The sequence below is a fragment of the Mustelus asterias genome, unplaced genomic scaffold (assembly GCF_964213995.1).
Source record: "Mustelus asterias unplaced genomic scaffold, sMusAst1.hap1.1 HAP1_SCAFFOLD_113, whole genome shotgun sequence".
Taxonomy (NCBI): domain Eukaryota; kingdom Metazoa; phylum Chordata; class Chondrichthyes; order Carcharhiniformes; family Triakidae; genus Mustelus; species Mustelus asterias.
The window spans coordinates 173,660-295,555 of NW_027590154.1; the positions used below are offsets into that span (position 1 = coordinate 173,660).

The window sequence follows — 121,896 nt, forward strand, 5'->3', positions numbered from 1 at the left end:
ACAATGGCTGCAGACAGACCTCACTGCGCACGCGCAGCAATGACACCCACCGCCGGCGGCCATTTCGCGTTGCCAAGGGAGACGGCCAGCGGCCATATTCCGTTGCCAAGGGAGACGGCGGCGACCATCTTGCGTTGCCAGGGGAGACAGCATCAATGCGGCGGCGTCCCGCGCGCTGACCTCTGGGAGCATTCCCGTGCCGCACATGCGCACATGCAGCCCCCGGCAGCGTCACAGCGACGCCTGGTGGCCAGGAAGGGCAATAGCAGCAGCACAGTCTCTGCCCAAAGGCTTCCCCAGTTCAGCTGCTCAGAGACACTGGGAATGTCTTCAAGTGGAAACTTCAGCTTCTCACATTCACCCCCTGTGTTCAGTCATTGTTTCCTAGACAACCTCTGTAGTGACATCACTAACAACTTGTTCACACTGAAGGCCATGGCAATCTGGACCATTCGGCTTCAAAGCCATTGAGCTTTGAAATTTCAATTGAAATGTTGGAGATGAGAGTTTATCGATGCAAGTCATGTTGCATGTGGAACGCTCATGATGCCACAATTAGAGCGGTGCAGACATCTCACAGGGTTGTGTGACTGGAGGAGATGTCAGAGACGGGCTGGTTAAATATAGAGGGACAGGGTCTGAAGCTAAGTTTTGGGTAAAAGATGGCAGTAATGTTGTGACATTAATTTAGCTTCAGATAGTTGCTGGGGAGGGGGATAGAGAGGTTGGGGAGTGATGTTTGTATTGGGGCAATCTCTCTCTCTCTCTCATCATGTATAGATATGAATCCATCTCTCACTCTCTATCTCTCTTTACCCATTGTGTCCAGAGTCTTGTGAAGGCGCAGGCCGGTGGCAGGTTCTGTTTCCTGAAGGACATTACCGAACCTGTCAGATTATTGTGACAATCCAGTAGTTTTCATGATCACTTTTTCCTCGCGCCGGCCCCACCAATGATCAGATTCATTCAGCTCAATTTCACAATCTGCCTTTGTGTTTTTGTGGGTTCTCTCTCACTTCCTTTTTTCTGTTCGAACTCAATTTCCCAGGGTTTTAGAAGAGGAGGATTTGCAGTTGGGAAACTGAAACCAAATATGATATCGAAACCTGCTGGAGTTAGCCAATTTATTGTAACCTGAATATCATTGTGTTTTGAACGTGGAAGGAAAAAGCACCGTTTTTAGGGGAGAGAACCTGTACACGTGTTCTGTGTGTGGACAAGACTTCAGCCAATCATCCAGCCTTTCAGAACATAATTGCAGTCACAACAGGGAGAAGCTGTGGAAATGTGGGGACTGTGGGAAGGGATTCGATTACCCACCCCAGCTGGAGATTCATCGGGGCAGTCACAGTGGGGAGAGACCATTCACCTGCTCCCAGTGTGGGAAGGGATTCACTCAGTCAAACAGCTTACATATACACCAGAGAACTCACACTGAGGAGAGGTCATTCACCTGCTCCCAGTGTGGGAGGGGATTCACTCAGTCAAACAGCTTACATATACACCAGAGAACTCACACTGAGGAGAGGCCTTTCACCTGCTCCCAGTGTGGAGAGGGATTCATTACCTCATCCCATCTGCTGAAACATGGGCGAATCCACACTGGAGAGAGGCCGTTCACTTGCTGTGTGTGTGTGAAGAGATTCACTCAGTCTTCAAACCTCTTTATATGCCCTGTTTGCCCTGTCTTTATATGCCCTGTTTGTGAACAGAATTCTCACTCACCTGAAGAAGGGGCTTGGAGCTCCGAAAGCTTGTGTGGCTTTTGCTACCAAATAAAGCTGTTGGACTTTAAGCTGGTGTTGTTAAACTTCTTACTGTGTTTACCCCAGTCCAACGCCGGCATCTCCACATCATGTTCTGCCTGAGTCAGAGGTGGGAGAAGATTCCATCAAGAGGAAATTGAATGGGAAGCTGAAGGGAAAATATTGACAGGGTTACGGTGAGAGGGTGGTGGATTGGGAATAGTGAAACTGCTCTTGCAGTGTGTCGATCCAGGCTTGACGGGCTGAATGGCCTCCTGTGCTGTCCCCATTCTATGATTCACACACAAGTTAACTTCTCAGTGTCTATTCGGCCCCACTCGTTCCTCCATGATCAGTTCCAGCATTTCAAGTTCAGATCCCAGTACTTTTTAGTTGGGGCATTGAGGAGTAAAACAGAAATAGGAATGAGAGTGTCGGTGCGCTTATGTTTTTGTATTTCTGTGTGTGTGTGTGTGTGTGTGTGTGTGTGTGTGTGTGTGTGTGAGAGAGAGAGACAGTTTCTAAGTGTGTGTAAGTGTCTATTTCAATGTGTGTTTCTGTGTGTGTGATTGTGTTTCTCTGCGCGTGTCTGAGTGAGTGTGTGTCTGTGTCTGTGTGTGTGTCTCTCTCTGTGTCTTTGTGCATGTGTGTCTGTGAGTGTGCGTTTGTGTCTCTCTGCGTGTGTGTCTGTGAGTGTCTGTGTGTCTCTCTCTTTGTCTGAGTGTGTGTGTCTATGAGTGTGTGTGTGTGTGTCTGTATCTCTGTGAGTGCGTCTGTGTGTGTGTCTATGAGTGTGTGTGTGTGTGTGTGTTTGTCATGAACTGTTTGAGTGGGGGAGCAGGCTCGATGGGTCAAATGGCCTCCAACTGCACATATTTGAGATTCAAATACATTGACACACATGCATGCTGACACAGACACACACACACAGACACACGCACAGACACACACGCACAGACACACACACACACAAAGACACAGACACACACACACACAGACACAAACACAGACACACACAGACACACACACACACACACACACAGACACACACACAGACACACACACAGACACACACAGACACACACACACACAGACACACACAGACACACACACACAGGCACACACACAGACACACACACAGACACACACACACAGACACACACACAGACACACACACACACAGACACACACACACAGACAGACAGACACACACACACACACACACAGAAAGATATACACAGTATTGACATATTTATTGACCATTTAATGTGACTGAATGCTACACATCCTGGTTTGCCGATGACACAAAACATTAGACAGCATTGTAACCAGCGTAGCTGGAAACATTACATTGCAAAGAGTTATTCATATTTTGTACATGGACAAAGCTGGTGGAGAGGTTTCAGTGCTGCAGGGAAATGTAAACTGACACAACTTAGATTTAAAAGGGATAGAACAACGTACTTTAATAAATGATGAAATGACAGAAACAGTGGAAGCTCCAAATGTCCAGATATTTCACAGCTGAATTCGCACAATACACACAGCAATGACTCTGATATTGCGGAATTGTTGTAAATGTGGTTAATCTCAGTACGGAGGCTGTCTTCATGTTACAATGTTAATCTGATCACTCGCATCAAAACAGGGTCAACATTTCTGTACAATGTGAGTGAATCATCAGCTCAAATAGTTCAGGTTCAATGTTTAAAATAACCAGTCACTTTTCTGTGGCTGCTTTGGGAATGTCAGTGGAATGTAGTTCACAGTAAAGTGTGAACAATTGTATTGGGGAATAATTGGAAGCAGTTTCCATTGAGAGCTTCCTGCATTCTGGAAATGTGTGTGATCCATTCAGAGATTGGAAATGGACGGATGAATAAAGATGCAGTTTGTTGTTAATTACATGAGATTGTCTGCCTTGAAGATTCACAAGTTCCATGTGCTGAGAGAAAGGAATGATTAAACAATGTCTATAATTCAAATCCTTCAGACAAGTGAAAAAGCAGGAGAACAACTGAATCCACAAACGCTGCCACAGACAGTATTCGAAGCTTCAACTTCATGTTTGAATGTGAAGGGCTGATTGAAATAAACAGGAGGCCACACTGGGATGCTGAGCAATTTGATTCCTGTTTTTCCTAAACTTCAAAATAAAAATCTGTGATGAAACATTCCTTGGACAGAGCAGAGGGAATTTTACTCTGTATTTCGCCCATTCCAGTATTTGCGTTGGGAACATTTGATGAACAGTGCAGATTAAACATTATTCTTAACCACTGGAACTTAAGTTGGGGGCTGATTTAATCAAACATTGAAAATAATGAGGGAAAGGGAGAGGCTGATAAAGAACAAGTTTTTCTGCTGGCTGGGAAGTCCAGGATTTGGGAATATTTGAATGTTAGCCTCAGTTTAGAATTGTCGAAATGGAAACATTGCCAGATGTGGTGTGGAGTTAGTTTGAAACAATCTTCTGCAAATGGCTATTGATGCTCAGTCACTTGTTATTATTTTAAATCTGGGGTTGATAGATTTTCCTGAGTCCAAGGGGTTAAGAGACAGAGAGTTAGATCACAGATCAGCCAGGATCTTATTGAATATTGGAACAGGCTTTCAGGAAGATTGTTCCAGATTCCAAACACCCTCTTGATGAAGTGCTTTTCCTCACTTCACTTCTGATCCATTTCCCCATCATTTAGAATCTGTGCCCTCTAGTTCATGACCATCTCTTGAGAGGGAAGAGTTTCTCAATCTTTAACCTGTGGATACCCCTTAGGATCTTGAATCTCTCTCTCAAGTCTCACCTCAGCCTTCTTTCCTCCAAGGAAAACAGTCCCAACCTCTCCAATCTACCCTCGTAGCTACGGATCTTATTCCCTGGAATCATTCTTGTGAATCTCCTCTGCACTCTCTCCAATGTCTTCACATCCCTCCTCAAGTACGGTGCCCAGAACTGGGCGCAATCTCCAGATGAGGCCTAACAAGTGTCTTATACAAATTCAATATGAACTCCTTACTCTTGACCTCAATCCCTCCATTAATAAAAGTTGGGATACCATATACTTCATTTACTGCTCTCTCAAAGTGCCCTGCCACCTTCACTGACGTATGTACATATTAGAATCATGGAATCCCTACAGTGCAGAAGGAGGCCATACAGCCCATCGAGCCTGCGCTGACAACATTCCCACCCAGGCCCTATCCCCGTGATGCAACGTATTTACCCTGATAATACTGGCATGAATTGAGAAATGGTTAATGGACAGAAAACAGAGCTTAGGTACAAATGGGTCATTTTCAGGGTGGCAGGCTGTGACCAGCGGCTTATCACAAGGATCAGTACTCGGGAGCCCAGCTATTCACAATCCATATCATTGATTTGGACGATTGGGATCAAATGTAATATTTCCGAGTTTGCAGATGACATGAAAGCAGGTGGAAGTGTGAGTTGTGAGGAGGATGTAGACTCTTCAAGGGGATGTGGAGAGGCCGAATTAGTGGTGAAACCACACACGGAGTGTTGTGGACAGTTTTATCCTCTTACCTAAGGAAAGATATTCTTGTCCGAGAGGGACTTCAATGACATTTCACTGCATTACTTCCTGGGATGGAGGGATTGTCCTCTGAGGAAAGAAAATGGACTTTTACTTTATGCACTTGAGAAGCATGAGAGGTGACCTCATTCAAACTTGGACAATTCTTACAGGGCTCAGCAGGGTCGAGTCATAGAGGTTTACAGCATGGAAACGCGCTTTGGCCCAACTTGTCCATGCCGCCCAGTTTTTACCATTAAGCTAATCACAATTGCCTGTGTTTCGCCCATATCCCTCTATACCAATCTTACCCATGTAACTGTCTAAATGCTTTTTAAAACATAAAATTGTACCCGCCCCTACTACTGCCCCTGGCAGCTCATTCCAGACACTCACCACCCTCTGTGTGAAAAGAATTGCCCTCTGGACCCTTTTGTATCTCTCCCCTCTCACCTTAAACCTATGCCCTCTAGTTTTAGACTCCCCTACCTTTGGGAGAAGATATTGACTATCTAGCTGATCTATGCCCTTCATTATTTGAGAGAGCTCTATAAAATCTCCCCTCAGTCTTCTACGCGACAGGGAAAAAGGTCCCAGTCTGTACAACCTCTCCTTAAAACCCAAACCATCAAGTCCCGGTAGCATCCTAGTAAATCTTTTTTGCACTCTTTCTAGTTTAATAATATCCATTCTAAAATAGGGTGACCAGAACTGTACACAGTATTCCAAGCGTGGCCTTAACAATGTCTTGTACAACTTCAACAAGATGTCCCAACTCCTGTATTCAATGTTCTGACCAATGAAACCAAGCATGCTGAATGCCTTCTTCACCACTCTGTCCACCTGTGACTCCACTGTCAAGAAGCTATGAACCTGTACCCCGAGATCTCTTTGTTCTATAACTCTCCCCAACCCCCAAACGTTAGCTGAATGGATGTTTCCCCCGGCTGGGGGTGGAGGGGGGGGGGGGGGGGGGGGTGTCTAGAACCATGGCATAGTCGCAGAGTAAGGGGGCAGGACATTTAGGACTGAGATAAGAACATAAGAAATAGGAGCAGGAGTAGGCCATCTAGCCCCTCGAGCCTGCCCCGCCATTCAATAAGATCATGTCTGATCTGAAGTGGATCAGTTCCACTTACCCGCCTGATCCCCATAACCCCTAATTCCCTTACCGCTCAGGAATCCATCTCTCCGTGATGTAAACATATTCAACGAGGTAGCCTCCACCACTTCAGTGGGCAGAGAATTGCAGAGATTCACCACCCTCTGAGAGAAGAAGTTCCTCCTCAACTCTGTCCTAAACTGACCCCCCTTTATTTTGAGGCTGTGCCCTCTAGTTCTAGCTTCCTTTCTAAGTGGAAAGAATCTCTCCACCTCTACCCTATCCAGCCCCTTCATTATCTTATAGGTCTCCATAAGATCCCCCCCTCAGCCTTCTAAATTCCAACGAGTACAAACCCAATCTGCTCAGTCTCTCCTGATAATCAACACCCCTCATCTCTGGTATCAACCTGGTGAACCTTCTCTGCACTCCCTCCAAGGCCAATATATCCTTCCGCAAATAAGGGGACCAATACTGCACACAGTATTCCAGCTGCGGCCTCACCAATGCCCTGTACAGATGCAGCAAGACATCTCTGCTTTTATATTCTGTCCCCCTTGCGATATAGGCCAACATCCCATTTGCCTTCCTGATCACCTGTTGCACCTGCAGACTGGGTTTTTGCGTCTCATGCACAAGGAACCCCAGGTCCCTTTGCACAGCAGCGTGTTGTAATTTTTTTCCATTTAGATAATAATCCAATTTGCTATTATTTTCTCTAAAGTGAATAAACTCGCATTTGTCAACGTTATACTCCATCTGCCAGATCCTCGCCCACTCACTCAGCCTGTCCAAATCTCTCTGCAGACCTTCTACGCCCTCCGCACGATTCACTTTTCCACTTATCTTTGTGTCGTCTGCAAACTTTGTTCCCCTACACTCAGTCCCCTCCTCCAGATCGTCTATATAAATGGTAAATAGTTGAGGACCCAGTACCGATCCCTGCGGCACGCCACTAGTTACCATCCGCCAACCAGAAAAGCACCCATTTATTCCGACTCTCTGCTTCCTGTGAGGAGGAATTTCTTCCCTCAGAGTCATAGAGTGGTACAGTGAAGAAAAGGCCCTTCGACCCATTGAGTCTGCACCAACAGTAACTACCACTAAAGTTGTGCTAATCCAATTTTCCATCTCTTGTACCATATCTTTGAATGTTGTGATGTTTCAAGTGCTCATCCAAATGCTTTTGAAAGGTTGTAAGGTTTCCGACCTCCACTGCCTTCCCAGGCAGTACATTCCTGATTCCCATCACCCTCTGAGTGAATGTTTTTCTCAACTCTCCTCTGAATCTCCTGCCCTTTGCCCTAAAACTATGTCCCCTCAACCAAGGGGAACAGCTGTTTCCTATTCACCCTGTCCATACCCCTCATAATCTTACACACCTCAATCAGCCTTCTCTGCTCTAAAGAAAACAATCCAAACCTTTCCAGTCTCTCCTTATAGCTCAAATACTCCATCCCAGGCAACTTGCTGCTGAGCCTCCTCTGTACCCCCTCTAGTGCTATCATATCCTTCCTCTGGTGTGGTGACCAGATCTGCACACGGTACTCCAGCTGTGGCCTAACCAACGCTCTGTACAACTCCAACATTAACTCTTTGCTCTTCTACTCTGCGCCATGACTGATAAAAGCAAGTGTCTCATCTGCCTTCTTTACCACTTGATTCACCTGCTCTGCTGCCTTCAGGGATCTGTGAATAATTGCCCAAGATCCATATGTTCCTCTGAGCTTCCCAGTGTCCTGCAACTCATTAAATACTCCCATGCCTTGTTACTGCTTCCAAAGTGCATCACCTCGCACCTATCAGGGTCAAATACCATCTGCCACTGCTCTGCCTATCTGACCAACCCAGCGATATCTTCCTGTAACCTACAACCTTCTTCACTATTAACCATCCTACCAATCTTGGTGTCATCTGGAACCTTGCTTATCATTGCCCCCGCATTATCATCTGTCTCATTTATGTATAACAACAATAAGCCCCCCAGCACGGAGCCTTGTGGTGCCCCACTGGACACCGGCCTCCAGCCACTCAAACAGCCTTCCAACACCACCCTTTGTGTCCAATTACTAAACCAGTTTCGGATCCATCTCGCCAAGGTTTCCTGAATTCCATGTGCTTCCAGGATGGTAAATCTTTGGAATTCCCTATCCCAGAGGGCTGTGGAGGCTCAGTCATCGTTCACAGACTGAGATGGATAGGTTTCTACAGATTAAACATATTGCAAAGTTTCACCATCTGTGACCCCTTGTTCCAGCCTCTCCCCCCGCCCCCCCTGCCCCTCTCCCCACCCCCTCAGCCCCTCAGCTGGAGGAAACAACATCCCTGTATTCAGTCAGTCCAGCCCGGTCAGAATTTATACATTTCAATTCGAGCCCCTCTCATTCTTCGGAACTCCAGTGAATACAGGCCCAGTCGACTCAATCTCTCCTCATACGACAATCCTGCCATCCCAGGAATCAGTCTGGTGTGCCTCCGCTGCTCTCCCTCTATGGTAAGTGCAGCATTTCATAGTTGCAGAGACAATAACTGTACACAATATTCCAGGTGTGGTCTCAACGAGGGCCTGTACAGCTGCAGTAAGACATCCTTGCTCCTTTCCTCAAATTCTCTTGCAATGAAGGCCAACATATCATTTGCCTTCCTAACTGTTTGCTGTAGCTGCATGCTTGCTTTCAGTCTCTGGTGTACTGGGGCAGAGTTTACTGATACAAGGCCCAGATTGTAATAACTGAGAGAGGTTTAGGGCAGAGATTACTGATACAAGGCCCAGATTGCAATAACTGAGAGTGGTTTAGGGCAGAGTTTACTGATACCAGGCCCAGATTGTAATAACTGAGAGAGGTTTCGGGCAGGGATTACTGATACAAGGCCCAGATTGTAATAACTGAGAGTGGTTTTGGGCAGAGTTTACTGATACCAAGCCCAGATTGTAATAACTGAGAGAGGTTTCAGGCAGAGTTTACTGATACAAGGCCCAGATTGTAATAACTGAGAGAGGTTTCGGGCAGAGTTTACTGATACATGATCCCGGCAGGATTTACTGTTTGATAATCCAGCTGTTTGGCCCCGTTATGAGCACACCTTCCATGGCCATCATGTCCGGAAGTCGGCCTTGAACCCTTGAAGAATGAGAGGCGATCCCATTGAAACAGACTTAAAATTCTTACAGGGTGTGACAGGGTGGATGTAGATTGGATGTTTCCCCTGGCTGGTGAGACTAGAACCAGGGGACACAATCTCAGAATCAGGGGCAGACCATTGAAGACTGAGATGAGGAGGAATTTCTTCACTCAGAGGGTGGTGAAGCTTTGGAATTTTCTATTCCAGGGGGATGTGGAAGCCCAATCATTCAGCATGTTCAAGAGGCAAATCGATTGTGTGAAATAAAATAGGAATCTGTGTGTGTGTGTGTTTGTGTGTGTGTGTTTGTGTGTGTGTGTTTGTGTGTGTGTGTGTGTGTTTGTGTGTGTGTTCGTGTGTGTTTGTGTGTGTGTATGTTTGTGTGTGTGTGTGTGCATGCGTGTTTGTGTGTGTGTGTGGACATGTTTCCGTGTGTGTTTATTACTGTGTGCGTGTGAGTGTTACTGGGTGAGAACATCTGTTTCTGTGTGTTTTCATAGAATCCTAGACTCCTACAGTGCAGAAGGAGGCCATTTGGCCCATTGAGTCTTCACCGACCACAATCCCACTCAGGCCCTATCCCCATTACCCCATGCATTTACCCAAGCTAGTCTCCCTGACGCGAAGGGACAATTTAGCACGGCCAATGCACCCGAACCAGAACGTCTTTCAGACTGTGGGAGGAAACCGGAGCACCCGGAGGAAACCCACGCAGACACGGGGAGAACGTGCAAACTCCGCACAGACAGTGACCCAAGGTGAGAACCGAACCCGAGTCCCTGGCACTGTGAGGCAGCAGTGCTAACTGTGTGTTTGGTTTGTGTGTGTGTTTATTGTGTTTGTGTGTGTGATTTGTGTGTGTTTTATGTGTGTTTGTTGTGTGTGTGCGTGCTTTGTGTGTGTGTGTGTGTTTTATGTGTGTTTGTGTGTGCGTGTTTTATGTGTGTTTGTGTGTGCGTGTTTTGTGTGTGTGCGTGTTTTGTGTGTGTTGGTGTGTGCGTGTTTTGTGTGCGTACGTGCACCATGATCTGTTTGAATGCTGGCGCAGGATCGATGGGCCAAATGGCCTACACCTGCTCCTATTTTCCTTTGAGATTTAAATACATTGATACACATGCACGCTGACACACACACACAGAAAGATACACACAGTGTTGACGTATTTATTGACCACTTAATGTGACTGAATGCTACACATCCCAGTTTACCAAAGACACACAATATTCAGCAGCATTGTAAACAGCACAGCTGGAAACATCAAATTGGGGATTTGGTTTGAAAAAGGGTCAAAGCCTCTCTTGCGAAAGGCTGTTTGTCTATATTGTGCTGACAGTGATACACTGCCATCCTCTGCTGCCTGCTGGACATTGCTCCAGCCGCAGAGAGAGTGAAGTAGATCAGAAACTCACTGGGAGAGAATGCAGCTTCACACAGTATCCATCCAAAACGACAGGAGCATCAGCACACACACAAGCTCCATGTGGAGACTGAGAGGGGCTCAGTGTGGAACACAAACCTTCACACTAAACCTGGAAGGACATTGATAAAGAGTTTAAAACAAAACTTCAGCAAATGTTTTGAAACATTTTGGTCCGTGGAAAAGTGCAGTGTGTAAAAAGCTGAAGATGTTTCCATTTCACATCTTCCTGCTTTGGGGAAATGGGAGTTATCTTTGCATTTACAAGGATATGGGGAGGGAGGTGTTTGAATGGACATTCAGCTTTTTGGGTGATTAAAGTGTTAATTTGTTTCCAGAAGCTGTTTACAGTGATTGTCCCGAGAGATTGTATTGTTTCAGTGATGTCGACGTCTCCAATACTTCAGACAGAGGAAGGAAACAATATACAAAAGGAAAGATTGGGGGAATCACTACATTGAAGGTGTGAGGCCTCATCACTCTCTGTCTGGTTTTGTTCTGAAATCTTTACATTTTTAAACACTGAAACCTCTTGTCCTTGTTGGGAATATCACTGCGGTTTGAGAAAAGCAAACACTGATCCCACACTAAACACCCCCCCAACACAGGACTGAGCAGAGAGTGTGAAATGTGACTGGTGTCAGAGTGGATTGTCAAACTGACAGAAGGGATTTGAAAAATCTCTAAATGATTCATTGATTAAAAACTCTAACATTAATGTCCCGCATCCTAAACATCTGCTTCTTTATTGTATCTTTCTTTTACAGATCAAGTGATGGGTTGAATTTTGGACGGTGTAGATTTCCCTCAGCTGATTATTAAGCTTTCTGATTGACACAAATACAATATCTGCTGTCGGTGACTCCAACAGTGAAATTCTCTCAGTTCATCATTCTGAATCTGTCACTGAGACAATTGTGGGCGGTAGTTCAGTTTTCAGTGTGAAATGTAGAAGGTAACTTTTGTTGTAATGTAATTGTAGTTAATAGTTTTCCTGTAGTTTAAATCTCAGGTATAAATTAATAACTTTTCTCGTTCCTGATTCACAATTGTTCATTTCCCGTGATGTTGAGCTCTGGTTTTCTCTTTCTGGTGTCTGGTACAGCTGTACAGATATTGGGCAGCTCAGAGCGTAGGGGTTCAGATCTCATTGTGAAGCTCAAAGGTCAGATTCACTTTTGTTAACTTTAAAATCAATTTTCCTGTCAAATATTCTCTGAATTTTTAAATAAATATTGAATGGAAAATTAAATCTGACTTTGCCAAACTCTCTTTCTGTATTTCTCTGTTCGGAGTCTCTGATCGATGCTAAGGGCCTAGTATTTGAGGCTCTGAGCTGAACTCACAATCTGTCTGATTCTGAGGGAAGATTACTGCCACTCAGATACAACTGGCTGCAATATCCCCTTGAAATATATCTGTTGTGTAAAGAGTCACATGTTTTTTTTCCCCTGTGTCTGCTGTCCTTAAAGAACTATTGAATAATCTAAACATCCGCATTAATGATCACAGAACAAGGCCAACATGGGGGAATTGAGTATCAGGTTTAAAAGTTTTTTTATTAGTGTCACAAGTAGGGTTGCATTAACACTGCAATGAAGTTACTGTGGAAAATCCATAGTCGCCATGCTCTTGCACCTGTTTGGGCAACTTGGGGAGAATTTAGCATGGCTGATACACCTAACCAGCGCGTCTTTCGAACTGTGGGAGGAAACCGCAGCACCCGGTGGAAACCCACGCAGACACGGGGAGAATGTACAAACTCCACACTGACAGTGACCCAAGCCAGGAATCAAACCCGGGTCCCTGGCGCTGTGAGGCAGCAGTGTGAACCACTGTGCCGCCCCTCATCGATAAATTGTGCAGTTGTGGATTGCACAGGACAGGAGGGATGTGATAGCACTGGAAAAGGTGCAGAGGAGATTCACCAGGATGTTGCCTGGCCTGGAGAGTTTTAGTTCATAGAATCATAGAATCCCTACAGTCCAGAATGAGGCCATTCGACCCATCAAATCTGCACGGACTCTTACCCAGGCTTACCCCGTAAACCCACGTGTTTTCCCGCTAATCCCCCTAACCTATACATCGTGGGACCCTCAGGGCAATTTTGCATGGACAATGCACCCGGAGGAAACCCACGCAGACATGGGGAGAATGTGCAAACTCCACACAGACAGTAACCCGAGGCCGGAATTGAACCCGGGTCCCTGGCGCTGTGAGGCAGCAGTGCTAACCACTGTGCTACCGTGCCGCCACTCGAACTGAAGAGAGATTTTATAGACTGAGGGTGTGATCTTGCCACCTGTTGATGCCACACTCCCGCTCAGCGAGGTCGGAGAATCTGGTGAGCAGCCAAAGAACAAAGAACAGTACAGCACAGGAAACAGGCCCTTCGGCCCTCCAAGCCTGTGCCGCTCCTTGGTCCAACTAGACCCATCGTTTGTATCCCTCCATTCCCAGGCTGCTCATGTGACTATCCAGGTAAGTCTTAAACGATGTCAGCGTGCCTGCCTCCACCACCCTACTTGGCAGCGCATTCCAGGCCCCCACCACCCTCTGTGTAAAAAACGTCCCTCTGATGTCTGAGTTATACTTCGCCCCTCTCAGCTTGAGCCCGTGACCCCTCGTGATCGTCACCTCCGACCTGGGAAAAAGCTTCCCACTGTTCACCCTATCTATACCCTTCATAATCTTGTATACCTCTATTAGATCTCCCCTCATTCTCCGTCTTTCCAAGGAGAACAACCCCAGTCTACCCAATCTCTCCTCATAGCTAAGACCCTCCATACCAGGCAACATCCTGGTAAACCTTCTCTGCACTCTCTCCAATGCTTCCACGTCCTTCTGGTAGTGCGGCGACCAGAACTGGACGCAGTACTCCAAATGCGGCCTAACCAGCGTTCTATACAGCTGCATCATCAGACTCCAGCTTTTATACTCTATACCCCATCCTATAAAGGCAAGCATACCATATGCCTTCTTCACCACCTTCTCCACCTGTGTTGCCACCTTCAAGGATTTGTGGACTTGCACACCTAGGTCCCTCTGTGTTTCTATACTCCTGATGACTCTGCCATTTATTGCATAACTCCTCCCTACATTATTTCTTCCAAAATGCATCACTTCGCATTTATCCGGATTAAATTCCATCTGCCACCTCTCCGCCCAATTTTCCAGCCAAATCTCCTTTCACTGCAGTGGGATGGGAAAATCCTGCCGGCCTGAACGGTGATAAGATTCCACCCTGGGGTTGTTTTCCGTGGAGCAGAGGAGGCTGAGGGGGAACATGATGGAGATGGATAAGATTATGAGGGACATCGATAGAGTAGACGGGGAGAAAGCTTTCCCCTTGGTGGTGGGATCAATGACCAGGGGGTATAGATTTAGGGTAAGTGGCAGGAGGTTTACAGGGGATGTGAGGAAAACCTTTTTCACCCAGAGGGTGGTGGGAGTCTGGAACTCTCTGCCTGAAAGGGTGGTGGAGGCAGAGACCCTCAGAACGTTTAAGAAGTGCTTAGCTATGCATTTGCAATGCCAAGGCTTACCAGGCCGTGAGCCAAGTTGGGTGATTTGTCTTTGACCGGCACAGATGCAATGGGCCGAAGGGCCTTTTCTGTTCTCTAGACCTCCATTGCTAAAACACAACCTCACTGACCCAGCTTCTGGTCATACATCCAAATCTCTCCCTCTGCAGCTCGGGGACAAATCCTGCCGCGCAATCTTCCTTTGAAGTGGCTTTGGACATTTCATTCTCCGTGAGGACTTGTCCGGACAGTGGTTGCTGTTGTTGTGTTTGTCTCAGTGTCAGCTCAGAAACATGGACAACATGTTAGAAATGGCCGTCTCCCAGTGAGTGTGAGGACAGGGCAGGCTTTGAGCGAGGCCTGGGCCGCTCCCTGAAGGACACAGGGCCACCATTGTGCTTTTTGCTGACAAACAGAAAGCTTTCACCCCTCTCTCTCTCTCTCGTGTCTCATTCTGCCCCTTCCATTCACTCTGTGCTGCTTTCTGGAGGAGGCTGCCAGCTTTATCCGCCACAGAGCATCTGCCAACAAGAACATCAGATGAAACCTTCCATTCCCCAAGTCCCTCTTTCCTCTCTGCTCCTCGCTGTCTTTCCGGAGGAAGTGGGATGGGAAGCTGATGGGAAAAGATTTGCAGGGCTCCAGGGACAAGGTGGAGCAGTGGGGCTGGCTCGATTGCTCTAGCAGAGAGTCGACAGCAGCTGAATGGGCTGAATGGCCTCCTTCATTCTGTGGCTATTCTATGGTTGACACACAATAGATAGTCAATATCTTTTCCCAAAGGTAGGGGAGTCTCAAACTCGAGGGCATGGGTTTAAGGTGAGAGGGGGGACATACAAAAGTTTCCAGAGGGGCAATCTTTTCACACAGAGAGTGATGAGCGTCTGGAACAAGCTGTCAGAGGTAGTAGTAGAGACGGACACAGATTTATCTTTTAAAAAGCATTTAGACAGTTACATGGGTAAGATAGATGTAGAGGGATATGGGCCAAATGTGGGGAATTGGGACCAGCTTAGGGGTTAAAAGAAAAAGGGCAGCATGACAAGTTGGGCCAAAGGGCCTGTTTCCATGCTGTAAACATCGATGACACTATGACAACTTGTCATTTGGGTCTCAACTTCAAGTTTCTAGGTGTCCAGATCACCAACAACTTGTCCTGGTCCCCCCATGCCGACACTATAATTGAGAAAGCCCACCAACACGTCTACTTTCTCAGGAGGCTGAGGAAATTTGGCATGTCAGCTACGACTCTCACCAACTTCTACAGATGCACCATAGGAAGCATCCTTTCTGTATCACGGCTTGGTATGGTTTCTGCTCTGTCCAAGACTGCAAGAAATTACAAAAGGTCGTGAATGTAGCCCCGTCCATCACGCAGACGAGCCTCCCATTCATTAACTCTGTCTACACCTCCCGCGGCCTTAGAAAAGCAGCCAGCATAATTAAGGACCTCATGCACACATTCTCTCTTCCACCTTCTTCCGTCAGGAAAAAGATACAAAGTCTGAGATCACGTACCAACCGACTCAAGAACTTCCCTGCTGCCCTCAGACTTTTGAATGGACCTGCTACATATTAGATTTATCTTTCTCTACACCCTACCTATGACTGCAACACTACATTCTGCACCCTCTCTTTTACTTCTCCCCGATGTACTCTATGAACGGTATGTTTTGTCTGTACAGCATACAAGAAACAATACTTTTCACTGTATCCCAATACACGCGACAGTAATAAATCAAATCAAATCAAAATCCTCCCAATTCTTTCCTCCACGATAGGTCGCAGCATTTAAAGAACACGCCCAGGGCCCAGTGCTGAGTCTGAGGGTATGTGACTACAGTAAGGTGAGTGATACAGGAGGGTCTCACTGTCTGAGGGAGGTGAGTCTTAGCCGGGGGGTACGTGAGTGACCCAGGTTAATCTGACACTCCAGGGACAGTTGGAATGGAGCTTTCCCCCGGGCTGTCCCCTCCCCGTGTCTGCGTGGGTTTCCTCCGGGTGCTCCGGTTTCCTCCCACAGTCTGAAAGATGTGCTGGTTAGGGTGCATTGGCCGTGCTAAATTCTCCCTCAGTGTAACCCGAACAGGCACCGGAGTGTGGCGACTAGGGGATTCTCACAGTAACTTCATTGCAGTGTTAATGTAAGCCTACTTCTGACACTAATAAATAAACTGAAACTGAAGGTCAAGGTGCTGCTGTGACAATGCACTCTTGTTTAAACACTCTGCAATGCTGAGACTGGGAGAAGTGACCAACAGGGGGCAGCATTGCAGCTTCTGTCCCCCTATTGAAACTGGGATTGTTGCTCCATCTGCTGCACAATCCCAACCCCATCCACTGGGGGCAATCTGGACAATGGCTGCAGACAGACCTCACTGCGCATGCGCCGCAATGACACCAACCGCCGGCAGCCATTTTGCGTTGCCAAGGGAGACGGCCAGCGGCCATATTCCGTTGCCAAGGGAGACGGCGGCGACCATCTTGCGTTGCCAGGGGAGACGGCATCGATGCGGGCGGCGTCCCGCGCGCTGACCTCTGGGAGCATTCCCGTCCTGCACATGCGCACAGGCAGCCCCCGGCAGCGTCACAGCGACGCCTGGTGGCCAGGAAGGGCAATAGCAGCAGCACAGTCTCTGCCCAAAGGCTTCCCCAGTTCAGCTGCTCAGAGACACTGGGAATGTCTTCAAGTGGAAACTTCAGCTTCTCACATTCACCCCCTGTGTTCAGTCATTGTTTCCTAGACAACCTCTGTAGTCACATCACAAACAACTGAGTGAATCCCTTCCCACACACACAGCAAGTGAATGGTCTCTCCCCAGTGTGAACTCGCTGGTGTATCCGCAGGTGGGATGATGTTCTAAATCTCTTTGAGCAGTGAGAGCAGCTGAACGGTCTCTCCCCAGTGTGAGTGCGCTGGTGAATCATCAGTTCCCGAGAGCTTTTGAAATCACGCCCACAGTCAGAGCATTTAAACGGTCTCTCATTGGTGTGAGTGAGATTGTGGTTCTGCAGGCTGGATGACTGAGTGAATCCCTTCCCACACACAGAGCAGGTGAACGGTCTCTCCCCAGTGTGAACTCGCTGGTGTATCCACAGGTGGGATGATGCTCTAAATTTCTTTGCGCAGTGAGAGCAGCTGAATGGTCTCTCCCCAGTGTGAATGCGCTGGTGGATAATCAGTTCCCGAGAGCTTTTGAAACCACTCCCACAGTCAGAGCATTTAAAGGGTCTCTCCTGGCTGTGAGTGACTTTGTGTTTTGACAGGTTAGATAACTGCGTAAATCCTTTCCCACACACAGAGCAGATGAATGGCCTCTCCCCGGTGTGACTGCGTCGATGAATTTCCAGTTTACAGGGGGCTCTGTATCTCTTCCCACAGTCCCCACATTTCCACCGTTTCTCCATGGTGCGGGTGTCCTTGTGACTCTCCAGGTTAAACAATCAGTTAAATCTCACACAGAACGTGGGTACAGTCTCTCCCCGCTGTGAATGCTGCGATGTATTTTCAGGCTGTGTAACTGGTTAAAGCTCTTTCCACACTCAGTGCACTGGAACACTCTCACTCGGGTGTATCTGTGCCTTGGTGCTTTTCCAGTCACATTGATATTAAAGGCCTGTTGACGCAGACAGAACAGAGAAACATTTCTCCTTCCAGATTCAAAGGCCGATAATATTCAGGTCCGATGAATTGAGTGAGGGTGTCAGATGCTGATGTGACGTTTGTTTCAATCCTCTGTCTGTCAATCCTCACCTTCTGATATCCTGTAAACGAGTTTGGAAAATTCATCAATGTCAGTGCAGGATAGAAATTCAGAACAGACTATTCTAGTTTCTATGGAACATTCTTTCCTCTCTCATTCCCGAAAAGCTGTAAATCTCCATTCCACACACTCTCCCTCCATTCTCACTCTGCTGTATCTAATATTCACCCTCCCAATTCTCCTGAAGGTGCTGATTGAGGCTGATTGACAGATCCATGCTCACTGCTTCCTCTCCTGGACACAGGGAGCTGAAAATCTCCCTGCAGGCTGCCAGACAGATATTTGTCTAAATTACTGGGCTAACAATGTGTGGAACATACCGACTGGATTCACTTCCTTTCCCTTCAGTTGCTGCAAGTTCCCAATTTCCCCCAGAATGAGAAAATAAATGGAAAGGGGAGGAAAAGAAAGTGTTTCACTCACAGATGTTGGCCTCTTTTAAGGCTTTGCATTGGCCAGGAATACGAACCCAGGCCTCCCGCGGGGCAGGCGAGAATTCTACCACTGAACCACCAATACTCAAGGGAGAGAAAACTGCTCAGTTCTTTCAACCAGTGCTTTCACATGCAAAGAAAAGTTGATGATTTGCAGCAGCAAATTCAGTGCTGCTACACACACACAACACTGTTGGAGACAGGAGGAAGATTGAATCTGCCCACTCCACCATGCCCCGGGGCTGCGCATGTCCAAGGGAGAGAGGAAGCTGCGCATGTGCGGTGGAGTGCCCACCCCTGAGATGTTGACCAATGGGAACTCTGGAGGACCGGAAGGACTCTGGTCCTCCAGCCAATCAGAGCTCCCCCATATGGGCGGCACGGTAGCACAGTGGTTAGCACTGCTGCTTCACAGCTCCAGGGTCCTGGGTTCGATTCCCGGCTCGGGTCACTGTCTGTGTGGAGTTTGCACATTCTCCTCGTGTCTGCGTGGGTTTCCTCCGGGTGCTCCGGTTTCCTCCCACAGTCCAAAGATGTGCGGGTTAGGTTGATTGGCCAGGTTAAAAATTGCCCCTTAGAGTCCTGAGATGTGTAGGTTTGAGGGATTAGTGGGTAAAATGTGTGGGGGTAGGGCCTGGGTGGGATTGTGGTCGGTGCAGACTCGATGGGCCAAATGGCCTCCTTCTGCACTGTAGGGTTTCTATGATTCTATGATTGTCTGAATGCGGAAGTGGACAATGAGCTTGTTCAGCTGCTCATTCCTGCCCAGCAAAGCTGCTGCTGCTCTCTCTCTGAATGAAGATTGAGCTTCAGACACAGACTCAAACTTCCTCCTGTCTCTCCAACATCTGTGAGAGTGTGGGTCAGTGGCGCAATGGAGAACGCGTCTGACTACGGATCAGAAGATTCCAGGTTCAACTCCTGGCTGGCTCGATGTCAATTTGAAAAATAGTTTGTGAGCTCCTTTTGACCTAAAAGAGGCCAACATCTGTGAGGAAAACACTTTCTTTGCTCCGCTTTTGCATTTCTTTTGCATTCTGGGGGAAATTGGGGACTTGTTGAATTTTTAACTTCCAGGTCACCACTCGCTGCCTAAATAAAAATCCTCCTCACATTCTTCATGTATCTGTAACCAGGTAATACAGTGCATTACACACATCATTTATGGCCAAATGTAAAACTTTAACGTGGCTGTCAGCTTGAAGATTAATCATGGATCATTTGCACTTCCACAACCCTCTGAGGCAGCGGGTTCCAGGTAATGACCTTTCTGCACCAAAATAAAATTCTTCCCCACATCCTTCCCTTTCTCCCAATCCAGTTATCCGGTCCCGCATATGGCACAGATTTTAATTTCTAGCGTGTAGGCCGGTCATTACACGTAGATTTTCAGATCTCTGTGTCCAATATAGAAAGTGGTCAGCATGGATCCGTTAATCAGTCTGAATCAGCACCTTCAATAGACTTGGGAGGTTGTATACTCAGGAGAGCACAGTGAGAATGGAGGGAGAGTGTGTGGGATGGAGATTGACAGCTTTTGGGGAATGAGAGAGGAAAGAATGTTCCATAGAAACTAGAATTGTCTGTTCTGAATTTCTATCCTGTACTGACAGTGATGTCTGTTGTAAATTCCTTTCATAGATATCAGGAGATGAGGATTTATAGACAGATATTTCAAACTAAACATCACATGAAGATTTGACAGAGTCATTCGATTTATTGGGACCTCAATATCATCGACCTTTGAATCTAGAAAAGCAATGTTTGTCTGATCTGTTTGCTTAAGGAGATTTTAAACATCAGTGTGACTGGAACACACCCGAGTGAGAGTGTTCCAGTCCACTGATAGTGGAAAGAGCTTTAACCAGTTACACAGGCTGAAACAACATTGCACCGTTTACAGTGAAGAGAGACCGTACACGTGTTCTGTGTGGACAAGGATTCAACTGATCATCAAACCCGGAGAGTCACAAGGACACCCGCATCATGGAGAAACTGTGGAAATGTGACGATTGTGGACAAGGATTCATGTTGCCCTGTGATTTGGAAATTCATCAACGCAGTCACACTCGGGAGAGACCCTTCACTTGCTCAGTGTGTGGGAAGGGATACATTAAGTTCTCCCACCTGCTGAGTCACAATCTCACTCACACCAATGAGAGACCTTTTAAATGCTCTGACTGTGGGAGTGGATTCAAAAGCTCTGGAGAACTGGTGTCCCACCAGCGCATTCACAGTGAGGAGAGACCGTTCAGCTGCTCTCACTGCACAATGAAATTTAAATGGTCATCCACACGGCGGAGACACCAGCGAGTTCACACCGGGGAGAGACCGTTCAGCTGCTCCATGTGTGGGAAGGGATTCTCTCGGTCCTCCGAACTGCGGGCACACCAACGAATTCACACTGGGGAGAGACCGTTCACCTGCAATGTGTGTGGGAAGGGATTCTTTCGGTCATCCGCCCTGCTGACGCACAAAGTCACTCACACCAATGAGAGACCCTTTAAATGCTCTGACTGTGAGAGTTGCTTCAAAAGTTCTCGGGATCTGATGTCCCACCAGCGCATTCACACTGAGGACAGACCGTTCAGCTGCTCTCACTGCACAAAGAGATTTAGATCATCATCAAACCTGCGGAACCACCAGCGAGTTCACTCCGGGGAGAGACCATTCACTTGCTCTGACTGTGGGAAGGGATTCACGCAGTTATCCGCCCTGCTGACACACCAGCGAGTTCACACCGGAGAGAGGCCGTTCACCTGCTCTGTGTGTGGGAAGGGATTCACTAATTTACCCAACCTGCTGAGTCATAAAGTCACTCACACCAGTGAGAGGCCCTTTAAATGCTCGGACTGTGGGAGTGAATTCAAAATTTCTGGGGAACTGGTGTCCCACCAGCGCATTCACACTGAGGACAGACCGTTCAGCTGCTCTCTCTGCACAAAGAGGTTTAAGAGGTCATCCACACTGCAGAGACACCAGCGAGTTCACACCAGGGAGAGACCGTTCATCTGCTCTGTGTGTGGGAAGGGATTCAGTCAGTCATTCACCCTGGTGACACACCAGCGTCTTCACACCGAGGAGAGACCATTTACCTGCACCGAGTGTGGGAAGGGATTCACTCTGTCATCCACCCTGCTGACTCACCAGCAAGTTCACAGCGGGGAGAGACCGTTCACCTGCTCCGAGTGTGGGAACAGATTCACTCGGTTATCCAGCCTGCACAGACACAAAGTCACTCACTCCCAGGAAAGACCCTTTAAATGCTCTGACTGTGGGAGTGGCTTCAAAATTGCTGAGCATCTGATAGACCACCAGCGCATTCACACTGGGGAGAGACCGTTCAGCTGCTCTCACTGCACAAAGAGGTTTGGAAGGACATGCACACTGAGGAGACACCAGCGGGTTCACACTGGGAGAGACCATTCACCTGCTCTGTGTGTGCGGAAGGATTCACTCGATACCCCAGCTGCTGAGGCACAATGTCCCTCACACCCAGGAGAGACCCTTTAAATGCTCTGACTGTGGGAATGGTTTCAAAAGCTCTCAGGAACTGATGATCCACCAGTCCATTCACAGCTGCTGTGTGTGGGAAGAAATTCACCAGTTCATCCCTCCTGCTGAGACACCAGCGAGTTCACAAGTGATGACAGGGGTTGGATTCTGCTGTTATTGCTGCTGTTAATCACATCCAGGACTGAACCATGTTCACTCTGACAGTTGGTGAAGTGGGAGGGTCGGAGGGTTTCTTTCTGCTGGACTGGCTGGTCTCACAATTTTGCTTCCAGTGGGCTGATGCTCTTTGAGCCTGGGAGAGCACATTTCCACTGAAATGACCCACACAAACTGATGAAGAACATTTATTTTATCCTGGACAGTAAATAATGTTTTTCCTACCACTACAGGTAGACCTACAGTAAGTACATTTGTTTCTGTTCCATTGAGTCTACAGCACAGGGCCGGGCCAGTCGGCTCAATTGGTCTATGTCAGTATTTATGCTCCACATGAGCCTCCACCCGCCCCTCTTCACCTCCCCCCATCAGCATATCCTTCTATTCCTCTCTCCCTCATGTATGTATCCAGCTTCCCCTTCAATGTATTCATGCTGTTCACCTCAACCACTCGCTGTGATAGTGAGTTCTACAGTCTCACCACTCGCTGGTAAAGAGGTTTCTCCTGAAATCCCTATTGAATTATTGAACCCCTTCATAATCTTAAAGACTTCCATCAGGTCACCCTTCAGTCTTCTCTTTTCTAGAGAAAAGCAGCCCCAGCCTTTCCTGAGGGTTAAATGCTCTCAGTTCTGGGATTATTCTTGTGAATCTTTGTTGCTCCTTCTCCAGTGCCTCTATTTCCTTTTTCTAAATGGAGATCACAAATGTTGACAGTGCTCCCAGTGCAGTCTAACCCTGGTTCTAAACAAGTTGAACAGAACCTCCCTGCTGTTCAATTCTATCCCTCGAGAATGGAACCCTATACATGGGCCCCACACTTTAGGAAAGATGTGAAGTTCTTAGAGAGGGTGCAGAGGAGATTTACGAGAATGACTCCAGGGATGAGGGACTTCAGTGAGTTGGAGGGACTGGAACAGCTGAAATTTCTCTCTTTAGATCAGACAGGCATTAGGATTGGGAATGGGGCCATTCAGCCCATTGAGTCCATGCTGGCTCTCTTCAGATCAAACTGTTGCCCTGTTCTCTCTCCGTGTCCCGTAGATTTATTTCCCAGAAATGCCCATCCAATTTCCTTTTGGAAACATTCCATTATCTCTGCTTCAGCCGCTCGTAGGAAGTGAGTCCCAGATATTTACCACTTCAAATGCAACCGAGGAGCAGAGAGCACAAAAGGAGGCCGTGTGACCCATTGTGCCCCTGCTGCCTCTTCAAACATTCTCAGCAACAAGGTCAAGGAAGACATGTTAAATTCTAACATGTGACTGGAGTTGTATTTTAAAAATTAATGTTGGATTCACCTACATGCTTGTGGAAGCTGCATTGCTGGCAGGAATTGTCTGAACTAAGAATTTCTTCTATGAATTTGATCAGTTGGGGGACATTATATTCTGTCAAATCTGGCTCAAGAATAAGGTTGATTGCTCAGTTCAAGTAAGAAGGAAAGTTATTGGCTTGCAGCAAGTGTCTTTTCGAACCAGTATATCTTGTATTAACCTTATTCAGTTGTGGGACATGGGCGTCGCTGGCTGGCCAACATTTATTGCCCATCCCTAGATGCCCTTGTTCAGAGGGCAGTTGAGAGTCAACCACATTCTATGAACCAAATGTGTTCATTAAATATTACTGTATTTAGGACAAAGAACAAAGAAAATTACAGCACAGGAACAGGCCCTTCGGTCCTCCAAGCCTGCACCGACCATGCTGCCTGACTTAACGAATACCCCATACCCTTCCGGGGACCATATCCGTCTATTCCCATCCTATTCATGTATTTGTCACGATGCCCCTTAAAAGTCACTACCGTATCCGCTTCCACTACCTCCCCCAGCAACGAGTTCCAGGCACCCACTACTCTCTGTGTAAAAAATCTGCCTTGTACATCTCCTTTAAACATTGCGCCTCGCACCTTAAACCTCTGTCCCCCAGTAATTGACTCTTCCACCCTGGGAAAAAGCTTCTGATTATCCACTCTGTCCATGCCTCTCATAATCTTGTAGACTTCTATCAGGTTGCCCCTCGATCTCCGTCGCTCCAGTGAGAACAAACCAAGTTTCTCCAACCTCTCCTCATAGCTAATGCCCTCCATACCAGGCAACATCCTGGTAAATCTTTTCTGTACCCTCTCCAAAGCCTCCACCTCTTTCTGGTAGCGTGGCGACCAGAATTGAACACTATATTTCAAGTGCGGCCTAACTAAGGTTCTATAAAGCTGCAACATGACTTGCCAATTTTTAAACTCAGTGCACTGGCCGATAAAGGCAATCATGCCGTATGCCTTTTTGACTACCTTCTCCACCTGCATTGCCACCTTCAGTGACCTGTGTACCTGTACACCCAGATCCCTTTGCCTATCAATACTCATAAGGGTTCTGCCATTTACTGTATATTTCCTATCTGTATGACACCTTCCAAAATGCATTACCTCACATTTGTCTGGATTAAACTCCATCTGCCATCTCTCCGCCCAAGTCTCCAACCGATCTATATCCTACTGTATCCTCTGATGGTCCTCATCACTATCTGCAAATCCTCCAACCTATGTGTCGCCCGCAAACTTACTAATCAAACCAGTTACATTTTCCTCCAAATCATTTGTGCATATTACAAACAGCAAAGATCCCAGCACTGATCCCTGAGGAATGCCACTTGTCACTGCCCTCCATTCAGAAATGCATTCTTCCACTGATACCCTCTGTCTTCTTTGACCAAGCCAGTTTTGTATCCACCTTGCCAGCTCACCTCTGATCCCATGCAACTTCACCTTGTGCATCAGTCTGCCATGAGGGACCTTGTCAAAGGCCTTACTGAAGTCCATGTAGACAACATCCACTGCCCTACCCTCATCAATCATCTTCGTCACTTCCTCGAAAAACCCGATCAAGTTCGTGAGACATGACCTCCCCTTCACAAAACCATGTTGACTCTCACTAATACGTCCACTTATTTCCAAGTGGGAATAAATCCTGTCTCGAAGAATCCTCTCCAATAATTTCCCTATTGCTGATGTATGGCTCACCGGCCTGTAATTACCTGGATTATTCTTGCTACCCTTCTTAAACAAAGGAACAACATTGGCTATTCTCCAATTCTCTGGGACCTCCCCGTAGCCAGTGAGGATACAAATATTTCTCTCAAGGCCCCAGAAATTTCCTCCCTTGCCTCCCTCAGTATTCTGGGGTATATCCCATCAGGCCCTCGGGACTTGTCTACCTTAATGTTTCTCAAGAACCCCAATACCTCCTCCTTTTTGATCTCAACATGACTCAAACTATCTACACATCCTTTCCCAGACTCATCATCCACCAAGTCCTTCTCTTTGGTGAATACTGACGCAAAGTACTCATTTAATACCTCGCCCATTTCCTCTGGCTCCGTGCATAGATTCCCTCCCTTGTCCTTGAGTGGGCCAACCCTCTCCCTGGCTACCCTCTTGCTCTTTATATATGTATAAAAAGCCTTGGGATTTTCCTTAATCCTGCTGGCCAATGCTTTTTCGTGACCCCTTTTAGCCCTCCTTACTCCTTGCTTAAGTTTCTTTCTACTTTCCTTGTATTCCACACTTGCTTCATGTGTTCCCAGCCTCCTAGCTTTGACAAATGTTTCGTTTTTCTCTTTGACGAGGCTCACAATATCTCTCATTATCCAAGGTTCCCAAAACTTGCCATACTTATCCTTCACCCTTACAGGAATGTGCTGGTCCTGAATCCCTATCAACTTACACTTGAAAGCCTCCCACACGCCAGATATTGATTTGCCCTCAAACATCTGCCCCATCTGGTAGCTATTTATTAGCTACCAGTCATGAACAGATGAGAAAGTCATGAGCCTTAATTGAGTTATAGTTAATCAATGAATCAGTCGTTATAGTAAAAGATTGAGTTTTATTTGCTGTAAGAGTTTAATTGCTGTGTATGTAAAGAATGTGCAATGAGGATAAATGTACTGGCGAGAGAGACCTTCAAGCTCTGATTAGCCTCAACATTTGAAACTGTGAGAATAAGGGGATTGTATAGAATCAGATAAAGGGATAGTATGAACCAGTTCTATTGTATTCCTGTCTAAGATAATGAGAGAAGGTGGTGTTAGTAATTGAGGATCCAGTTAATCTAGTGGTCAAATTGACCAATTGTCATGATACAACAGGCCCAACTCTGACGTGAAGTAATCGTCACTTTGTGGATAAAAGTAGAGGTTCTGAACGTCTTCCTTGCGAGCCAAATACTGAAAACTCCCGAGGCTGAGTTCCAAGGAAATTACTGTCAGAGAAGGAACCAGACTCCCGAGGCTGAATTCCACAAGAATTCCTGTCAAAGAAGGAGCCAGAGAGGTTTACGTTTCTACGGACTGATCACCCGCATGAAGTTGTAAAAGTCAATGTCTTAAAGTTTATTTATTAGTCTATTAGTGCGATGCCCATGGCAGTTTCCCAACTGGGGCGCAGGCCCCGTTATTCTCAGCTAATATTAGCCCTCAACTCCATCGCCTGGCTGTCATTGACACGAGCAATAGAGACAGAAAGGTGCCCAGGCTCAAATGGGAAGTCAAAATGTGTGCCTTTAAATGAACTGTTAGGATCTCTGATGATCAACAATTTAAAAAAAAATTCTAAACCCAGTGAGTAAATTAAAGAATGACATGACAAAACTTCAAGTTTATGGCGTTTACTCCAACAAACTGGAAGCAACAATGATTAAACACTTTTTTATAGGGAACATCGCCCTTAAACTGTAAAATTAAACTTTGCCCTTTTACTCTTAACACCATTAAATATCCACTCAATGGATATATTTTACCCTGCCTTGGAATGTTCACACTCTTTCTCCAAAAACCAGTCCAAAGTGATTCTTTACTCCCCAAGGGTTTATTTCCATTGTTTTCCTTTTCCAGTCTGGCAACCTTTAATCCCAGAACTGTCCTTCACAGTGATGGTTCTCCTGGACATTTTCCCACTAACATAAGCAAGGCGAATCTTCCAGCCTTGGTTCAGAATTCTCAGGAATTTGTGACCAACATTCGACATCGGAGCAGAAGTCGGCCATTTGGCCCTTTGAGTCTGCTCCACCATTTATTTACATCATGGCTGATCTGTTTGTGTTGCGTTCTCGTGCTATACCCGATACTTTTGATGCCCTTATCCAACAAGAATTAGTATAAAGGCAAAATTCTGCTGTTGTTGGAATCTGAAACAAAAACAGAAAATGCTGGACAATCTCAGCAAGTCTGACAGCATCTGTAGAGAGAGAATGGAGGCAACATTTTGAGTCAGGATTACTCTTTGTCAGAGGTGAAGACAAGGAAAATCGGACAAAATTGGGAAGCAATCTATTAAACCTCCTCTGAACCACTTTCAATGCATTTGTATCATTTCTTAAATAGGAGACAAAGCTGCACCGAGTGTTCAAGATGCAGTCTCAGCAACGCCCTGCATAACTGAAGCAGAACATCTTTACTCCGAGGTTCACTTTCTCTCGTAATAAAGGATAACATTCCATTTGTAAGAACTTTGATTTATTTGAACTAAGATTTATGGGGTTCTCTTGTTTACAATAACCTCCCTAATCGTAAATCACACCAGGTTCCAGTGTCTTAACCATATGGTAAGAAAGAAAGCTTTAAATGGTGAATTCAGAAAGTTTATTTATCATTAAAAATGTAACAAGTCAGAAAGATAAAAACGGAGTGTCGATTAACAGTTAATAGAGAAAGTTTAACATTAACAATTGAACAGACTTCTCTCCATCCCTCTCAGACCAGGACATGAAGTGACCGCTCCAAAAACATGGATAACTTGTAAAACCAACAGCTCTCAACACCTCTCTGTAAACATCTCTCCCTCCACCTCTCTCTACCAAATTGCCTTCTCAAGACCACTTTTTTATACTTTAAAAATGCCGAAAGCCCATCTTAGCCAATTCCCATAAATCTTCAATTATAAACTAAAATAGACATGAGTTTTCAGATGATTTGAAAAGAAATGAACTGTCTGCTGAAAGGGTTAACTTTTCTACAGAACCTAAAGGGATGGGGAGTGAGCAGCAAACACTTGGCCCTCAATAATACCACTTTACACAAGTATAAAAATCAAAACAAACTCGATTGTAAACTTCATCTCTTAATTTTTTTGTTATATTCCAGAACCTAATTATTTTCATTTGATCAGTTTTTGTTAGGGATGGACAACTTCTGTTCTTTATAAACTGATTCACTCATTTTGTTTATTCTACATGGGCTCGGAGAATCAGAACCCAGACTTTATCATCCTTATCCTTTTTCTCCCTTTGCCACCACTCCCTCTGTTTTGCGGGAGGGTCGTGGGGATTCCAATCAGAACTAATCATTTTATCAGAAAAGTTAAATACTGCGGATGCTGGAATCTGAAACAACAACAGAAAATGCTGGAAAAGCTCAGCAGGTCTGGCAGCATCTGTGGAGACAGAGTGGAGCCAATGTTTCAAGTATGGATGACCCTTCATAAGAGCTGTTATGAAATGTCTTCCAGACTTGAAACGTTGGCTGTATTCTCTAATAATTTTATCGATAAGTTTCTTGTTCTTAGTTTCCAAACAGCAGGTAAGAGACCTGTCCAGTCCTCACTCGAGCTCTGATTTTTCACTGGCCATGCTTGGGTCAGTTTATAACCATTAGAATCTACTCTGAGGTCTGCTTTTCAGTCCAGTGCTACTTGGAGTATACCGTCACTTCACTGACTATCGGGTCACATGTCCCTCACAGTTCTTATCACAAATTTGGGATAAAATAATTTAAACAATGCCTGAGAACGCTTTTTAACTTCTTAACCAACTACCTACCACTGTTTGTTGATTGGTCAGACCCCCTTTTTACAGATTCGGGAATCTCAGCCGCTGAACACCAGCCGGTCCTGGAATAAGTTTAATTCTAACCCATTCTGAGTAAATATTCTCACCAGGTCCTCTGTCGGGGCCCTGCTAAGCAGCTTTAATGGTCCGTGATTGCAGAAACTGAGCAGTCACAGGAATGTGGTCAAGATAGTCCAGTCCCACAATGCCTCACATTCAATCTGCAGTCCTTCAATTATAACAGAATATGTGGCTGTATGTAGCTGCCTCGGCCACAATCAGCGCCAACACTGCCTTCCTGAACTGCTACAATGCCTGAGGTACAAGTACACCCACAGTGCTGTTAGGGAGGGATTTCCAGCTACACATTCCATACTTCCTCTAGACTGTAGGTGGATACCAGATTGATATATTCCATTCACCCACACCCAAGGTGAGTTATTCCAATTTCTTTATTGTCCAGGACAATATATTCACAATATCTTTCAAACAGAAATTAAAGAATATTTTGATGCAGTGCATGGTACTGACCTGGAACTCGCTGCCTATGAGGGTGGAGGAAGTGGAAACAGTAAACAATTACAAAGGAAATTGGATGGGCTTCTGGGGGCGTTTCAAACAGAAATGCTGACTAAATATCTCTGAACTTCCTAACACCCTGTCACTCTGTGATCCTTGTGAAATTTGAAACCAGGTATTCGCAACAAGACTCAAAGAGCATCAGCCCACTGGAGGCAAAGTTGTGAGACCGGCCAGTCCAGCAGAAAGAAACCCTCCGACCCTCCCCATTGACCAACTGTGAGAATGAACAGAATGCAGTTCTGGTGTAATTGAGAGCAGAAACAATAACAGCAGAATCCAACCCCTGTGAACTTGTTGGTGCCTCAGCAGCTGTGATGAAATTCTGAACCCTTTTTATACGCTGAGCAGGTGGACGGTTTCTCCCCAGTGTAACCTCACTGATGTCTCAGCAGGTGGGACAACTGAGTGAATTCCTTCCCACACTGAGAGCAGGTGAATGGCCTCTCCCCATGTGAACTCGCTGGTGTCTCTGCAGGTTTGATGAACGAGCGAAACCCTTCCCACACTGAGAGCAGGTAAACGGCCTCTCCCCAGTGTGAATGCGCTGATGTGTCTGCAGGACGGATGACTGAGCGAAACCCTTCCCACACTGAGAGCAGGTAAACGGCCTCTCCCCAGCGTGAATGCGCTGATGTGTCTGCAGGTGGGATAACTGAGTGAATCCCTTTCCACACTGAGAGCAGGTGAACGGCCTCTCCCCAGTGTGAATTCGCTGGTGTCTCTGCAAAGTGGATGACATGGTGAATCCCTTTCCACACTGAGAGCAGGTGTACGGCCTCTCCCCAGTATGAACGCGCTGATGTGTCTGCAGGTCGGATAACCGAGTGAATCCCTTTCCACACTGAGAGCAGGTGAATGGCCTCTCCCCAGTGTGAATTCGCTGGTGTGTCCACAGGTTGGATAACTGGTTGAACCCCTTCCCACATTGAGAGCAGGTGAATGGCCTCTCCCCAGTGTGAATTCGCTGGTGTCTCTGCAAAGTGGATGACACAGTGAATCCCTTTCCACACTGAGAGCAGGTGAACGGTCTCTCTCCAGTGTGAACTCGCTTGTGTGTCTGCAGGTGGGGGAACCGAATGAATCCCTCCCCACACTCAAAGCAGATGAATGGCCTCTCCCCAGTGTGGTTGCGCCGATGAGCATCCAGCAGAGAGGGGTATCTGTATCTCTTTCCACAGTCTGCACATTTCCATGGTTTCTCCATGGTGCAGGTGTCCTTGCCTCTCCCTTGGGTGGCCAATCAGTTGAAGCCTTGTCCACACACAGAACACGGGTACAGTCTCTCCCCGCTGTGAATGGTGTGATATTTATTCAGGCTGTGTAACTGGTTAAAGCTCTTCAGTCAGTGCACTGGAACACTCTCACTTGAATGTGGAAGTGTGTTGATGCTTTTCCAGTCACATTAATGTTTGAAATCTTTTCAAATCTTCCAGATTCAATGGCCGATGATATTCAGGTCCCAAGGAATATGACTCTGCCAGATCTAGATGTGACGTTTGAGATTTTAGCCTGTGATTCCTCTTTCAATATCCTGCAAAACAAGTTGACACAAGTCATCAGTGTCAGTACAGGATAGAAATTCAGAACAGACAATTCCAGTTTCTATGGAACATTCTTTCTCTCTCAATCCCCAAAAGCTGTGAATCTCCATCCCACACACTCTCCCTCCATTCTCACTCTGCTGTATCTAATATTTACCCTTCCAATTCTCCTGAAGGTGCTGTTTGAGGCTGATTGACAGATCCATGCTCACTCCTTCCTGTCCTGAACACAGAGAGCTGAAAATCTCCACGCAGGCTGCCAAACAGGTACATGTCTATCTGACCGGCCGAACAATGTGTGGAATATACCGACTGGATTCACTTCCTTACCATTCAGTTGCTGCAAGTCCCCAATTTCCTCCAGAATGAGAAAAGAAATGGAAAGGAGGAAACATTGATTTCCTCCCAGATGTTGTTCAGAGGCGGAAGTTTCAATCATTGGCCAACTTCCGCATTGTGATGGCACAATATAACCGAGCCTGAATTAGCCAATAGGAATAAGTCTGTTCCCATGTGACGTCCTGTGGTTCCAGTGCGCAGGCCCGGGCGCGCGTCCACGGGAGCCCCGCCCCCACCCATTGTTCCCCTCCCTCTGCACCTCCTCGAGCCAAGGTTTCCAGGCAACCGGCTGGCGGCTCCGGCCAGAGCGAGAAGCCGCTCGGTGATCTCTCCCTCCCCCCTCTCTCTACGGCGGCTGCTCCAAAAAGAGATCGAGAGCGACCGCTGGCGGCAGCCGCACTGCGCCTGCTCCGGACAGCTCGGCTCAGCAGCACTCTCTGCGCCTGCTCCGGACAGCTCGGCTCAGCAGCACTCTCTGCGCCTGCTCCGGACAGCTCGGCTCAGCAGCGCTCTCTGCGCCTGCTCCGGACAGCTCGGCTCAGCAGCGCTCTCTGCGCCTGCTCCGGACAGCTCGGCTCAGCAGCGCTCTCTGCGCCTGCGTGCTGGGCTGCCAGCTGAGGGAGTGGGGGAGGGGACTTTGCAAAATCTCTTCCCACCATTTTCTTCCAAGTCCCGCAGTTTGATTTGAAACAGAACAGCTTCTGTTTGTAGCTTCACCACAGACTCAAACTTCACACACAGACTCCAACTTCACACACAGACTCAAACTTCACACACAAACTCAAACTTCACACACAGACTCAAACTTCACCACAGACTCAAACTTCACCACAGACTCAAACTTCACCACAGACTCAAACTTCACCACAGACTCAAACTTCACCACAGACTCAAACTTCACACACAGACTCAAACTTCACCACAGACTCAAACTTCACCACAGACTCAAACTTCACACACAGACTCAAACTTCACCACAGACTCAAACTTCACCACAGACTCAAACTTCACCACAGACTCCAACTTCACCACAGACTCAAACTTCACACACAGACTCCAACTTCCTCCTCTGGACAACATCTGAGAGGAAAACACTTTCTTTCTCCCCCTGGGAAATACAGAGACAGAGAAATTCTCTGGAACTGGAATTAGAGCCAAATATACTGAGGGGGAAATGTTTGTGATTTTGTGGAACCTGTTTTTATTGTCCGAGCTTTTTAAAGTGTAATTTATCCTGTCTATTCAAATACTGTTTCTTAATGCATGATTCAGTGATGTTAATTTTAGATTAATTTTTAAAGTAAAATTTTTTTTTAAATGAAACATTGTCTTTTAGTTTATTCCATTGGGATTTGTGGGAATTTGTTTATTATAAGGTGACCATGAGGATCGTAACAACATTGATATGTCTGGTGTTGTTATATGGTGCATACGATGTGCAGATGCCGGTGTTGGACTGAGGTGGGCACAGTAAGAAGTCTCACAACACCTGGTTAAAGTCCAACGGGTTTATTTGGAATCACGAGCTTTCAGAGCGCTGCTCCTTCTCACCTGATGAAGGGGCAGCGCTGTGAAAGCTTGTGATTCCAAATAAACCTGTTGGACTTTAACCTGGTGTTGTGAGACTTCTTACTATATGGTGCATATTAGGTATATTATTTATGGATTTGTATTACAGTTGATGTTGTTTAATTCCAGAATAGTATTGTAACTACTCTGTATATTTTCCAGTCAAAGAGTCAGCAGAGCACAAGATAAATCAATTCAGCAGCTTGAGTCCGTGCCCAGTCTCTGTCGGGGAATCCACTCAGTGCCATTTTTCCTCCATATCCCTGTTCCCCAGTACGTTTAATTCCTTCAAGTGCCCGACAAATTTTATTTTGAAATCACTGGTCGTCTCCACTTCCACCACTCTCATCGTCAGTGAGTTCCAGAACATGATTGCTTGCTCCCTAAGTCAAGTTCTTCCGCATCCATCTGTCATAGAATCATAGAAACCCTACAGTACAGAAAGAGGCCATTCGGCCCATCGAGTCTGCACCGACCACAATCCCACCCAGGCTCTACCCCCATATCCCTACATATTTTACCCACTAATCCCTCGATTTCTATGCATCCCAGGACACTAAGGGGCAATTTTAACATGGCCAATCAACCTAACCCGCACATCTTTGGACTTTAATCTCTAATCTCTAATCATGTATCTCTAATCATGTAATAGAGTTCTGAATATTGCTTACATTTTTAGTCCACTAAATATGCAAATTTTTTATATGCTTAGACACAAGCCTGTGTGAAGATTTCGGGAATATGTGTCCTGTACATGAAACAGTCAGCACGGATCTGTCGATTAGGATGAATCAGCACCCTCAGGACAATGTCTATTTCAGGTCCAGCAAAGTGAGAATGGAGGGATGAAGGTTTACAAATTTTCAAGAATGAGAGGAAAGAATGTTCCACAGAAACTAGAATTGTCTGTTCTGAGTTTTTATCCTGGACTGACAGCAATGATTTTTGTGAATTTCCTTCACAGGCTATTAGAAGGGGAGAATTTACAGACACAAATCTCAACAAACATGACGTTAGGATCTGACAGAGTCACCCAATTATTCAGGATCTGAATACCATCGGCATTTGAAACTAGAATGGGAAATGTTTGTCTATCCCTTCAAACTGTTTAAACATCAGTGTGACTGGAAAATCACTGAGACACATTCACTCGAGTGAGAGTATTCCAGTGAACTGACTGGGGAAAGAGCTTTAACCAGTTACACAGCCTGGAAAAGATTGAAGGATTCACAGTGAGGAGAGGGACCATGTACGTGTTATCTGTGGGGTCAAACCTTCATCTGAACCTGGAGATGTACAAAGACACTCAGACCATGGAAATGTAGGGACTGTGGGAACATAGAACATAGAACATAGAACATTACAGCGCAGAACAGGCCCTTCGGCCCACGATGTTGCACCGACCAGTTACAAACAAAAAAAAAAAAAAAAAAAAAAAAAAAAAAAAAAAAAGTGACCCTCCAACCTAAACCAATTTCTTATCGTCCATGAATCTATCTACGGCTCTCTTAAACGCCCCCAAACTAGGCGCATTTACAACTGATGCTGGTAGGGCATTCCAATCCCTCACCACTCTCTGGGTAAAGAACCTACCCCTGACATCGGTCCTGTAACTACCCCCCCTCAATTTAAAGCCATGCCCCCTCGTGCTGGATTTCTCCATCAGAGGAAAAAGGCTATCACTATCCACCCTATCTAATCCTCTAATCATCTTATATGTTTCAATAAGATCCCCTCTTAGCCGCCGCCTTTCCAGCGAAAACAATCCCAACTCACTCAGCCTCTCCTCATAGGATCTCCCCTCCATACCAGGCAACATCCTGGTAAACCTCCTCTGCACCTTCTCCAAAGCCTCCACATCCTTCCTGTAATGTGGGGACCAGAACTGCACACAGTACTCCAAGTGCGGCCGCACCAGAGTTGTGTACAGTAGCAACATAACGCTACGACTCCTAAATTCAATCCCCCTACCAATAAACGCCAAGACACCATATGCCTTCTTAACAACCTTATCTACTTGATTCCCAACTTTCAGGGATCTATGTACACATACACCTAGATCCCTCTGCTCCTCCACACTATTCAAAGTCCTCCCGTTAGCCCTATACTCAACACATCTGTTATTCCTACCAAAGTGAATTACCTCACACTTCTCCGCATTAAACTCCATCCGCCACCTCTCGGCCCAACATTGCAACCTGTCTAAGTCTTCCTGCAAACTACGACACCCTGCCTCACTGTCTACCACACCACCGACTTTGGTGTCATCAGCAAATTTGCTAATCCACCCAATTATACCCTCATCCAGGTCATTAATAAATATTACAAACAGCAGTGGCCCCAAAACAGATCCCTGAGGTACACCACTTGTAACCGCACTCCATGATGAATATTTACTATCAACCACCACCCTCTGTTTCCTATCCGCTAGCCAATTCCTGATCCAATTTCCTAGATCACCCCCAATCCCATACATCTGCATTTTCTGCAGAAGCCTACCATGGTGAACCTTATCAAACGCCTTACTAAAATCCATATATATCACGTCCACTGCCTTGCCCCCATCCACCTCCTTGGTCACTTTCTCAAAAAACTCAATAAGGTTAGTAAGGCACGACCTACCTGCCACAAAACCATGCTGACTATCACCTATCAATTCATTACTCTCCAAATAACTATAAATCCTATCCCTTATAATTTTTTCCAACATCTTGCCGACAACAGAAGTGAGACTCACCGGTCTATAATTCCCGGGGAAGTCTCTGTTCCCCTTCTTAAATAATGGGACAACATTCGCTAACCTCCAATCTTCTGGTACTATACCAGAGGCCAACGACGACCTGAAGATCAGAGCCAGAGGCTCTGCAATCACTTCTCTTGCCTCCCAGAGAATCCTTGGATAAATCCTATCCGGACCAGGGGATTTATCTATTTTCAGACCCTCCAGAATATCATGCACATCCTCCTTATCAACTGTAATACTGTTAATTCTACTCCCCTGCAACCCAGTGTCTTCCTCAGCTATATTCATGTCCCCTTGCGTGAACACCGAAGAGAAATATTGGTTCAATGCTTCACCAATCTCCTCCGGTTCCACACATAACTTCCCTCTGCCATCTATAACTGGCCCTAAACTTGCCCGAACCAGCCTTCTGTTCTTGACATACCTATAGAACGCCTTAGGATTCTCTTTAACCCTATCCGCCAAAGTCTTCTCATGTCCCCTTTTAGCCCTTCTAAGCTCGCTCTTCAACTCCCTCCTAGCCAATCTAAAGCTTTCTAGTGCACTACCCGAGTGCTCACGTCTCATCCAAACATAAGCCTCCTTTTTCTTTTTAACCAACAAAGAAACTTTTTTGGTGTACCACGGTTCCCTAGCCCTATCAATTCCTCCTTGCCTGACAGGGACATACCTATCACAGACTCGCAGTAGCTGCTCCTTGAAAAAACTCCACATGTCGGACGTTCCCAGTCCCTGTAATCTCCTAGTCCAACCTATGTTTCCTAATTCTCTCCTAATAGCCTCATAATTACCCTTACCCCAGCTAAAACCACTGGCCCGAGGTTCATGCCTATCCCTTTCCATCACTAAGGTGAACGTAACCGAATTGTGGTCACTATCACCAAAATGCACACCAACTTCCAAGTCTAGCACTTGGTCCGGCTCATTTCCCAGCACCAGATCCAATATAGCCTCACCTCTAGTTGGCCTGTCTACATACTGAGTCAAAAAACCTTCCTGCACGCTTTGAACAAAAACTGACCCCTCTAACGAGCTAGAGCTATAACAATTCCAGTCAATATTCGTAAAGTTAAAATCCCCCATAACAATTGCCCTATTACTTTCACTCCTAAGCAGGATTGACTCAGCAATCCTTTCCTCAACCTCTCTAGAACTTTTAGGAGGTCTATAAAAGACTCCCAACAGGTTGACCTCTCCTCTCCTATTTCTAATCTCCGCCCATACTACCTCAACAGATAAGTCCTCATCAAACCTCCTCTCTGACACTGTGATACAATCTCTGACCAATAATGCTACCCCTCCCCCTCTTCTACCTCCTTCCCTACTTCGACTAAAACATTTGAACCCCGGGACCTGCAGCATCCATTCCTGCCCCTGCTCTATCCATGTCTCTGAAATAGCCACAACATCGAAGTCCCAGGTACTGATCCACGCTGCAAGTTCACCCACTTTATTGCGAATACTCCTGGCATTGAAGTATACACATTTCAAACCCTGCTCCACCTCACCTCTGCAATGCCGTGTATTGCAGTCCCCATCCATGCATCCCTCACTTTCAGCCCCACTACTCAGGATCCCTCCCCCCCCCCGAATCAGTTTAAACCTCCCTGCATGGCCTTAGCAAATTTACCCCCCAGGATATTGGTCCCCTTCCGATTCAGGTGTAGACCATCCTTCTCATAGAGGTCACACCTTCCCCAGTACGAGCTCCAATTGCTTAAGTACCTGAACCCCTCCCTCCTGCACCATCCCCTCAGCCATGAATTCAAACCCTCCCTCTCCCTATTCCTCTCTAAACTATCCCGTGGCACAGGCAAGAGACCAGAGATAACCACTCTGTCAGTCTTGGCCTTTAGTTTCCACCCCAACTCCATAAATCCCTGCCTGATATCCCCTTCCCCTATCCTCCCTATGTCATGTGTCCCCACATGTACAATAACTTGTGGTTTATCTCCCTCCCCCCTAAGAGTTCTGAATACCCTGTCAGACACATCCCGGACCCTAGCCCCTGGTAGGCAACACACCAACCCTGAGTCCCTACCTTTAGTTCCGACCCTCCTATCTGTCCCCTTAATTGTGGAGTCCCCAATCACAAGGCCCAGTCTTTTACAGCCCCTAACCACCTGAGCTTTCTCACTCGGCTCACCCCCAGAGATCTGCTCTCTATGCTCAGTTGATTCCTCATCAACTGTAGCCTCCAGCACCGAAAACCTATTATGGAGGGGAACCGCCCCAAGTGATTGTCCTCCCGATTGCTTCTTACTCCTCCTCCTGGCATTAACCCAAGCCTCATTTCTAGGAGTTACTATTTCTTTATAACTCCCATCAATTTCCACCTCTACCTCCCGAATTATGCGGAGTTCCTCTAACTCCCCCTCCAGCTCCTTTACACGCTCCTCCAGAAGCTGCAATCTAATGCACTTCTTACAACTAAAATCTCCTGAAACACTACTGAATTCCCTCACCACATACATCCCACAGGAGATGCAGCATACTGCCTGAACTGCCATCCCTGAAGCCAAAAAACTTCCCCACACTTATAATTAGGTTAGAGGAGGATGGAAGGGTGGGATCCTCTACCAGTGTAGAGGATCGGGTATCTCCTCTGCACCAATTTATAGGGCTAGGAGTCCCAGGACTCCCCACGGCCGACTTCCGGTTTCCTGCTTTTTTTAAAAAAAAAGCTCCAAAAAAGTAAGTGAAAATAAACTCAGCTTAACTTCCAGCTCTCCACTCCAAAATCGCTCCCCCCTCTGCCCGCTCTACCGGAAGAATGAGGTTGAACCTCGGAGGTTAGTGCCTTTTTTTAAAAAAAAAAAAAACAAACTACAAACCGTCCCAGGACTCCCCACGGCCGACTTCCGGTTTCCTGCTTTTTTTAAAAAAAAAAGCTCCAAAAAAGTAAGTGAAAATAAACTCAGCTTAACTTCCAGCTCTCCACTCCAAAATCGCTCCCCCCTCTGCCCGCTCTACCGGAAGGGATTCAATTGTCCCTCGAAGCTGGAAACCCTTCGATGCAGCCACACTGTGGAGACACCGTTCACCTGCTCTGAGTTTGGAAGGGGATTTCGTGATTCATCCACCCTGAGGAATCACCAGCGACTTCACATCAGGGAGAGGCCATTCACCTGCTCTGAGTGTGGGAAGAAATTCAGCGATTCGTCTGCCCTGCTGACACACCAGCGGGTTCACAATGGGAAGAGACCATTCACCTGTTGTGTGTGTGGAAAGGGATTCACTCAGTCATCTACCCTGCAGAACCACCAGCGATTTCACACGGGTGAGGGACTGTTCCCCTGCTCAGAGCGTGGGAAGGGATTCACTCACTCATCGCTCCCGCTGACAAACCAACGCATTCACACTGGGCCGAGGCCATTCATCTGCTCCGAGTGTGGGAAGGGATTCACTCAATTATCTAGTCTGCTGAGACCCAAACGATTACATACTGGGGAAAGGCCATTCATCTGATGTGTGTGTGGGAAGTGACTCAGTGAATCATCCAGTCTGCTGGAATACTGAGGCTCCTCCCCCAATAAGGAACCTGTTCAATGCTCTGACTGTGGGAGCTGCTTTAAAACCTGAGCCTACCTGAGGGTCGACCAGCGCATTCACACTGAGGAGACCCCGTTCAGGCGCTCTCACTGTGCAAAGAGGTTTAGAACATCATCTGACCTACTGAAACATCAGGGAATTCACATTGAGGAGAGACCCTGATAATTCCCACTCACTTTCAGCGATTTCTCATGAAACCTACCAGGTTGGAAGCTTCTGCCTGAAATTTTATTTTCCCTCAGTTTCCAAACTGAGACCATTCACCTGCTCAGTGTGTGGGAAAGGATTCACTTGTTCATCCAAGCTGCTGAGACACCATGGCAGTCACACCTATTAGTGTTCTTTCGGATGCTCTGACTGTGGCTGTTAATTATATCAATAGAGGTTAAGTTTATTCAGATGGAGGGCACTGATTAGATAGTTATAATGAGCAGGTACAAAGTGGGACTCACTAATATAACTTGGAGTCAGAGTTGAACCTGTAATGTTTGATTCTGTGAACAAATCTAGACCAAATAAAGATTGACTCCGCCCCAAGGCTGTCAGGATTATAACATGGTAACAGAAAATGCTTGTCTTATGGTGAAGGTTGGAAACTAAAAGAAAGTATATTTCAGACGGAAGCTGACAATCCCAGCAGCTTTTGTGAGAAATGACTGAAAGGCAGTGGGAATTGTCAGGGTCTGATTACCTGCTGATGCTCTCGGAGTCTGAACCATACAACCAGTGGAAGAATGAAGTGGCGATGTGGACACGGGTTACATCCCGATCAAGGAGGAAACAAGATCTGGCCTTGGCATTGTCACTTCCTAACACAAGGAAAATCAGCAACAAAGCATTTTCTGATCAGCCAAACTGCAAGTTGATACCTGCACTGGCACGGATGATTCATGTAAAGAATTCACTTCAGGTGGTTGGAGGGTAGAATCCCTGTCAATTGGTCTACGGGAGAAATCCCAAATTCCCCTCTGTGCCGGGCGATCGCCCTCCTGCTTTAAAGGGATACAATTAGTTCCATTTTCAGTCATCAATTATCTGATTGTTCCATGAAAAGAATTGCTCGAAGCAACAAATTATTGGAGAAACCAGAAGAGGGTTCCTTCATGTGTAACGTTTGGACTGAAGGAGAAAAAACATCTTTTTCTTCGATTTGTTTTGAAACACTGTTTGTGTGAATTTTTGCGATCCCGGTCAGGACTGTTAACGTTTGCAGAGAAATTCGAACACCCAGTGATTAACTGAAAGAATTACATCACAAGATTCCACATTTTTAAACAAAAACAAACTTTACTAAAATTTAAAAAGACAACACTACAAATTGAATACTAGTCAATAAAGATTTATGATATAAACCGAGTTCTATTTTTTTACCTCACCCCAAGAGTTTCTTTATACTTAATGATATCTTGAAGGTTCATTCACTTCTGTTCCTAGGACCATCCCAAAGGCATGTCAAAGCTCTCCACAATTCACTTTAATTCTCCCCAGTACTCCAGATATTCTCCAAGCTCCAAGAGTTAATGGGAATCCATCCATTATCTTTTCACTAAACAAGCCTCCAATTTTCCTTTAAGCTCTCAAACTGTGGACTCCTCAGTCCAAACATGGGCTTCACTGCATTCTTGCTGAGGCATTTAAATGTGAGAAGCACCCCTGGTTCCAACGGACCTCTAGGCTTCTAGTCCCACAGCTGGTTCACAGCTCCTGGTCCCACAACTGGTAGTTTCCAAGCTAACTGCAGACTGTCCATTGGAACCAGGTCATTGATTGGAAAGGACTCAAAAGGTTACGGGGAAAAGGCAGGAGAATGGGATTGAGATTTATCAGCCATGATCGAATGGCACAGCAGATTCGATGGGCCGAATAGCCTAATTCTGCTCCTATATCTTATGGTCTAATTCTAACCAAGGCTCCACCCTGAATCACATATCCCCATGGTAACAGAGACCAGGTGGAATATCTGACAGATTTAGCTTCAAAACTAAACCTTTTTTCCTGAGGTCTGCATGAAGAATTCACCGAACAAAAACAGTACAATAATTGTCAGTCCCAATGTCTCCAGCTAAAAGATCCAGCTGACCTTTTACAGTTCTTACCTCTCGAGTTTTGACTTCTTAAACCAACATGGGCCATGCTTTGTGACTGCGAATTCCCTGAGGGTGTTTTCATCAGATTCTCAATCCAGGTTTTCCATTTTTTAAAAGCAATTCTTGCAACTAATTCATATTTCTAAAACATAGGAATTATAAAATTAGATTTTTGTAACAAAAACAGGAAGAAATGAAAACGTATCACCTTCATAATATCCCATTTAGAATATTACAATATACAACATGCTGTATATCTTAACAACAGCCATGATCTTATTGAATGGTGGAGCAGGCTCGAAGGGCCAAATGGCCAACTCCTGTTCCGAAGTCCACTGTTTTCCTATGTTGATCTATCTTATAACCTGCAACAGACATAATAATCCCTCCATTGTCCACTTCACATTCACAAGTCCAGCTTGGTAACAGCACACTGCTGGGTTCCATGTCCAGGAATCTCAGTCCGCTGAAGATGGAAATTACTGTTTGCAGTCTTTTCTGAAAGTTTTCTTCTTTCAATAATTATAGTCCAAAGTTCCTCCTGCAAAAGGAGAGTCTTCATTGCTGTTCATTTGTGAATTTTCAAGTTCTATTTTGAAAACAGTCTGTACAGAGTTCACATTTTGAAATTTATTTTCTTTCATGTTTGTAGTTCCTCCATTGTTTAAATCCAGAGAGAATATTCCACTCAATTCCACATTGAAACTGTCTTCTCCTTGCTCAGTTATAGCTGATTCCTTTATTGTCCAGGACAATATATTCACAATATCTTTAAAACAGAAATTAAACATTCCCATTTGATTTCAGACAGTAACATATTCTGTTCATTTGTTCTTTATTGTCAATGTCAGGCTGGTGTTGTTCTCCTTGGAGCAAAGGAGGTTGAGGGGAGATTTGATAGAGGTGGACAAGATTCTGACAGGTTTAGATAAGGTGGACAAAGAAAAGCTGTTCCCATTAGCTGAAGGGACAAGGACGAGGGGGACACAGATTTCTTGTTTTGGGTCAGAGATGCAAGCGGGGAGGGGAGATGTGAGGAAGAATATTCTGATGCAGCGAATGGTAATGACCTGAAACTCGCTGCCTACGAGGGTGGAGGAAGTGGAGACAATAAACAATTACAAAGGAAATTGGATGAGCATTTGGGCTAATGCCCTCCACACCAGGCAACATCCTGGTAAATATTTTCCGTACCCTCTCCAAAGCCTCCACATCCTTCTGGTAGTGTGGTGACCAGAATTGAACACTAGATTCCAAGTGCGGTTTAACTCAGGTTCTATAAAGCTGCAACATGACTTGCCAATTTTTAAACTCAATGCCCCGGCCGATGAAGGCAAGCATGCCGTATGCCTTCTTGACTATCTTCCCCACCTGCATTGCCACTTTCAATGACCTGTGAACCTGTACACCCAGATCCCTCTGCCTATCAATACTCTGAAGGGTTCTGCCATTTACTGTATATTTCCCATCTGTATTAGACCTTCCAAAATGCATTACCTCACATTTATCCAGATTAAACTTCATCTGCCATCTCTTCGCCCAAGTCTCCAACTGATCTATATCCTGCTGTATCCTCTGCCGGTCCCCATCGCTATCCGCAATTCCACCAACCTTTGTGCCGTCCACAAACTTACCAATCAAACCAGTTACATTTTCCTCCAAATCATTTATATATATTACAAACATCAAAAGTCCCAGCACTGATCCCTGAGGAACGTCACTTGTCACAGCCCTCCATTCAGAAATGTACCTTTGCACTGCCAACCTCTGTTTTCTTCTGACTAAATATCTCGAAACTTCCTAACACCTTGTCACTCTGTGATCCTTGTGACATTTGAAACCAGGTATTCACAAAAAGACTCAAAGAGCATCAGCCCACTGGAGGCTGAGACCAGCCAGTCCAGCACAAAGAAACCCTCTGACCCTTCCCATTGACCAACTGTGAGAATGAACAAAATGCAGTCCTGGATGCAACTGAGAGCAGAAACAATAACAGCAGAATCCTACCCCGGGAATCACTCGTGAACTTGTTGATGTCTCAGCAGCTGGGATGAAACTCTGAATCCCTTCCCACACTGAGAGCAGGTGAACGGCCTCTCCCCAGTGTGAACTCGCTGGTGTGTCTGTAGGTCAGATGAGTTTGTGAATCCCTTCCCACACTGAGAGCAGATGAATGGTCTCTCCCCAGTGTGGACTCGCTGGTGTATCCTCAGGTGGGATGACCGAATGAATCCCTTCCCACACTGAGAGCAGGTGAACGGTCTCTCCCCAGTGTGAACTCGCTGGTGTCTCTGCAGGTGGGATGATCGAGTGAATCCCTCCCCACATTGAGAGCAGGTAAATGGTCTCTCCCCAGTGTGAACTCGCTGGTGTGACTGCAGGTTGGATGACCAAGTGAATCCCTCCCCACACTGAGAGCAGGTGAATGGCCTCTCCCCAGTGTGAACTCGCTGGTGTGTCTGCAGGCTGGATAACTGAGTGAATCCCTTCCCACACTGAGAGCAGATGAACGGCCTCTCTCCAGTGTGAACTCGCTGGTGTCTCTGCAGGCTGGATAACTCAATGAATCTCTTCCCACACTGAGAGCAGGTGAACGGCCTCTCCCCAGTGTGAACTCGCTGGTGTGTCTGCAGACTGGATAACTGAGTGAATCCCTTCCCACACTGAGAGCAGGTGAATGGCCTCTCCCCAGTGTGAACTCGCTGGTGTGTCCGCAGGTGGGATAACCGAGTAAATCCCTTCCCACACTGAGAGCAGGTGTATGGCCTCTCCCCAGTGTGAACTCGCTGGTGTGTCCGTAAGCTGGATAACTGATTAAATCCCTTCTCACACTGAGAGCAGGTGAATGGCCTCTCCCCAGTGTGGCTGCGCCGATGAACTTCCAGCTCTGATGGGGCTCTGTATCTCTTCCCACAGTCCACACATTTCCATGGTTTCTCCATGATGCAGGTGTCCTTGCCTCTCTCTTGGGTGGACAATTAGTTGAAACTTCGTCCACACACAGAACAAGATTACAGTCTCGACCCGCTGTGAATGGTGTGATATTTATTCAGACTGTGTAACTGGTTAAAGCTCTTTAGTCAGTGCAGTGGAACACACTCACTCAAGTGTGGCAGAGTGTTGATGCTTTTTCACTCACACTGACATTTCAAATCTTTTCAAATCGACAGACTGGACAATCATTTCTCCTCCTGGATTCAAAGTTCGATGATATTGAGATCCCAAGGGATATGACTCTGTCACGTCTAGACGTGATGTTTGAGATTTCGGCCTGTGATTCCTCAAGATCCTGTAAAATGAGTTTCCAAAAGTCATCAGTGTCAGTGCAGGATAGAAATTCAGAACAGACAATTTCTATGGAACATTCTTTCCTCTCTCATTCCCCAAAAGCTGGAAATCTCCATCCCACACACTCTCTCCCCATTCTCAGCAGGTCTGGCAGCATCTGTATGGAGAGAAAAGAACTGATGTTTCAGAGCTTTGACAAAGGGTCATCTTGACAAGAAATATCAACTCTTTTCTCTCCTTACAAATGCTGCTAGAACTGCTGAGATTTTCCAGCATTTTCTCTCTTGGTTTCAGATTCCAGCATCCGCAGTAATTTGCTTTTATAAGGCTGCAGATACCTCCTCCCAAGTAACATGCGTGTGCCCAAGACATCATCACTTGTTTCCCTTATTTCTTTAGCACCCATGGTGCTCTCCGCAGTAAACACAGAGGAGAAGTATTCATTAAAAATCTCACCCATCTCCTGTGGCTCCACACACAGATGGCCATACTGATTTTTAAGGGGATCTATTCTCTCTCTAGCCACCCTTTTACTCTTAATATAGCTACAGAACCTCTTGGAATTTTCTTTAATCTTACCTGCCAGATCCATATCATACCCTCTTTTTGTCCTCCTGATTTCCCTCCTCAGTATTTTCTTACACTTTTTATAGTCAGAGTGATTCACTTGTCCCCGATTGCCGAAACCCAATGTATGCTTCCTTCTTTTACCTGACCAGAGCCTCAATGTCCCTTGTCTGCCAGAGATCCTTAAATTTACCATTATTTCCCTTCACCTTAACAGGAATATACTGCCCCTGGACTCTTGATATCACACTTTTAAAACCTCCCATTTGCCAGTCATTCCTTTCCCTTCAAACAAACTCACCGAATCGACATCTGCTCGATCCTGCCTAATGCCCACAAAAGTGGCCCTGCTCCAGTTTAGGGCCTTGACCTGTGGACCTGTCCTATTTTTTTCCAGAACTATTTTGAAACTATTGGTGCTCCCAATAGTGCTCCCTGACTGACACTTCAGTCACTTGCTCCACCTCGTTTCTTAACTGTCTAATAGAAAGTGAGTCCAGGAATTGATGATGAAAAATAAGGGGCTGGGAGATGAATTGAACAAGTATTTTGCCTCGGTGTTCACAATAGAGGATACAGTTAAAACTCAGAAACAGCTGGAAATCAGAAAACAGAAGTGTGGGATGAACTCTGAAAAAGCACAATTCCCAGGGAAGTGGTCCTCAGCAAACTGTTGGAGCTGTGGGCTGATGGGTCCTCGGGTCCTGCTGGCCTTCATTCTCGGGTCCTGCTGGGCTTCATTCTCGGGTCCTGCTGGGCTTCATTCTCGGGTCCTGCTGGGCTTCATTCTCGGGTCCTGCTGGGCTTCATTCTCGGGTCCTGCTGGGCTTCATTCTCGGGTCCTGCTGGGCTTCATTCTCGGGTCCTGCTGGGCTGATGAGTCCTCGGGTCCTGCTGGGCTTCATTCCCGGGTCTTAACAGAGGGAGATCGTTGATGTTGTTCAATTTTCTAAACCGTCCGTCGCCATTACCCTCACTGCGCATGCTTCAGGTCCCGCCCCTCATTCACTCCGATTGGTTGGAGGACCAGCCGCTCCCGCTCGGTCATCCAGCCCCGCCCCCTCTTCCTATTGGCCCGGAGCTGCCGTCAATCAGTCCCGGGGCATTGTGATGTGGAGCATGCGCAGTGTCATTGCTGTCCTTGGCGCTTGTTTGTCCCGGAGAAGCGGAGTCAGCGTTAGGCGGTGGCTGGGAGGATTTGGAAACACTTTGTGGATCCGCAAACCCTTCAGAATCATTGTCAGCTCCCTGGTTTGCAGCTGCGGGGCTTCTCCCTCCCTCCCTCCCGGGAACAGGCCCAGGTTAACGGCCCCATCCTGGCTCAGCCACTGGAGGATGGTTCACATCAGAGGATGGGGGAGGGGGACAATAAATAAGAGGTTACACTTTGACCTCAAATCAATGAGGACTCCGATCTCTGGGAAGAACATAGAACAGTACAGCACAGAACAGGCCCTTCGGCCCACGATGTTGTGCCGAGCTTTATCTGAAACCAAGATCAAGCTATCCCACTCCCTATCATCCTGGTGTGCTCCATGTGCCTATCCAATAACCGCTTAAATGTTCCTAAAGTGTCTGACTCCACTATCACTGCAGGCAGTCCATTCCACACCCCAACCACTCTCTGCGTAAAGAACCTACCTCTGATATCCGTCCTGTATCTCCCACCACGAACCCTATAGTTATGCCCCCTTGTAATAGCTCCATCCACCCGAGGAAATAGTCTTTGAACGTTCACTCTATCTATCCCCTTCATCATTTTATACACCTCTTAAGTCTCCCCTCAGCCTCCTCTGCTCCAGAGAGAACAGCCCTAGCTCCCTCAACCTTTCCTCATATGACCTACCCTCCAAACCAGGCAGCATCCTGGTAAATCTCCTCTGCACTCTTTCCAGCGCTTCCACATCCTTCTTATAGTGAGGTGACCAGAACTGCACACAATATTCCAAATGTGGTCTCACCAAGGTCCTGTACAGTTGCAGCATAACCCCACAGCTCTTAAACTCCAACCCCCTCTTAATAAAAGCTAACACACTATAGGCCTTCTTCACAGCTCTATCCACTTGACTGGTAACCTTTAGAGATCTGTGGATATGGACCCCAAGATCTCTCTGTTCCTCCACAGTCTTCAGAACCCTACCTTTGACCCTGTAATCCACATTTAAATTTGTCCTACCAAAATGAATCACCTCACATTTATCAGGGTTAAACTCCATTTGCCCTGGGAGGTGGGCGGGGAGGATTCACAATCACCCGCTGGAGGTCCCAACACCCCCAGTAAAAAGCTGCAGCTCCCTGCAGTGACCGGGAAAGAAAATAATTGATTTTATTTTCACTCTGTACAAAAGAGAACTGAACCCAGCCAGAATAGAGGGTGGGAGAAAAGATTTGTGAAGATATTTCACACTGGGTTTGCCAGGCTGACCAACTCTCTCTGAGAAAATGAAAGGACATCCTTCATGAGTCTGTCGGAGCAGGTGAGCAGTATTGTGTGCGGTGCTGCTGGAACTGCGAGGGTGGGCACGGGCTGGTTGGCAGCCAGAACAGTTGGAAGAGGGTGCTGCACACATCCATCTTATGGGTGAAACAGCGCCCATACGCCATGCAGCCTGGCACACTGGAGTCATGGGACAATCCATTGAAATATGAGATGGTTGGTCAGTGTGGGAGTTGGTTGCAGGACAGGGAGGAGGGAAAGTGTTCAGGATGAGGATTTACTGCTTTACAGGAACAAGTGAGGAAACGATGTTCCACAGAACATAGTTTCAAATTCCAGCATCCGCAGTAATTTGCTTTGATTCCAAATAAACTTATTGGACTTTAACCTGGTGTTCTGAGACTTCTTACTGTGCAAACTCCACAGAGACAGTCACCCACCGCTGGAATCGAACCCAGACTCAGTGAGGCAGCAGTGCGAACCACTGTGCCACAGTGAAGGGAGTTTGCCGCAAATTTCGGGTGATAACAATGGGCTGGATGTTGCTCAGAATGTGGAGCACTGCAGCAAAGTACAGAGAGACAGAGACAGAGCAGCAAACTGGACTGAGAAATGGAGTCTGCAGACTGGAACTGGCAGCATGAGGAGAGGTTATTTAGTCTAACACTCACAGCAATCTACAACCCACCCCCATTACCGAGACAGTGAGACAGAGATTACAAACACTCACCAACACAGCTCCACAGAAACGTCCCAGGAAAAAGAGGGAATCTGTGGCGGTTCCTGTCCTGAAATAGCCCCAGGACTGTCACTCAAACCCCCAACCCCGCCCAGTTCACAGCTCAGCCTCTCAGCTTGCAGCTTCCTGCACCTTGAGCCAACCCTGTCCAGGTGTGGGAGGGATGTGGAACCACAGAGTGAGGGGAGGGGTGACCACCTGCTGTGCCCCAAATAGTTTCTCCTTCCCCTCCCCCTTGACGCTCTAAGGTCTGAATGTGGATGTGTTGATGGACATTGCAGAGCCTCACGGAGCTGCGCCTGTCCCTTATCCTGGGTCACCCCCTCCCCCTGGGTCCAGTGTGTTCAGTTCGCTGCTTCTTTCCCTGCTGAACCTTCAGTTAATCAAAAACAGAAAGTGCTGGAAAACCTCAGCAGGTCTGATCGCATCTGTGATCATCCAGACTGGAAGCATTAACTCCATTCTCTCTCCACAGATGCTGTCAGACCTGCTGAGATTTCCAGCATTTCCTGTTTCAGATTCCAGCATCCGCAGTATTTTGCTTTTATCTTCATTTAAACAAGCATTCTTTGACGGCCTTTACCCTCCGTGCTCCTTTCCAGAGCTTTCCACCTTCTGCTATTGTTCCTGACTCCCACATTAACTCTGTCATTCCTTCCCTTTATCTCGCTCACATCCCGCTCGAAACTCAGGCTCAGAGTTTTAGCGCCATCTCCCCCTCCCCCAGCCTCCACATCCCAACACCCGGAATCTCTAACCCAGCGGTTCCAGTTTGTCTGGTTTGAGTTCAGATTTGCCGCAGCACCGACAGGATTTCACTTCAAACCAGCCGGAACTGACTGCTCACAAATCCCAAAATGTTTCTCCAGCAGCCCGGGCTTGTTAACGTTGTTTAAAGTCAGCGCCCAAATGCAGTTACTCTCCTCAGTTTAAAAAAACTTATCCGTTTAATCCAAAGTATTATTCGCAGCAGACATAAACACAAAATTGTGAACGTTACCCCCGCCCCCCCACTCCGCCCCCCCCCCCCCCTCCTCCCCCGCCCCCCCAACCAGACCCGAGCTGGGGTGTCCTGAGTAAGAGACATCTGTTCCGGGTGTGACAATTCTTACACATTCTCTGGTTGACATCAAACGGAAAACGCTGGAAATTGCCCCCATTACCGAGATAGTGAGACAGAGATTACAAACACTCACCAACACAGCTCCAGTGAAATGTTTAACAACACCAGGTTAAAGTCCAACAGGTTTATTTGGTAGCAAAAGCCACACAAGCTTTCGAGGCTCTGAGCCCCTTCTTCAGGTGAGTGGGAATTCTGTTCACAAACAGAACTTATAAAGACACAGACTCAATTTACATGAATAATGGTTGGAATGCGAATACTTACAACTAATCAAGTCTTTAAGAAACAAAACAATGGGAGTGGAGAGAGCATCAAGACAGGCTAAAAAGATGTGTATTGTCTCCAGACAAGACAGCCAGTGAAACTCTGCGACACACGACAGCGCAGAGTCGCGGAGCAGAAACTGATAGCCAGGTTCCGCACACACAAGGACGGCCTCAACCGGGATATTGGGTTTATGTCACACTATTTCACATAAATATTTCTGCTTTTTTCCTCCTGAGTCTTTGTCATGCGATCCTAGAATCAGAATTTATGTCACACTATTTGTAACTCCCACAGTTGCGTGGACCTGCAGAGTTTCACTGGCTGTCTTGTCTGGAGACAATACACATCTTTTTAGCCTGTCTTGATGCTCTCTCCACTCCCATTGTTTTGTTTCTTAAAGACTGGATTAGTTGTAAGTATTCGCATTCCAACCATTATTCATGTAAATTGAGTCTGTGTCTTATAAGTTCTGTTTGTGAACAGAATTCCCACTCACCTGAAGAAGGGGCTCAGAGCCTCGAAAGCTTGTGTGGCTTTTGCTACCAAATAAACCTGTTGGACTTTAACCTGGTGTTGTTAAACTTCTTACTGTGTTTACCCCAGTCCAACGCCGGCATCTCCACACCAGTGAAATGTCCCAGGGAAAAGGGGGAATCTGTGGCTGTTCCTGTCCTGATATCGCCCCAGGACTGTCACTCAAAACCTCAACGCCGCCCAGTTCACAGCAAATTGCTGCTTTTGTCAAAAGGGTCACTTGGACTCGAAACCTCAGCTCTTTTTGTCTCCTTACAGATGCTGCCAGACCTGCTGAGATTTTCCAGCGTTTTCTCTTTTGGCTGGAAATACTCAACAAGTCAGGCAGCCTCTGTGGAGAGAGAAACAGACTGAATGTGACCTGTCATCGGAACTGGGAAATATATTATTATTTCTCGCAACTGAAAGAGACACTTTACAGCCTTTAGAACAAAACTGAGCTCAACAATTTTACACCACAATCTCTGCCCCCATTGTGTTCTGTGTTTCGTTGCTGCTTTTTTCACCTAATTTCCCTTTTGTTTACTTTACATTCAGACTATCGCTCACCGGCTATTCACACCTCATCCAGAACATCTTTTGTGTCTTTACTTGTCCCATTACCACTCGCTTTGGTCTTGGGCCGTGAAACATTTTGTCAGTTTGCAGATCTTTCATTTTGTTCTTCTCCACCTCCCTCTCTCAATTCTTCAGAGGTCAGTCTTTGACAAAGGGTCATCTGGACTCGAAACGTCAGCACTTTCCTCTCCTGACAAATGCCCGTGACCGCTGAAGTGCGTCATGGGCATTCAGCCTCTGATCTTTGGGTAAGCATTCTCCAAGGCGGCCTTCACGACACACGACAGCGCAGAGTCGCTGAGCAGAAACTGATAGCCAAGTTTCGCACACATGAGGACGGCCTAAGCTGGGATGTTGGCTTTATGTCACACTATCAGTAACCCCCACAGCTTGCCTCCTGGACTTGCTGGCTGTCCTGTCTGGAGACAATACACATCTCTTTAACCTGTGCTTAATGCTCCCTCCACTCACATTGTCTGTATCTTTAAGAACTGGTTGGCTGTAGAGATTTGCATTCTAATCAGTATTCTGTAACTTGATTTTGTGTCTCTGTGCCCTTTTTGAGAGCAGATTTCCACTCCATCTGACGAAGGAGCAGCGCTCCAAAAGCTAATGGTATTTGCTATCAAATAAACCTGTTGGAATTTAACCTGGTGTTGTTAAAACTGTTACTCTAAATATATCCCCATCGCTCCGGGTGGGAGTGGAATTGATGATTTCTTGACTGTCTGTCTGCACTGCTGCCTCACAGCGCCAGGGACCCAGGTTCAATTCCCAGCTTGGGTCACTGTCTGTGCGGAGTCTGCACGTTCTCCCCGTGTCTGTGTGGGTTCCCTCCGGGTCCTCCGGTTTCCTCCCACCGTCTGAAAGATGTGCTATTTAGGTGCATTGACCCAAACAGGTGCTGGAGTGTGGCGACGAGGGGAATTTCACAGTAACTTCATTGCAGTGTTAATGTAAGCCTTACTTGTGACTAATAAATAAATTTAACTTTTAACTTTAATTTTGTGAACTCATAGAATCGTAGAATCTTACAGTGCAGAAGGAGGCCATTCAGCCCATCGAGTCTGCACCAACCACAATCCCACCCAGGCCCTATCCCCGTAACTCCACATATTTAACCTGTTAATCCTCCTGACACTAGGGTCAATTTTGCATGGCCAGTCAGCCAAAGCAGCACATCTTTGGACTGTGGGAGGAAACCGGAGCACGCGGAGGAAACCCACGCAGACACAGGGAGAATATGCAGACTCTGCACAGACAATGACCCAAGCCAGGAATTGAACTCAGGTCCCTGGTGCTGTGAGGCAGTCGTGCTAACCACTGTGCCACCATGCCGCCCTCATCTCCTTGAACAAATAGTAAATTGTAGAGATTATAAAGTTTGAATTGTAATATCTAATGGTGTAAAATATCTGGGAGCAGAGTGGATGTGATAAAGGCTGGAATACAGACTGTGGGAATGAGGGTGAAACTGCTGTGCTCAGTGAATGGTTCTTATTGGAGGGAGGGATGTAGCGGGATCTTCCTTTTTACTCCACTCACAGGCTGATGTTTGAGGGTCTGCCGATAGCTGTGAGTGTCTCTCTCTTACAGGCCTTGAAATTTCAAAGGCCGGGGAATGCTGCACTGGGGCAAGTCCACAGGAGAGAGCGCTGAACCAGGCTCACCGTTTACACCTGACCGGTAACCTGATACTTATATCACACAGCCATCCCAAAACCGTCACCAAGGCCTGAGTGATTCTCTCCCTTGTCGGTGGGACAACGGCCACCCTGCACCCACTCCACTCGAGTAGGTCTCCAAGAGAGAGAACAGAGAGACTCTGTCCCTTTTATCTCCTGACCAGCAGTCTCCCTTGAGTGAGTGGGTTCGAATCGCTCAGATCACCCTCGGTTCGAGACTCCGGATTTCTGGTAAGGGATATTGAAAACGTGACCTCGTCAGAGTGCACTGATGAGAGAACAAGAGGCAAGACAAACTCCAAATGAGTTTCAAAACTTACAGTGATTTATTTAACAATAAAATCAACCTCTTCAATACCCCACCACACATGAATAAAACTTATACTTCATACTACACTATGGGAGAAATGCTAATGGGTACAATGTATTCCTGAACTTTAAAATTACAATACACCACCCCTCCCCTTGCCTCAACCTCTATCCTATCCTCGGGAGCTTCACAAGGTTGGCTGGGATACTCACAATTCTAAAAGGGGTTCCTTTGTGGTCGGCTCAAATGTCTTAGTGCAGGGTCGAAACTGAAGAGAGCTCAGTCCTGCTTGTCTGCTTCTCAGCTTGCGATTCTGGAAGAGAGCTTGGTTCTGCTTGTCTGTGTCACTGCTTGCGATTCTGGAAGAGAGCTTGGTTCTGCTTGTCTGTGTCACTGCTTGCGATTCTGGAAGAGAGCTTGGTTCTGCTTGTCTGTGTCCCTGCTTGTGATTCTGGAAGAGAGCTTGGTCCGGCTTGTCTGTGTCCCTGCTTGTGATTCTGGAAGAGAGCTCGGTTCTGCTTGTTTGACTCTCAGCTCAATTTAACAAAAACACCTTCCCTGCCCCCGTAGGTGATTTTCAAGGACAATGGGGCTTTCGATCACCGGCAGTTTCAGTTTAATTTAGTCAAGTCCACACACAAAAGGCTGGAACTGCCTTGACCCCCCGTGGGTCGTTATTTCAATGTCTTCTGTGGATGGGCCGATTTCTGTGGCCATGGACTCCCTGCTGGTCTGTTTACTGTCCTTTGTCCGTCTGATGATTCGATCACTGGTGTGTCTGCCTTTTTGGCCACTTGCATATTCAGGGGGCTCACACCTTTTTTTCTCTTAGCACAGTCCACCGACAGGTTATGTTTGTCTTGCCGAACCTTCTGGGAGGTTTTTAATCAGCCAACAGCCAGAGTTGGCCACTTTTAAACTGCTACGACAACGGATGAATGAACACCACTCGACAATCACCTGGCAAGACTGTTCTCTCCCTGTGGGGGAGCACTTCAGCCATCACGGGCATTCAGTCTTGGATCTTCAGGTAAGCGTTCTCGGCCTTCATGACAGCGCAGAGTCGCTGAGCAGAAACTGATAGCCAAGTTCCGCACACATGAGGACGGCCTAAACCGGGATGTTGGATTTATGTCACATTATCAGTAACCCCCACAGCTTGCCCCCTGGACTTGCAGAATCTCACTAGCTGTTCTGTCTGGAGACAATACACATCTCTTTAACCTGTGTTTAATGCTCCCTCCACCCACGTTGTCTGTACCTTTAAGACCTGGCTGGTTGTCGGGATTCACATTCTAATCAGTATTCTGTAACTTGATTTTGTGTCTCTGTGCACTGTTTGAGAGCACATTTCCACTCCATCTGACGAAGGAGCAGCGCTCCGAAAGCTTATGGTATTTGCTACCAAATAAACCTGTTGGACTTGAACCTGGTGTTGTGAGACTTCTTACTGTGTTCACCCCAGTCCAACGCCGGCATCTCCACATCACTTTTAAACTGTCAGGTTTCTCCTGAGTCCTTTTAAAATATGGAGGATTGCCCTGAAACTTGCAGGGATGGGAGGAGGGAGAAAGGGATGGATGGTGAGAGGGAGGGATGGAGAAGGGAGGGAGAGTGAGGTGGATGGAGAGAGAGAGGGATGAATGGGGGTGAATGTGAGAAGCTGAAGTTTACATTTGAAGAGGTTCCCAGTCTCTCTGATCAGCTGAACTGGAGAAGCTTTTGTGCAGACAGCACTGCTGCTGTTTCCCCTCCTGTCCACCAGGGGTCGCTGTAGGCCTACCAGCTGCTGCTCCTCCCAGTGTCACCACTTGCCCACTCCGGCCCCTCCAGTACACCTCACTGGAGCCCCGGGCCATTCTTGCCATCCTGCCAGGTCTCGGGTACTGAGGCCAACAGTAAAGTTTATTTATGAGTCACAAGTAGGTTTACATTCACACTGTAATGAAGTCACTGTGAAAATCCCCTCGTCGCCACACTCGGGCACCTGTTCGGGTAACACTGAGGGAGAATTCAGTTTGGCCAATGCACCCTAACCAGCACATCTTTTGGACTGTGGGAGGAAACCGGAGCACCCGGAGGAAATCCACACAGACACGGGGAAAATGTGCAAACTCCACACAGTGACTCAAGCTGGGAATCAAATCCAAATCCCTGGCGCTGTGAGGCAGCAGAGCGAACCACTGTGTCACTGTACCACCTAGTGCTCTAAGGTTAAGTTTCTTCTTCAAACCCAAGAAGATTCAGTGTCACATCAGGGCGGGGAAAAGGGAGTCCATTGGCTTCAGATGGATAATGGTAAAAGTTAATATCCCAATTTATTCACTTTATTCCTTCAAGCTGAGGTTTACAAAGTGAAAATTCCGCTGTTTATAGCAGTGACTAAATAAGCAATAACACTGATCCTATATTTAAATTAGTCTGGAATACACCTCAATTTCACACAGGTTAACAGTTTTCAAGCATTTGGAACCCCAAATGTCTGCTGATGTGTCATCCAGAGCTGTTTTCCTGGCAGTTTGTGTCAGTAGCAGGCTGCCGTTACCATCCACTCTTGGGCAGGGTGAGGAGACAGCTCCGACACCGACCTCAGCTGGAATGGGAATTGAACCATACATTAGTCCGCAGGCCAGCAACGCTGCAGGAATTGCAAAGGGGCTGCACAGAGGTCCAGAATTAGAAGAGGGGGTTGTGGAGATGGAGGAAGCGTCTGCAAGACATGGGGACATTTTGGATTACCTCAAAATTATAGAATGTGGGAGACCAGTCAGGAATGTGTTGAAATTGTCAAGTCTGGCGGTAATGTGTGGATGTGGGATTCAGCAGCAGATGAAGGGCTGCACGGTGGAACAGTGGTTAGCACTGCTGCCTGACAGCACCGGGTTTCTGTGTACGTTCTCCCTGTGTCTGAGTTCCCTCTGGGTGCTTCCGTTTCCTCCTACATTCCAAAGATGTGCAGGTTAGGTGGATTGGCCATGTTAAATTATCCGTTAGCGTCCAAAGATGTGTAGGTTAGGGGGGTTAGCAGGGTAAATGCACAAGGGTACAGGGCCCATCGAGTCTGCACCGACTCTCCAACAGAGCATCTTACCTAGGCCCTATCCCCGTAACCCCACATATTTACCCCGCTGTTCCACTGTGTTACTTATTCATAGTAAGAAGTCTCACAACACCAGGTTAAAGTCCAACAGGTTTATTTGGTAGCAAATACCATAAGCTTTCGGAGCACTGCTCCTTTGTCAGATGGAGTGGATATCTGCTCTCAAACAGTGCACAGACACAGAAATCAAGTTACAGAATACTAATTAGAATGCGAATCTCTACAGCCAGCCAGGTCTTAAAGGTACAGACAAGTGGGTGGAGGGAGCATTCAACACAGGTCAAAGAGATGTGTATTGTCTCCAGACAGAACAGCTAGTGAGATTCTACAAGCCCAGGAGGCAAGCTGTGGGGGTTACTGATAATGTGACATAAATCCAACATTCCGGTTTAGGCCGTCCTCATGTGTGCGGAACTTGGCTATCAGTTTCTGCTCAGCGACTCTGCGCTGCCGTGTGTCGTGAATGCCGCCTTGGAGAATGCTTACCTGAAGATCCAAGGCTGAATGCCCGTGACTGCTGAAGTGATCCCCCACAGGAAGAGAACAGTCTTGCCAGGTGATTGTCGAGCGGTGTTCATTCATCAGTTGTCGTAGGGTCTGCATGGTTTCCCCAATGTACCATGCCTCGGGACATCCTTTCCTGCAGCGTATCAGATAGACAACGTTGGCCGAGTTGCAAGAGTAGGTACCGTGTACCTGGTAGATGGTGTTCTCACGTGAGATGATGGCATCCGTGTCGATGATCCGGCACGTCTTGCAGAGGTTGCTGTGGCAGGGTTGTGTGGTGTCGTGGTCTAAATCATTTATTGTATTCTATTATTCTAACCCTCTCGACATGAATGCTAGCATTGCATTTGCCTTCCTAACTGCCGACTGAATCTGCATGTTAACCTTGAGAACAAGCACTCCCAAGCCCCTTTGTGTTTCTGATTTCCTAAGCATTTCCCCATTTCGAAAATAGTCTGTGCCTCCATTCCTCCTTCCAAAGTGCATAACCTCACACTTTTCCACATTGTATTCCATCTGCCACTTCTTTGCCCACTCTCCTAACCTGTTCAGGTACTTCTGCAGCCTGCTGCTTCCTCAATATTACCTGTCCCTCTACATATCTTTGTATCATCTGCAAACTTAGCAACAGTGCCTTCAGTTCCTTCTTCCAAAACATTAATGTATATTGTGAAAAGTTGTGGTCCCAGCACCGACGCCTGAAGCACACCTCTAGTCACTGGCTGCCATCCTGAAAAGGACCCCTTTATCCCCACACTCTGCCTCCTGCCAATCAGCCAATCCTCTATCCATGCCAGGATCTTAAGCTTAGCACCATGTGCTCTTAACAGAATGAACAGTCTCCTATGCGGCACATTGCCAAAGGCCTTCTTGGGATCAAAATAAATCACGTCCACTGGTTCTCCTTTATCTTACTTCCTTGTTATCTCCTCAAAGAATTGTAAGAGATTTGTCAGACATGACCACCCCTTGACCAAGCCATGCTGACTCAGTCCTATTTTATCACGCACTTCCAAGTATTCTGCAATCTCATCTTTCATAATTGACTCTATAATCTTGCCAATGACCGAAGTCAGGCTCACTGGCCTCTAATTTCACAGTTCCTGCCGCCCTCCCTTCTTAAACAGCGGTGTTACATTCGCTACTTTCCAGTCCTCTGTGATTCCTGAAAGATCACTGCCAATGCCTCCACAATTTCCTCAGTTATCATTTTTAGAATCCTGGCGTGTAGTCCATCCAGTCCAGGTGATTTATCCACCTTTAGACCTTTCAGTTTCCCCAGAACCTTCTCCTTAGTGATGGCCACTGCAGTCACCTGTTCCCCTTGATTCTCCTGGAGCTCTGACATCCCCCCGGTGTCTTCCACCGTGAGGACTGATGCAAAGTTACGATTCTGTCCATCTGCCATTTCTTTATTTCCTATTGTTACTTCTCCAGCCTCATTTTATCGTGATCCAATGTCTATTTTTGCCTCTCTCTTATCTTTTATATATAGAAAAAAACTCTTCCTGTCTTCTTTTATATTACTGGCGACCTTGCACTATTATTTCATCTCCCCCCCCCCCCCCCCCCACCCGCCCCGCCCTATTGCTTTCAGAGTTGTCCTCTGCTCGCATTTTTTAAAAATCCCAATCCTCCAGCTTCCCACTAATCCTCGCCACTTTTTATTCTTTTTCTTTTGCTTTTATGTTGTCCTTGACTTCGCTCGTCAGCCGTGGATGCCTCGTCCTCCCCTTGGCATGTTTCCTCCTCCTTGGGATAGACTCGGTAGAGGGGACATTGAACAATGAAGGTCGGTGAATTGCCAAAGTGGGTTAGCGATCAACGCTCAAACTGAAATTACAATGAACATTTTGCTGTCTTTCTCTCTCTCCCTTTCTTTCTCTCCCACTCTCTCATTTACAGCATTGGATTAAGTCACAAGCGTCTAGACTTTCGACATTGACAGTGGAGAAATTGTCAGGAGGGAATGAATAAAGGAGAAGGAGATATGAGAGCCGAGAGGCAGCTTGAATGCTTGTTGGATGTGCTGGGAAGTATGTGCGCGATATGAGATGTGGGGAAGAGGTGAAGAGGTTCGCGCTCTCTTGTGGCCGTGGCTGACATGATTGTGCAAGTTGAAGATTTTAAAAGTGCAGTTTCTGCCGTGAGCAGCAGGGAGCAGTAAAAGTGAGGTGGATATTGAGGAGGCAAAGAATGGGGAGAGTGAGGAAAGTGGGGATTGGAGAATGGTGCGGGTGAGCGTGCAGGGCAGGTGGAGAGTTGGTTGGTCAAAGGTGTGTGTCCATGTTTTGGTTTACTTGCGTGGATTGATGTGGTGATGGCATTGGATGTGAGAGTGAATGAAAGGGGCAGCAGAGGGAGTGAGTGTGGAGGCAGGAGAGAGGCATCGGGTTTGTCTGCATTGATGGGAATGGCAAAATATTTTGTTTGCTGCGATTGAAGGTGTGGAGAAAAGGATGCGTCTCGCTGTATTGGTCAGGCTGCACTGCTGCTTCAATTCACAGGTGCCATCCCACTACTGAAGAGCACAGGGGATTTGACCTGCTCCGTTCCCGACCTGGGCCGGTTCACCCCTCCTTAGCACACCTGGTGCTCCCAGAGTCCTCTCGGAACACCATGCGGATACTGGTCTTAGTGCGGACACCCGATCGGCACAGAGAATAACAGCCCAGAACTCCCGACCTCAAGCAATCCAGCAGCCTCAGCCTCCCAGCAGCGGGATTACAGGTGCGCGCCACAGCACCCGGCAAACGGAATCCTTGATTCAGCCGCCTTCAGTTCAAACAGCAGCAAGAGCTCGAATGCAGACATCACTGCAAATATAATCGCTGCTTCACTGACTCAACTGACCATAATTTGAGGAAGTTTCAACTTTGTGTGCTCAAGTTAGTCTAATTGACATCTTAAAATTCATTTGTGCGAATTTTTGGTTGTATTCATGGAACCTGTGTGAATATGTTCACTCAGTCCCGCCCTCAGCCCAGGGATCAGTGCCGTTGAAAATAAGGAGCCGTTTTCTTTGTTGGAATGGCACGCAGCAGCTCGGCTGTTTGCCCCTGAAATACGCACGTTTACTGCGCGCATCACAGCAGAGTGGAACAGAGACCTTTCCTTTTCCAGATCTCTGAATGTGACGCAGTGTTTTGCCAAGTGGTCGCTATGATACCAGAAGACCATGAGACATAGGAGCAGAATTTTGCCACTCGGCCCATCGAGTCTGCTCCGCCATTTAATCATGGCTGATATTTTTCTCATCCTCATTCTCCTGCCTTTTCCCCAAACCCCTGATCCCCTCATTAATCAAGAACCTATCTATCCCTGCCTTAATGACACTCAATGATCTGGCCTCCACACCTTTCTGCGGGCAAGAGTTCCACAGATTCACCACACTCTGGCTGAAGAAATTCCTCCTCATACCTGTTTGAAATGATTGTCCCTTTAGCCTGAGGTTGTGCCCTCTGGTCCTAGTCTTTCCTACTAGTGGAAACATCAACACTGCACTCAGCGCTGGAACACGTAGATAACAAGGACACCTATGTCAGATTCCTATTTATTGACTACAGCTCAGCCTTCAACACTATTATTCCCACGAAATACATCCCCAAACTCCGTGGCCTGGGTCTCGGCACCTCGCTCTGTGATTGGATCCTGCACTTCCTAACTCACAGACCATAATCAGTAAGGATAGGCAACAACACCTCCTCCACGATCATCCTCAACACCGGTGCCCCACAAGGCTGTGTTGTCAGCCCCTTACTATACTCCTTATGATACCTATGACTGTGTGGCCAAATTCCCCTCCAATTTGATTTTCAAGTTTGCTGACGACAGCACCATAGTGGGTTGGATCTCAAACAATGATGAGACAGAGTACAGGAATGAGATAGAGAATCTGGTGAACTGGTGCAGCAACAATAATCTCTCCCTCCATGTCAACAAAACGAAGGAGATTGTCATCAACTTCAGGAAGCGGAAAGGAGAACATGCCCCTGCCTACATCATGATGTGGAGATGCCGGCATTGGACTGGGGTGAACACAGTAAGAAGTCTCACAACACCAGGTTAAAGTCCAACAGGTTCATTTGGTATTTGCTTATGGTATTTGCTACCAAATAAACCTGTTAGACTTTAAGTGTTGTGAGACTTCTTACTGCCTACATCAACAGGGATGAAATAGAAAAGGTCGTGAGCTTCAAGTTGTTAGGTGTCCAGATCACCAGCAACCTGTCCTGGTCCCCACATGCCGACACTATTGTTCAGAAAGTCCACCAATGCCTCTACTTTCTCAAAAGACTCAGGAAATTTGGAATGTCAGCTATGCCTCTCACCAGTTTTTACAGATGCACCATAGCAAGCATTCTTTGTGGTTGTATCACAGCTTGGTATGGCTTCTGCTCTGCCCAAGACCGCAAGAAACTACAATAAGTCGTGAATGTAGCCAAATCCATCACGCAAACCAGCCTCCCATCATTGACTCTGTCTGCACTTCCCACTGCCTCGGCAAAGCTGCCAGCATAATTAAGGACCCCATGCACCCCGGACATTCTCTCTTCCACCTTCTATCTTCAGGAAAAAGTGTAAAACGTCGAACGTCATGTACCAACCGACTCAAGAACAGCTTCTTCCCTGCTGCTGTCAGACTTTTGAATGGACTTACCTTGCATTAAGTTGAACTTTCTCTGCACCCTAGCTATGACTGTAACACTACATTCTGCACTCTCTTGTTTTCCTTCTCCATGAACGGTATGTTTCGTCTGTATCGCGCGCAAAAAACAATACTTTTCACTGTGCGTTAATAGATGTGAGAATAATCGATCAAATCAAATCAAAATCAAAACGTCCTCTTTACGTCCACTCTACCCAAGCCTCGCAGTATCCTGCAGGTTTCAACCTTTTCCTTCTAAACTCCAACGAGTACAGAGCCAGAGTCCTCAACCGTTCCTCATACGACAAGCCCTTCATTCTGGGGATCATTCCTGTGAACCTCATGTGGACCCTTTCCAAGGCCAGCACATCCTTCCTTAGATACGGGGCCCAAAACAGCTCACAATAGTCCAAATGGGGTTTAACCAGGGCCTTATTCAGCCTCGGAAATACATCCCTGCTATTGTATTCTAGCCCTCTCGACATGAATGCTAGCATTGCATTTGCCTTCCGAACTGCCGACTGAATCTGCACGTTAACCTTGAGAACAAGCACTCCCAAGCCCCTTTGCGTTTCTGATTTCCGAAGGATTTCCCCAGTTAGAAAATAGTCTGTGCCGCCATTTCTCCTTCCAAAGTGCATAACCTCACACTTTTCCACATTGTACTCCATCTGCCACTTCTTTGGTCACTCTCCTAACCAGTTCAGGTCCTTCTGCAGCCCCCTGCTTCCTCAATACTACCTGTCCCTCTACATATCTTTGTATCATCTGCAAACTTAGCAACAGTGCCTTCAGTTCCTTCTTCCAAAACATTAATGTATATTGTGAAAAGTTGCAGTCCCAGCACCGACCCCTGAAGCACACCGCTAGTCACCGGTTGCCATCCTGAAAAGGACCCCTTTATCCCCACACTCTGCCTCCTGCCAATCAGCCAATCCTCTATCCATGCCAGGATCTTAAGCTTAACACCATGTGCTCATAACATATTGAACAGTTTCCTATGCGGCACATTGCCAAAGGCCTTCTGGGATCGAAATAAATCCACTGGTTCTCCTTTATCTAACTTCCTTGTCATCTCCTCAAAGAATTGTAAGAGATTTGTCAGACATGACCACCCCTTGACGAAGCCATGCTGACTCAGTCCTATTTTATCATGCACTTCCAAGTATTCTGCAACCTCATCTTTCATAATTGACTCTATAATCTTGCCAATGACCGAAGTCAGGCTCACTGGCCTCTAATTTCACATTTCCTGCCTCCCTCCCTTCTTAAACAGCGGTGTTACATTCGCTACTTTCCAGTCCTCTGTCATTCCTGAAAGATCACTGCCAATGCCTCCACAATTTCCTCAGTTATCTCTCTTAGAATCCTGGCGTGTAGTCCATCCAGTCCAGGTGATTTATCCACCTTTAGATCTTTCAGTTTCCCCAGAACCTCCCCCTTGTGATGGCCACTGCAGTCACCTGTTCCCCTTGATTCTCCTGGAGCTCTGGCATCCCCCTGGTGTCTCCCACCGTGAGGACTGATGCAATGTTACGATTCTGTCCATCTGCCATTTCTTTGTTTCCTATTGTTACTTCTCCCGCCTCATTTTGTCGTGATCCAATGTCTATTTTTGCCTCTCTCTTATCTTTTATATATTGAAAAAAACTCTTCCTGTCTTCTTTTATATTACTGCCTACCTTGCACTCATATTTCATCTTTCCCCCCTTATTGCTTTTATAGTTGTCCTCTGCTCGCATTTTAAAAAATCCCAATCCTCCAGCTTCCCACTAATCCTCGCCACTTTGTATTCTTTTTCTTTTGCTTTTATCTTGTCCTTGACTTCCCTCGTCAGCCGTGGAGGCCTCGTCCTCCGCTTGGCATGTTTCCTCCTCCTTGGGATAGACTCGGTAGAGGGGACATTGAACAATGAAGGTCGGTGAATTGCCAAAGTGGGTTAGCGATCAACGCTGAAATTGAAATTACAATGAACATTTTGCTGTCTTTCTCTCTCTCTCCCTTTCTTTCTCACCCACTCTCTCATTTACGGCATGAGATTAAGTCATAAGCGTCTAGACTTTCGACATTGACAGTGGAGAAATTGTCAGGAGGGAATGAATAAAGGAGAAGGAGATATGAGAGCCGAGAGGCAGCTTGAATGCTTGGTGAATGTGCTGGAAAGTATGTGCGCGATATGAGATGTGAGGAAGAGGTGAAGAGGTCTGCGCTCTCTTGTGGCCGTGGCTGAAATGATCGTGCAAGTTGAAGATTTTAAAAGTGTAGTTTCTGCCGTGAGCAGCAGGGAGCGGTAAATGTGAGGTGGATATTGAGGAGGCAAAGAATGGGGAGAGTGGGGAAAGTGGGAACTGCAGAATGGTACTTGTGAGCGTGCAGGGCTGGTTGGTCAAAAGTGTGTGTACATGTTTTGGTTTAATTGCGTAGATTGATGTGGTGATGGCATTGGATGTGAGAGTGAATGAAAGGGGCAGCAGAGGGAGTGAGTGTGGAGGCAGGCAGAGAGGCATCGGGTTTGTCTGGGAATGGCAAAGTAGTTTGTTTGCTGCGATTGAAGGTGTGGAGAAAAGGATGCGTCTCGCTGTATTGGTCAGGCTGCACTGCTGTTCCTATTCACAGGTGCTATCCCACTACTGAAGAGCACAGGGGATTTGACCTGCTCCGTTTCCGACCTGGGCCGGTTCACCCCTCCTTAGCACACCTGGTGCTCCCAGAGTCCTCTTGGAACACCATGCGGATACTGATCTTAGTGTGGACACCCGATCAGCACAGAGAACAACAGCCCAGAACTCCCGACCTCAAGCAATCCAGCAGCCTCAGCCTCCCAGCAGCGGGGTTACAGGTGCGCGCCACAACACCCAGCAAACGCAACCCTTGATTCAGCCGCCTTCAGTTCAAACAGCAGCAAGAGCTCGAATGCAGACATCACTGCAAATATAATAGGCTGCTTCACTGACTCAACTGGTAATAATTTGAGGAAGCTTCAACTTTGAATGCTCAAGTTAGTCGAATTGACAACGTAAATTCATTTGTGCAAATTATTCTTTGTATCATGGAACCTGTGTGAATATGTTCACTCAGTCCAGTCCTCAGCCCAGGTATCAGTGCCGTTGAAAATAAGGAGCCGTTTTCTCTGTTGGAATGGCACGCAGCAGCTCGGCTGTCTGCCCCTGAAATACGCGCGTTTACTGCGCGCATCACAGCAGAGTGGAACAGAGACCTTTCCTTTTCCAGATCTCTGAATGTGACGCAGTTTTTTGCCAAGTGGAAGCTATGATACCAGAAGACCATGAGACATAGAACATAGAAAAACTACAGCACAAACAGGCCCTTCGGCCCACAAGTTGCGCCGGTCATGTCCCTACCTACCTCGGCCTATATATAGGCTTACCTATAACCCTCAATCCTATTAAGTCCCATGTACTCATCCAGGAGTCTCTTAAAAGACCCTATCGAGTTTGCCTCCACCAACATTGACGGCAGCCGATTCCACTCAACCACCACCCTCCGAGTGAAAAACTTACCCCTAACATCTCCCCTGTCCCTACACTCCAGCACCTTAAACCTGTGTCCTCTCGTAGCAGCCATTTCAGCCCTGGGAAAAAGCCTGAGAATCCACCCGATCCATACCTCTCAACATCTTGTACACCTCTATCACGTCACCTCTCATCTTCGTCTCTCCAAGGAGAAAAGACCAAGCTCCCTCACCCTATCCTCATAAGGCATGCCACCCAATCCAGGCAACATCCTTCTAAATCTTCTCTGCACCTTTTCAATAATTTCTACATCCTTCCTGTAATGAGGCGACCAGAACTGAGCACAGTACTCTAAGTGGGGTCTGACAAGGGTCTTATAAAGCTGCATCATTATCTCCCGACTCCTGAACTCAATCCCTCGATTGATGAAGGCCAGCACACCGTACGCCTTCTTAACCACCTCCTCTACCTGCGAGGCCGATTTCAGAGTCCTATGGACCCAGACCCCAAGGTCCTTCTGATCCTCTACACTTCTAAGAGTCTTACCCTTGATATTATACTCCTTCATCCCATTTGACCTGCCAAAATGTACCACTACACATTTATCCGGGTTCCAAAATGTACCATGACACATTTATCCGGGTTGTACCACTACACATTTATCCGGGTTATCTGTGTTGTTTGAGATTTTCTGTAAACTTCTATCGTGCCTGTATAATATTTCACTACTTTGTTTAGGTTCCTTCACAATTGAATTTCATAATGGACACATCACTGTGAAGAGGTCAGTCAGAATTATCAGCAAGGATTAATCAGCACTTTCTCATTGGAGATGTTAATCAGTGGAACCTCTCACACACAGATTTTCAGAAAAGATTAATTAATTTAGGACTGAAGTAAAGTTCGTAATTTTACTATTAACTTCATGAACCGGTTCTTGTTGAGGATTCTTGAATTAAGGAGAAAGATCACAGAAGGTGCTTTTAAAAAGGAACATTGCAGCTCCGAAAATCAGTGACATCTCCAGAATATGAAACTCCAGCCAGGGGCAGCACGGTGGCACACAATACCAGCGGTGGCCTCACAGCACCAGCGACCTGGGTTCGATTCCAGGCTTGGGTCATTGTGCGGAGTTTGCATGTTCTCCCCGTGCTTTGTGGATTTCCTCCAGGTGCTTCTGTTTCCTCCCACAGTCTGAAAGATGTGCTGGTTAGGTGCACTGACCCGAACAGGCACCGGTGTTTGGTGACTAGGGACATTTCACAGTAACTTCATTACAGTGTTAATGTAAGCCTTACTTGTGACTAACAATTTTTTTTAAACTTTAAAGTTGTAGGGATGTTAACATCAGCAGAAACAAACCAGATATTGTCAGACTATCAATCCAGGCTGTGATTAAAAGCAGAATCCAATCCTTGCAGTCTATTATGAATTTGCTGGTGTCTCAGCAGGCTGGAGGACCTTGTGAATGCCTTTCCACACAAGGAGCAGGTGAAAGGCCTCTCCCCAGAGTGAGTGATTCAGTGAGTCAGAAGGTTGGACGACTGCTTGAAACCCTTTCCACAGGTACTGCAGCTGAATGGATTCTCCTGAGTGTGAGTGCGGTGGTGGGACAGGAGGGTGAATAACCGAGTGAATCCCTTCCCACACACCGAGCAGGTGAATGGTCTCTCCCCGGTGTGACGTCGCTGGTGTCTCACCAGATCGAATGACTGGGAAAATTTCTTCCCACACATGGAGCAGCTGAACGGTCTCTCCCCGGTGTGAGTGCATTGGTGAGCAGTCAGGGTGGATTAATGACACTCGCAGTGTCATTCCCCACCCGCCGGCTCCATCCCCCCCTCATTCCCCACCCGCCGGCTCCATCCCTCCCTCATTCCCCACCCGCCGGCTCCATTCCCCCCTCATTCCCCACCCGCCGGCTCCATTCCCCCCTCATTCCCCACCCGCCGGCTCCATCCCCCCCTCATTCCCCACCCGCCGGCTCCATTCCCCCCTCATTCCCCACCCGCCGGCTCCATTCCCCCCTCATTCCCCACCCGCTGGCTCCATCCCCCCCTCATTCCCCACCCGCCGGCTCCATCCCTCCCTCATTCCCCCCCCGCCGGCTCCATCCCTCATTCCCCACCCGCTGGCTCCATTCCCCCCTCATTCCCCACCCGCCGGCTCCATCCCTCCCTCATTCCCCACCCGCCGGCTCCATCCCCCCTCATTCCCCACCCGGCGGTGTCGGATCAGCTGAAAATTCCCACCGCCGCAATCCTGAGCTCCCAGCGGCACTGCGCATGCTCCACATCACAATGACCGGACAGTGATTGACAGCGGTTCCGGACCAAGGAAAAGGGGGCGGGGCTGGAGGACCGAGCGGGAGCGGCTGGTCCGCCAACCAATCAGAGTGAATGGGGGCGGGGCTGAGCCCGGATCTCCCTCATTGTCTGAAACTGCATCATTGTGAAAGCTGCTTTGTGTCAAACTCCAGGAGAAAACTGGACCTTTCTGTTTGTGGCTTCAAACAGATGGAGCCCTGTGGGTGCGGAGCAAATAGATGGAGCCCTGTGGGTGCGGAGCAAACAGATGGAGCCCTGTGGGTGCGGAGCAAACAGATGGAGCCCTGTGGGTGCGGAGCAAACAGATGGAGCCCTGTGGGTGCGGAGCAAACAGATGGAGCCCTGTGGGCGCGGAGCAAACAGATGGAGCCCTGTGGGTGCGGAGCAAACAGCTGGAGCCCTGTGGGTGCGGAGCAAACAGATGGAGCCCTGTGGGTGCAGAGCAAACAGATGGAGCCCTGTGGGTGTGGAGCAAACAGATGGAACCCTGTGGGTGCGGAGCAAACAGATGGAGCCCTGTGGGTGCGGAGCAAACACATCAACATTTATCACTGAGATAAAGACAGTAAATGTTGGAAAATCTCAGCAGGACTGACCATCTGTGGAGAGAGAATAGAGTAAGAAATCTCACACCACCAGATTAAAGTCCAACAGGTTTATTTGGTAGCAAAAGCCACTAGCTTTCGGAGCGCTGCTCCTTCATCAGGTGACTATAAAGGAATATCAGTTAAATATCAGTGACTACAAAGGAACAACTTGGTGGGAAGTTAAAAAGCAGGACCCCGAGGGGAGTAATCTCAGGATTGCTACCTGTGCCACGTGCCAGTGAGGGTAAGAGTAGGATGCTCAGGCGGATGAACACGTGGCTGAGGAACTGGTGTAGGGGGCAGGGTTTCAGATTTCTATATCATTGGAACCTCTTCTGGGGCAGGTGGGACCTGTACAAGAGAGATGGGTTACACCTGAACTACAAGGGGACCAATATACTTGCAGGAAGGTTTGCTAGTGTTATTGGGAAGGGTTTAAACTAGATTTGCAGGGGGATGGGAACCAGAGTGCCAGAGCAGATAGTGGAGCGTTGGTGAAAATAAATGATGTTAATAGTTCATGCAAAATCACAAATAGAAAGGCTGTGTGTGGAGTTGGAATGTTATGGTGAAGTTGTATAAGACATTGGTGAGGCCGAATTTAGAGTATTTTGTGCAGTTTTGGTCACCTAATTACAGGAGGGATATTAATAAGGTTGAAAGAGTGCAGAGAAGGTTTACAAGGATGTTGCCGGGTCTTGAGAAACTGAGTTACAGAGAAAGGTTAGGACTTTATTCCCTGGAGCGTAGAAGAATGAGGGGAGATTTGATAGAGGTGTATAAAATTATGATGGGTACAGATAGAATGAATGCAAGCAGGCTTTTTCCACTGAGGCTAGGGGAGAAAATAACTAGAGGACATGGGTTAAGGGTGAGGGGGGAAAAGTTTGAAGGGAATATTAGGGGGGGGGCTTCTTCACACAGAGAGTGGTGCGAGTGTGGAATGAGCTGCCAGATGAAGTGGTGAATGTGGGCTCACTTTTAACATTTAAGAAAAACTTGGACAGGTACATGGGTGAGAGGGGTGTGGAGGGATGTGGTCCAGGTGCAGGTCAGTGGGACTAGGCAGAAAAATGGTTCGGCACAGCCAAGAAGGGACAAATGGCCTGTTTCTGTGCTGTAATGTCCTACGGTTCTGTGGTTCTAACTGATCTTAAAGCCAATCTTTTTCATTCTGTGGGGAGAGGGTGCGCTGAATCAGTTTTAATGGGGTTTTATATTTGTTTATACAATGTGGGCATTGCTGACTCAACCAGCATCAATCGCCCACCCCAAATTATTCTTGAGAAGGTGGTTGGGGCTGCCTTCTTGAACTGCAGATTTGAAGTTACTGTCAGATCAGCCGTGATCTAATTAAATGGGTCAAGGGACTGAATGATCTTCTCTCCTATATTTATAAGTTTGCCGCAGTCGAAGATGCTGTTAGGAAGGGATTTCCAGGATTTTTGATCAGCGACAGTGAAAAGACAGCAACATGATTCCAAGTCAGGATTGTTTATGTCTTGGGTGCCATTGTTTTTCGGTGAAGGGTCTGTTCCTCTGCTGTACTGTTCTTCATTCTTTGATAACGTCAGTTGTCCATGTTGCCAATTATCTGCTGCCCTTGTCTCGAGGTGGTAGAGTTTGTAGGATTGGAAGGTAAAGGTCGCAGTGTTGGAAGGTACTGTTGAAAGTTAAATTATATTAATTTCCTCATATTAAAAAGTGGAACACATGATGATATGGTGGGGAGATCTAGATCAGAGAGGCAGTATTTCAGAGTTTATCACTGTGATAGCAGCAATCCCATTGCTATCTGTTGGCAAGACTGATGGAAATATTTAAAATGGAGACCATTGGAGGATGAGGTACAATGGAATTTGTGAACTATCTGAGGATAATGGTGAGGGGAAAGGAAGGGATCAGGAAAGCAGCCGACACTTCATATTGTTGCAGGAGAAGTGGGGTCAGGTTGTGTAGATGTCAGGTTTTACGCAGCACACAGTCAGCCTGGATGGAGAATCTCTGGATCACTCAAATCACTCAGTTGGAAAATCAGAGACCTATCATTGTCTGCTTGGACGAAGGTTGTGTTGCAGCTGATGAGAAGCAGCTTCACTCAGATACCAACATCCTCATGCACAAAAACTAACACACGCAGCCATCCTCCCACCCACCCACCCACGTGATGTACCAACTGACTCAAGAGCAGCTTCTTCCCTGCTATCCGACTTTTGAATGGACCAACGTATATTAAATTGATCTTATTCTACACCCTCGCTATGACTGTAACACTATATTCTACACCCCCTTTTTTCCTTTTCCCCGATGTACTTTAGAATGTATGTTTTGTCAGTATAGCGCACAAGAAACAATACCTTTCACTGTATCCCAATACATGTGACAATAGTAAATCAAATCAAATCAAAAACTCTCACGTGAAACAGAGCCTGTCCCATTGGGTGGACAACACCAGCTAACATGACTAAAACTGAGGATAAAGTATTGGTGTCTGTAAGGGCTGAAACAATACCCTTGACTCTTGTTGATCTGTGGCACCAAGTTCAAGACTCCTTCATGAATCATCCTCTTGGCCTCTAGCCTGTCAACCCCCCATGAGAATCTTATATGTTTCAGAAAGTTCACTGCTCATTCTTCTAAACCTAATGATTAGAGGTGCAACCTTTCCTCAAAAGACAATGAGTTGGATTCTCCGGCCGCGCTCACCCCAAAACTGGACAATCCTGCCCGAGGTCAATGGGCCTTTGTGGTCCCGCCCCTCTGCCCGCGACGATACCTGTGGTGGGCGGGATGGGAGAATTCTCACCTACACCTTACAATCTTTCCTCAAAAGACAACACCTTCATCTGAGGAATGGACCTTCTCTGAACTCATTCCAATGAAAACATGTCATTCCATCAGTAGGGAGACCAGAACCGTACACAGTATTCCAGCTGCTATCTCAGCAATGTCCTGTGTAGGTGCAGCAAGTTCCCTTTTTCAAACTCCACCCCCTTGCAGTAAAGTCCAACACTCCATTTGCCTTCTTCTTTACTTGCTGTACCTTCATCCTACTTGTTCACGATTCATGTACAAGGACACCCAGATTCCTCTCTACGGCAGTATTCTTCAGTTTCTGTATATTTAAACAATTTTCTGCTTCTCTATTCTTCCTGCCAAAGTGGAAAAGCTCCCACTTTCCCGCACTATACTCCATCTGCCATTTTTCTGTCCATTCAGGTAACTTATCTGTGTCCCTTACAGATTTTTTGTAACACCCTCACAACTTGCTTTTCTACCTATCTTTGTATCATCAATTCTGGCTTCATCCAAGTCATTGATCAAGGTGGCTGTTTTTCTCTCTCTCAGTTGTGGGTGATATTTGTCCCTATTCTCCTGGAAACTGAATGAATCTTGTTCCAAACTGGGTTCAATATCAGACATTTCAGGGAGTCAGGAATCATTCGCCCCTGAACCTACACTGGTAAAACCCCAGACAGTTCCTCAGTAAGGGTTTTTCTGGTTCCTCACCATATATTAGTCAGGATACTGAAACCCAGCTTTTTTACAGTCCACTCCTGGAGGTCCCACTCCCTGAGCTGACAAAATTCAGCAGTGTCAGTGCTGAAGTTTCACAGTGGGAGTGATTCCCAGAGTAACTGTCAATCAGATCACCATTGATGTCCAGGTTTGTGTAGTTTTAGTTATCCTGATGTCTAACACACGCACATCAATAAAACAGGGAATTCCTGCAAACAAACTGCAGCTTCTTCTCTATCTGGAGATCCAATGTTTGTTGAATAATTGTCCCAGCGGTTAACAGGCTCCTGTGAACTCATCCAACTCGTATTTTAATACTGACTTGAACAAATATATTTTAAATAGGTTTATTTTAAATGAGTTAAAACCAGCCTTAAAATGGTAGATATAGTATAATAACCAAAGTACTTTTCAGACTGGAAACTTTAACCTGCTGTTTCACTTTGATTTAGGAGCAGATCCCAGTTTTACACCAATCTCTGATTCATGTATCCAGCATTCACCGTCATTCTAAAAACAGAAGTTGCTGCAAAATCTCAGTAAGTCTGACAGAATCTGTAAAGACAGGAACAGTTAATGTTTCCAGTTGAATGTGACTCTTCTTCAGTGTCAAAACATTAGCTCTGTTTCTCTCTCCAGAGATGCTGTCAGACCTGCTGAGTTTTTACAGCACTTCTTGTTTTTATTTACGAGTTCAGGACTCAGACAAGACAATCCACAATACAAATCTTACAACTGGGCCAGGGTTTATTAACATCAGCAGAAACAGACACCAATGAAAATGGTTGGGACCTCGATGTGATTAACAGCAAAATTCAGTCCTTGCAGTCACTCGTGAACATGATGGTGTTTCAGCAGGTGAGGTGACTGAGTGAATCCCTTCCCACACACGGAGCAGGTGAATGGCCTGTCCCCAGTGTGAATTTGCTGGTGCTTTACCAGGTTGGATGATTGACTGAATCCCTTGCCATAATCAGAGCAGGTGAATGGTCTCTCCCTGGTGTGAACTCGCTGGTGTCTCAGCAAGGTGGATGAATCAATGAATCCCTTCCCACAACTGGAGCAAGTGAATGGCCTCTCTCCAGTGTGAACTCGCTGGTGTTTTAGCAGGTTGAATGACTGAGTAAATCCCATCCCACGCTCGGAGCAGATAAATGGCCTCTCCCCGTTATGAATTCTCTGCTGTTTCAGCAGGTTGGATGAATCAGTGAATCCCTTCCCACAATCAGAGCATCCTCCCCATTGACCAACTGTGAGAATGAACAAAATGCAGTCCTGGATGGAATTGAGAGCAGAAACAATAACAGCAGAATCCAACCCCTGGAATCACTTGTGAACTTGTTGGTGTCTCAGTAGGTCGGATGAAACTCTGAATCCCTTCCCACACTGAGAGCAGGTGAACGGCCTCTCCCCAGTGTGAACTCGGTGGTGCGTCCACAGGTTGCATGACCGAGTGAATCCCTTCCCACACTGAGAGCAGGTGAACGGTTTCTCCCCAGTGTGAACTTGCTGATGTGCCCGCAGGTTGGATACCCGAGTGAATCCCTTCCCACACTGAGAACAGGTGAATGGTCTCTCCCCAGTGTGAACTCGCTGGTGCCTCCGCAGGTGGGATGAACAAGTGAATCCCTCCCCACACTGAGAGCAGGTGAATGGTCTCTCCCCAGTGTGAACTCGCTGGTGCATCCGCAGGCTGGATGAACAAGTGAATCCCTTCCCACACTGAGAGCAGGTGAATGGCCTCTCCCCAGTGTGAACTCGCTGGTGTGACTGCAGGTAGGATGATCGAGTGAATCCCTTCCCACACTGAGAGCAGGTGAACGGCCTCTCCCCAGTGTGAACTCGCTGATGTCTCTGCAGGTCAGATGACTGAGTGAATCCCTCCCCACACTGAGAGCAGGTGAACGGTCTCTCCCCAGTGTGAACTCGCTGGTGTCTCTGCAGTTCGGATGACCGAGTGAATCCCTCCCCACACTGAGAGCAGGTGAACGGCCTCTCCCCAGTGTGGCTGCGCCGATGAGCTTCCAGCTGAGATGGGACTCTGTACCTCTTCCCACAGTCCACACATTTCCATGGTTTCTCCATGGTGCAGGTGTCCTTGCCTCTCCCTTGGGTGACCAATCAGTTGAAGCCTCGTCCACACACAGAACACGGGTACAGTCTCTCCCCGCTGTGAATGGTGTGATATTTATTCAGGCTGTGTAACTGCTTAAAGCTCTTTAGTCAGTGCACTGGAACACTCTCACTCTAGTGTGGCAGTGTGTCGATGCTTTTCCAGTCACACTGATGTTTGAAATCTTTTCAAATCAACAGACCGGGCAATCATTTCTCCTTCTGGATTCAAAGGCCGATGATATTCAGCTCCCAAGGAATATGACTCTGTCAGATCTAGACGTGAAGTTTGAGATTTCAGTCTGTGATTCCTCTTTCAGTATCCTGGAAAATGAGTTTACAAAAGTCATCAGTGTCAGTGCAGGATAGAAATTCAGAACAGACAATTCGAGTTTCTATGGAACATTCTTTCCTATTTCAGTCCCAAAAAGCTGTGAATCTCCATCCCACACACTCTCCCTCCATTCTCACTCTGCTGTATCTAATATTCACCCTCCCAATTCTCCTGAAGGTGCTGATTGAGGCTGATTGACAGATCCATGCTCACTGCTTCCTGTCCTGGACACAGAGACCATAACAAATTGGAGCTGCAGTCGGCCATTTGGTCCATCGAGCCTTTTAAACTATTCAATGAGATAATTCGTTCATCTACCTCAGCATCATTCTCCCCACACTAAACCCATATCCCTTGATAGCTTCAATATCTAGAAACCAATCAATCTCTCTCTTGAAAATAGTTGATGACTGAGGCTTCACTGTCCTCAGGGGTTGAGAATTCCAAAGCTTTAGCACATCCTTGAGTGAAGAAATCCCCTCACATATTAGCTTTTGCTCCATCTTCTTGTCTGTTCCCCATAACTCTTGACACCTTTGTCAGTCAAAGATCTGTCTAACTGGAATATATTCAATGATCCTCAGCCTCCACTGGTCCCTGTGGAAGAGAAATCCAAAAGACTAACAACCCTCTGAGGGAAGAGATGTCTGGAAATATATAACGTAGCTACAGTTCCATATTACAAGATATTCAGATCCCAAGGAATATGACTCTGTCTAGACGTGACGGTTGAGATTTTTGCCTTTGATTCCTCATTCAATATCCTATGAAATGAGTTAGCAAAAGTCATCACAGTCAGTATAGGATAGAAATTCAGAGCAGACATTTCTAGTTTCTATGGAACATTCTTTCCTATTTCATTCCCAAAAAGTTGTAACTCTCCATCCATATCTATGGTTTCTATTTAAAAATGAAAGTGGTTGGGCATTTGAAGGAAATAAACTTTCAGGAGAATGGGGATATAGAGGGGGATTGGGACTGGAATGTTATACAGAGAGTCAGCATGGACTCGAGTTACCGAATGGATTCCTTCTGTGCTGTAATGACTTTATGACTGGAAATGTATAACATCGCTACAGCATTATATTACAATGCAAGAACTAATAATAAAAGTATTTTATTACAGAAACATAAATAATATATCTAATCTGGGTACCATATAATAACACCAGACATATCTCTGTCCTATATTAACGTTCTGTCCCCTTAAATGTCAGCCATCTCCTGAGGAAAGCTGTCCTTTAATGTGAACATGAGGAAAAAGACCATCCTTTTAGACAGACAAATAAATGTGTCAAGCTGAGGGAGCAAAGGATGTTCACCAGGCTGATTCAGGGAATCGCGGGACTGATGTCGGAGGAGAGATTGACCAGGTTAGGATTGTTTTCGTTGGAGTTCAGATGAATGAGGGGGGAATCTCATAGAGACTTATAAAATTCTAACAGGTCGAGACAGGATAGATGCAGGGAGGATGTTCCCGATGGAGTCCAGAACCGGGGGTCACAGCCTGAGGATTCAGGGCAGACCATTTAGGACGGAGGTGAGGAGACATTTCTTCACCCAAAGAGTGGTGAGTCTGTGGAATTTATTACCACAGGAAGTAGTTGGTGCCAAAACATTGAAGGTATTCAAGAGGCGGCTGGATAAAGCACTTGGAGCGAATGGGATCACAGGTTATGGGGAAAAAGCAGGATGAGACGACTGAGTTGGATGATCAGCCATGATCGTAATGAATGGCGGAGCAGGCTCGAAGGGCCAAATGGCCTCCTCCTGCTCCTATCTTCTATGTTTCTATATCAATGTCTTTAAGAGAGAGAGAGAGAGACCTGGGCCAATCTTCACAGAGTCTGCACCCTCCCTGGATTCAATTCTTTTCCCTTCAGTTGCTGCAAGTCCCCAATTTCCCCCAGAATGAGAAAAGAAAGTGTTTTACTCACAGATGTTGGCCTCTTTTAGGTCAAAACAAATAAACAAACTCAAGTTAAATCAGGACAAAGTAAAAGGGGCAGCTCCCCAAAAGGAGGGGGAACAGCCCGAACAAAATCAAAGTACAAAGGAAACTTAAAAACATCAAATTAAAATGTGATTATTAGGGTCAATAACGCACCCCAACCCCTGCGGTGCCCAACGGGCACGGAAGGCGTCGACCGCGCCCGTGGACACCGCATGCTCCCTCTCCAGGGACACCCGGCCGCGAACGTAGCCGAGGTAGAGGGGCAGACAGTCAGGATGGATGGCCCCCTCGATCGCCCGCTGCCTGGACCGGTAAATGGCGCGTTTCGCCAGGCCCAGGAGCAGGTTCACGAGGAGGTCGCCATCCCGACCCCAACAAAAAGAGAGTGCAACCTAAGACACCAAACATAGACATGGTCCACGGACTTCACAAGGCCACAGAAGGGGCAAGCTTCATAGCCCGTGAACCAGTGAATCCTACGGTTGTGCGGAACTGCTGCATGCATCACCCTTCACCCCAGGTCCCCGATGTAATTGGGGCAATCTCTCCATAGAGGGACCTCTACGGAAACAAGGCCCGCCAAGGTGTATCCGGGCGACAGGCGATAGTGGAAGGTGTGCAGCAGCAGCCCGCACAGGAAACGCCTCCGCGCGGTAGAAAAAGGCACGGAGGACATTTCCGCGAGGCGGCTCAGGCTGTGGGGCACCTGACCCGAGGAGGAGGGTTGAAGTTTTGGGCCAATGTGGAATTCCGTCCGAACAGGGGAACGCTCGGGCGGGATCCCACCGCACGCCTGCGCCGCCTCAAGTTTGCATGCACTTTTGGGGCCGAGCACGACCGTCCTAAGGTCTAGGATGGCTTTGGCCGCGTGCCGGACGGACGTCCCCGCGCGCTCAGCCAGCACGTGGGGGCTCATCCAGCCCGCCCCTCCGCCATCGAGCACGTCCCCGATTCTGGTCACCCCGGCGTCCACAGCCCCCCTCTCCGCCAGCCACCTGAAGTTATACGGCTGGAGGAGCGGATTCCTGAGCAGCGGCTCTCGCACGAGAGCTGCTACTCCTGACGGGGGGGGAGCTGCGTCGTGAGGCGACCGTGTTCCAGACAGTGAGGAGGTCCTTGTAAAAGACGGGCAACTCCTGCAGGGCGGTCGAAGCACGCCCCAGTTCGATATGCAGGAGCTGCACGTCATAATTGAGGCCGTGCCACTGGCGGAAGAAATACGTCGCCATGGCACACCACTGTGGAGGGGGCTCAACGTAAAGGTACCTCTGCAGGGCCTGGAGGCGGGAGGTCGCTATCTGAGTGCGGAGGCACACCAGACCTTGTCCGCCCCCCTCAAGCGGGAGATGCAGAACCGCAGCAGGGACCCAGTGCAGTCGATTGCCCCAGAAGAACCGCAGGAGGGTTCTCTGGATATCGGCGACAAAGCCAGGGGGAGGGGTCAAAGGGACCAGCCGGTACCACAGCATGGAGGCGACCAGCTGGTTTATGACAAGAACCCGTGCCTGTGAATGGTCACAAACACTCACCTCTGAAAGAATTTAACTGATTTTAATATTAAAACCTCCTGCTGGAGCCTGCAGCTGGAAAGATATCAGAAGCATTGGCATCAGAGAAAAATCTCCCAGTTGGGGAAATCCCCAGGGAGCGGGGGTGATGTCACTGTGCAATTGTAAGTGTGTGATGAGATCACAGACAAGAACACAGAATACCTGGGTCTGTGCAAACCAGTGAACACCACACATTATGGAGGATGCGAGGCTCCTTGACAGGGTGCAGAGGAGATTTATCAAAATGGTTCCAGGGATGAGGAATTATAGTTACAATGTTAGGCTGGATAACTTGGGGTTGTTCTCCTTGGAGCAAAGTAGATTGATAGAGGTGTACAAGGGTACGTGGAGGGTGTTGAAGTTTACATGCTCTGTTTACGCGTGTACAAGCTCTGACTATGGGTTGTCCAGTCTCGAAACGTTGGTTCTATTCTCACTCCCCAGTGAGTGCAGACCTTTGGGGGTGTGCGGGGACGGGGGGAGGGGGGGGGCGCGGGGGTGGTGCCGGAGGTGGAGAGAATGTTTATCCTCCGACCCTGACCTTGACTCGGGAGCCGTAAAGGTTGGTGAGAGTCGTAGCGGACATGCCGAATTTCCTTAGTCTTCTGAGAAAGTAGAGGCGTTGGTGGGGCTTACTTATCTATGGTGTAATTTTTCATTCGCGAGAAGAAGGTTAAGAGGTGACTTAATAGAGGCGTACAAGATGATCAGAGGATTAGATAGGGTGGACAGTGAGAGCCTTTTTCCTCGGATGGTGATAGCTCGCACGAGGGGACATAGCTTTAAATTGAGGGGTGATAGATATAGGACTGATGTCAGAGGTAGGTTCTTCACTCAGAGAGTAGTAAGGGTGTAGAATTCCCTGCCTGCAGCAGTAGTGGACTCGCCAACATTAAGGGCATTTAAATGGTCATTGGATAAACATATGGATGGTATTGGAATAGTGTAGATTAGATGGGCTTTAGATTGGTTTCACAGGTCGGCGCAACATCGAGGGCTGAAGGGCCTGTACTGCGCTGTAACATTCTATGTTCTATGCTATCAAATCTGCTGAGATTTTCCAGCATTTTCTGTTTTACTTTCCCTTTCTTTTTCCTTCTCTGTCACCGCTCTGCCTCATCAATAAGACATTGGGACTCAGAGGGTTGATGCAGTTTGATGGACAAGTTGTCTCCATTCTGAACACTGGGGAACAAGCTCCTCCCACTGATTGACAACATTGCCCTTTACAAACATGGCGGCCGCACGTGCGCACTGCTGCATATTGCCCCCAATAAAGATGGCGAACGTTAACGAACATGAGGAGCTGCAGCCCTGCTCGGTACAAACTGGGTCCGGGAGGCTCTCTTCCGCGGTTTGCGGCTTACACAACATGCTTACGCAGCGTTTCCACCCACCTGGGCGATCCATTGCTCTCTCCGTACCGCCAATCACCTCGAACAGATTTCCGAGCCCAAAACAAAAGCCGCCTCCATTGCCATTACTCAAACTGCGCATGCTCAAGTCAAAGCTGGCCCCGCCCCTCATTCACTTCTATTGGTTGGAGGACCGAGCGGTCCCGATCGGTCCTCCAGCACTGCCCCCTCTTCCCATTGGTCTGCGCTGCCGTCAATCAGCTGGGCATTGTGACGGTAACTTGCTGTTTGTCCAATAATCACAGTGACAGAGTCTCAGTGTAACAATGACACACACAGGCTCCAATACAATCAGAGTGGGGATGGAGCACAGAGACAACACAGCAAAGCACTGACTTACTCTGAGTGTAACAAATACAATGTTTGTTCAAATAATAAGAGTCACGTTGCAGTATGTTAGTGAACACAGCATTAGATCCAATGTAATGGTAATACAGTCAGTATCTCGTGCACCAGAACCAAAGTTTAGGTTTCATTTGATAGTGTGAGTGAGTCATGGTCCATTGATATAATGTATTTAGATTCCGGTGTGTGTTACTCTGCCACTGTCAGTATCAGACAATAACCTGTCTGTTATTCCAATTCTGCTGTATTTTACAACTGCAGCTCCTGGGGCTGATTGGAGTCTGGTATAATGATCACTGAGGTCGGTTTCAGTGTCTCTGAGGTCATTTTAACTGCAGATAATCTGACATTAAGGGAGACAAGAGGCCCAACAAACATTTGATTATAATAGGAGGACAAAGTGTAAGGGAACAATGATATTTTAAGGTGTCTGTGTTATGGTGAGTGTCACTGGGAGGTGAGTGATAAAATACAAGTGGAAACATCATGACAGAGGCACATGTGACTGACTCGGCCTGACTGAGAGCTGTTATACTCAAGGGGAGAATAATGAGGACATGGGGAACTCCAGGGATTTCTGATATCTGAGGTGTATCTGTTCGAGGAACTGAAAATAATCAGTTCCTTCTCATGGTTATCTGCAGTTCTCAAGTTACACACAGGAAACAGATCTGAAGGCTCATCAAACCCAATGTTTAATCTTCTGTTTGAGACACATTGTGACTGAAAAGATCAAATATTAAAACCTCATGAGAGAAACATTCAGAATGTCACAAAGATGAGTGAACTGTCCAATTAATCCCATTGACCATAACTCTGCCAATTTACCTTCTGCAAGTATTTATCCAATTCCCTTTGAAAGTTACTATTAAACCTGCTTCTAGCACCTGTCAGTTTGTGCATTCCAGATCATATCCAGTTATTGTGTAAAAAATTCTCCTTATCACCCCCTCCAGTTCTGTTGTCAATTATATTAAATCTCTGTATCCTCTGCTTACAGACCCTCCTGCACCTGGGAAATAGATTCTCTCCATCGACAGACTTCCTGCTCCTGGGAGATAGTCAATGGAGAGAAACTATCATAAAGCATTTGTCATTTGAAACATCTCTATTAAATCGCCCCATCACATTCCCTATCTAAGATGGATAACCCATGTTTTTCCTGCCCTGAAGAATTATATGGACTCAAAATGTTAACTGTTTCTCTCTGAACAGATGCCGCCGGATCTGCTGGGTTTTTCTGCTTCTCTCCCTGTTTTTCCTTCTATAATCAATCAGAAACTCTTCATAATTTTGAACATGTCGATTAAATAGGAGCACACAGAGCCTGAGAAAGTTACAGAGGTAGAGAGAGACGGAAAGACTGAGAGAAACATTGAGGAAGATTTTAAAAAGCAGAAAGATGAGGAAGGTCAAAGATAAAAGCTGAGAAATAGAGGAAACAAGCAATACAGAGAGAAAGATATAAAATATAAGGGAGCAGGCTGTCAGTTCCCAGCTACAGGGAACAGAGGGAACTCAGTAACTGATCCACAGACACAACTGGTTATATCTGTGAATGGAAACTCTGAACAGAAATAACAGGCTCATTTGTAAATGTCACCACAATGTGATCTGTGTGACTCTGCCCTGACTCTGTGGACAGATAAAGGTCACATTGACAGATGTTCTCACCAGATTGTGGTCCCTGGATTTATTTTCTGCTCAGAAGTGAGATGTGCGTTTTTAAACCGGCAGCAGAGAAACAGGAAGTTGTGTTACCTGAGAATGAAACAGCCGGCGTCAGTTTGATGTTATCACCATGAACAGTCTTCCTGTCTGTGAGGGTGAACTCACTCTGACAGCATCAAGAACAACCACACAGATTGCTGCCAGTCTCAGCATTACATTCAGCTCCATTCCCATTTTAAACAATAAAGAAAGGAGATTATTTGGACTTTTAACACATTCACTGAATTGGGAGATGGACTGAGGGTCATCACTGGGAGAAATGAGGAGGAATTAGAGAACAAATGAGTTTTCCCAAAGAGGGTTATTAGAAAAGAGGAGATTTAAAGTGAGTCAGGGCCTGTCAGAGGAAGTGGGAGAGAGAAACAGAGAGGATTGAATCTCCATCAATTAAATGTTTTCTCAGACAGCGAAGAGAGATGAAGTTTGTTTGTGCTTTTTCAGAGAGAGGTAATGAGAGAGAGAAAACAATGAATAAGTTTAAGCATTATCTGAAATAGGAAGGTTAAATGAGTGAGTGTTTGAAAGAAAGACAGAGAGACACTAAGTGACGAAGACAGTTTCTGAGAGAGGTTAAGTGAATGTGAGAGAGGAGCGAGGTTAGAGTGTAAGAGAGGTGGAAGGTGAGGTAAGTGTGAGTGAATGCCTGGAGAGAGAGAGAGACGTTCAGTGAGTGTTAGAGAGATGAGAGATGTTGAGTGATTGAGTTTCTGAGAGAGAGGAGATGCTAAGTGAGTGAATGTCTGAAAGAGAGGAGAGCAGGTTCACACCCAGGGGTCACTGAGAATGATCAAAATAAGGAGATCACCCAGAAAACTACCAACAGGAAACTTCATTTGAACACATCACTCATTCTTAAATGATCAGTCAGGGCTCTGATGCTGCTCAGCTTCTCTCTGTTCTGTTCATAATGGTTAAAGGCTGATAGGAGTGAGGTTTATTTAAAAGGATAGTGGATGGGAAGCACACATCAACAAAACTGAGAATTCTTGGACATACACTGCAGCTCCTTCTCTATCTGGGAATCAAATTGTTGTCTAATTGTCCCAGCAGTTAACAGGCTCCTTTGAACGTCTCCAGCTGCTACTTTAATGCAGACTTCAACCAATTTATTTTAAGCCAGTTTCTGGTCAATAAACCAGGACTGACACACACACACATTAAAACGTTTTAGACTTTTTTTCATTTTTAGCTTGGAAACCTAAACCTGCCGTTTCACTCTCAGTCAGGAATAGATCCCAGTTTTACACCAATCTTTGACAGCACGTTTCCCGCATTCACCGTTGTTCTTCCTGACTCTAAACACAGTTGTAAAGGAGCTTCTGTTCCGTGTCCAGGAGCTCTGAACCATGGAAAAGAACGACTGGGACACATTTCTTACACACCTCAGGATTCACCCACACGGGGACTTTGCTGTCAGTGAAAAGTGACGAAAAAGACCAAAGTGCTGTTTGTCCCTCTCAGCGTGACCCTGAAGGACTGGGTCAAGAATGAAGTTCTGTTCCTACTGTGTGATCCTCCCTCAGATTGCCCTTTCTGAGCTCCAGCCTGGTGACGTTAAACACTCAAATGGAAAAGACAAAAATCTACAACAATGATTCAATCAAATGTCTATTTCACATTTATTCAGAATATCAAATCTCAACAGAAGAAAAAAGTCAGAATGAAGATGATTCAGTCCTGGATATGATTAACAGCATCAATAAGTGTAGAATCCAAACCTTGCAGTCCCTTGTGAACTCGCCGGTGTGTTAGCAGGTGGGATGACTGAATAAATCCCTTTCCACAGACATTACAGGTGAACGGCCTCTCCCCACTGTGAACTCGCTGGTGGTTCAGAAGATAAGATAAATGAGAAAATCCCTTCCCACAGACAGAGCAGGTAAATGGCCTCTCCCCACTGTGAACTCTCTGATGTGTCAGCAGGTTGGATGACTGACTGAATCCCTTCCCACACATGGAGCAGGTGAACGGCCTCTCCCCAGTGTGAACTCGCTGGTGATTCAATAGGTTGGATGAACGAGTGAATCCCTTCCCACACACGGAGCAAGTGAATGGCCTCTCCTCACTGTGAACCTGCTGGTGTGTCAGAAGGTTGTATGAACGGGTGAATCCCTTCCCACATTCAGAGCAGGTGAACGGTCGATCCCCTGTGTGGAGCTGCTGGTGTATCAGAAGGTTGGATGAATTAATGAATCCCTTCCCACAGTCTGAGCAGGTGAAGGGCCTCTCCCCAGTGTGAATTCTCTGGTGGTTCAATAGGGCAGGTGGACGGCTGAATCCCTTCCCACACACACAGCAGGTGAATGGCCTCTCCCCAGTGTGAGTATATTGGTGCGTCAGCAGATCCTTTTTGTTTTTAAAGCTCTTCGCACAGTGGGAACAATTAAAAAGTTTGTTATCAGAGTGAACAAGTTGATGTGTCTGCAGGTGGGATGACTGAATGAATCCTTTCCCACACACAGAGCAGGTGAATGGTCTCTCCCCAGTGTGAATACGTTGGTGCGTCAGCAGATCTTTTTTGCATTTAAAACTCTTCTCACAGTCAGACCATGTAAACATTCTCTCATCTGTGTGAACAAGTTGGTGTGTCACAATGTGGGATGAGCGAGTGAATCCCTTCCCACACACAGGGCAGGTGAACGGCCTCTCCCCAGTGTGAACCCGTCGGTGAGTCAGAAGGTTGTATGAATGGGTGAATCCCTTCCCACAAACAGAGCAGGTGAACGGTCTCTCCCCAGTGTGACTGCGCCGATGAACTTCCAGTTGTGATGGGAAACCGAATCCTTTCCCGCACTCCACACATTTCCACGGTTTCTCCATGGTGCCCTTGTGTTTCTCCAGGTTGGATGATCAGTTCAAGCCACATCCACACACACAACATACACGTAGTTTCACCCTGCTGTGAACTGTGATGTTTTTTCAGGCTGTGTAACTGGTTAAAGCTCTTTCCACATTCAGTTCACTGGAACACTCTCACTCGGGTGTGTGTTTGTCTCGATACTTTTCCGGTCATACTGATGTTTAATTTCTTTGCCCACAGGCAGAACAGACAAATATTTCTCCTTCCACATTCAAAGACCGATGATATTCAGCTCCGAAGGAACTGAATGACTTTGTCAGATGTGATGTCCGGTTTGAGTTTTCTGTCTGCCAATCTTTCACTTCCAATATCCTGTAAAAACAGTTTAGAAAAGTCATCACTGTCAGAACACGATACAAACTCTGAACAGACAATTCTAGTTTCTCTGGAACATTTTTTCCTTTCTTGTTCCCCCAAATCAGTAAATCCCCGTCCCACACACTCTCCCTCCTCCCTGGGCTGAAATCCAAACCCATCTCACCATTTCTTTCCTCCACTCCCAGTTTTCTCCCTCCCTCTCCTCTGTCTGGGTTCAGTTCTCCAGCTCCTGTCTGCAGACTGACAATAAAACCAATGGGTCTTACTGGGGGTGTTGGGGCCTCCAGCGGGTGTTTGTGAATCCTCCCCGCCCACCTCCCAGGGTTTCCTTCCTTCCCAGAGATCAGAGTCCTCATTGATTTGAGGCCAAAGTGTAACCTCTTATTTATTGTCCCCCTCCCCCATCCTCTGATGTGAACCATCCTCCAGTGGCTGAGCCAGGATGGGGCCGTTAACCTGGGCCTGTTCCCGGGAGGGAGGGAGGGAGAAGCCCCGCAGCTGCAAACCAGGGAGCTGACAATGATTCTGAAGGGTTTGCGGATCCACAAAGTGTTTCCAAATCCTCCCAGCCACCGCCTAACGCTGACTCCGCTTCTCCGGGACAAACAAGCGCCAAGGCCAGCAATGACACTGCGCATGCTCCACATCACAATGCCCGGGGATTGATTGACGGCAGCTCCGGACCAATAGGAAGAGGGGGCGAGACTGGAGGACCGAGCGGGAGCGGCTGGTCCTCCAACCAATCGGAGTGAATGAGAGGCGGGACCTGAAGCATGCGCAGTGCGGGTGAACCAGATAAACCTGTTGGACTTTAACCTGGTGTTGTTTGACTTGTTGCTGTGTTTACCCCAGTCCAACGCCGGCATCTCCACATCAGTGCGGGTAATGGCGACAGACGGCCGGTTTTAGTTTGGAAGGGAGATCAATACGAGGTAGTGGGCGGCGTGCGGGGAATGATAAATGTGGCGGGTGGGTGGAGAGACTTTGTAAACATGTTGTTCAAACCCAAACCCGGAAATGAACTTCCCGGTCCCCCCCTTTGTAGCAAATGGAGCGACAGCTTGTAGTGTTAGACCCGGGCTGACTGCCGCCATTGAGGCTGCATGTGGGAGGCCGGCAGGGATTGTGATCGGAGAGTGAAGCCCTGACATCACAATGGAATGGGTGAGGGTGTGACGTCACAATGGAATGGGTGAGAGTGTGACGTCACAATGGAATGGGTGAGAGTGTGACGTCACAATGGAATGGGTGACGGTTCCAGATGAGCTGAGACTGGGCTGGAGTCGGGCGATGGCACTGACATGTGGCCCGGTGGCACAGTGGTTAGTGCAGCTGCCGAACAGCGCCAGGGACCCGGGTTCAATTCCAGCCTCGGGTCACTGTCTGTGCAGAGTTTCTACATTCTCCCCGTGTCTGTGTGGGTTTCCTCCGGATGTTCCGGTTTTCCTTCCACAGTCCAAAGATCTGCCGGCGTTGGACTGGGGTAAGCACAGTAAGTAATCTCACAACACCAGGTTAAAATCCAACAGGTTTATTTGGTAGCACAAGCCACAAGCTTTCAGAGCGCTGCCCCTTCATCAGGTGAGTGGGAGTTCTGTTCACAAACAGGGCATATAAAGACACAAACTCAATTTAAGATTATGGTTGGAATACGAGTCTTTAAACGTAATCAAGTCTTAAAGGTACAGACAATGTGAGTGGAGAGAGGGTTAAGCACAGGTTAAAGAGACGTGTATTGTCTCCAGCCAGGACAGTTAGTGAGATTTTGCAAGCCCAGGCAAGTCGTGGGGGTTACAGATAGTGTGACATGGACCCAAGATCCCGGTTGAGGCCGTCCTCATGTGTGATTGACAGATCCATGCTCACTGCTTCTTGCTCTGGATGCAGAGAGCTGAAAATTTCCATGCAGGCTGCCAGACAGATAAATGTCTGCATTACTGGAGTAAAAATGTGTGGAATATACAGACCGAATTCACTTCATTTCCTTCAGTTGCTGCAAGTCCCCAACTTCCCCCAGAATGAGAAAAGAAATGGAAAGGGGGAAACATTGATTTCCTCCCAGATGTTGTCCAGAGGAGGGAGTTTCACTCTGAAGCTCATTGGACAACTTCCGCATTGTGACGTCACAATAGAGTCCTGCCTGAATCAGCCAATAGGAATCACTCTGCTTCGCGGTGACGTCTCCGGGTTCCAGTGCTCAGGCCCGGGCGCGCGGACCCAGGAGCCCCGCCCCCACCCATTGTTCCCCTCCCCTACACCTCCTTGAACCAAGGTTTCCAGGCAACCGGCTGACGGCTCCGGCAAGAGCAAGAAGCCGCTCGGTGATCTCCCCCTCCCCCCGGCCCGGGACTGCAAAATGTGCGAGGGAGAGGGGAAGCTGCGCATGTGCGGGGGAGAACCCACCCTCTGATCTTCATGCTGAGGTGTTGACCAATGGGAAGAGTTGGAGGACCGGAAGAACTCTGGTCTTCCAGCCAATCAGAGCGCGGGCTTTGTGTGAATGAAGATTGATTTTCAGACAGACTCAAACTTCCTCCTGTCTCAAACATCTGTGAGTAAAACACTTTCTTTTCTCCCCCTTTCCATTTCTTTTCTCATTCTGGGGGGAAACTGGGGACTTGCAGCAACTGAAGGGAAAGGAAGTGAATCCAGGGAGGGTGCAGACTCTGGAAAGGTTGGTCCAGGTTTCTCTCTCTCTTAAACCCCAGAAAATGATCCATTTCTGCCCACTGTTTGCTATGAGCCAATCTTCTATCCACGCCAATATGTTCTCCCCGCAGCATGAATTTTTATTTGCTGCAATAACCTTTCATGTGGCACCTCATCAAATGTCTTCTGGAAATCTAAGTACAGCGCATCCACCGGTTTCCCTTTATCCAATTCCCGATGGGGAATTTTAGAAAATTGAACAACACATCAACTCTCTCACTCTGTTAAGACCCGAGAATGAAGCCCAGCAGGACCTGAGGACTCATCAGCCCACAGCTCCAACAGTTTGCTGAGGACCACTTCCCTGGGAATTGTGCTTTTTCAGAGTTCATCCCACACTTCTGTTTTCTGATTTCCAGCTGTTTCTGAGTTTTAACTGTATCCTCTATTGTGAACACCGAGGCAAAATACTTGTTCAATTCATCTCCCAGCTCCTTATTTTTCATTATCAATTCCTGGAATCACTTTCTATTAGACAGTTAAGAAATGAGGTGGAGCAAGTGACTGAAGTGTCAGTCAGGGAGCACTATTGGGAGCACCAATAGTTTCAAAATAGTTCTGGAAAAAGATAGGACAGGTCCACAAGTCAAGGCCCTAAACTGGAGCAGGGCCACTTTTGTGGGCATTAGGCAGGATCGAGCAGATGTCGATTAGGTGAATTTGTTTGAAGGGAAAGGAATGACTGGCAATTGGGAGGTTTTGAAAGTGTGATATCAAGAGTCCAGGGGCAGTATATTCCTGTTAAGATGCAGGGAAAGAATGGTAAATTTAGGGATCTCTGGCAGACAAGGGACATTGAGGCTCTGGTCAGGTAAAAGAAGGAAGCATAGATTGGGTTTAGGCAAGTGAATCACTCTGACTATAAAAAGTGTAAGAAAATACTGAGGAGGGAAATCAGGAGGACAGAAAGAGGGTATGATATGGATCTGGCAGGTAAGATTAAAGAAAATTCCAAGAGGTTCTATAGCTATATTAAGAGTAAAAGGGTGGACAGAGAGAGAATAGATCCCCTTAAAAATCAGTATGGCCATCTGTGTGTGGAGCCACAGGAGATGGGTGAGATTTTTAATGAATACTTCTCCTCTGTGTTTTCTGCGGAGAGCACCATGGGTGCTAAAGAAATAAGGGAAACAAGTGATGATGTCTTGGGCACACGCATGTTACTTGGGAGGAGGTATCTGCAGCCTTATAAAAGCAAATTACTGAGGATGCTGAAATCTGAAACCAAGAGAGAAAATGATGTTTCTTGTCTAGATGACCCTTTGTCAAAGCTCTGAAACATCAGTTCTTTTCTCTCCATACAGATGCTGCCAGACCTGCTGAGAATGGGGAGAGAGTGTGTGGGATGGAGATTGACAGCTTTTGGGGAATGAGAGAGGAAAGAATGTTCCATAGAAATTGTCTGTTCTGAATTCCTATCCTGTACTGACACTGATGACTTTTGTAAACTCATTTTCCAGGATATTGAAAGAGGAATCACAGGCTGAAATCTCAAACGTCACGTCGAGACGTGACAGAGTCATATTCCTTGGGAGCTGAATATCATCGGACTTTCAATCCAGAAGGAGAAATGATTGTCCAGTCTGTCGATTTGAAAAGATTTGAAATGTCAGTGTGACTGAAAAAGCATTGACACACTGCCACACTTGAGTGAGTGTGTTCCAATGCACTGACTAAAGAGCTTTAACCAGTTACACAGTCTGAATAAATATCACACCATTCACAGCGGGTAGAGACTGTAATCTTGTTCTGTGTGTGGACGAAGTTTCAACTAATTGTCCACTCAAGAGAGAGGCAAGGACACCTGCATCATGGAGAAACCATGGAAATGTGCGGATTGTGGGAAGAGATACAGAGCCCCATCTAAGCTGGAAGTTCATCGGCGCAACCACACTGGGGAGAGGCCATTCACCTGCTCTCAGTGTGGGAAGGGATTCACTCGGTTATCCCTCCTGCAGAGACACCAGCGAGTTCACACTGGAGAGAGGCCATTTACCTGCTCTCAATGTGGGAAGGGATTCAGTCAGTTATCCGACCTCCAGAGACACCAGCGAGTTCACACTGGGGAGAGACCGTTCACCTGCTCTCAGTGTAGGAAGGGATTCACTCAGTTATCCAGCCTGCAGACACACGAACGCGTTCACACTGGGGAGAGACCGTTCACCTGCTCTCAGTGTGGGAAGGGATTCACTCAGTTATCCACCCTGCGGACACACGAACAAGTTCACACTGGGGAGAAACCATTCACCTGCTCTCAGTGTGGGAAGGGATTCACTCGGTCATCCCTCCTGCAGAGACACCAGCGAGTTCACACTGGGGAGAGGCCATTCAACTGTTCTCAGTGTGGGAAGGGATTCACGAACTCATCCACCCTGCGGACACACGAACGAGTTCACATTGGGGAGAGACCGTTCACCTGCTCTCAGTGTGGGCAAGAATTCACTCTGTCAGCCGACCTGCAGAGACACCAGCGAGTTCACACTGGGGAGAGGCCGTTCACCTGCTCTCAGTGTGGGAAGGGATTCATTCTGTTATCCAGCCTGCGGAGACACCAGCGAGTTCACACTGGGGAGAAACCATTCATCTGCTCTGAGTGTGGGAAGGGATTCACTAACTCATCTGACCTGCAGACACACCAGCGAGTTCACACAGGGGAGAGGCCGTTCACCTGCTCTCAGTGTGGGGAGGGATTCACTCAGTCATCCAACTTGCAGAGACACCAGCGCATTCACACTGGGGAGAGACCATTCACCTGCTCTCAGTGTGGGAAGGGATTCAGAGTTTCATCCCACCTGCTGAGACACCAAGAAGTTCACGAGTGATTCCAGGGGTTGGATTCTGCTGTTATTGTTTCTGCTCTCAATTACATCCAGGACTGCATTTTGTTCGTTCTCACAGTTGGTCAATGGGGAGGGTCGGAGGGTTTCTTTCTGCTGGACTGGCCGGTCTCATGACTTTGCCTCCAGTGGGCTGATGCTCTTTGAGTCTTGTTGCAAATACCTGGTTTCAGATTTCACAAGGATCACAGAGTGACAGGGTGTTAGGAAGTTATAGAGGTTTACAACATGGAAACAGGCCCTTCGGCCCAACTTGTCCATGCCGCTCAGTTTTTACCACTAAGCAAGTCCCAATTGCCCGTATTTGGCCCATATCCCTCTGTACCCATCTTACCATGTAACTGTCTAAATGCTTTTTAAAAGACAGAATTGCACCCACCTCTACCACTGCCTCTGGCAACTCATTCCAGACACTCACCACGACCTGAGTGAAAAACTGCCCCTCTGGACCCTTTTGTATCTCTCTCCTCTCACTTTAAACCTAAAACTAAGAACAAGAAATGTATCGATAAAATGATTAGAGAACAGAGCCAACATTTTGAGTCTGAATGATGCTTCATAAGAGCTGTTATGAAGGGTCATCCATTATCGAAACTTTGGCTCCATTCTTCACAGATGCTGTCAGACCCGCTGAGATTTTCCAGCATTTTCTGTTTTTGTTTCAGATTCCAGCATCTGCAGTATTTTACTTATCTGATAATTTGATTTGGTCTGAGTGGAATCCCCACGACCCTCCCGCAAAACAGAGGGAGTGGTGGCAAAGGGAGAAAAAGGATAAGGATGATAAAGTCTGGGTTCTGATTCTCCGAGCCCATGTAGAATCAACAAAACCAGTGAACCAGTCTATAAAGAACGGAAGTTACCTATCCCTAACAAAAACTGATCAAATAAAAATAATTAGGTTGAGGAAGAGAACAAAAGAATTAATAGATTAAGTTTAAAATCAACTTTATTTTGTTGTTGGACAAGTTTTTAAAAATTATGTAAAGTGATGTAATTGTGTGCCAAGTGTTTTCTGCTCACTCCCCACCCCTTTAGATTCTGTAGAAAAGTTAACCCTTTCAGCAGACAGTTCATTTAGTGATAGAGGTTTCCAGCTTGGAAACGGGCCCTTCTGCCCAACTTGTCCATGCCGCCCCTTTTTTAACCCCTGTGCTAGTCCCAATTGCCCACGTTTGGCCCATATCCCTCGACACCCATCTTACCCATGTAACTGTCTAAACGCTTTTTAAAAGACAAAATTGTACCCGCCTCTACTACTAGCTCTGGCACCTTTTTTCAGACACTCACCACCCTCTGTGTGAAACAAATGCCCCTCTGGATCCTTCTGTGTCTCTCCCCTCTCACCTTAAACCTATGCCCTCTAGTTTTAGACTCCCCTACCTTTGGGAAAAGATGTTGACTATCTCGCTGATCTCTGCCCCTCATTATTTTATAGACCTCTATAAGATCACTACAAAGCCTCCTACATTCCAGGGAAAAAAGTCCCAGTCTATCCAGCCTCTCTTTATAACTCAAACCACCAAGTCCCGGTAGCATCCCAGTAAATCTTTTCTGCACTCTTTCTGGTTTAATAATATGCTTTCTATAATAGGGTGACCAGAACTGTACACAGTATTCCAAGTGTGGCCTTACCAATGTCTTGTACAACTTCAACAAGACGTCCCAACTCCTGTATTCAATGTTCTGACCAACATGCAGAATGCCTTCTTCACCACTCTGTCCACCTGCAACTCCATTTTCAAGGAGCTATGAACCTGTACCCCTAGATCTCTGTTCTGTAACTCTCCCCAACACACTACCATTAACTGAGTAAGTCCTGCCCTGGTTCGATCGCCCAAAATGTATCACCTCGCATTTATCTGAATTAAACTCCATCTGCCATTTGTCAGTCCACTGGCCCCTCATTATTTTATAGACCTCTATAAGTTCACCCCTCAGCCTCCTACATTCCAGGGAAAAAAGTCCCAGTCTATCCAGCCTCTCTTTATAACTCAAACCACCAAGTCCCGGTAGCATCCGAGTAAATCTTTTCTGCACTCTTTCCAGTTTAATAATATGCTTTCTATAATAGGGTGACCAGAACTGTACACAGTATTCCAAGTGTGGCCTTACCTATGTCTTGTACAACTTCAACAAGACGTCCCAACAAGATCATGCTACAATCCTAGATAACCTTCTTCACTGTCCACGATACCACCAACCTTGGTGTCATCTGAAAACTTACTAACCATGCCTCCTACATTCTCATCCAAATCATTAATATAAATGACAAATAACAGTGGACCCAGCACCGATCCTTGAGGCACACCGCTGGTCACAGGCTCCAGTTTGAAAAACAACCTTCTACAACCACCCTCTGTCTTCTGTCATCAAGCCAGTTTTGTATCCATTTGGCGAACTCACCCTGGATTCCATTAGATTTAACCTTAAGCAACAATCTACCATGCGGTACCTTGTCAAAGGCCTTGCTAAAGTCCATGTAGACAGCATCACCTGTACTGCCCTCATCTACCTTCTTGGTTACCCCTTCAAAAAACTCAATCAAATTTGTGAGACATGATTTTCCACTCACAAAGCCATGCTGACCGTCCCTAATCAGTCCCTGCATCTCTAAATGCCTGTAGATCCTGTCTCTCAAATACCTTCTGACAACTTACAGATGTGAATCACACCGGCCTGTAGTTCCCAGGCTTTTCCCTGCAGCCCTTTTTAAACAAAGGCTCAACATTTGCCACCCTCCAATCTTCAGGCACCTCACCTGTGACTATCAATGATTCAAATATCTCTGCTCGGAGACCCGCAATTTCCTCTCTAGCCTCCCACAGTGTTCTGGGATACACTTCATCAGGTCCCGGGGATTTATCTACCTTGATGCGCTTTATGACTTCCAGCACCTCCTTCTCTGTTATAAGTACACTCCTCAAGACATCACTTTATTTCCCCAAGTTCCCTAACATCCATGCTTTTCTCAACAATAAATAATGATGAAAAATATTCATTTATGATCTCACCCATCTCTTGTGGATCGGCACATAGATGTCCTTGTTGATCCTTAAGAGGCCCTACTCTCTCCCGAGTTACTCTTTGGCCCTTTATGTATTTATAGAACCTCTTTGGATTCTCCTTTGCCTCATCTGCCAAAACAATCTCGTGTCCCCTTTTTGTCCTCCTGATTTCTCTCTTAATTCTACTCCTACACCCTCTATACTCTTCAAGGGATCCACTTGATCCCAGCTGCCTATGCATGTCATGTGCCTCCTTCTTCTTCTTGACCAGGGCCTCAATATCTTGAGTCAACCAGGGTTCTCGACTTCTACCAGCCTTGCCCATCACTCTAAGAGCAATGTGCTTACACTGAACCCTGGTTAAAACACTTTTGAAAGCCTCCCACTTACCAGACGTCCCTTTGCCTTCCCACAGACTCTCCCAGTTAACTGTCGAAAGTTCCTGCCTGATACCATCAACATTGGCCTTGCCCTAATTTAGAATTTTAACTTTTGGACCTGACCAATCATTTTCCATAGGTATCTTAAAACTGATGGAATTATGGTCACTGGTCCCAAAGTGATCCCTCACGAACACTTTTGTCACCTGCCCTTCCTTATTTCCCAAGAGGAGGTCAGGTTTTGCCCCTCTCTAGTCGGGCCATCCACATACTGAATAAAAAATTCCTCCTGAATACACTCAACAAATTTCTCCCCATCCAAGCCTCGAATACTATGTCTGTCCCAGTCAATGTTGGGAAAGTTAAAATCCCCGACTATTACCACCCTATTTTTCTTGGAACTATCTGTAATCTCCTTACATATTTGCTCCTCAATTTTCCACCGACTATTTGGGGGCCTATAGTACAACCCTATCAAAGTGATTTCCCCCTTCTTCTTTCTCAGTTCACCCCTTTTGACTCAGTAGGCGAACCCTCGGATATATCCCCTCTCAGTACTGCCGTGATGTTTTCCTGAATCAAAAGTGCAACTCCCCCTCCTTTCTTTCCTCCTGTTCTGTCTTTCCTCTGGCATCTTGTTTTTAACTTGTTTTTAAATCGCCCAGAAACTCGTGTCTATTTTAGTTTATAATTGTGGATTTATTGGAGCCAGTTAAATGTGGAAATTTTAAGCGTAGCCTGAAGGAATTTGGAATAACTATGAGAATTTTATTGTGTTGTCACCTCAACCCCAGATAAAGAACAAAGAGTTTGCAGGTGGTAACGTGTTTGGGATTTTAAATCAACAAAGATTAGATGTTGCCGATAAAATCAGGCCTTGGAAGTTGGCTGAAAAAGGGTTAAGTTACAATGAAGGATCTTGCATCTTATTTTAATCAAGGAGTTGTGAGTTTGTAGTGCTCTGTCGCTTTAAGAAGCTACAGCTGCGAGAGAGAATGCTGAGGATTCATTGTTTGAAATTTACGAGCTGTGAGAATCTGTGTGTTTTGTTTGTTTTATGTGGATGTTTGTAGATGTGTTTTATCATTGTTTTGGGCTACATTTGTTAAGGTTTATCTTTCTGGGGAATTAACCTTACCTTGAGTCTTTAATTAAAGGCATTTTTGGGAGTTTAAAAACAGGATCACAAGAACGCTTAAGTAATTAATTTTGGTTATTGTTGTTGTAAAGCACATGCTAAGTTTCTCTGTTTGTGTATGGATGATATTTGTGGGTTGAACGCTTTAAGCTTTGAGGTTTTCTGTCTGTGATTTAAATCAAACAGATTTTTAAAAAGGAAGTGTAATTAATAAAGCTTTTTTTTCAAAAGTTATGAACTTGGAGCCATATTTACTGGACAGAGACAGGATTCCAGGATATTTCACTAAACATGCGGGAATTTTAATCCGGATACAATTCACTCATGAGAATGAGTTTTAATTTGTAATGGTTATTTAAAATTTGGGACATGTGAAATGATTCTGACCAATCCTGTGTTGGATTGATCTTGGGTTAAACTTCCTGTCAGGTCCAAAGACACAATTAACACAATGAAAAGGAAAATTCTGGAATTGGATACTGAAGAAAAGAGTTTAAAAAGAGAGATTATTAAATAGAAATGATTCCCAGACCGTGTGGTCGTTAGGTTGGAACAAAGGAAGAGTGCTGACATCCATTTGAAAACTTTTAATCCACCCCTTTTCAAACTCAGTCTCTGTACAAAGAAAACCCCAAGGATGGTAGATAAGGGGTTCTGGAAAACATCATGATGGGGGCACCTATCTGTTCATGAGATGATCACAAAGCCCCATGATGTCCAAATACTAATTTCATTGGACCTTTCTGTAATGTATGTAATCTATCACCATTCTGATTGGATTGTGTCCAGCTGGGATGGGTTGAGTAACTGGATAAGAATTGATTATTTTCTTTGTTGGGTGGAGTTGCACATGGTCAGCCCCTGTGGCTTCTCCCCACTGGCGTAACTCAATAAACTATTTGTTGAATCAGGTTTAAGTGTTGAATGATTCTTCTGAGTTCATTCACCCCAACACACTGGGTACATTACCACTTCATCCCCCCCCCCCCCCCCCGGTCCCCTTGCATCTTTGACCCAAAACAAGAAATCTGTGTCCCCCCTCGTCCTTGTCCCTTCAGCTAATGGGAACAGCTTTTCTTTGTCCACCTTATCTAAACCTGTCAGAATCTTGTCTACTTCTATCAAATCTCCCCTCAACCTCCTTTGCTCCAAGGAGAACAATCCCAGCCTGACATTGACAATAAAGAACAAACTAACAGAATATGTTACTGTCTGAAATCAAATGGGAATGTTTAATTTCTGTTTTAAAGATATTGTGGATATATTGTCCTGGACAATAAAGGAATTGGAATTACTCACCTTGGGTGTGGTTGAATGGAATATATCAATCTGGTATCCACCAACAGTCTAGTGAAAGTCTGGAATATGTACAAAGAACAATACAGCACAGGAACAGGCCCTTCGGCCCTCCAAGCCTGCACTGATCATGTCTTCCTAACTGGACCATCCGTTTGTATCCCTCTATTCCCAGTCTGTTCATGTGGCTATCTCAATAAGTCTTAAATGATCCTAGCATGTCTGCCTCAACCACCTTGCTTGGTAGTGCATTCCAGGCCCCCACCACCCTCTGTGTAAAATACATCCCCCGCATATCTGTATTGAACCTTGCCCCCCTTACTTTGAACTTGTGACCCCTTGTGTTTGTCATTTCTGACCTGGGAAAAAGCTTCCAACTGTTCACCCTATCTATTCCCTTCATAATTTTATAAACTTCTATAAGGTCGCCCCCTCAACCTCCGTCTTTCCAGGGAGAACAACCCTAGTTTACTCAATCTCTCCTCATAGCGAATACCCTCCATACCAGGCAACATCCTGGTAAACTTTTTCTGCACTCTCTCCAAAGCCTCCACATCCTTCTGGTAGTGCGGTGACCAGAACTGGACACAGTATTCCAAATGTGGCCTAACCAACGTTCTATGTAACTGCAACATCATATGCCAACTTTTATACTCTATGCCCCGTCCAATAAAGGCAAGCATGCCATATGTCTTCTTCACCACCTTTTCCACCTGTGCTGCCACCTTTAAGGATCTGTGGACTTGCACACCCAGATCCCTCTGCGTGTCTCTGCTCCTGATGGTTCTGCCATTTATCGTATAGCTCCCCCCTGCATTAGATCTACAAAATGCATCACTTCGCATTTATCTGGATTAAATTCCATCTGCCATTTCTCTGCCCAATTTTCCAGCCTATCTATGTCCTGCTGTATTCTCTGACAATGTTCATCACTATCCGCAACTCCAGCAATCTTTGTGTCGTCCACAAACTTACTAATCAGACTAGCTACATCTTCCAAATCATTTATATATATCACAAACAGCAGAGGTCCCAGTACAGAGCCCTGCGGAACACCTGAGTCATGATGTGGAGATGCCGGCGTTGGACTGGGGTAAACACAGTAAGAGTTTTAACAACACCAGGTTAAAGTCCAACAGGTTTATTTGGTAGCAAATGCCATTAGCTTTCGGAGCGCTGCTCCTTTCGACCACCTGCTCCATCTGACGAAGGAGCAGCGAACAAACAACGAACAATACAGCACAGGAACAGGCCCTTCAGCTCTCCAAGCCCACGCCACTCCCTGGTCCAAACTAGACCATTCTTTTGTATCTCTCCATTCCCACTCCGTTCCTGTGGCTATCTAGATAAGTCTTAAACGTTCCCAGTGTGTCCGCCTCCACCACTTTGCCCGGCAGCGCACTCCAGGCCCCCACCACCCTCTGTGTAAAATACATCCCTCTGATATCCGTGTTAAACCTCCCCACCACCCCCCCCCCCCCCACCTTGAACCTATGACCCCTCGTGAACGTCACCACCGATCTGGGAAAAAGCTTCCCACGTTCACCCTATCTATGCCTTTCATAATTTTATACACCTCTATTAGGTCACCCCTCATCCTCCGTCTTTCCAGTGAGAACAACCCCAGTTTACCCAATCTCTCCTCATAACTAAGCCCTTCCATACCAGGCAACATCCTGGTAAACCTCCTCTGCGCTCTCTCTAAAGCCTCCACGTCCTTCCGGTAGTGTGGCGACCAGAACTGGGTGCAGTATTCCAAATGCGGCCGAACCAACGTTCTATACAACTGCAACATCAGACCCCAACTTTTATACTCTATGCCCTGTCCTATAAAGGCAAGCATGCCATATGCCTTATTCACTACCTTCTCCACCTGTGACGTCACCTTCAAGGATCTGTGGACTTGCACACCCAGGTCCCTCTGCGTACTTACACCCTTTATGGTTCTGCCATTTATCGTATAGCTCCCCCCTACGTTAGTTCTACCAAAATGCATCACTTCGCATTTATCAGGATTGAACTCCATCTTCCATTTCTTTGCCCAAATTTCCAGCCTATCTATATCCTTCTGTAGCCTCTGACAATGTTCCTCACTATCTGTGCTCCGAAAGCTAATGGCATTTGCTACCAAATAAACCTGTTGGACTTTAACCTGGTGTTGTTAAAACTCTTACTGTGAACACCCTAGTCACAGCCCTCCAATCAGAAAAAGACCCCTCCACTGCTACCCTCTGTCTTCTATGGCTAAGCCAGTTCTGTACCCATCTCGCTAGTTCACCTTTGATCCCGTGAGGTTTAACCTTTTGCACCAGCCTGCCATGTGGGACCTTGTCAAATGCTTTACAAAAATCCACGTAGACGACATCCACGGCCCTTCCCTTGTCAATCATTTTTGTCACCTCCTCAAAAAACTCAACCAAATTTCCCTCATACAAAACCATGTTGTCTATCGCTAATGAGACTATTCAGTTCTAAATGTGTATAGATCCTATCTCTAAGAATCTTCTCCAACAATTTCCCTACCATGGACGTTATGCTCACTGGCCTATAATTGTCCGGGTTATCCTTGCTACCCTTCTTAAATAACGGGACCACATTTGCTGTCCTCCAATCCTCTGGGACCTCACCTGTGTCCAATGAAGAAACAAAGATTTCTGTTAGAGGCCCAGCAATTTCATCTCTTGTCTTTCTCAGTAACTGGAAGTCCCTTCCTCACAGCACTGTGGGTGTACGTACACCTCAGTCATTGCAGCAGTTCAAGAAGGCACCCTTGGGGTTGGGGTTGACCATGGCCAAGGCAGCTACATAGCCACATATTCTGTTATAATTGAAGGACTGCAGACTGAATGTGAGGCATTGTGGGACTGGACTATCTTGACCATATTCCTGTGACTGCCCGGAAACTCATGTGTCTATTTTAGTTTATAATTGAAGATTTCTGGGAATAAGTTAAATGCGGAAATATTAAGCATCGCCTGGAGGAATTTGGAATAACTGAGAGTTTTATCCCCAGATAAAGAACAAAGATTTTGCCGGTGTTTGGGTGTAACGTGTTTGGGATTTTAAATCAACAAAGATGTTGCCTCTAAATCAATCCTTGTAAGTTGGCTTAAAAAAGGTGAAGTTATAATGAAGGATATTGTATCTGATTTTAATCAAGGAGTTATGAGCTTGTAGTGCTCTGTCGCTTTAAGAAGCTATAGCTGCGAGAGAGAATGCTGAGGATTCATTGGTTGAAATTTACGAGCTGTGAGAATCTGTGTGTTTTGTTTGTTTTATGTGGATGTTTGTAGATGTGTTTTATCATTGTTTTGGGCTACATTTGTTAAGGTTTATCTTTCTGGAGAATTAACCTTACCTTGAGTCTTTAATTAAAGGCATTTTTGGAAGTTTAAAAACAGGATCACAAGAACGCTTAAGTAATTCATCCTGCTTATTGTTGTTGTAAAGCACATGCTGTGTTTCTCTGTTTGTGTGTGGATGATATTTGTGGGTTGAACACTTCAAGTTTTGAGGTTTTCTGTCTGTGATTTAAATCAAACAGATTTTTAAAAAAGGAAGTGTGATTAATAAAACTTTTTTGTTCAGAAGTTATGAACCTGGAGCCATATTTACTGGCCAGAGACAGGATTCCAGGATATTTTATTAAACATGTGGGAATTTTAATCCGGATACAATTCACCCATGTGAGAATGAGAGTTTTAATTTGTAATGGTTATTTAAAATTTGACACATGTGAAATGATTCTGACCAATCCTGTGTTGGATTGATCTTGGGTTAAACTTCCTGTCAGGTCCAAAGATTTATTCCTGACGCAAGTAACACAAAGAAAAGGAAAATTCTGGAATTGGATCCTGAAGAAGAGTTTAAAAAGAGAGAGTATTAAAGAGAAATGTTCCCAGACCCTGTGGTCATTAGATTAAAACAAAGGAAGGGTGCTGACGGCCATTTGAGAACTTGTAATCCACCCCATTTCTAACTAAGGGAGTCTATGTACAAAGAAAGCCCAAGAAAGACCCCCCCCCAAGGGGGGTCTGGAAAGCATCATGATGGGGGCACCTGTCCATGAGATGATCACAAAGCCCCATAATGCCCAGTTACTACTTTGATTGAACCTATAATGTATGTAACCTATCACCATTCTGATTGGATTGTGTCCAGCCGGGATGGGCTGAGTAACTGGATAAGAATTGATGATATTCTTTGTTGGGTGGAGTTGCACATGGTCAGCCCCTGTGGCTTCTCCCCGCTGGCGTAACTCAATAAACTGTTTGTCGATTGAATCAGTCACAACACACTGGGTACATTACCACTTCATCCTTGGGAGTGGCCTGATAGGCCGTGGTCCAGACTAAATGTGGCCTTTGGGGGGGCCTTTCATGAATCACATGTGTTTGGTCATTGTAAATGTGCATTCAAAATGGTTGGAAGCACAGATCATGAGTAATATTCCAGCTCCTGTGGCAATAGAGAAGCTCTGTCAAATTTTCACTTGCCCTGGGTTACCAGATTGGCTTGTTTCAGATAACGACACTCTGTTTACAAGTGAGGTGTTTCAGGAATTCCTGTAAAGGAATGGTCTACGCCATGTGCGTACTGCACCGTTTCATCTGGCTACAAATGGTCTCGCAGAAAGAGCTGTTCAAACTCTGAAGGAGGAATTGAAGAGAATGGCAGGCGATACTTTAAGAACAAGCTCTCAAGATTTTTGTTCCAGTTTCGCATCACACCACAATCCACAACCGGACTCTCTCCTGTGGAATTTTTAGGTAGAAGGTTGAAGTCACATCTGGATCTGCTTCATCCAGATCTCAGAGCAAAAGTGAGCAGGAAACAAGAGAAGCAGAAGGAGGGACAGGACTGCCACGCCAAAGAGAGGCAGTTCAAACCGGGTGATCAGGTTTACATCAGAAAGTTTGGGAGTAACCAAAGGTGGTTACCGGGAATAATTTTAAACCAAAGTGGTCCAGTATCTTGGGTGGTGAGACTGTAAAATGGAAGAGTTGTTCAAGACACCAAGACCATATTCGCTTGCGGTGTGACCCCGAGTCAGGAACAGTTTCAGAGTCAGCAACCATTACTGAGAACATGGCAGAGGGTCATGCTGCTGTGGATGTTCACCAGGAAATGGTTCCAGCTTTGCCAGTTGACTCTGCTGTGGGAGTGGAAGAGGAATGTTCATGTACAGATTCTCAAACTACCTCTTCACCTCCCATTCCAGATCCACCATTACAAGATTTACCAGTGGTATTGTACAGGTCGCAATGCAACCACAAAGCTCCTGACAGACTTCCGTATTGTTAAAGACATTACTTTGTTGTATTTCTGTCCTGATGGGGGATTGAAATTTAAGGGGAGGAGAAGTGTTACAGAGTGTTCTTCTCAGCCTCTCTCCCTTCTGAGCACGTGCGGGCTTTGGGCGGGCTTTCAGTCTGCAAGTCCAGGCTGGTTCCAATGCTCCTGTTTCCTTTTGTTTGCCAATGATTTTTAAACTTTCTTATTTATATAAAGAAGATCCTGCTTTTCACAATGCATTTGACTACCTTATTTGTGGACTGAAGTTTCCACAATTGTAAAGCAGGAGATGAGTTAAATGGACAGCCTGAATTGAGAGACAATTAAAGAATAAATGATTCATTAATACAGATGTTAGGATGGAAATGTAAATTTGAATACAAAAGTTTACAACGTTTAGAATTATAAAGATATAAAGAATGTTTAAAATGCTGTGGGAATTATAAAATGTTACCTTCTGGCACCAACCGAATAGAAAGAAACAGATCACAAGGGCCACACGGTAGCACAGTGGTTAGCACTGCTGCTTCACAGCTCCAGGGACCCGGGTTCGATTCCCGGCTTGGGTCACTGTCTGTGTGGAGTTTGCACATTCTCCTCGTGTCTGCGTGGGTTTCCTCCGGGTGCTCCGGTTTCCTCCCACAGTCCAAAGATGTGCGGGTTAGGTTGATTGGCCAGGTTAAAAAAATTGCCCCTTAGAGTCCTGGGATGCGTAGGTTAGAGGGATTAGTGGGTAAAATATGTGGGGGTGGGGCCTGGTGGGATTGTGGTCGGTGCAGACTCGATGGGCCGAATGGCCTCCTTCTGCACTGTAGGGTTTCTATGATTTCTACGAAGACTTGTTAGCATGGCGCGGTGCCACAGTGATTAGCACTGCTGCCTCACAGTGCCAGGGACCTGGGCTCAATTCCCGGCTTGGGTGACTATGAGGAGTCTGCACGTCTCCCCCGTGTCTGCGTGGGTTTCCTCCGGGTGCTCCAGTTTCCTCCCACAGTCCGAAAGACGTGCTGGTTTGGTGCATTAGTCATGTTAAATTCTCAATCAGTGTAACCGATCAGACGCCAGAGTGCGGAAACTAAGGGATTTTCACAGTAACTTCATTGCAGTGTTAACGTAAGCCTACTGGTGACACTAATAAATAAACTTTAATACTTTCTTAACCTTGACTGGAGGGAATGAATCAGTTCCTGTTCAAGATGTCTCAACATTGAATGACTGATGTTAACCAATTATTGGTCAACACTCAGGCTACCCCAAGCTAAGAGATATCGTTTGAGAGAAAGAATTGTCTTAAAATTCAGACAATGTGTGCAACTTGCTAAAAACCAAACCAGTTTCATTATTGACAAGTTATAGACCAATTGGCTAATTCCCAACAATTGGCTGAGCTGGGCTTTCTACATTTTGAAAGGATAAAAAAGGGGATTCAAGAAACCAATTTGGTAGATGTTTTTAAAAGTTTAAGGTTTTTTAAAGTTTATTTATTAGTGTCACACATTCACACTGCAATGAAGTTACTCTGAAAATTCCCCAGTCACCACGCTCTGGCGCCTGTTCCGGTAAACCGAGGGAGAATTTAGCATGCTCAATGTACCTAACCAGCATGTCCTTCGGTCTGTGGGAGAAATCCACACAGACTGGGGCAGAATATGCCGACTCTGCACAGACAGTGACCCAAGCCGGGTCCCTGGCGCTGTGAGGCAGCAGTGCTAACTACTGTGCCCTACAGAGAGGTGTTGAAAGCTGTTGATTTTACAAGTTATCCATGTTTTCAGAGCGGTCACTTTTTGTCCTGGTCTGAGAAGGATGGAGAAAAGTCTGTTCAGTTGTTCAAGTTAAGCTTTCTCCTTTTACTGTTAATAGATGCTTTGCTTTTTTTATCCTTCTCTCTTACATTTTTAATCGTTAATAAACTTTCCGAATTCACCATTTAAAGCGTTATTTCTTGCCATTTGGTTAAGTCACTGGAACCTGGTGTGATTTACGATTAGGGAGGTTATTGGAAACAAGTGAACCCTATAAATCTTCATTTAAATAAATCAAAGTTTTTACAAATGGAATGCTATCCTTTATTACGAGGGAAATTGAACATCGGAAAGAGGATGTTATGCTTCAGTTATGATGTGGAGATGCTGACGTTGGACTGGGGTAAACACAGTAAGAAGTCTCACAACACCAGGTTAAAGTCCAACAAGTTTATTTGGCAGCAAAAGCCACTAGCTTTTGGAGTGCTGCTCCTTCATCAGGTGAGTGGGAGTTCTGTTCACAAACAGGGCATATAAAGACACAAACTCAATTTACAAAATAATGGTTGGAATGCGAGTCTTTACAGGTAATCAAGTCTTAAAGGTACAGACAATGTGAATGGAGAGAGGGCCAAGCACAGGTTAAAGAGGTGTGTATTGTCTCCAGCCAGGACAGTTAGTGAGATTTTGCAAGCCCAGGCAAGTCGTGGGGCTTACAGATAGTGTGACATAAACCCAAGATCCCGGTTGAGGCCATCCTCATGTGTGCGGAACTTGGCTATCAGTTTCTGCTCAGCGATTCTGCGTTGTCGTGTGTTGTGAAGGCCGCCTTGGAGAACGCTTACCCGAAGATCAGAGGCTGAATGCCCCTGACTGCTGAAGTGTTCCTCAAGTTAAGGGAACACTCCTGCCTGGTGATTGTCGAGCGGTGTTCATTCATTCGTTGTCGTAGCGTCTGCATGGTCTCCCTAATGTACCATGCCTTGGGACAGGAGCGGTGCCCAAGGACTGGAGGACAGCTGATATGGTACCACTCGTCAAGAAGGGAAGTAGGGAAAAAAACAACAAATTCCTGGCCAGTGAGTCTAACTTCAGCAATAGGGAAACGATTGGAAAAAGTTCTGGGGGACAGAATTAATTTCCACTTGGGGAGGTGAGGATTAATCAAGGATGGGCAGCATGGTTTTGGCAAAGAGAGATCATGCCTTACAAATCTGGTTGAATTTTTGAGGAGGTGACTCGGTGTGTAGATGAGGGGAGTTAAGTTGATGTCGTCAACATGGACTTCATTAAGGCTTTTGACAAGGTCCCACATGGGAGGCTGACGGAGAAGGTAAAAGCCCATGGGATCCAGGGCAATTTGCCAAACTGGACCCAAAATTGTGTTTGTGACTGGATGCCTGTGTTTAGTGATGTTCTGCAGGGATTGGTGCTGCGTTGCTTGTTGCTTGTAGTGTACGTTAATGACCTGGATATGAATATAGGAGGTATGATAAGTAAGTTTGCAGATGACACAAAAATTGATGATGTGCTAAAAACCGAGGAGCAAAACCTTAGATTACAGGACGATATCGACAGGGCGGCACAGAGGCACTGCTGCCTCACAGTGCCAGGGACCCAAGTTTGATTCCCGGCTTGCGTCACCCTCTGCGTGGAGTCTGCACGTTCTCCCCATGTCTGCGTGGGTTTCCTCCGGGTGCTCCGGTTTCCTCCCACAGTCCAAAAGATGTGTTGATTAGGTGCATTGGTCATGCTAAATTCTCCCTCAGTGTACCTAAACAGGCGCTGGAGTGTGGCGACTCAGGGATTTTCACAGTAACTTCACTGCAGTGTTAATGTAAGCCTACTTGTGACACTAGTAAATAAACCTTAAAACTTTAGTTAGATGGGCAGAACAGTGGCAAGTGGAATTCAACCCTGAAAAGATTAGGTAATTTTTGGAGGACGAGCAATGTAATGGAATGCGCAATGAATGGTCAGATCCTAGGAAGTACAGAGGATCAGAGGAACCTTGGTGTGCATGTCCATAGATCTCTGAAGACAGTAGGACAGTTACATAAGGTGGTTCAGAAGGCACATGGGATACTTGCCTTTATTAACCAAGGCATTGAATATATGGCTGTAGAGTTTCACATTCTAATCAGTATTCTGTCACTTGATTTTGTGCCTCTGTATGCCCTGTTTCCACTCCATCTGACGAAGGAGCAGCGCTCCGAAAGCTTATGGTATTTGCTACCAAATAAACCTGTTGGACTTTAACCTGGTGTTGTGAGACTTCTTACTGTGTTCACCCCAGTCCAACACCGGCATCTCCACATCATGGCCCTGTTTGAGAGCAGATATCCACTCCATCTGACGAAGGAGCAGCACTCTGAAAGCTAATGGCATTTGCTACCAAATAAACCTGTTGGACTTTAACCTGGTGTTGTTAAAACTCTTACTGTGTTTACCCCAGTCCAAGGCCAGCATCTCCACATCATTGAATATAAGGGCAGGGAGGTTATGATGGAGCTGTCTAAAACACTGGATAGGCCACAGCTGGAGTACTGTGTGCAGTTCTGGTCGCCACACTATAGGAAGGATGTAATTGCACTGGAGAAGGTGCAGAGGAAATTCCCCAGGGTGTTGGCTGGGCTGGAGTGTTTCAGCTATGAGGAGAGGCTGGAGAGGCTGGCATTGTTTTTCTTGGAGCAGAGAAGGGTGAGGGGGACCTGATTGAGGTGTATAAAATTCTGAGGGGCACAGATAGGGGGCATAGGAAGGAACTTTTCTCTTTAGTCGAGAGGTCAATAACCAAGGGCATGGATTTAATTTCAGGAGCAGGAGGTTTATAGGAGAAATGAGGAGAAATCTTTTGACCCAGAGGGTCATGAATCTGGAACTCAGTGCCTGAAAGAGTGGTAGAGGTGGGAACCTTCACAACATTTAAGAAGAATTTAGTTAAGCTTTTGAAATGCCTTAGCATACAAGGTTACGCACAAAGAGTGGAAAATGGGGTTGGAATAGAACGGTCCTTGATGGCCGGCACAAACACGATGGGCCGAAGGGCCTCTTTCCATGCTGTAAAACTCTATGACCACCCACGTTGGCAGCAAGTTCAATATCATCATCAGTCACAACCCCCCTGTATCTTCACTAACTGAATCAATCCATTTAAAACATTCTTAGTTGAGGTATGTAGCCATATTTCTGTTTGGCCGGCATCCTGCATGGAGATTTCCAGCTCTCTGTGTCCAGGACAGGAAGCAGTGAGCACGGATCTGTCAATCAGCCTCAATCAGCACCTTCAGGAGAATTGGGAGGGTGAATATTAGATACAGCAGAGTGAGAATGGAGGGAGAGTGTGTGGGATGGAGATTTACAGCTTTTGGAGAATAAGAGAGGAAAGAATGTTCCAGAGAAACTACAATTGTTCTGAATTTCTATCTTGTAATGACACTGATCACTTTTGTAAACACCTTTTACAGGATATTGGAAGGGGAGGATTTACAGACAGAAATCTCAAACCTAATGTCACATCAACATCTGACATCCTCACTCAATTCATCGGGGTCTGAATCTATCGATCTTTGATTCTCGAAGGAGAAATGTTTCCCTGTTCTGTCTGCTTCAAAAACTTCAATCATTTGTGTGACTGGAAAAGCACCAAGGCACTGATACACCCGAGTGAGAGTGTTCCAGTGCACTGAGTGTGGAAAGAGCTTTAACCAGTTACATTGCCTGAAAATACATCGCAGCATTCACAGCGGGGAGAGACTGTACCCGTGTTCTGTGTGAGATTTAACTGATTGTTTAACCTGGAGAGTCACAAGGACACCCACACCATGGAGAACCCGTGGAAATGTGGGGACTGCGGGAAGGGATTCATATCCCCATCTCAGCTGGAAGCTCATCAACGCAGTCACACTGGAGAGAGACCATTCACTTGCTGTGTCTGTGGCAAGGGATTCAGTCAGTTATCAAATCTGCGGACACACCAGCGAGTTCACACTGGGGAGAGACCGTCCACCTGCTCTGTGTGTGGGAAGGGATTGACTGACTTATCCAGCCTGCGAGGACACCAGCGAGTTCACACTGGGGAGAGACCATTCACCTGCTCTCAGTGTGGGGAGGGATTCACTCAGTCATCCACCTTGCAGAGACACCAGTGAGTTCACACTGGGGAGAGACCATTCACCTGCTCTCAGTATCTAAAGGGATTCACTCAATTATCCCACCGACAGACACACCAGCGAGTTCACACTGGGGAGAGGCCATTCACCTGCTCTCAGTGTGGAAAGGGATTCACTCAGTCATCCACCCTGCGGAGACACCAGCGAGTTCACACTGGGGAGAGACCATTCACCTGCTCTCAGTGTGGGAAGAGTTTCAGAGCTTCATCCGCCCTGCTGAGACACCAACCAATTCACGAGTGATTCCAGGGGTTGGATTCTGCTGTTATTGTTTCTGCTCTCAATTACATCCAGGACTGCATTTTGTTCATTCTCACAGTTGGTCAATGGGGAGGGTCGGAGGGTTTCTTTCTGCTGGACTGGCTGGTCTCATGACTTTGCCTCCAGTGGCTGAGTCTTGTTGCGAATCCCTGGTTTCAGATTTCACACGGATCACAGAGTGACAGGGCGATTGGAAGTTCAGACATGTTCAGTCAGCATTTCTATTTGAAACTCCCCCAGATGCCAATCGAATTTCCTTTGCAATAGTTTGTTGTCTCCAATTCCTCCAAGCTCGTAGGCAGTGGGTTCCAGAACATTACCATTCACTGCATCAAAATATTCTTCCTCACATCCCCCCCCTGCATCTCTGACCCAAAACCATAAATCTGTGTCCCTCTCGTCCTTGTCCCGTCAGCGAATGGGAACAGCTTTTCTTTGTCCACCTTATCTCAACCTGTCAGAATCTTGTCCACCTCTATCAAATCTCCCCTCAACCTCCTTTGCTCCAAGGAGAACAACCCCAGCCTGACATTGACAATAAAGAACAAACGAATAGAATATGTTAATACCTGAGATCAAATGGGAATGTTTAATTTCTGATTTAAAGATGTTGTGAATATATTGTCCTGGACAATCAAGGAATTTGAACAACTCACCTTGGGTGTGGTTGAATGGAATATATCAATCTGGTATCCACCTTCATTCTGGTGAAAGTCTGGAATGTGTAGCTGGAAATCCCTCCCTAACCACACTGTGGGTGTACTTACACCTCAGGCATTGTAGCAGTTCAGGAAGGCAGTGTTGGCGCTGATCGTGGCCGAGGCAGCTACATACAGCCACATATTCTGTTATAATTGAAGGACTGCCGATTGAATGTGAGGCATTATGGGACTGGACTATCTTGACCACATTCCTGTGACTGCTCAGTTTCTGCAATCACGGACCATTAAAACTGCTTAGCAGGGCCCTGATAGAGGACCTGGTGAGAATATTTACTCAGAATGAGTTAGAATTAAACTTATTCCAGGACCGGCTGGTGTTCAGCAGCTGATACACCCGAATTTGTAAAAGGAGGGTCTGACCAATCATCAAACAGTGGTAGGTAGTTGGTTAAGAAGTGAAGAAGCGTTCTCAGGCATTGTTTAAATTATTTTATCATAAATTTGTGATAAGAACTGTGAGGGACTTGTGACCCGATAGTCGGTGAAGTGACGGTATACTCCAAGTAGCACTGGACTGAAAAGCAGAGCTCTGAGAGTGGATTCTAATGGTTATAATCCTACCCAAGCATGGCCAGTGAAAAATCAGAGCTCAACTGGGGACCGGACAGGTCTCTTACCTGCCATTTGGAAACTAAGAACAAGAAACATATCGATAAAATAATTAGAGAATAGAGCCAATGTTTCAAGCCTGAATGACACTTCGTAAGAGCTCTTATGAAGGGACATCTAGACTCGAAATATTGGCTCTATTCTCTCTCCACAGATGCTATCAGACCCGCTGAGATTTTCCAGCATTTTCTGTTTTCTTTTCAGATTCCAACACCCACAGTATTTCACTTTTATGATTAAATGATTCGGTCTGATTGGAATCCCCACGACCCTCCCGCATTGTTCTGACTCTACCAGCTGGGCTGTGGAATTAATTGGATAGATCTTCCAATAACAGAAAGGAAAGATAGATTATGAAACTAAACTAGCTCTAAACATAAAAAATAATAGTAAAAGTTTTTACAAATATATAGAAAGGAATAGAGTGGCTAGAGTGAATGTTGGACCCTTGGAGGACGAGAGGGGGGATTTAATACTGGAATACGAGGAAATGGCTGAGACTTTAAATAGGTTTTTTGTGTCGGTCTTCACGGTGGAAGACACAAATAGTTTACCAAATATTCACGATTGAGTGTTGGTAGGAGGAGAGATACTCAATACAATTATTGTTACTAGAGAGGCAGTGCTTGGTAGACTAACGGGACTGAAGGTGGACAAGTCCCCGGGCCCGGATGGAATGCATCCCAGGGAACTGAAAGAAATGTCAGAGGTAATAGCAGATGCGTTAGTGGTTATTTATAAAAATTCACTGGACTCTGGGGTAGTGCCAGCTGATTGGAAAACGGCTACTGTTACGCCGCTGTTTAAAAAAGGAAGTAGACAAAAGGCGGGTAACTACAGGCTGGTTAGCTTAACGTCTGTAGTTGGGAAAATGCTGGAATCCATCATTAAAGAAGAAATAGCAGGCCATCTGGATAAGAATGGTTCGATCAAGCAGACGCAGCATGGATTCATGAGAGGAAAGTCGTGTTTGACGAACTTACTGGATTTTTATGAAGATGTGCCTAGTGCGGTTGACAGAGGGGAACCAGTAGATGTGGTGTTTTTGGATTTCCAAAAGGCATTTGATAAGGTGCCTCACAAAAGTTTGCTGCAGAAGATTGGGGCACACGGAGTTGGGGGTGTGGTGTTAGCGTGGATTGGGGATTGGCTATCCAACAGGAAGCAGAGAGTTGGAATAAATGGGTGCTTTTCTGGTTGGCAGATGGTGACTAGTGGCGTGCCACAGGGATCGGTACTGGGGACTCAACTGTTTACTATTTACATAGATGATCTGAAGGAGGGGACTGAGTGTAGGGTAACAAAGTTTGCTGATGACACGAAGATAAGTGGGAAATTGAATTGCGTGGAGGAAGCAGAAGGTCTGCAGAGAGATTTGAATAGGCTGAGTGAGTGGGCGAGGATCTGGCAGATGGCGTATAAAGTTGGCAAATGCGAGGTTATTCACTTTGGAAGAAATAATAGCAAATTGGATTATTATTTAAATGGAAAAAAATTACAACATGCTACTGTGCAAAGGGACCTGGGGTTCCTTGTGCATGAGTCGCAAAAACTCAGTCTGCAAGTACAACAGGTGATCAAGAAGTCAAATGGGATGTTGGAATTTATCGCGAGGGGGAGAGAATATAAAAGCAGAGAAGTCTTGCTGCATTTGTACGAGGCATTGATGAGGCCGCAGCTGGAATACTGTGTGCAGTTTTGGTCCCCTTACTTGCGAAAGGATATATTGGCCTTGGAGGGAGTGCAGAGAAGATTCAGCAGGTTGATATCGGAGATGAGGGGTGTAGATTATGAGGAGAGATTGAGCAGATTAGGTTTGTACTCGTTGGAGTTTAGAAGGGTGATCTTATCGAGACCTATAAGATAATGAAGGGGCTGGATAGGGTTGAAGTGGAGAGATTCTTTCCACTTTGAAAGGAAACCAGAACTGGAGGGCACAGCCTCAAAATAAAGGGGAGTCAGTTTAGGACAGAGTTGAGGAGGAACTTCTTCTCTCAGAGGGTGGTGAATCTCTGGAATTCTCTGCCCACTGAAGGAGGCTACCTCATGAATATGTTTAAATCACAGATAGATGGATTTCTGATCGGCAGGGGAATTAAGGGTTATGGGGAGCAGGCAGGTAAGTGGAACTGATTCACTTCAGATCAGCCATGATCTTATTGAATGGCGGGGCAGGCTCGAGGGGCTAGATGGCCTACTCCTACTCCTATTTCTGATGTTCTTATGTTCCAGAGAGCCAGCAGAGACATAATGGACCAAATGATTTCTATTTATGCTGTATCATTCTCTAAAAGAGTGAACATTCAGTATCAGGGACAGAGAGAAGAACCAGTGACTGTGCGATTGAACCCAGCCAGAATCAGCACCATAAAGGGAGGAGTGAGAGGGACACGGTGTAAAAGCTTTGAAACCATTGCATGGTCCTGCAGCAGAACTTTGAGAAATGGAGCACAGCAGATCACCAATTCTCAATATTTCATTAATTTACCTCAAATGCTAACAATGTTATTTTGAATTTACTGTGTGAGGTTTCAATGGCAGTTATTACCCAGCATTCGCTGCGGGTGTGAAAGTGCCCTATTCATCCACAGGAGCCCAGTACGCAGGCGCAGCGCTGTATCTGGTTCATGCGCAGTGTTACTTTGCTCGGAGGCCTACGAGTGCGGGAGACACTTATTTCAAGGGGTGAGAATCGGTGGGGCGGCGGGAGGAATGGAGCCGGGATTCGGGGTGGGGAGGGAACAGAGGCTTCACAAACATCTGCTGTAGGCCGCAAGGCCTGAATAAGAGCCTTCCGGTCCCGGGTTTGCGGCTCCGGGGATTTTATCCGGGATCAGGCCGAGTGCCGTGGCCGCCATCTTTGTTCAGCGGGGAGCAGAGCGCATGCGCAGCAAGTGGGCGGAGCTTCAGGATTTGGGTGACCAGGAGAGACAATGTTTGAGTCATTGACTGACAGGCCGGGTTCATGGATGCTGCCTTTCCCGGGGGAAGGTGCTGCAGGGGGAATAACAGAATAAAAACATGATCAAAATTAGGAGCAGGAGGGGGCATCTAGACCCATCGAGGCTGCTCTGCCATTCAGTAAACACATGGCTTAACTCAATTTTCCTCCAGCCCCAACCTCTCTAACTCATCACCTCCTGGAAGGTAAAATGGTATATAACACAGCTTTGAATATACTCAATGAGCGGGCCTCTACTGTTCAATGAGGGAGAGAATTTCACAGCTTACTTAACTTCTGAGAGAAGCAATTTCTCCTCATCTCTGTCTTAGATCATTATTTTTAAATTGTTCTCGCAGTTCCAGATTCCGTGTTGAGGGGTAAACCCTTTCAGCATTCACTCTGTCAAGCACCTTCAGAATCTCATATGTTTCAGTAAGATCACGTCTCATTTATCGAAAATCCAATGAGCATAGATGCACCCTGCCGAACCTTTCCTCATAAAACAGACCCCTTCATGCCCGAAATCAGCTCATGAACCTTGTCTGAATTGCTTCCAATGTAAGTATATTCCATCTTAAGTAATCTTATGCTAGAAAACAGGAGGGGAGAATGTTATGGATTTATATTCAGGACTGACAAATGACTGTTGGGGGTGACACAGTGGTTAGCACTTCTGTCTCATAGCGCCAGAGACCCGGTTCAATTCCAGCCTCGGGTGATTGTCTGTATGGAGTTTGCACATTCTCCCTCTGTCCATGTGGGTTTCCTCTGGGTGCTCTGGTTTCCTCCCACACTCCAAAGATGTGCAGATTAGGTTGATTGACAGTGCTAAATTGTCCCTTTGTGTCCCAAGATGAGGGGGAAGGAAAGGGGAGGATTAGTGATGTACGTACATCAGGTTACAGGGATAGGGTCTGAGTAAAGGTGCTCTGTTAGAAACTTGATGCAGACTCAATGGCCCAAAAGGCCTCCTTCTGCACTGCAGAAATTCTGTGATTTTGGAATCTCCTTGGTTAGAAGAAGAGGATTTTCAAGCAATCTCAAACCCCCAAAAAATGTGTATCTCTTAATTTCAAGCCACAATTAACACATGACTCTTGTAATCTCCTTTTGCAGGGAGTTAGAATATTTGAAGATTGCAATTCTTCTCTGATTCCAGTGCTTCTGACTTTCCAGCCGCAGGTTTCAAATTAGAAAACAGTGAAATTGTTTCAGAGGTGAGTATTGTTGAACATTTACCTATAATTTTGAATTTTCGTGCTGTGCTCTGTTATCTGTGCTCTGGTTCCACGTCTCTGGGGCTGGTGTGACTCCGTTACTGTGGATCTGAATCCATGTCCATCCATTGCTTTGTTTCACCCCTGCCCTCCCTGATCACCTCTCTGTCATTGTCAGTTCAGAGAAGGATCTGCAGGTTGATACGTGGGATGAAGGCGTTGTTTTGTGAGGAAAGTTTGGGCCTGTCCTGACTGGAGTTTAGAGGTGACCATAGTATTGACATCACATTGTGAGGTAGTGATTAGTATAGATGAAGAGAGGATGTTTCCAATGTTGGGGATTCCAGAATTAGTCGGCAGATTGTCAAAATAAAGAGTCCCCCATTTCTGATGGCGAGGAGGAGAAATGTCTTCCCTCAGAGGGCTGTTAGTCTTTGCAAGTCTCTTCCCCAGAGAGCAGTGGAGGCTGCATCATTAAATATACTCAAAATACAGAGATTTTTGATCGAAAAGGGAGTCAAGGGTGACAGGAAGAAAAGTGGAGTTCAGATCACAATCAGATCAGCCATGATCTTGATGGGGAGACGATGGCCTTGTGGTATTATTGCTAGACTATTAATTCAGAAACTCAGCTAATGTTTTGGGGACCCGGGTTTGAATCCTGCCATAGAATCATAGAAATCCTACAGTACAGAAGGAGGCCATTCAGCCCATCGAGTCTGCACCGACCACAATCCCACCCCATAGCAGCTGGTGGAATTTGAATTCAATTAAAAATATCTGGAATTAAGAAATGACTGATGACCATGAATCCATTGTCGATTGTCGGAAAAACCTATCTGGTTCACTAATGTGCTTCAGGGAATGAAATCTGCCATCCTTAACTGGTCTGGCCTACATGTGACTCCAAAGCCACAACAATGTGGTTGACTCTCAACTGCCCTTCAAGAGCAACTCGGGATGGGTAATAAATGCTGGCCAGCCAGCAACATCCATGTCCCATGAATGAATAAAAAAAATTCACTTGAGCAGCTTGGTGGGCTGAATTTCGAACTATTTCTTACGATCTGTCAGGAACATGAAATGGTGAGTGTCGATCAGCATTAATTAGCACCTTCAGGAGAATTGGGTCGTGTATATTAAAGTTTAAAGTTTATTTATTAGTCACAAGTAAGGTTTATATTAACACTGCAATGAAGTTACTGTGAAATTCCCCTAGTTGTCACACTCCGGCACCTGTTCGGGTCAATGCACCGAACCAGCACGTCTTTCAGAATGAGGGAGGAAACTCATGCAGACACGGGGAGAACGTGCAAACTCCACACAGACAGTGACCCAAGCCGGAAATCGAGCCCGGGTCCCTGGCACTGTGAGGCAGCAGTGCTAACCACTGTGCTACCGTGCTGCAGAATGCTAAATGGAATGAGAGAGAGAGTGTATGTGTGAGGGGCGTGGGTGGAGATTTAAAGAATGTTCCATAGAAACTACAATTGTCTGTTTTGAATTTCTATCATGTGCTGACAGTGATGATTTTTGTAAACTCCTTTCAGTGGATATCGGAAGGAGAGGTTTGGAAAATGGAAATCTCAAAAGAGTCACTTGATTCATAAGGACGTGAAAATCATCAGCCTTTTTAACACCAGTGTGAGTGGAAAAGCACTGAGATTCTCACACCCGTATCAGAGTGTTCCAGTGCACTGATTGTGGAGAGACACAAGGACTCCGACACCATGGAGAAACCATGGAAATGTGGAGACTGTGGGAAGGGATTCAGAGCCCCATCTGAGGTGGAATCTCATCGACGCAGTCACACCGGGGAGAGACCGTTCATATGCTGCACTTGTGGGAAGGGATTCAATCATTCATCGAATCTGCTGAGACACCAGCGAATTCACACTGAGGAGAGGCTAGTCACCTGCTCACAGTGTGGGAAGGGATTTAGAGATTCATCCACGCTGCTGACACACCAAAAGGTTCACACTGGGGAGAAGCCATTCACCTGTTGTGTGTGTGGAAAAGGATTCAGAGATTCATACACTTTGCTGACACACCACCTAGTTCACACTGGGGAGAAGCCATTCACCTGCCCTGAGTGTGGAAAGGGATTTACTCAGTCATCTAACCTGCTGACACACCAGAGAGTTCACACCGGGGAGAGGCCATTCAATTGCTCAGTGTGTGGAAAAAGATTCACTCAGTCATCCGCTCTCCTGACACACCAGCGAATTCACACTGGAGAGAGGCCGTTCACCTGCTCTGTTTGTGGAAAGAGATTCACTCTGTCAGCCACCCTGATAGCACATCAGCGCATTCACACTGGGGAGAGGCCTTTCACCTGCTCCGTGTGTGGGAAGGGATTCACTCAATCATCAAATCTGCTGAAACACCAGCAAATTCACTTGGGCACGAGCCTTTCACCTGCTCTGAGTTTGGGAAGTGATTCAGTGATTCATCCAAGTTGCTGAGACACCAGAGAGTTTACAAGTGATAACAGGGGTCGAACTCTGTTGTACTGGCCGGTATAATATTGTAAAAGGTGGATCTTCATTTTAAAAATTCAAATTGTATAACCTGAAATGTGAGAAACTGCAGAGCTGGCAGAAATTGTTTAAACAAACAACTAATTTTAAAAAGCTACTGGACATCATAATCTGCCAAACTCCAGCTCAAGAATAAGGCTCATTATATAATCTGATCAAGATCAGCAAGAGAGAAAGCTGTTGTCTTCCACAATCTGTCTTTTTGAACCAGCCTATCTTGTATTAATGAAATGAATTAAAGATTACTGTACTAATTAGCAACAAATGATTGGTTCAGTCATGAGCTTTAATTGAGTTACAATTCATGAATCAGTCATTATAGCAAAAGACTGAGTTTTATTTACTGTAAAAATGAAAAACCTTAATAGCTATGCAAAGAATGTGCAATGAAGATAACTGGAGTGGCAGGAGAGATCTTCAAGCTTTGATTTGTCTCAAAATTTGAATTGTCCGATTGTATAGAATTGGATAAAGAGATGGTATGAAATACCTCTAAGAAAATGAGAGACAATGAAGTAATTAATTGGTGATCCAATTAATCTAGTCAGCAAATTGACCAAATGTCCTGTTACAACAGGTTCAACTCTAACGCGAGGTCACAGTCACTTTGGGGATAAAAGTAGAAATTCCAAAGGTTTTTTTTCCAGCCAACAGCTGAAGATTCCTGAGACAGAGTTCCAGGGAAATTATTGTCAAAGAAGAACACAGACTCCCAAGGCTGAATTCCACAAGAATTACTGTTAAAGAAGGAGCCAGACTTCTATGGACTTATCACCCAGACAGAGTTGTAAACATCATTGTCTTAAAGTAAATCTTTTTATTGCAATAAACTTCTTTTTGTATTTACCATCTGGAAAATTTTAATTTTGCCTTAATTTGGTTTTAACTGGTTAAAATTCTGTTCCAAACAAAGTGAATTAATGAAGTGGGAAGTTGGGGGTGAGTGGCTGTTATCAATTAAGTTGCAGATAACAAGATTAGGTGATATAAATCCTGAATTTAAAGTCTGAACTTATAAAACAGGAGCAGAAACAGACCATTCAGCCCCTCTAGCTCGCTCCTGATGTTCAATTAAGATCATGGCTGATCCATTTGTGTTTCGAATTCCACATTCCCAACTCCCACCTTTGATTCTCTTGCTGAACAAGAATCTGCCATCTCTGTCTTAAAAATATTCCATAAAAAAACATTTCCATTCACCTGAATAACCTTTTATTCCTTTTCCTAACAAAAATCTATCTACCTCTGCCTTAAATATTCAATGACATCGCCTGCATCACCTTCTGAGTTCCAAAATTGTGCAACCCTCGGATAAAAATTCTCATCTCTGTCCTAAAAAGGTGACCCATAATTTTAAAACAGTGCCCTCTAGTTCTGGGTCACCCACAGACGGAAACATCCTTTCTACATCCACCTTGTTAAGACCATTCATGATCTCACCTACTTCTATCAAGTCACCCCTCACTCTTCTAAACTCCAGTGGAAACACACCCAGTCTGTCTAGCCTTTCCTCATAAAGCAATCTGCTCATGCCAGGTATCAATCTAGTAAACATGCCCTCAACCACCTCCAAGCCAATTACATTCTTCCTTACATAGGGAGACCAAAACTGCATGCAATATTTGAAATGTGGTGTCATCAATGTCGTGTATAACTGAAGCATAACATCCTTACTTTAATGTTCAACAAAATAAAGAATAGCATTACCTTATCCTTTTTGATTACATTCTGTACCTCCATACTTATTGTAGCTCATACACAAGAACACCAAAATTCCTATGCACCTCAGAATTGTGCAACCATTTCCAGTTTGAGTAACACGGTGTTATTTTAATTCTTCCTGTCGAGATGAAGAACTTCACATTTTCCCACATTATATACTCCATCTGTCAGATATTTGCCCATTCACTCAACCTATTGATATCCTTTTGCAAACCCCTTATGTCTCCTTCATAACATAATTTCCTACCAATCTTTGTCCCACCTGCAAATTTAGCTACCGTGCCTTTTCTCCCCTCATCCAAGTCATTGGGAGGATCTTCTCGTGGACCTGCTCTAGATCCTGGTTAAAGCAGTAATCTGTAGATCCAGGATGGGTGGGGCTGAAGGGGGAGGCGGCTGATCTTCTGTGGTCTGGTCTGTGCCCAGGTGGTCCTGGAGAGGGAGATTCTGTTGGGACTTTGTTGCTGATTTTGGTCTTTTAGTTTTATTGAATCACATGTTTGAGGAAACAGGTGGAAAGAATGTTCCAGAGAAACTGGAATTGTCTGTTCTGAATTTCTATCCTGCACTGATAGTGACACTGACACCGTCAACTCCTTTTACAAGGGATTTGAAGATGAGGATTTACTGATAGAAAGTACAAATCAAACATCACATCAAAATCTGATAGAGTCACTCAATTCATCAGGACCTGAATTTCACAGAAGCTTGGTACAGAAGGAGGCCATTTGGCCCACCATGTCTGCACCAGCTCTCCAAATGAGCATTATGGCTTTGTGCCATTCTCCTGCCTTTTCCCCATGCCCCATGTTAGTAAACTTCATCAGCTATCCAGCTCTTCACTCCCCCGAGAAATCAGATGAAGATTTTTGGAGTCTACAATTGGCCTTTATTCAAGTTATAACAGGGCAAACTGGTTTCCACACATGTGGCTACAGACTCCTAGAACAAAGGAATACAATAGAATACAATTATACCTTTAGGATCAACTACAGGTAATTAACATACACAGATTGAAATTTTACTCCAAACTAATAGTTCTGATTACTTCATTTGTTTCCCATAGTAGTGTTTAACCAATTACACCAACTCCACTTTTCCCTAATTACAATATCCAATCATCAATAGGGCACGTACACATAGCTACATTATCAATAAACATGTGTCTATGGTCCTTGATTGTCTGGCAACCTGAGTAGTGTGTTTTGATAGAAGTGTTATGACTTCTGTCAAAACACACTGCAGTCCTGGGCTGTTATTTGAAGTACAGCAGGTTTATTTGGTAGCAAATACCATTAGCTTTCGGAGCGCTGCTCCTTCGTCAGATGGAGTGGAAATCTGCTCTCAAACAGGGCACAGAGACACAAAATCAAGTTACAGAATACTGATTAGAATGCAAATCTCTACAGCCAACCAGGTCTTAAAGATACAGACAATGTGAGTGGAGGGAGCATTAAGCACAGGTTAAAGAGATGTGTATTGTCTCCAGACAGGACAGCCAGCAAGTCCAGGAGGCAAGCTGTGGGGGTTACTGATAGTGTGACACTATGTCACACTATCAGTATGTCACACTATGTCACATTATGTCACAGAAGAGTTAGAGTATGAGAGAGAGACAGCTAGAAATATACAGATGTATATATAGTAAGAGTTTATGTGGATATCTAAATTTTAAAAAAAGTTAAAAGTGAATGTTGATCTTATAGAAAGTGAGTCTGGGAATTATTAATGGAAAGTAAGGAGCTGGCAGATGAATTCAACGGGTACTTTGCATCAGTCTTCATTATAGTCGAGTACTCTACCCAATAGTATAGAAGATAGACGTAATATGCTATCAGGATGTGGAAGGGAGGGAGGAACTCAGGAAACTTACCGTTACTTATGAAATGGTACTGAGCAAATTGTTGAAGCTGTGGGCTGACAAATCCCTGGGTCCCGATGGACTTCATCCTTTGTCATTTTTTGCTGTTCTTTATATTCTGTCCAGTTTTCTGACCTGCCACCTGTCTTTGTGCAATTATTTACCTTTTTCTTTCAGTTTGATCCTATCTTTAACTTTTTAGTGAACCATGGATGGTGGGTCCTCCCCTTGGAATTTGTCGTTCTCATTGGAATGCATCTGTCCTGGGTTTTCTGAAATATTCCTATCAATGTCTGCCACTGCATCTCTATTGACCTGTCCCTTAACCTCATTTGCCAGTTCACTTACGTTGAACACAGTTCGGTCCTGGATGTGATTAACAGAAAAATCCAAGCATTGTAGTTAGTTGTAAACTTGCTGGTGGCTCAGCATTGTGGATGATCGGCTGAATCTCTTCCTCGGAAGAGAATCTCAAACTCGGAGCAGTTGAATGGTCTCTCCCTAGTGTGAACCCACGGGTGTACAGTGAGTTGAGATGGTCCCCTGAACCCAGTCCCACAGTAAAAGCATCTAAATTATCTCAGTGTGAACTCACTGGTGTGTAATCAGCTGGGAAGACTGTGTGAATCCTTTCTCACACTCAGAGCAGGTGAAGAGCCTCTCCCCAGTATGAGTGCGGCAAACTCTGTTTCAAACACTGACGGGTAACTGAATCTCTCCCCACAGTCTCTACGTTCCATGGTTTCTCCCTAATGTGACTGTGGTTGTGCTGTTTTCTTCTGTGTTCAAAATTCTCTGCTTTTCACGTTATGATAAATTGTGTGGCTCCATCCAATCCTGACCTGATGTTTTGTGCGAGTTTCCTGGCCCCAAATCCTCCCCTTTTCAGACCAACTATATTAACTCCTGTAACAGAGCTGGAGTTATTTTTCAATTCAGTAGAAACAGATCCAAATGAACATGGTTCAGTCTGAATATGGTTAACAGCAAAATTCCAATGACAATAGTTACTTGTGGACTCGCTGGTGTCTCAGCAGTCTGGATGAGGTAATGAATCCCTTCCCACACTGGGAACAAGTGAACGGCCTCTCTCCAGTATGAACCCGTTCATGATTTATCAGCGTGGATGACTGCCTGAATCCCTTCCCACACACGGAGCAGGTGAACGGCCTCTCCCCAGTGTGAATTCGCTGGTGTTTCCGAAGGTGAGATGAGTGAGTAAATCCATTCCCACACTGAGAGCAGGTGAACGGCCTCTCCCCAGTGTGAACTCGCTGGTGTTTCAGCAGATTGGCTGAGTGAGTGAATCCCTTCCCACACTGAGAGCAGGTGAACGGCTTCTCCCCAGTGTGAATTCGCTCGTGTAATGCTAGTTTGGATGATTGATTGAATCCCTTCCCACACACAGAGCAGGTGAATGGCCTCTCCTCAGTGTGAACTCGCTGGTGTATTGCTAGGTTGGATGACTGATTGAATCCCTTCCCACACACAGAGCAGGTGAACGGCCTCTCTCCAGTGTGAATTCGTTGGTGTTTCAGCAGCTGGGATGAGGTAGCGAATCCCTTCCCACACCGGGAGCAGGTGAATGGCTTCTCCCCAGTGTGGCTGCGTCGATGAGTTTCCAGCTGTGATGGAAAATCAAATCCCTTCCCACAGTCCCCACATTTCCATGCCATCATCCGTTTGTGACTGCAATAACAGTCCAAAAGGCCCGATGAGTGATTGAAGTCTTGTCGACACACAGAACATGCGTACAGTGTCTCTCAACTCTGAACAGTGCAATTTTCTTCCATGTTCAAAATACTATGACATTCAGGTTCTCATAAATTGGTGCTGGCTCCATCAGATTCTGATGTGATATTAGGTTTCAGTTTCCCAGCTGCAAATCCTCCTCTTCTGAAAATCTGTGAACTTGATTTAAAACAGGAAAAAGGGAATGAGAGAGAACCCACAAAAAACAAATCCATCAGTGTGAGTGCAGGATAGAAATTCCCCCCATTCTCTCCTCCTGCTCCAGGGTCAGTAAAGTGAGTTAAAGATGATTCTCATTCACAAACCCATTGCTGCATTTCCTTCCTGAAGCCACATTTGTCCACTGGGTCCTGGCCCCGGGAGAAAGCGCTGCAGCTGCCGTTGTGTTGGGTGTTGAGGCGGTGCCGCTAGTTCCTTATTGGGGGTGTTGAAGCCTCCACTGGGTGTGTGGAGCCTCCCCTCCCACCCACTGCCCCTAACGCTGCCTCCGCTTATCCGCCTCCTTCCCGCCTGAAGATCAGACAAACAAGCGCCTGTCCCTGGACATGAGCCGCACTGCGCATGCCCAACGTCACAATGCCCAGGGACTGATTGACGGCAGCTTTGGACCAATAGTAAAAGGGGGCGGGGCTGGAGGACCGAGCGGGAGCGGCTGGTCGTCCAACTAATCAGAGTGAATGAGGGGGCGGGATCTGAAGCATGCGCAATGCGGGTAATGGCGGCGGACGGACGGTTTTAACTCGGATCCGAGATTAATACGAGGTCGAGAGCGGCGCGCAAAGAGCGATCAATCAGGTGGGTGAGTCGAGAGGCTTCGTAAACATGCTGTTCAAACCCAAACCCCGGAAAAGAAATTCCCCGTTCCCCCATTTGTACCAAAATGACCCGCAACTCGTTGTATTCGGCCTGGGTTAACTGTTCATTGATTTAAAACGTGCATTGGTGTGCATGTGGCGGCGCCATCTTTGTAAGGGGCAATGTGTAGCAGGGCGCAGGCGCAGCTGCCATGTTTGTAGGGGCAGCAGAGCGCAGGCGCGGCTATCTTTGGCGTCTGGGACAGGTGCGTGGCTGGCTGTCTGTCCATCCTTCGTTGCCCTGCAGGTGGTGGTGGTGGTGGTGGTGAGCTGCCTTCCTGAACCCACTGCAGTCCATGTGGTGTAGGTGCATCCACACTGCTGTTAGCGAGGAAATTCCAGCATTTTGACTCAGTGACCGTGAAAAAATGGTGATATATTTCCAAGTCAGGATGGTTAATGACTTGGAGGGGAGCTTGCAGCTGGTGGTGTTTCCATGTATCTGCTGCCCTGGTCCTAGATGGAAGTGGTCATGGGTTTGGAAGGTGCTGTCTAAGGATCTTTGGTGAATTGCTGTCGTTCATCTTGTGGATGGTACACACTGCTGCTACTGAGCATCGGTGATGGATGGAGTGGGTGTTTGTAGATGTGGTGCCAATCAAACAGGCTGATTGGCAGGCTGCTTTGTCCTGGATGGTGTCAAGCCTCATGAGTTTTGGAACTGCACCTATCCAGGCAAATGGAGACTATTCCATCACACTTCTGACTTGTGCCTTGTAGATGGTGGAAAGGCTTTGGGGAATCAGGAGGTGAGTTACTCATTGCAGTGTTCCTAGCCTCTGACCTGCTCTTGTCGCCACTGTTGGCAGTGGGTGATTCAGTGATGGTAACAACATTGATTGTCAAGGGGCAGTGGTTAGATTATATCTTACTGCTGATGATCATTGCCTGGCATTTGTGTGGCGTGAATGTGAGTTGTCAGCCCAAGCCTGGATATTGTCCAGATCTTGTTGTATTTGAACATGGACTGACTCAGTATCTGAGGAGTCGCGAATGTT

At 46.3% G+C, this 121,896-nt stretch overlaps 5 protein-coding genes and 1 non-coding gene across 7 annotated transcripts; 3 read left to right on the forward strand and 3 right to left on the reverse strand.

Annotated features, from left to right (window-relative positions):
• Nucleotides 1-19,502: 19,502 nt before the first annotated feature.
• On the forward strand, nt 19,503-19,575 carry trnar-acg (transfer RNA arginine (anticodon ACG)). Its single transcript has one exon. It is a non-coding gene; the product is annotated as a tRNA-Arg (tRNA).
• Nucleotides 19,576-27,935: 8,360 nt separating this feature from the next.
• LOC144484492 (uncharacterized) lies at nt 27,936-46,415 on the reverse strand. 2 transcript variants are annotated; one of them, XM_078203012.1, is made up of 4 exons: nt 45,705-46,377; nt 44,688-44,837; nt 41,558-41,690; nt 27,942-31,248 (listed from the first exon to the last, which is right to left on the reverse strand). In XM_078203012.1, the coding sequence occupies exon 4, from the start codon at nt 30,919-30,921 to the stop codon at nt 30,103-30,105; it is 819 nt and encodes a 272-aa protein (XP_078059138.1). In that variant the 5' UTR covers nt 30,922-31,248; nt 41,558-41,690; nt 44,688-44,837; nt 45,705-46,377; the 3' UTR covers nt 27,942-30,102. The 2 variants fall into 2 exon arrangements, with proteins under 2 accessions (XP_078059137.1, XP_078059138.1); XM_078203011.1 differs by lacking the exon at nt 44,688-44,837 and having other exon boundaries at nt 27,936-31,248; nt 45,705-46,415.
• Nucleotides 46,416-71,722: 25,307 nt separating this feature from the next.
• Nucleotides 71,723-78,664, reverse strand: LOC144484490 (uncharacterized). Its single transcript, XM_078203008.1, has 2 exons — nt 78,565-78,664; nt 71,723-73,653 (listed from the first exon to the last, which is right to left on the reverse strand). Exon 2 carries the CDS (start codon nt 73,300-73,302, stop codon nt 72,544-72,546), a length of 759 nt encoding a protein of 252 aa, XP_078059134.1. The 5' UTR covers nt 73,303-73,653; nt 78,565-78,664; the 3' UTR covers nt 71,723-72,543.
• Nucleotides 78,665-82,329: 3,665 nt separating this feature from the next.
• Nucleotides 82,330-121,128, reverse strand: LOC144484495 (uncharacterized). The gene is made up of 4 exons (XM_078203015.1): nt 120,979-121,128; nt 119,304-119,770; nt 116,304-116,382; nt 82,330-83,490 (listed from the first exon to the last, which is right to left on the reverse strand). Exons 1-4 carry the CDS (start codon nt 121,126-121,128, stop codon nt 82,330-82,332), a joined length of 1,857 nt encoding a protein of 618 aa, XP_078059141.1.
• Nucleotides 84,627-94,142, forward strand: LOC144484513 (uncharacterized). Its single transcript, XM_078203034.1, has 2 exons — nt 84,627-85,417; nt 88,006-94,142. Exon 2 carries the CDS (start codon nt 88,357-88,359, stop codon nt 89,365-89,367), a length of 1,011 nt encoding a protein of 336 aa, XP_078059160.1. The 5' UTR covers nt 84,627-85,417; nt 88,006-88,356; the 3' UTR covers nt 89,368-94,142.
• On the forward strand, nt 110,636-115,556 carry LOC144484514 (uncharacterized). The gene is made up of 3 exons (XM_078203035.1): nt 110,636-110,693; nt 112,069-112,169; nt 113,720-115,556. Exon 3 carries the CDS (start codon nt 113,900-113,902, stop codon nt 114,632-114,634), a length of 735 nt encoding a protein of 244 aa, XP_078059161.1. The 5' UTR covers nt 110,636-110,693; nt 112,069-112,169; nt 113,720-113,899; the 3' UTR covers nt 114,635-115,556.
• Nucleotides 121,129-121,896: the final 768 nt, after the last annotated feature.

What these genes read in the sequence shown, in the direction of transcription:
- LOC144484492 (XM_078203011.1), bottom strand. Translation starts at nt 30,921, where the DNA reads ATGGAGAAACCATGGAAATGTGCAGACTGTGGAAAGAGATACAGATAC.
- LOC144484490 (XM_078203008.1), bottom strand. Translation starts at nt 73,302, where the DNA reads ATGGAGAAACCATGGAAATGTGTGGACTGTGGGAAGAGGTACAGAGTC.
- LOC144484513 (XM_078203034.1), top strand. Translation starts at nt 88,357, where the DNA reads ATGGAGAAACCATGGAAATGTGCGGATTGTGGGAAGAGATACAGAGCC.
- LOC144484514 (XM_078203035.1), top strand. Translation starts at nt 113,900, where the DNA reads ATGGAGAAACCATGGAAATGTGGAGACTGTGGGAAGGGATTCAGAGCC.
- LOC144484495 (XM_078203015.1), bottom strand. Translation starts at nt 121,128, where the DNA reads ATGGACAGACAGCCAGCCACGCACCTGTCCCAGACGCCAAAGATAGCC. An exon ending in CCACATGCACACCAATGCAC is followed by an intron (nt 119,771 to 120,978) that starts GTTTTAAATCAA and finishes GTGTGTGGGAAG; the next exon opens with GGATTCAATCAGTCATCCAA. An exon ending in TGCAGTTTTGGTCTCCCTAT is followed by an intron (nt 83,491 to 116,303) that starts GTAAGGAAGAAT and finishes AACCTGGAGAAA; the next exon opens with CACAAGGGCACCATGGAGAA.